General features: G+C 31.3%; 8 protein-coding genes, 2 long non-coding RNA genes, 1 other non-coding gene and 2 pseudogenes across 16 annotated transcripts; 10 read left to right on the top strand and 3 right to left on the bottom strand.

Annotated features, from left to right (window-relative positions):
• The first annotated feature begins 16,888 nt into the window (after positions 1–16,888).
• LOC101209192 (protein KINESIN LIGHT CHAIN-RELATED 1) lies at positions 16,889–20,362 on the top strand. Its single transcript, XM_004140459.3, has 3 exons — positions 16,889–17,538; positions 17,838–18,764; positions 19,301–20,362. Exons 1-3 carry the CDS (start codon positions 16,952–16,954, stop codon positions 19,536–19,538), a joined length of 1,752 nt encoding a protein of 583 aa, XP_004140507.3. The 5' UTR covers positions 16,889–16,951; the 3' UTR covers positions 19,539–20,362.
• A 1,439-nt stretch (positions 20,363–21,801) lies between these two features.
• LOC101218539 lies at positions 21,802–24,323 on the top strand (annotated as a pseudogene).
• Positions 24,324–26,651: 2,328 nt separating this feature from the next.
• Positions 26,652–27,086, bottom strand: LOC105435988 (cilia- and flagella-associated protein 251). Its single transcript, XM_011660098.1, has one exon. It carries the CDS (start codon positions 27,084–27,086, stop codon positions 26,652–26,654), a length of 435 nt encoding a protein of 144 aa, XP_011658400.1.
• Positions 27,087–31,589: 4,503 nt separating this feature from the next.
• On the top strand, positions 31,590–32,819 carry LOC105435987. Its single transcript, XM_031887974.1, has 4 exons — positions 31,590–31,970; positions 32,061–32,201; positions 32,276–32,349; positions 32,438–32,819. The coding sequence occupies exons 1-4, from the start codon at positions 31,628–31,630 to the stop codon at positions 32,654–32,656; spliced, it is 777 nt and encodes a 258-aa protein (XP_031743834.1). The 5' UTR covers positions 31,590–31,627; the 3' UTR covers positions 32,657–32,819.
• Positions 32,820–33,666: 847 nt separating this feature from the next.
• Positions 33,667–34,925, top strand: LOC116404736. The gene is made up of 2 exons (XR_004217771.1): positions 33,667–34,284; positions 34,508–34,925. It is a non-coding gene; the product is annotated as an uncharacterized LOC116404736 (long non-coding RNA).
• Positions 34,926–42,424: 7,499 nt separating this feature from the next.
• Positions 42,425–47,929, bottom strand: LOC101218773 (carotenoid cleavage dioxygenase 7, chloroplastic). Its single transcript, XM_004140576.3, has 7 exons — positions 47,084–47,929; positions 45,419–45,547; positions 44,748–44,879; positions 43,849–44,121; positions 43,680–43,765; positions 43,129–43,443; positions 42,425–42,840 (listed from the first exon to the last, which is right to left on the bottom strand). Exons 1-7 carry the CDS (start codon positions 47,844–47,846, stop codon positions 42,694–42,696), a joined length of 1,845 nt encoding a protein of 614 aa, XP_004140624.1. The 5' UTR covers positions 47,847–47,929; the 3' UTR covers positions 42,425–42,693.
• A 2,998-nt stretch (positions 47,930–50,927) lies between these two features.
• On the bottom strand, positions 50,928–51,000 carry TRNAA-UGC. The gene has a single exon. It is a non-coding gene; the product is annotated as a tRNA-Ala (tRNA).
• A 3,574-nt stretch (positions 51,001–54,574) lies between these two features.
• On the top strand, positions 54,575–55,979 carry LOC101219002 (annotated as a pseudogene).
• Positions 55,980–57,019: 1,040 nt separating this feature from the next.
• LOC101209684 (glycine--tRNA ligase, chloroplastic/mitochondrial 2) lies at positions 57,020–82,009 on the top strand. Of its 2 annotated transcripts, XM_004140460.3 has the most exons (36): positions 57,020–57,331; positions 58,426–58,476; positions 58,615–58,682; positions 60,131–60,212; positions 61,066–61,129; positions 61,462–61,517; positions 63,020–63,097; positions 63,399–63,473; positions 64,414–64,484; positions 65,248–65,364; positions 65,482–65,583; positions 65,757–65,883; positions 67,080–67,163; positions 67,547–67,633; positions 69,610–69,711; positions 71,086–71,149; positions 71,642–71,697; positions 72,316–72,387; positions 72,503–72,585; positions 73,150–73,198; positions 74,244–74,306; positions 74,692–74,781; positions 74,852–74,938; positions 75,886–75,957; positions 76,054–76,112; positions 76,753–76,846; positions 77,281–77,499; positions 78,170–78,264; positions 78,782–78,872; positions 78,944–79,048; positions 79,281–79,319; positions 79,955–80,044; positions 80,527–80,628; positions 81,025–81,106; positions 81,216–81,301; positions 81,606–82,009. In XM_004140460.3, exons 1-36 carry the CDS (start codon positions 57,086–57,088, stop codon positions 81,702–81,704), a joined length of 3,207 nt encoding a protein of 1,068 aa, XP_004140508.3. In that variant the 5' UTR covers positions 57,020–57,085; the 3' UTR covers positions 81,705–82,009. The 2 variants fall into 2 exon arrangements, with proteins under 2 accessions (XP_004140508.3, XP_011656852.2); XM_011658550.2 differs by lacking the exon at positions 61,462–61,517 and having other exon boundaries at positions 57,188–57,331.
• Positions 82,010–85,240: 3,231 nt separating this feature from the next.
• LOC101209927 (RGG repeats nuclear RNA binding protein A) lies at positions 85,241–89,798 on the top strand. Its single transcript, XM_004140461.3, has 7 exons — positions 85,241–85,723; positions 86,472–86,763; positions 86,861–86,926; positions 87,253–87,385; positions 87,659–87,814; positions 87,932–87,988; positions 89,378–89,798. The coding sequence occupies exons 1-7, from the start codon at positions 85,522–85,524 to the stop codon at positions 89,555–89,557; spliced, it is 1,086 nt and encodes a 361-aa protein (XP_004140509.1). The 5' UTR covers positions 85,241–85,521; the 3' UTR covers positions 89,558–89,798.
• Positions 89,799–91,109: 1,311 nt separating this feature from the next.
• On the top strand, positions 91,110–93,960 carry LOC116404807. The gene is made up of 3 exons (XR_004217889.1): positions 91,110–91,222; positions 91,667–91,922; positions 93,307–93,960. It is a non-coding gene; the product is annotated as an uncharacterized LOC116404807 (long non-coding RNA).
• A 596-nt stretch (positions 93,961–94,556) lies between these two features.
• LOC101210473 (RGG repeats nuclear RNA binding protein A) lies at positions 94,557–99,846 on the top strand. Its single transcript, XM_004150948.3, has 7 exons — positions 94,557–95,024; positions 97,521–97,812; positions 97,903–97,968; positions 98,137–98,263; positions 98,506–98,661; positions 98,792–98,848; positions 99,376–99,846. The coding sequence occupies exons 1-7, from the start codon at positions 94,826–94,828 to the stop codon at positions 99,559–99,561; spliced, it is 1,083 nt and encodes a 360-aa protein (XP_004150996.1). The 5' UTR covers positions 94,557–94,825; the 3' UTR covers positions 99,562–99,846.
• Positions 99,847–100,613: 767 nt separating this feature from the next.
• On the top strand, positions 100,614–107,752 carry LOC101210717. 5 transcript variants are annotated; one of them, XM_031887694.1, is made up of 15 exons: positions 100,614–101,226; positions 101,347–101,399; positions 101,997–102,926; positions 103,082–103,142; positions 103,230–103,292; positions 104,103–104,166; positions 104,263–104,356; positions 104,568–104,651; positions 104,742–104,831; positions 104,950–105,001; positions 105,193–105,648; positions 105,721–105,782; positions 105,921–106,030; positions 106,117–106,204; positions 107,248–107,752. In XM_031887694.1, exons 1-15 carry the CDS (start codon positions 100,788–100,790, stop codon positions 107,551–107,553), a joined length of 2,952 nt encoding a protein of 983 aa, XP_031743554.1. In that variant the 5' UTR covers positions 100,614–100,787; the 3' UTR covers positions 107,554–107,752. The 5 variants fall into 5 exon arrangements, with proteins under 5 accessions (XP_031743554.1, XP_011656849.1, XP_011656848.1 ...); XM_011658547.2 differs by having other exon boundaries at positions 101,338–101,399; positions 104,950–104,977; positions 105,196–105,648; XM_011658546.2 differs by having other exon boundaries at positions 101,338–101,399; positions 104,950–104,977.
• The last annotated feature ends 7,212 nt before the right edge of the window (positions 107,753–114,964 follow it).

Below are 114,964 nucleotides of genomic sequence, written 5' to 3'. Positions count from 1 at the left end.
TTATTTGACCTCATTTATCTTTTATATTATTTTGTGTTTTTCCAATTATGTCCGTCTAGGTCATGTCATTGAGAGGATAGTTTGGTATTTTTGGACTCCATGAGTTGTTATTAGTGTGGTATATCAATCCAAACTTGTTATGTTCCCATTTAGTTGTACACTCTCGATTAAGGGAATAACCTTTTTCATTCTTAGTGTCACTAACGGAAGAACTTGTAATGGTTTTATATGTTTGATAGTTTGTTGAATGTTAGATAAAAATTTATAATAACCAAAAAGTAATATAGTTCAATTGACGTCAAGATGTTTATACTATTAACCTCGAAGTTAGAGGTCTAATTCTTTTCTCCCACGTATTGTAAGAAGAAAAAAAAGAACAATTTTTTGTTGGAGTAGCATATTATAATTATGATTTTGACACAAACGCATAAACAAATTTCATTTATGATGATAGTTGTAGGCTTAACCATGTTTACACAAAGCAACTACGTTCAAACATATTAGTATATATAAAATAACCATCGGTAAATTAAAGGTCTTCGTCATTCTTTTCATCTCGCAATGTGAATCCCATGGCTTCCATCTGATCTTTTTTGTGTTCTTTTTAAGTTTCTGTATTTATAATCTATTGGCGTAGAGATGGTAACATCCAAACAAATAAATAGAAAGTTTGGATCAATTTCAATTGAATTAGTGAAAAACACTTTTTCAGTCCATAAATTATTTTTATTTAAATGAAAACGGTTTAAATTAATATCATTTAAAAGTTATCTAAAATGAGTAATTTTTTAAAAGATTAAACACTTTAAAATGAATTCCTAACCCTTCAAAATGAATTTAACATTTTTCTTAACCAGGATTTCAAAAGTTCCAACCAAATAAAAAACATTATGAGTTAATCATATTCTAAGTTTGCAAGCACCTTTTAGATGAGATATCTCATATATCACTTTGTCCTTTCTCAAAGATCAATTTAGTCACAAGGCTTTGGGAAGGATCGAGTCTTCCCTCAACTTTATGCTTATATATATATACTACTAATTGTTATCATTTCAAAACTGCTGGCTGTCTCACTGATAAATCTATATATATCTTCCATTTAAGTCTCTCTTTCTTTGGTAATTTATTAAAAAATTTATAGGGCTTGTTTAATTGGGTGCACACAACACGATTCAACTAACAAACAGAGGTAGGGCATTCCTCACAATAAATTCTCAGGTTGGGCCATGCAAATAGTTGGTTCTAAATTGACCATTTAATCTAAGAAGGCATCTTTAATGTGGAGACACCCAAATGGATGAAGACTTGATGATTGGGATTAAAAGGTTTTGACATTATGACTTCTGTATTTGATGAAATCCTTTAACAGCCCGTCATGGTCATATGGTGCTAGATACTACTCACCAATATCGTGTGTTTTAGTTGAAAGATCCACTTTTTTTATTCACGAAATTACATGACTCTTTTTTACGGACTAAAGTTTATTTTAACAAATTATTAGAGGTATAGAGATCAATAAACGCATCTAAGATATTTTAATTAAGTTGACGAATCTTCAGTGTCTTAGTTTCATCACATTCCAATCTTTATCAAAGAAAAAAAAATTTATATACAAAGAAAGGATAAACTGGAGGAAAAGCCTTCTTCCAACTCGGAGGTACATATTCTACAAGCCTTCCAACTAGAATCTGATTTTGAGACTGTTCAGGACAACATTGGATCTCTTAGTTGGTTTTTGGTCCCCTAGATCAAAGCTCTTCTCAAGCTATAGTCCTGTCTAGAGTTTCCTGAATCTCTAACTTAATGCCTTTACGTAACTCCCTTCTTCTCTTCTACACTAATTTTGGTTTCGTTTCCTACGTATTTCTTGATATATATTTAATGAAACCAGTATACGATGAGGGCTAAAATTCATATACAAGTAAGCGATAGACTAGAGAAAAGCTTTCCTGGCAGAAGTATCATAGTTTCTAAGCAAAAGAGCTTCAGTACACCAAAAGGGTCGCCAGAAATATAATTTCTTCCTACAAAATCCATAAGAAAGATATGATTGTTCTGCTCAATCCGAAGGCTCCAAAATACTCCAGCTCCTATAAGAAATATTACTCCATAGGACTCCCTTTTGAGAATTTCGCGCATTGGACCAAAGTCCATGTATTTTTTCTTTTTCTTTTTTTTTTATCAGGTAGCTAGTGGAGACATTTCTTGGGGCATAGCCTGTGGAAAACTTCTTTTGATGAAACCCAGATTTAGAGAACTAAGAAACTTGTGACCATGATCGAGCAAAGAAGTTGCAAACTTTAGGCTTTCAATATTTCATTCTTAATATTACTCCTTGTTATGCATTTAGCTAGTGCGTGAAGATAGAAGCAGAGAAGGAGAAATAATATAATAATGTTGTCATGTTGGTGCCGTACTTTTTCAATCATATAGATTCAACATAAAAAACTTATGTCCATATAGCAAATTGAGACTTGGCTGGATATTGAACCATTCTTATACTATACTAAACATAAGAGACAAATAAAATACTAGTAGTTGAGGATTTAGTTCTATATTGTAATTATAGTTTCACAAGAATTTGTCTAGGAGAGATTGGAAACATCTTTGGTGGAAAATTCATATTTAACAAGCACATCCAAAAACTTTGAAGAATCGATATCGGTCTGGTCTAATTAGTGTCATGAATTTTTCTCAAAGATGAGATGTTATTTAACACATTAGTGTAGGAAGTCTATTTATGAGATATGTACTACCTATAAAGTAATAGGCATAGAAGCCTGAGTTAATAAAGTTAAACTCATCACTGCTATTCTATATGTACATGTATTTTTCTTTCCACAATTCTATATATCTCGTTGACTAGTGTGTGTAGGGATGGGTGTCGAAATTAATCCCTTTTTCTTTCAGGTAAAGTACAAACGTTTGAAACTCAAGTCCTTAATTTACTTGAAATATTTTGATCTTCATCGTCTCAAACTTGTTTTCAGTTAGACCTTTGGAATTGGTCAAAAGGAAAGTTTCTAAACTTTTGTTCCTGAGGTCAACACATTGTACTCAGTGATAATTATTGCTAAAAAAAGTATGTAACAATGCCAATACATTTTGACATTATTGGGCCATTATAACACATGTCAAGGTATCAACATTTTCGTCGATATTTCGACATTTTCATCAACTCAACGTAACACAAGGGATAATAGATATTTAATAAATAAAAAAAATCATGTAACATAAAAGAATATAGGCAAACAAATTATCATTAATATGTTTAATAGCGTAATATATTTATTGATTGAGTTATACATCATTTTGAATTTCCTTTTACAAATTTTCAAGATATATTCATCGACATTTTCATAAAATTAAAACTCCATTTAACTTCCTCGGGTGAACCTTGAATTTTTGGTACCAAGTTAAGATTTGAGGAAAAAAAGAGAACTGAATCTTTGTCGTTGTTGTCACGATGTCATATCGTATTAATTTACAAAGCCCCAAAATATGTTAATTTGTAAAAATCGAGACATACTTGTTGTTATTTGGCTTTAGTTACATATAGTCAGAAGTAATTTTGACTACTTTCTTTAGAAAATAATTTGAAATGCTTTAACTTTCTGTAAGATAAAGTACTTCCAGTTAACGTTTCTTCTTTCAAAAGTATTCTCAAATATAAACTTTGTTAATTTCAGTTATCTCCCCAGTAAACTAGAAGAAAAATATAAATGAAAGCCTCCTAAATTAAGTCTTACCCACCATGTTGATCTTGGATGGGTGCTTCTAATTGTAGGGTAAGCTTGATTTCAAATTTGTATAAGAACCCCACTTCAAACCACTAAATAAATATGTGCAATGTTCATATATTCAAATTGATCTGAAATTTAAAGGAAAAAAAAAAAACCTTGTGTGTGGTAAGAAGTTAGGAATGCCTTGAGGAATTATTTTGAGAAATTTTCACAGCAGATAACAATCAAATTAAGAATTATACAAAATTTAAAATAATTAATCTATTTAATTGAAGAAAATGAATATGACCAACAATCTCTTCTCTTCATATGCAAACTATTCTACTTTGTCTTGAACAATGAGAGAGAATTAGGGCATGACCCAGCATGAAATTTTATAACGAGTGTATTTTGAACCTCCATGTCCACAATGTATATAAAAGTATCTGAATACCTAATTGAGATATTATAATGTGTACATTGATACCTTGATCTTTAATCATTTTTTAAAGAGAAAAAAATGTATTGAAAAAATAAAAAGAAAATTCTTCTCAATATATTTACAAATTTTAATTAGTAGTTTATCTTTTTTTCTTTTTAAATCTTTGAAGTAATACTAGGAAAAGATTTGGTACAAACCCCAATAATAATTATTTTTTCTCTCCATTTCGCATGTTTATAGTCAACAATGTTAAATCACAAGCTAATATATATAAGCAATAGACGTGAGAATCTAGGGCATATATCAATAGAAAAAGGGTATAGCATTTCCATTAATCAATTCATTTAAAATTTTTGGGACACAGAGAGAGAAAAATTATTCCACAAGGTTATAGTAATTGGCTTTAGATATATCAAACTTTGAAAAGAGAAGTAGGAGAGAATACACAATACTTTTTTAGACTAAGCTTCATAAACCCAAACTCTCACAACTGCTAATTGATATTTGACTACCTGAACTACAAAATCGAAAACCCTAATATTCGACGATCAAGTCGCTGTAATTAGCCTTACATCAAACTTGGCAAGGGTTTCTCATCCATGTAAATCCATGAAAAAGAGATTTTTTTTAAAAAAAAACCCTAATCTTTACAAGGATCAAAATGTAGAGATCTGTGTTTAGAATTTTATTCCCTAATACCCTCAAAATAGATATATGTTTTAAAAGAAAAGAAACCCTCAACTTGATCATCCATTATTTGTAATTGAATTGAAATTAAAGTCCCATCAACCTTTTTTACTTGATTGATCTAATCAACTCACCAACACCAAGACATGCAAGAGGAGAGAGAAAACTGTTAAAAAATCTATTAGATGAACAAGAAGAAGAATAGATCTAAAATAGGCACAAAAAAGGGGGGAGTGAAGAAATTAAAGAAGATCAACACAAGAGAAAAATTAAATTAAAAAAAAAAAAAAGACAGAGAAACAAGATAATGAGATGATGATGAAGGGAAAAGAAAAAAGAAATCATTACAGGATCTAAGATTAGAAGAAAGAACCAATCATGATGAAGAAAGCTTTTGAACCACAGAAAAGGCTAAGTTAAGTCAAAAAGCTTCATCATTATACCAATCTGCAGCACCCCATGTTTAATAAGTTCACTTCCAACGCACACACACACACACAACATTATCTGCTCATAAAATCCATTTACCAAAAATAGAAATAACAAAATTATATATGAATGCAAAATTTAAAACAAAAAAAGAAAAAAACAAATACAAACCTTTTGTGGTATTGTATTTTTCTGTAATTGTTCTTGTTGTTCTTGTTGGAGGAGATAGAATTAATTGGGGGGAATGAAGCCTGGTCCGACGACACTAAATATAAACACAAAAATCAAAAGATCAAATAAAAGTGTCCTCGAGCCAGACAACATTCCCCTCAAAACAAAACAAACTCATCACGAAAAAAGACCTTGAAACTAATTGATCGATCTCTCATGGCATAAAAAACCCTAACACTCAAATTCTTTTAGAGAGAGAGAAGGAAGAAGAAGAGTGAGAATGAAATGGCTAAAGAGATGGGTCTATAAAAGAAGAGTGAAATGAGGGCTTAATTGCAAAGGTAAATTGTGTAAAAAGACAAAATTTTGGGGTTAGATTTAGACCCTACAACCTGGTTTTTTCACTTCCAGAAATGTTCTCACAAAACCCTATTTTTCTTTTTCTTTTTATTTGTTTCTCTCTCTCTCTTTATGTTGAATTCTGCACATCAACACCGTTGGATTTAACAGATGACTTTGATGTGAACACCTCGTACATGTATCTGAGAAATGGACAATAACCATTTATATTCAAATTTAACCCAACTTCTAATCTTTTAACCCTTTCCCTAATTTTCACTCTAATTATGTACTTACTCCCAAATCTTAATTAAGTGGCTTAGTTTTGAAATATTTGATTTTTGGTTTCCTTGAATGGAAAGTTTATGTAACTTTTAAATGTGTTTAGTAGGTCTTTAAATTATTAACCTTTTAAAATGCGTGGAATAGATTGATTAAACTTTGATGTTTTTAATTTATTTTAGTTTTATTAAGATTGGGTTGTTTTAGTTCCACGCACTTCATATAACCTTGTTGTATGTTTGAAAATATATGAGTTTTTCAATCCTTATAAATCAATCGAAATGGTACAAACTATAAAATCTTGTTTGGGCGTCATTGAAGCATTAGATTGTTTTGTTTTATGAGAGAATACTAGTGCTTATTCTTCCCTTTTTTAAAACCCTTTTGATCTTTAGACCTCTTGTATATATAGTTATCAAGTTATTAGTTAGAATCGAGTGGAAGTAATGTATGAGAAGTAATTTGGTCGTGCTTTTTTATTTGGGTCATAATAATAATATGGTTTTAATCAAATAAAGATCGATTCTCTAATAGTTATCTACAATTGGTAGTGGTATAACCGAATAAGGGTAAGGAAAAAATAGTTGAGTTTGTAGTGTAGTTTTAACCTTTTCTTTTTATTTAAATTAGATGTATGAATGCATATTGTAAGTTGAAGAATTAAATTATATCCAACTCTCAAAATTACAGAAAAGAAATTATAATAATTTGATTTTAGTTCACTGTTTAGACATATTTCTAATACTATATCTCCTTATGACATAGTGGCCAAATCATGGAATGTACAAGCACTTTCTAAGTCATCCATAAGCACCTTCTACTTCGAAATTTTAAGGTCGATTCTCAAATGCATGATTGTTTAGACTTGGAAATTTACCACAATAAATCAAAATGCTTAAAGGGTTACATTTTGGATTGATATAAAATTGTGTTGTGGTACTTTTGTTGGGCATAAACTGTTTCTGAAATGAAGTTCATAAGGGGAAGTAGAAGAAAAGAAAAGAAAAAGGTTTGTTTTTCCAAATATAAAATAAAAGATATAGATTTGTCTGTCAACCATTTTGATATTGCATTAGGGTGTGCATGTGATTGAACAAAAAATGTCAAAGTGAAAATTCCAATGGTGGGTTTTTGGTTTCTACTACACCCTAACATTTTATATAAGTCTATTTTATTGGTTAAAAAGTAAACTTTTCTCCAAAAGGTAAAGAAGTGAAAGAAACCCAAAATATAAAAGTATATTATTTAGTAGATAACGATTAGAAAATGAATAGAAAATATGTAAGAGGAATCATTGAAAATGAGAGAAGGTTAGAAGTAGAAGAAGTGGGTCAGAGGAGTGGTTGAGTGAGTCATTGAGCTGCCCGATAACAGAAAACCCCATTTAATATTTTTGTACTTTTTTCCATGAAAATAAAAAAAAAAAAAGAAAAAAAAGAAATAGTTTGATGAAGTAAATGAATTGATGAATGAATAATATTATGAGTGAAGAGTTAAAGAAAAAAAGAGGAATTGTTGGGTGTTGAAATAGAAAGAAAAAGAAAAGGGGACCCTCGGCTGGCGTGTCACTTTTGGCAGAGCGAGGAATACGAGGCCATGACCGACAGATGGGTCTTTCGGACCCACTTTTTCATCCCTTTCTTTCTTTCTTTCTTTCTTTCTTTCTTTCTTTTTCTTTTTTAACAAAACCTTTTACCCTTTTCCTTTCCTTTCCTCTCCTTTTCTTCTTTCTTTTTTTCTATTACATTTTTTCACGTTTTTATCTCTTTTATATCTTAATTCATTCAAACTATATCAAACATTTAAAATAAAAAATCAAAATCAAAACTAAAATAACATTTTTTTCACCTTTTAAATGACTTAATTTTGGGGTATACGTGAAAAAAAATAGATTTTTTTTATAACAATAGAGTGTATGCCAATTAAATTTTCAAAATTATAAAAATAAATTATCGTCTTATTACTGATATTTATAATATGCAAAAAAAATGTGTATTATGAGTTATTTTTTTCTATTTTTTTTATCTAATACAATTTCTCATTTAATTTTAGTTTATGTAATTTTAATTAAAAAAGATTATTGAAATTACAAAACTGCTTAAAATATTTAGTCTACTAAATGCGCTATTTATAAAATATGAAAGTTTGTTATATTTTGTAAATATTTTAGTTCATTACAAGTTATCTATTTTAATTTTTAAAGATATTTTATTTAAATAAAAAAAACTATTTACGCTATCTTAAAAAAACCATTCAATTACAAAATTTATTAGAATTGAAATGGTAGTATTTTTTTTTTCAAACTTTTCTAATTTTTTTCTCAATTTTCTTTTTTAATTTTAAACAAAAATATTAAATTTAATCTTTAGGGTTAGGTTTTAATGCTCTAGTTCTTTTTTTAAAAAAAAAATCTTTTCGTTAGAAAAATGATTGTAAGTAAGAGAAAAGAAATTTAAATTATTTACAAAATATAAGAAACTTGTAAAATTTAATAATAATAAATATTGAGAAATTTGTGTGGGTGTTCATTAATATCTCTACAAAATTTACATTTTATGTTAATTTTGATATCATAAAAATTCAATAGTATTGATTATCAAAAGAAAATGTGGGAAGACAATTGAAATTTATTGTTATGATTTTTTAGAAAAAAAAAGAAAATTAGGTTATTATTTTGTGAAATTGAGAGACTAATAATAATTAGACATGAAACTATGAATTCTAAATTTATCATTAGACATTAATTTAAAAAAATTCTAAAACGATATTATTCTTAATTAATCATTGTTTGCTCCTACTTAAATTCCTAGTCCACTTTCCTATTTCATTCATCACTGTGAACGTGTGAGACCATAGCCTTTTTCTTTTCTTTAAAAATCAAAAGAAAAGAACATATAGGGTTTTCGGTTGAATTTGAATGTACGTCAATAACACACCGTTTTACCTTTTTATCTGTCTTCTGTTTGATTGTTTTTTTATAAAATTGCAACAAATGACAAAAACATTTAGAAAAAAGCAGTTCATAGCACTAATTTTTTGCATACTGCGAATATGACAAAATTTGTGATATCAGGCAGCTATCAAAAACAATAATCATAATATTGATCTATCACCTTTAAATTTGCTACTTTTACAAATTTAAAAAATATTATGACATCGATTCTATTATCATAAATTTCTTTTGTTATTTTTGTAAAAGTCCCTTGTTTTTTTACATCTCACTAAAAAAGTTGGGTGAACAAACACATACTTTCTCTTCATTTTAAATCATATAATATATAAAAGTTAATTTGTGTTGTTGTTTTTTCACCGTTAATTCTTAATTTTCTAATGGACATTAATTTTAACTCTTTTGTCGTTAAAAGTTAACTACTACTTATTGTATATTGTTTTAAAGTAGCAACTATTTTTGCGTACCTCATTGTCTAAGTACGATCTTTGATCATTTGATAAATCATTTTTATTCTTTTAAGATTATTTTATTTTTCTAGTGAGAATAGATGAAAGTGAAATTGTATAGAAATGTCATATATGTTTAGTTATTCGACAACGTGCATTTGTTATCTACCTTTTCTCGTACAATATATTATCTCACTATTTTTATCTCTCAACAAAATTTCAAAGGTACATATCTCAAATAGTAGTTATGATAAATAAAACATAATAATTAAGATAACTATTCACACAATTTTGTAAATAGTGAAAAGTACTTTTAGAGTTTTTTAAAAAAAATAACATACAAACAAAATCAAAATTGAGAAGATGAATTAACTTCATTAAAACTAAGTTTAATGTCTAAATAATAATCTAATTGTTAAATCGAATATAGATCAATTGGTATATATAAGTATTCTACCATTCAAACTCTCTCCAACTACAATTATACTAAGAAGATGATACTTAATCAAAATATTGAGTAAATTTAGATCGTTTTTATTCGTCTTATTAGTTAATATAATTATGAAAATTTTTTTTTGAAGAACACATGTACATAATTATATTAAACTTCATGTTTATTCTTTGTATGCTTTTTTTTCATTTGTTGAGAAGCATGTTTAGTCTTTGTTTATATATATATATCAGGTATTGGAACTTTTAATTTTTTTTATAAAAAAAATAATAGGTTTAAGAAAGTTTTTTGAGTTAATATATTTTACAAACGAAATTAATTTTAACATTGTGAAATAATTTTTAAAAAACAAAAAATAAGTTGGAATTAGAAGAAAAGGTTCGACTTTTAAGTGTGTACGTGCTTAATAATCTGTTTAGTTAAGGTATTACTTGTTCCCAAACTTATATTATTTGAATCTCACCCTATTAACTTAAGTTTAAGTTACGTGAAAATCTATAAGGAATTCAAACACGTAATTAATTAATTGATACTCTAAAATATTTAAATTTTTAATATCTAACTCTATAAATTCTAATAATTAGAAAATGTTAGTTTTTTTTCTTAAAAAATATTCATTCCACCCGTGTCTAGCATGATAGACTAAAAAATTGAATCGATCAAACCAAAGTCAGCTAGTGTCGATTTGAGAAAAGTATAAATAAAATTTGAAAGAAAAATCAAAGCATTAAACCGATCCAACTTATCAACTATTTTTTACTCCTCAACGACCGAGGTTAGCTTGAACTTTTATTAAAGCAACCGTAGTCAATTCGACGATAGTTTGATTGAAAAATAGATTCCAAAGGATCGATCATCATTTCTACCTTGCATGGTATTGAATGCTTTCCCTTAGTTTAATGTTATTCAATCTTTTTTTTTTCTTTTCCTTGCACAATTTTTATTTTGAAAGGTCAAATTGATTCCTAAATAAAAAAAAATGTTCTCACAAATGACTTAACAAGCAAAACCACTACCGTTTTTATTGTAATTCTTATTTTTTTTTTAAAAAAAGATATATAATGAAATAAAAAAATATATAATATGTGTATATATGTGTGTGTTTTTACTTTACTGCAATTGCATGACAGTAGATAATTAATGTAGACATTAGCCAATTGAATGCGAAAAGAAATGAATGCAAAAGTAAAAACAATTTATATATTTGAATTTGATTAAATTAAATTAAGATATATATATATATATATATATTTGATAGAGACTAGGCATTATATGAGCAATAATATCTCATAAAATGCCATGTGTGGCTCTGAAATTGCAAGCATTTAATTCCCTTGATTTCCCAATGTCGTTTCATCTTCATCATTATTATCACTTTTACTTACTTCTCTCACCCCCTTCTTTTTTATTTTCCTTTTTTCTTACTCATAATTCTTCTATCATTGTTTTTATTTCCATCTTTTATATATATATAATATATATATATATATATATATATATATTATATAAAGTCTATCTTACTATATTTTGTATATTTATTTTTCTAATATTTAACTTTTATTTATATATATACAATTTCAAATGTGTTGTGTTATATATTTCCTATTTTGTATTTTAAACTTTTCTTTTTTGTCAAGTCTAAACATATGGTTTAACTTTATGAAACCCTATCCCATTGTCAAACTGAGCACATTTTATTTTGATCGTGAAAGGTTTAATCTCCATTCTCAATGATTCATTACTAAGAAAGGGTTAATTCTTAATATTTTATACTTTATCAATAATTTTCTATTGATATTTAGTATTTTTATTTTAGTGCTATAATGGTGAGGGTGTGTGTAAGATTGAACATTTGATGACTAAAGAAAAGTCATGTCAATTTAATGTTGAGTTAAGCTTACTTTGACCACGAGTCACCATTATGTTTTTTGTAAAGGGAAGAGAGAAGATATATTATGCAAGGAAATATATGTCAGTATATGGTTTAAGGGAATCAAACTTCTAACTTCGACGATAAAAGCACAAACTTTACGTTAGTTGAGTTATACTCGTTTAAACTTTATGAACTTAAAATATAAAAAATTTGAATTACAAACATTGATTCCTAAACACATGAATATATCAAATGAGAGTGATGAATTTTTCGAACAAAAACCTGTAGTTAAGAGCATGTTTGATCCAAAAAGTAGGTCATCATGAGACTGTTTGGTCAAAAGCTCTTCAAGTCTCATCCATAATGTGACACTATATTTATTTATAAATTATTTTTCATTTTAACAATTTAGAAAATTGGAATATATAAACTTTCTAACTTAGTAACATCGTTTTTGTATTCTTAACACATTCTTTCTAATAATATTGATATCTTTTTTCATCATTTAGGCATAACTAAGATACTGTTAGTTAACCGCATATATCATAATTTGTTAGTTATGTCGTACTAAAAGTTTTGTTCATTTTCATCATGTATACATTGTTTGTATTATTTATTTGTTGATTCCGTAACATGGCTCAAAATAGAAGTTTGTAGAGATATATGGTAAAGTAACAAGCATATTAGTAAAAAGATGTGCGTTGGAAGAAAGAAAGGAAATGAAAAATGGAGGGAAAAGGAATACGCCCGCAAGAAGTGGAAAAAGAGAGAGAGAGAGAGAGAGAGAGAGAGAGAGATGAGTTTGAGTTGTGACAAAGGGAGAGGACGAGACAACACTTGCTCCACATTTCAACGCTTTCATAAACATAAAAGAAAATAAAAACTCTTCTTCTTGAAAATTGTGTTTCATTTTTAGTATTATTATTATTATTGTTGTTGTTGTTATATAAAAGAAAAGAAAAGAAAAGAAAAAAACACAAAAAACCAAAAGAAAGAGAAAGAGAGAAAGAGAAAGCAACAACACGTAAATGTCAAATCCTCTCTCCCTATCTCTGCCATTTTCCACCACACCTTCTCCACTAACTCAATTATCATATAATTATATCATCTCCTCCCAACACACTTACACTTTTTTCTTTCTTCTCTCTCCTTTCCATGTTTATAAAAAATATAGAAGATTAGGTTAAATATGGATACTCCACTACTACAACGTTACAAAGTTTGAATACTTATATTTATGTATTAGTGGACTTCAAAACAATAAAGTTTAAATAGTACTTTAACAGTCTGTTTGATTACTCAATTTTCAATATAATCTAATTCAAAATCTATGTTTGAATAGGATGTTTTAGATTTAATTTCTAATACAAAATTTACTTTCGGTTTTAATTTGACTCTTTTATCTCATTTTTGAATTTCAAATCTCGTCATAATATTGCTTTTTTAAAAAAGAAAAATTACTGCATTGTGGTATCAAACGGAAAGAGTAACGCTTCTAACATATTGTTGGACTCATTTTTCAAAATCTAAAAAAATGAAAACGATTGATGTCAAATTTGTCAAATAAAAAAACAAAAAGTATCGAACCTTCATGTAACAACTAGGTTGAAAAAGAAAGAACATACGCAAAAACAAGTTAAAAAATGACTAGTGCATGAGTAGTCAACATAAGAATTATAGAATAGAAATTAAGTAAGAAGTTTTCAATTACCTCATATTATTAGGGTCGTAAGAGTATATTTTATATAGAGAATGAGATAGAATTCACACTTAATTTTTCATTATGATAAAGATTTTACTTATTCGACCCAATATGATCTCCTGGCCTATGCTTTTGATCGTTTTTTTTTTTTTTTGCTTCTTCTATCTTTAATTCTAGAATCCACCTCTAACGGAAAAAAAAACACACACTTTAAAAATTTACACAAAGAAACTTATTACTGAACACTAAAAAATAAAAGTATTGAGGTGTTGAAAATCTCACATTGAAAATGCTAAGAGAACTCGAACCATATACTATCAAATCAAAAAAGATTCGACATATGGACAACAAAACAAACATTTGTTTCTTAATAAAAAAATAATGGTTTGGACACTGATGCTTTGGCTTCTTTTCACACATTTTTCAATTAAATCCTTTTCCATTTGCCAATTTTTAGAAGTGAAGAAACTTTTAAACTTTTTCTTAATTAGAAATAATACAAAATGCATAGGTGAATAATTTCGTGACTCAGAGTCCTAAAATTATGTATAAATTTCAAATTGGCAGGTCAAAATAGTTCCTCTCTCTTTGTATATCTATATACTCTGCCCTATATATATATATATATATATATAACCTCATAATTACCACATGATTCAATACTTATCCTATTCTTCTTATTCTTTCTCTGTACTTTAATGATAATCACTGATCCTCTTTTTAGGGTTTAAAAAAGTATCAGACAGTTAATTTTATGAATTGATCATTAATTATGTTTTAAACTATTTTCCATCTTCTTTATTAGAGCCTACTTCACATAACTATTTGAAAAACACATAAAATAGGTATTCAATTCTTGGTGTAATGGCACTAAAGTTGTTTACTATTTGGGGTAATTTTTTAGTTATTGTTTTTAATTTGTTTACCTTTCTAATTTGTTAGTTAACAGTTACTGATCAATTTTTCTGATTTCTTTAAATGATCAGATTAATGTTTAATATATTTGCTATAATAAATGAGGGTAGAGTATATTTATTGAAATTGATGCATTAAATGTTAAAACAAAATTATTTATGTATTAAATGTACATTTAACTCAATTTTATTTTAAATAACATTCAAATAAGAAAATATGTATCAGAAGAATTAAGTTTTTTACAAATTGTTACGTTAATTCTCAAACTAATGATGAAATTATAAATTATTACATTTGGTACTATTAAAAGAGTGTCTCCAATTAAAATTGAAGACACAGTGGTATGGTCTTTGATATTAAATTTGAGTTTAGATCCAATTGATTCAAACAATAAAATAAGCTTAATTTGACCCAAACATTTAGGAAGCCCAAAATTCTATGATAGTTGGGCTCATGGGAAAATCTTATAATTGATAAAAATGGTAAGAATAATAATTAAATATATAACTAACATTTTTTTAAAAAATTGTAACCATGTATACTAAAATTCATGAGTGATGGACTTGTATGAGAGCTATATTTATAACATGATCTAGATAACTTTCTATTATATCATTGGTAGAAGTTTAATCGACTTTGCTATATTTGTAATCTTTTTAAAATATTGTTATATATATTATTATTTTGAATATAATTGTTATATTTACAACTGCATCATTCATACACCAACCAAGTGATCTAAACATATAAAACTCACATAAAAAGAATAAAAATAAAAGAGCTCTCCATTTAGAGGTTAAAAAAATGTTGGATTTCATAAATGCTAAGTGAGTTCTTCTAATTACCCAAAAACTCCTTTCTAAGCTCTTGGAAACAAAACTAAAGTCTTTTGAAAATACAAATTAAATGTTCTTCCAAAACACAGTATAGAATCACATTCACACAAATCTGCATTTAAAAACAAATCGTAAAGAGCTCAAGATACAAATCTATCTATATATATATCAAGATTAAAAATTACAAGACACTTGAGAAAATCAAGACATTAAAACGAAGTTACAACCCAAAATAAAAAAAAAACTTTACTTATGAATCGAAAGAAAAGCATTAAATAAATATTTATTAAAAATTGTTGCACTCATTTATATATTTAAATCAACACAAATATACAAACTTGATTTAGACAATCTAATTTATCCAAAACAACATTTTGCAATTTGCCCTAATTAAAAGACAAAACAACGGTACAATTTAAAATCATTTCATACATATAAACTAACAAAATCAAAAGAGAGATTTTCATAAATAATTAAAATTGGATAGATGTTTTGGTCATTTGGATATTATACTAAATTAGAATACAATCTTCGTATATTATCACAATTCCCAAAAAACAAGAATTGCTAAAGAAGCAAAGAATGTTTAAAGATGAAAGGGTGAATAAAACGCTCCAAAAACTCCAAACCAACATACACTTCCAAAACTCATCATCAATTTTGCTCATCTTTTTCATACAAAAGCTTTGTCCCCTTGTAATCATCAAATGTGTTTCTTCTAAGTAACCCTTCCACAATTAACACTACCCCTTAGCCCCACCACCAACCATACCCCTAACCTTCTTCTTCATTTTTCTCGAACTATCATCCACTTTAATTTTAAGGATAAGAGATCAAACCATTCAACTATACTTTTAAATTTGAATAGACTCATGTTTATCCATTAAACTATGTTTTAGATCGTTCATAATTCTTATCTAACTACCTAGCTATTATATTGGCTACTTCCTAAATATTCAAATGTTTTCTTTCTTCAATTTTATATATCAAATTTATTTCACATCTAAATTAATGTTAAAATTGCTCCATAATTGATTTAATTGCTCTAATACCAAATAAGTAAATTCCAGTTTCTCCTCAAATTTGATAAAATCCACTTTTTTTTTCTTCCTTCTATATAAGTTGACTTCTAATTATTTTTTGACAAATTATTTTAAACGACACAACTTCTAAAAAATATATTTATAAATATAGCATAATATCACAATTTATATTAAAATATACTATTCTATATGTGTATCATGATACAAGCAAAGAAAAATAATAGTTTATCTTGATATATCGTAATCTATCTTAAAGAAACAATAATATTTTACTATATCTTATAAATATTTTGATTCATTTGGTTAGGTTTGAAAATATTTCTTTATTATTTTTATATTTATTTTGATTCCCTTATTGTAATATGCCATATGGTTAAGTTCAAAATCAACTTAGTCGTTATATACATTTAAATTTAAATGGACTGTGTATCTATTAACATATACCAAAAGTTATTGATTAAAAAATAACTCTCATATTACCAACCAATTCTTCTATTTTCTATTTTTTATTTTTTCAAAAAAGTAAAAGTAACCCATACCCATTTAAGGTATTATTATATGGTTCCATTTTCATTTTTTTTTTTTTCGAATCTCATCCCTCTCCCAAAATTCATATAATTCTCCCATAAGTACTTCACCAAAAATTTTGCATCATAAAAAATGGGAATGGAAACACAAACACCCCATCTTCACATTCAAGTCCCACCCATAGGAAACGATGACACACAACATCAAAACAACAATTTCAAAACCATGACACCACCATGCCTAAAACTCATTTCTTCTCCATCTCCATCTCCATCTCCACAAAGCTTAGAACCCAATCGAACTTGGCTCGACAACCCGGACCACGGTCCATACCTACTAAAGCTAGCTCGGGACACGATAATTTCGAGTGAGAATCCAACCAAGGCCTTGGACTACGCGGTCCGAGCTGCCAAGTCATTCGAGAGATTTCCAAGCACAGGTGTCGAGCTACCCATGAGCTTGCACGTGGTTGCTGCCATTCACTGTAGGCTCGGGCAGTTTGATGTGGCCATTCCTGTTCTCGAACGATCCATCGAGGCTGTGGAACCCGGTAATGGACTGGACCATGCTTTGGCGAAATATTCAGGATACATGCAGCTTGGGGATACTTATTCCATGCTGGGACAGTTGGATCAATCCATTTCTTGTTATGAAGCTGGTTTGATGATCCAAATTAATGCTTTCACTGATTCCGATCCTAGAGTTGCTGAGACTTGCAGGTGAGTAATTTTATTTTTCAATTTCTAATTTGATCAAATCATATATTTGCTTTATTTATATTTAAAGAATGGTTTGTTTAGTTGTTAAGAATTATGAGTAGATTCAAATTGTGTTTGAATGGAAAAATCTGGTTAATAGAATCAAAACCTTCCTGTGCCATTGACTATAGATTTATATTTTTGGAGGAAGATCACTTCTCAAGCAATCACAATAGGTGCAGTGTTTGTTACAGGCACTTCAATGATAATTTTATTCTGTTATATGGTTAATAATATAAAGTTTTTGTACAAAATAACAGGTACTTAGCAGAGGCACATGTACAAGCAATGCAATTTGAAAAGGCAAAAAAATACTGCAAGAAAACACTAGACATCCACAAACAACACAGTCCACCAGCATCCCCACAAGAAGCAACTGACCGTCGTCTAATGGCTTTAATTTGTGAGGCTTTAGGCGACTCCGAGTCCGCTTTGGAACATCTTGTTCTAGCCAGCATGGCAATGATCGCTCACGGTCACGACGCCGAGGTTGCTGCCATCGACGCTAGCATTGGTGACATCTATGCCTCTCTCTGCCGCTTCGACGAAGCTATATTTGCCTACCAAAAAGCCCTCACAATCTTCAACTCCACAAAAGGAGAGTCTCACCTCTCCGTTGCCTCACTCTTCGTTCGCCTTGCCGAGCTCTACAACCGCACAGGCAAGTCCCGAGAAGCAAAATCTTATGCAGACAACGCATTGAGAATCTATCTAAAGCCTCAAGTGGGGGCTTCATACGAAGAGATTTCAAGTGGGCTAGTGGAGATCTCCGCCGTGTACGAAGCCACTAATGAACCAGAGGAGGCGTTTAAGGTTCTACAAAGGGCGACAACAATATTGGAGCAGGGAGGGAGAGGAGGAGGAGGACGACGGAGTGGGAGTGGGAGCGGGGCGATGGCCGGGATAGAGGCTCAAATGGGGGTGATGTTTTATATGGTGGGAAAATATGGAGAGGCTAGGAAGGCATTTGAAGGGGCAATTGGGAAGCTAAGAGGGACTAAGTCAGCAATGTTTGGAGTTTTGTTGAACCAAATGGGATTGGCTTGTATTCAGCTTTACAAAATTGGAGAGGCAGTTAGGCTATTTCAAGAGGCCAAAGTGGTGTTAGAGGAACATTATGGTGTCTACCATTCTGATACTCTTGCTGTTTCTAGTAATCTTGCTGCTGCTTATGATGCTATGGGAAGGTATAATCTATACTATATATATATTTAGTTTAGTTGTTACTGATGTTATTTTAGAGAGTGTTATTAAATAGTTAAAATCATATTTGTTATGGTTAAAATCACTATGAAAATGCTACTATAAAAACTACGTTTAGTTACTAAATTAAATTTAAGAGTATTAGACGTAATTTTTTAGTTTTAAAAACATGCGAAAATTAAGAAACCACTTATTTCAAAAACTTTTATATTGTTTGTCCAATAAAACCGTCGACACATATTTAAAGTTCTTAAAATTTAATTTGCTTATTAAACATGAAATTTAATTTAGAACTTATTAGACACAAAGACTAAAATTCAAGAACTTACTAAACACAAAAAGTAAATGAAACATGCTACGCGATTTTTAAACATCAATAATATATTAGACAAAAATTCATAAGTTTATTGACTTTATTAATAAGCACTTTTAAAAGTTGGTGGTTTAAAAAGTAACACAAGCTTACTTGAAGGTTTGAAAGACTAAAATTTTAGTTGGATCTTGTTTTTCATAATTGCAGGGTAGAAGAAGCAATAGAAATATTAGAAGAGATCCTGAAAGTAAGGGAAGAAATGCTTGGAACTGCAAATCCAGAGGTAGATGAAGAAAAAAGAAGGCTAGAGGAATTGTTAAAGGAAGCAGGAAGGGCAAGGAATAAAAAGGCAAAGTCATTACAAATTTTGCTTGGCTCTAATTCCCTAAGGATGAAGAAAGAAGTAGCAAAGAGATGGACCGGTGGCTTTAGTTTTAGACTTTGAAAACATCATGTGTTTTAATTTTTAAACTTTCCTTTTCCCACAAAATGGCTCTATAAATGACGCTCGGAACATGCACACATCAACTTGGGACTTTCGTTCTAGAAGACCATTGCGCAACAGTAAAATTCAATTATGGGATAAGGTAAAGATTCTCTTTCTAGCCCAAATGTGAACAGAGGCAATGATATCTCCACATGGATGCTAAACTCAAATGGTGGTTTCACCATTGCATCAGTCAAAAATGTAAGAAACAACATATACCAAAGCGCCAATTAGAATACAGACAAATCTGTTGGGGTCTTTAAACAACTATGGAAAGCAAAGATACCAAAGAAATGTAGATTTTTCATATGGTTTCTTATCCCCCGTTGCTTAAATACAAATGATGTTGTTCAAAGAAGGATTCCTTCCCTTCACCTCAATCCTAATTGGTGCTCGTTATGTCATCAAAGCTTCGAAGACATCGACCATATATTTACCAACTACAGTTTTGTCAAATGCTTGTGGATGAAGATCGAAAATCTGGTTGGATGGAAAATGCAGCATAATAGTGTCTCTTCTCTTTGCTCAGACCTTTGCATCATTAACCAAAAGCATCAAAAAATGTATTATCAAGTTCAACGCTATTTTGGCTGTGCTCTATAAAATATGGTTGGAAAGAAATAATCGAATCTTCAAATAGAAGAATAACTCAACTATAAACATTTGGGAAGACATATGTGCTATGTCTGGATTTTGGGCTAGCAGATCCCCTCTATTTTTTAATTATAAATAACTCTAGCTTTATCGCCATCAATCTTAGTGCTTTCTAATTTTTTTGTTCTTGCTTTGGACTTGTCTCTAGCCCTTCCGATGTCTTGGATGGTCGCTTTTCCTTGCTTCTCCTGTATTGTTTTGCTATATATTAATGAAGCAGAGATAATGAAGGTGCTAAGGAGATGTCTACCTAGTGGAGATGCTCGGATACACGTACTAATTTAAAGTTTTTTTTTTTTTAAAAAAAAGAATAAAACGACAAGAAACACAAGACAAATCAAGACATGAGAACGAAGCTACAACAACCTCAAGAGAAGCATTAAATAATTATTTATTAAAAAATGCATTCATTTATATTTAAATCAATACAAATACAAACTTCATTTAAACAAATCAAATTTATCCAAATTTTTCATTAAAAAAATGGTAGGTTGAAATGTAAGCTAAGAAATGGTGTTTTTTTACCAAAATTTCCAACATTGTGCAATTTGCCCTAATTAAAAGAGAGAACAACATTACAATTTAAAATCATTTCACACATACAAAGTAGAAACTAACAATCAAAGAAAGATTTTCACAAATAATTAAAATTTGATAGATGTTTTGGTCATTTGGATATTATACTAAATTAGAATACAATCTTCATATATTATCACAATTCCCAAAAAGCAAGAATTGCTAAAGAAGCAAAGAATGTTTAAAGATGAAAGGGTGAAAAAAAGGGCTCCAAAAACTCCAAACCAACATACACTTCCAAAACTAATCATCAATTTTGCTCATCTTTTTCATACAAAAGCTTTGTCCCCTTGTAATCATCAAATGTGTTTCTTCTAAGTAACCCTTCCACAATTAACACTACCTCTTAGCCTCCACCACCAACCATATCCCTAACCTTCTTCTTCATTTTTCTTGAACACGAACATGTTTAATTTCAAGAATAAGAAATCAAATCATTCAACTATACTTTTAAATTTATATAATCGGTTCATGTTTATCCATTGAACTATGTTTAGATCATTTATTAATTCTTCTCTAACTAGCTACCTAGTATATTGGCTCCTTCCTAAATATTCAAATGTTTTTATTCTTCAATTTTATATATCAAGTTTATTTCATATCTAAATTAATGTTAAAATTCATTAATAATTAATTTAATTACTCTAATACCAAATAAGTAAATTCCAATTTCTCCATAAATTCGATAAAATTGCACTTTTTTTTTGTTACGTTATTCTTATTATTAAAAAATGATTTTAAATGACAAAACTTCTAAAAAAATATTTATAAATATAGCAAAATATCACAATACATCTATGTTAGATTAAAATATACTACTATGTCTATCATGATACAAACAAAGAAAAATAGTAGTTTATAAATATTTTGGTTTATTTGGATACATTTAATTTGAAAATATTTATTTATTGTTTTTAAATTTAGTTTCATTTCCTTATTTGTAATATGTCATGTGGTTAAGTTCAAAATGAACGTAGTCATATACATTTAAATGGACCGTGTATCTATTAACAGGTACTAAAAGTTATTGATTAAAAAATAACTCTCATATTACCAACCAATTTTTTTATTTTTTATTTTTATTATTATTTTTTTAAAAAAAAGTAAAAGTAACCCATACACATTTAAGGTATTAGTATGGTTCCATTTCCTTTTTGTGAATCTCACCCCTCTCCCAAAATTCATATAATTCTACCAAAGTACTTCACTAATTTTGCGTCATAAAAAATGGGAATAGAAACACAAACACCCCATCTTCGCATTCAAGTCCCACCCATAGGAAACGATGACACACAACATCAAAAACAACAATTTCAAAACCATGACACCACCATGCCTAAAACTCATTCCCTCTCCATCTCCATCTCCACAGAGCTTAGAACCGAACCGAACCTGGCTCGAAAACCCAAGACCACAGTCCATACCTACTAAAGCTAGCTCGGGACACAATAGTTTCGGGTGAGAGTCCAACCAAGGCCTTAGACTACGCGGTTCGAGCTGCCAAGTCATTCGAGAGGTTTCCAGTCACGGGTGTCGAGCTACCCATGAGCTTGCACGTGGTTGCTGCCATTCACTGCAGGCTCGGGCAGTTTGGTGTGGTCATTCCTGTTCTCGAACGATCCATAGAGGCTATGGAATGCGGTAATGGACTGGACCATGCTTTGGCAAAATATTCAGAATACATGCAGCTTGGGGATACTTATTCCATGCTGGGGCAGTTGGATCAATCCATTTCTTGTTATGAAGTTGGTTTGATGATCCAAATTCATGCTTTCACTGATTCCGATCCTAGAGTTGCTGAGACTTGCAGGTGAGTAATTTTATTTTTCAATTTCTAATTTGATAAAATCATATATATTTGCTTTATACATATTTAAAGAATGGTTTGTTTGTAAGATTAATTATGAGTGAATTCAAATTGTGTGTTGGGATGGCAAAATGAGGTTAAGAGAATCCAAACCTTCATGAGTCATTGACTGTAGATTTATTTTTTGGGAGGAAGATCACTTCTAAAACAATCAGAATATGTGTAGTGTTTGTTACAGAAACTATAGTGATAATTAAGTAATATCAATGCTAATACGTATTTCAAACTAGATCATTTTTAAGGCATCGACGCAAACTGATTAGATTTTCCGCCTCGTTAGCGGGAAGAGTTTATCCGGTTCCTCTCGCACCCAAAAATTAATAAAAACAAACAAATGAACATAAGAGTTTCATTTTTCCATTTGACTTCATGCACATACTTTCAATCAATCTTGACCAAATATTTTTCGTTAGAAAAAAAAAATCAACAAAGTACCAAACTGAACTATTTTTAAGTTTTATTAAAAGTACATACATATAAAATAGAAACGTCATTTGTTCGGTTATATGGTTAATAATATAAAGTGTTTGTACAAAATAACAGGTACTTAGCAGAGGCACATGTACAAGCAATGCAATTTGAAAAGGCAAAGAAATACGGCAACAAAACACTAGACATCCACAAACAACACAGTCCACCAGCATCCCCAAAAGAAGCAACTGACCGTCATCTAATGGCTTTAATTTGTGAGGCTTTAGGCGACTCCGAATCCGCTTTGGAACATCTTGTTCTAGCCAGCATGGCAATGATCGCTCACGACCACGATGCCGAGGTTGCTGCCATCGACGCTACCCTTGGCGACATCTATGCCTCCCTTTGCCGCTTCAACGAGTCTATATTTGTCTACTAAAAAGCCATCACAATCTTCAACTCCACAAAAGGAGAGTCGCAGCTCTCCATTGCCTCACTCTTCGTCCGCCTCGCCGAGCTCTACAACCGCATAGGAAAGTCCCGGGAAGCAAAGTCGTATGCAGACAATGCTACCTCAAGCCTCAAGCAGGGGCTTCACATGAAGAGATTTCAAGTGGGCTAGTGGAGATCTCAGCCGTGTACGAAGTCACGAATGAACCTGAGGAGGCGTTTAAGGTTCTTCAAAGGGTGACAAAGATAATGGAGCAGGGAGGGGGGAGGAGGAGGAGGATGGAGTGGGAGCAGGGCGATGGCTCAAATGGGGGTGATGTTTTATATGGTGGGGAAATATGGAGAGGCTAGGAAGGCATTTGAAGGGGCAATTGGGAAGCTAAGAGGGGCTAAGTCAGCAATGTTTGGGGTTTTGTTGAACCAAATGGGATTGACTTGTATTCAACTTTACAAAATTGGAGAGGCAGTTAGACTATTTCAAGAGACCAAAGTGGTGTTAGAGGAACAGTATGGTGTCTACTATTTCAAGAGACCAAAGTGGGGTTTTGCTGTTTCTAGTAATCTTGCTGCTGCTACTTATGATGCTATGTGAAGCAAGAAGGAATCCCTTTTTTTCTTAAAATGTTTTAGCAAAAAGATATTTGAATTGGAAAACAACTCTTAGAAGAACTCCAAAAGGCAATTTGTCTTGTTTGCTAGTTGACTTTACAGTGTGATATCTTCCAATTATGTATTGCAATTTTATGATTTGTAGGCAAAACTTTAAATATGCATTTGGTTGCAAAGAGACTTGTTGCCTTTTTTTAATATGCTAAGGCCAAATTACAAGTCAAGTTTAGAGAGAGAACTTGCCCTGAATGAGGTGCACTCTTGTTACTCTTCGAACCTTGATGAATCAACACCTTTAAATGTGCAAAATTATCTCTTATCTTGAATTTTGTAGATGAATTTCTTGAGAAACTTTGTTGAAGTTGCATAATTGGATTCTAATTTCAGCATTTTTCTTCGGCTTCACGATGAAATTGCAGAGAAGTTTTATGGAGTACAGCTCAGAAATTCCTTGCAAGGGATCTTTGGAGATTTCTTGAAGGTGATTTTCTCTCTCACAATCTTCGTCCACTGGATGTTTGAATTAAGTTTAATTCATACTTTGATTCTTTTACTCGTATGTTGGTTTTGTTTTGGTATCTAAACTTTTATACATTTCTTTTACTACCAAAATTTACAGAAAAAAAAAAAACACCAAATATCAGTACATATTCAAGTCATTTACTTGAAAATGACTGCATTTACTTGCAGATGACCACATATTTGAATCCACATATGATATTAAGTTTTGTTAATGAAAAGATAATTTCATCATTTGAAAAGTTTCGAAGGGTAAAACAAAATAGTGACTGGTGAAGAACTACAATGGAATTGAACCCTCAAGGGATGTTTAGGGCATTGAAGAAATCTAGAGTATATATATGTTGGATTTAGGAAGTCTATTTGTGTGGTACATAGTTGTAAGATGAAGTTTTTCGATAAATGTGCAAAACTGAGAAAAAGGAAAAGATTAAATTTTTCTTTAATTTTGCAAATTTCAATGGTGTTTACGGTTAAAGTTGAGTTATTTAATACAACTTATAAAGTTGGTGGACAAAGTGTAAAAATTTAACAATGTGAATCTTTCTTAAGTTGTTCGTGCAACGCTATCTCCAACTTATGTAGTTAGTGGACCAAATGTGCTTAACATTTAGATATATCTAAAAATATAGCCATGGGAATTTTCTTGAGTTGTTTGTGCAACTCTTGCTAATGGTTCATCTTTACTGTATCATTGAAAAGTTTTTTTTTTCTTTTCGGAAAAAGAAAAGAATCTGATCATGGAACCATGCAGATGATAAGCTGATGATGTGCGGCAAGTAGAAAGGTCCGGTCAGTTTCCTGGTACTGTTGACTGGTACAGCTTCTCTGTGCTTTCGGGTTCTTTACAAAGATGGAATTAGATAAACACATGTTGAGCTTTCCAAAGATAGTAGGTCACTTTTCCCCTTTCGTGCATTCACTATTTGTTATTTGTTGATAAGTGACCTCTTCTCTTTTCAACATTGATGGATTATTTAACTCTGCATTATTTAACTTTATCCTTTCAACTCCCTCTCCCTTTCCTCTCTTTATGTGGAAACAAGTACTTTATTACACTTCTAAAATTTGCACTTAAGACTTTATATTCTATCTTATATATCAGGATTGAATTTCTTGTTCTTAGATTCAACCAATCAAATAATTTTTGGGAATGTAACTAGGTTATTTTGTAACAACAATTTTTTATTATATTTAGATTATGTAATTCCAGTGGTAAAATTATTTTTTTTAAAAAAAAAAAGTAGACATAAAAATGGAAGGTTTGAGTTTCATTAAACCTGAAAATGAGTGCCATGTCAGTGTCTAATCAGACAAATAGGTTCGAAGTTCTATTATATAAAATTTAACTTAAATTTCTACTAAACCAGGTTGATTATTTAACTTTATTGTTTTCTTAGAAAAATGAATTGTTAAAATAGTTTTAAAGAAAAAAATGTGTTTATGAAATAAGACTTAAGCTAAAACATGTTCATACCCACTCAAAATTTCTTAACACGAGTCTAGAAGTGAGTTCTAGTTGGGTATTTCATTTATTTTGTAACTAGAACGATTGTACACAATATCATTCAATGTTTTTTTTTAGTAATTTGTACATAAATTACAAGTCTTCATATATATATATATATTAAGCACCAAGAATTTTTTAAAAACATGTGCAAAATAAACTTAAATTCACCTCCAAATTAATACAAAAAAAATTGATTTGAGTTTAGGCATTTTAAAGTCCGGAAGGAGATTAATACCTTAAAACATGTTTTGCCCATAAACTTAACATTATGTAACTTAAAAACATCCTTCGGCATTGAAAGATAAACCATAAACTCAAAATTTTTTATCCATGTCGACGAAATGTGCCACCGCCGTATGTCCTATCTCGTCTTCCTTCATTCGCCAATCGATCTGTTTATTAGCAAAAGGGCAAGTGGAACATAATTTCATATGTTCATACTGATTACCTCTAACACCTTCTAAAACCCTTCACTTCACAGTCCCTTCCACCACATATCGATCGAGATGTCAGGTTTTGGCTTTGGATCTTCCACCTTTTCCTTTGGATCATCCCCTTTCCCTTTATCTCTTTCATCTTCCTCCTCCTCCTCCTCCTCCTCCTCAAACCCTACTTCCTCATCCTCCCCATTTCCCAATCCAACCTCTAATCCTTCTTCTTCCTTTGGCTTTGGCTCTTTCTCTTTCTCCTCCTCTACTTCCTCTACTTTCTCTCCATTCTCTTTCTCCCTCGCCTCCGCTTCCACTAGAGCATCTTTCTCTAGTACCCCTTCTTCCTCAGCAACTCCAGCTTCATCCTTATTCAAGGTTTCTTCATCCTCAACTGGATTCAATTCTTTCGCATTCAGGGCTTCATTCTCATCAGCAAAATAAATACATACCAAAATGTATAATGTTTGATTGACCACCATTGGTGTTAATAGTTTAAAAGAAGTTGAGAATAAGATTTACGATAACAAAATTTCAAAGTTGTAACTAGTACATCCTATTCCCACTACTTCGACGTTTTGGTCAGAGTGTGGTTGCGTTTTGATCACAGTTAGTTTGGGGTGTGACAATTTGGTACTAGAGTGATACGTTCTTCGAGAAAGCATAAGTAAATTTGGGTTGAGTGAGCTAAAAGTTAAGTATTTGTTGGAAAATTTGAAACAACAATGAATTCATAAGCTTATTCGGTAAACCTTGACGTTTTAGTGCCACAGACTGAGGGAAATTTTGGAATAGAAAAGTTGACAGCCTTAGGAGCCACTGAGTTTGGTGGAACAACTAAACCGAAAGAAACTGAAAAATGGCTACGAACATTGGAGAAGTGTTTTTGCTTATGGAATGTCCGAAAGAAAAAAAGGTTGGTCTAGCTACATTTTTTATTGCAAGAAGAGGCTGAAGACGGGTGGATGTTGGAGGAAAGTGGGCGAGGAAAGGTGAATTGGAAAAAAAAATTGAGGGAATATTTAATGACAAATATTTTCGAGTGGCATATATATAAGAAAAGATAGATGAGTTCCTTTATTTAGAACAGAGAAGACTCTCTATTGCTGAATATGAGAGGAAATTCACATAAATACGCCTTAATATTAATTGTAGATGAGAGAGAAAGATGCATGCGTCTTTTAAACAGCTTGCGAGAGGAGATCAGGACACCTATTGTGCCGATTTTGATAAAGAGTTGGAAGAATTGTGAGACGAAGTAAAATTTGGCTAACTATTAAAAATTTGTCATTTGAATAAATCTGCAGAAAGGATTAAGCGATAAAATCTTTTATGGTTAAGTATATGTTTTTGGGTTTAGTGGGTAGTTCCCAAGATAAGTTGTGCGATAAGAAGAAAAAGGTTTGACAGTGTTAAACAAGGCATTTTGGGTGGTCTTCGCGAGAAGAACTAAGTGTTTCGCAAAAAAGAAGTATGCGGGGAAGCCTTGGAGTTTAAGTTCGCGATAAGAATTATATGCTAGTAAAAGTTGGTTAGTCCGTGTGGAAGGTTTCTTATAGTAAAAATATAACCAAGTGATAAGGTTATTCACGAGAAATGGTTGAAATTATTCGCGATTTGGGTTAGGCGAGAAGCAAGGTCTGTTGAAGAAAATGTCAAATCTGATTTGACAGGGATTAACGTGTAAGATTAAAGATTTAAACATGACTATGTTGAATATTAATTTACATGTGTAAAGTTTTAAATAGAAGCGGGCAAACTGAAAAGAGTTTATACATGACTAAGTTAGTTTAAAGGGGCTTTTTTATAAGAAGATTTGGGTAACTAAGGAGGGGATGAGGAGAGTTTTGTTAAAATGTTGAAGTGTTGTTGATTTAGCCACGGGAGAAGAAGAAGGATGATTTAAAGTTTTGTGAGTGCTTTTCTCTCAAATGAATTTATGTTAAAAAATCTTTATTATGATTTCTCTTTATTGATTTGAAAGAAGAATTCAAATGGAAAAGTTATGTTTTCAAGCATGATTTATAATGTTAAAGTTTGATTTGATGATTATGATTTCAATACTACGTTTCTTTGAGTTGATGCTAACTTTTATATGTGCATATAAAGAGTCAAGGCCACTATTTGATGTACAGACTACATGGTGACATGGTGATAAGAGGGTAGCTTATGGCTTGAAATCAGCGTATAAAGCTTAACGGTTTGAGCAACAAGGATGAATCTGTATGTTCTCGAATGTTGTTGATACAGTAGTCTAAAAGCGAGGTGATGAGACAAAGCATAGAGAACGATTCGGAATTCTTGGCGAAATGAAATGATTTGTTGAGCATAAAGAAATGTTTATGCAAAATGAAATGATTTGTAGGTATGTTTAAATGATTTTATATTATTTTTGGGAAATGATTATGAAAATGTATTGTGAAAGGTTTTCATAAAACCTCATTAAGTTTTTTATGCTTACGTTTTAAAAATCTATCTTCCATGATCAGACGTTTAGGCCAAGTAGTAAAGAAGAAGGTTAAAGGATTTGTGGTGAAGTGATTCAAGCCATTTTGAAAATGGTTAAGCATTGGTTATTTGGTCAAAGTATTGAAATAATGTATGAAACGTCTATTATTAATAAAATATACATTTTAGTTTGTATTTATTTTGTTTGGCGTTACATTGACGACTGTTGCGTTTTAAGTGGTGTTAATAGTTTAAAAAGTTGAGAATAAAATTTCGATAAGAAAATTTCAAGGTTGTAACCTAACTCAAATCCTATTCTCACTACTTCAGTGTTTTGGTCACAGTGCGGTTTGGGCGTGACATCTTGTCCAGTATGTTTGACATATTAAGCAAGAAACACGAGACCATGGTCACTGCACGTCAGACCATGGATTCCCTCCAAAAGATGTTTAAGAAGAATAAAAAAGAAGTAAATATGATTTACTTGTCTTAGAAACATGTTTAGTGAAAAATGACTAAAATGCCTGCATACTTGATTCAGGGATCCACTAGCCATGTTTGTCCTTCTTTAAAGGAAACTATATTCTTTAAACAGCTCGAGGAGGGTAAAATGACTCTCAAGGTTGGAACGAAAGATGTCATTTAAGCTTATGTAGTCAGGGATGTTAAGTTGTCTTTTAGAAATAGATTTATGTTTCTAGAAAACTTGTACATAGTTCCTAAGATTAAAATAAATCTTATATAAAATTTATACTTGCTTTTTTCTTCATTTTCTTTATAGATCATAAAGGAATGGAATGCAGAGCTCCAAGAGCGTACTAGAAAGTTCCAAAAGCAAGCTGATGCTATTGCTGAGTAGGATAGGAGGATTATGCAAAATCGTAATATTCTTCTTAGACTTGAGGTGTTATGTCACTTAATATCAAGATTTTTAAATCTTCAATGAGATATGAAATTTGCTTATTATGTCTGATCTAACAAAACATGTATGCAAATGATTATAAGAAAGGATAGTTCTAGCTAATGAATTTTTGGACCATCGGATTCTTGTACTATTCACCCTGTGTCTTTCAATAGGATCCTAATTTGCAGGAGATGAACTCTGAGTATATTTGTTAGGAAATCTTTAATTGAAGTGTTCACATCCCTTTATTTTTTCTTCCCTTCATGTTTTGGACAATGCTCAGTCCAATTTTACCTCAATGTTTCATCTCCCAACTGATTCTAATTTTTTGTTATTTCAAGGGTCATTTAAAGAATTGAAAAGCTGCAACAGACAAACTAACCAAAGAGGGTAATAGAAAGTAGGCCTAATCAGCAGAAATGAGGAAAGGGAAATAGTTACAAGTCTTTTTTCACAGGAACGACCACCCTGAAAGTAACCTAAACTACTAGATAAAAATAATGTCACACTCACCATCTCTATTTTTAATTTCTTTTTATCTATTTATATTTATATTTTGCTCGAAACTACTTTTCTTAGGTTTTTTGTTTTTTGTTATTTGTTTTTTTGTGAAAAACAAAAAGAATATTTTTCAAAATCTTCAATGTGAAAGGAGGCATCAAAGTAGAAACTGGATCTTGAGTGGCATATTTCGTCTTCTTTGTCGGAATTTATGTTGCATATTAGTGCTTTGGTTTTTGTACTAGTCCTCTTTACTCGATAAACTGATGAGAATTCTTCATTAGGATGGCCTTCAAAGGGAGTTGCTATTATATTATTTTTGCTGTTGCGTTTTATTGATCTTCAGGCTCCAGTCTTTTCCTGAGTTCTTTATTGGTTGTATTTTGTTGCATTTTTATTTGTTTTGTTTTTGTTTCATTTTACTTTGAGCATTAATCTCTTTTTATTTTATTTTATTGATGAAAAGTGTTAGTTTTCTTTTTGAGAAAAATGTACACACCAGACTCTTTGTATCTTACTGATTCACTTAATTTTTTTTTCTTTAGAAGTTGTCTCTTTTCTTCTTAGTGAGACATTTATTGATTAGATGAAATATTCGGAAGAATGTGGAAACCCATCATGGAAAGAATGAGTCGGTAAATCGAAACAATATGTATTGCTTTATTGTAGGGCTAAAACCTAATCCAAAGGAATGATCATCATCTAACCCACCTCGAGAAATTTGAAAGAACCTATTAGTCCTATGATTGAATATGTCATAGCAATGAGAATAAAAAGCAGGTTTACAAATAAAGACAAACCATTGCAGGGATTAACCACCATAGAGATGAAAGACCAGTTGCCATCAAAGCTTAAGGAAGGTGGTTTAAATGATTCTGATTCCAAATCAAAATGAAGATCCTTAGTATTGGGACCTTTATTACGTGAGGATACAATTGAGGATACAATGAATTTAGTTTTTCAAAATATAACCAAATGAATAAAAAGAAAATTTGGCATTTAGAATAACTTCCGTGGTAAGTTGAAGTTATTTTTTTTACAGTAAAAAGTAGAAGTTTAAATATTTTACTAAGAAAGTTATTATAAAAGGTGAGAAGGGCAAAAGATAGTACAAAATTCTTGTGCTCGTCCACTTCCATTTCCATTTTTGCAAAAAATCGTAAGAAAAGGATGTGGTCATTCAGAGTCGCCGTCGACGATATGAAGGTTTTGATAGATCCGTTGATAACATTGGGATTGGTGGATGTAATGGCGGATGCAATATTTTCACCGGACACGTTTTGCATAATGGCGGATTCGGATGCTTCCATTCACAGCGCCTTCGGAGTTCAACTCTGGCCTCCATTCTTCGACAGCTTCTACTCCGACGACATTCGTCAACTGTTCTGGTTCCGCCTTACTCATCTTTTCCCTCTCGCCGTAGAATTGCTAGAATCTGGTTACACTTCTCTAACCTTCTCTATCGAACGCTTCCGTTACAATTACGCCCAATTCAAATTCGAAGGACCGAACGGTAAGTCTTCTTCTACTTCTTCTTTAATTCTTTCTTTTTTTTTCAAGATTTTTATTTATTTGATTTCTTGAATGTAATTCTGTTTTCTAGGGCTTCTCCGCGATGTTAATTTCCTATTGACTCCGGTCGTCCGTCCCTTGAGGATTGGCCAAATCGATCTATCTGCTTTTGTTTCCATGGATTCTGAAGAATTCTCCAACATCATTTCTGAATATCATATGTTTGATTACGGTAAATTACTACATTTTTTGTCAATTTCAATGTTAGTCAATAGGGAAACCCTAAACCCTTATTATTATTTACAGTTGAAGTTATTATAACGAGCAGACGGGTGTCATTCTCTTATGCAATTATACAAGAGACAATTATTACTCCAGAGGTATATGATTTTAATTTAGAAGTTTGAGGATGTTAATTAATGAATTGATATAAAAGTATGGCTTAATTGTTGGTAATAATTAATGTAGGATGGGCAATGCCTAATTGGGGGTGTTAGAGCACCAAATCAAGTTCAGTTCATAATTACTATGAGTCAACCAGATGCTTTCTATCATTTTGCAAGTCAATCGAAGAGAATATGGCTCTTTAAGGAAGTTAATTCTACCAAAGGAATAATTACTGCCCCTCTTGGATTGTATGGTCGACTTGTCTCTTTCTTTTGTGATGTCACTGCATTCCCTATGTAACTGAATTACATATAATTCAATATTATATGTCTCTCTGTCTTCTTTTTTCGTATAAAAATAATCACATTTGTTCAAGAGGTTCTGCATAATCTTGATGATTGAATCACGTATAATTCAATACTATATGTTTCTTTGTTTTCCTTGTTGTATAAAAATAATGAAGTATGTTCAAGAAGTTTAGTTGGAATTTGTTAGGCATGAAATAAACATACATATGATCGAATAAGACTTGAACCTAGGCTTGGAGAGAGTTGGGAGACTGTTTTAATATGAGCTAACTTTTAAAATTGATATGATTTCAGTTTATATATATATATAATACAAATAGCATAAATGTTGAACACTCTCAATATCGGTCGTGCAAATACATATGATTTTTCAATTCAATTAATGAGAATACGAAATTGTCCTTTGAATTTCTTTTTCAACTTCCTAGTAAAAAGTAATTTGAAAGCGAATATTTATTAAAGGATAGATAAGCCGTGCTTATATTGATTAACATAATAAGTTTAGGCATTTGATGAATATTAATATTAAATATTATACGTGTCATTGTATCAATTTTTTACTAACCAATTTTTGATTCATCTTTATCAAAATGAATAAAATTCAAGTGATATAGTATTTCTCAAAGTCAAATATTTAATTTGTCATCTCATCCATAATAAAGAATAAAAGAGTTTACTATTAGATGGATATAAAAATGAGATTCACTACAACATCCATTGTTCCATCCATTTGAAATAAACAACACAAGTTACCAGAATAGTGTTGAGAATGGGGAAATGAAGTTCAGATTTTTTCATCAATCAAGCTGTAAATGGTTAACAGTTTCTACTTTTCAGATTACTTATGGATCTCTGTTTTATTTGTCGAGACACTTGTTAAAGGCAAAATTCCTTGTGATGATCATCATGATAATACTCTTGGTGAGTTCCTTTGACTTGGTTTCCTGTGTTTCTTTTATAACAGTATGGGTAGATGTTGGGGATGTTATGTTATTGGGATATTACTTGTGGCATGATCGTAATTACACAGTAACTTCTCAACCCCTTAACCTAGGACGTTGGTTAGACTGGATGGTTAAATAGAGTGGATTAGTGGTTTGAAAGTTGGGCCAAATTTTCGCATGGCTCATAATGATGAGACTGGGGAGAGAAATTGCCTTCTTGAAAGGAAGTTATTGGAATTCCTTTGCATTGTTGTTTTCTCATGATCTGAAATTGAATCCTATCGTTTTTCTATTGCTGATTTAGTGTTTCTTATTATTCGGTATTTTCATTTCAATTTGAGATTCAGTTTCTTTTTATAACTTTGTCATCTGTTCGTAATTGCTCTTTCCAAGACAAGTCCATTTGAGGATTAATTTGATAACCGCTATATGGAAGAAAAAATTATCATTTCTTTACTACCTTTCCTTGTCTACTCTTATTTATGAAGAAGTTCTAATGTGATTATGACAAACATTATGTTAGATCGTGTCAGTAAAATTTACAAGAATTTCCAGGAGATTCCATTACCTCAACACTTGAGGGAAGATGATGATATGCAAAACAATTCTCTGAAGCACTTGGTGCTGCACAAACACGGGTGGAAGGATCATCCTCTTTTTTTAAAGCAGCTTTAACGTGAGCCATTCTCCATTCTCTTTCCAATAGTAGTCATTTCTACATTGGGAGTGTGCATAACAAAAACGGAAAATGAGTTTTATTTTTAAGTGCAACTGTTTGAATTATGGCATACATTCATTTGTATCAAGTTAGGTTTGTGCTGTCTCTTTGAATCAGTTATATATAATTCCTTTGTACTGAAGGAGACTACTTGTTTTCTACAAATCTTTAAATATATCAGGTGGTCTATGGAGTTTGGATCGCAGAGGAGTGGATCTCTGGAAATTCATGTCATGCTTGCTACATATATAATTCCGAGTCACCGGAATTGGTATGTTCGGCCAGAGAATATACTTTAAGTGCTTGTTTGAAGTTTCTTTTTGTTTCCAAGAATTTTTGTTTTTGGTGTTGGTCTGTATGATGACTTCATTTTAGTTACAAATGACATGTTTAGGTGTCTAAATTGTTAATAGAAAGAAGATATAACATTCGTTTTATGAGTATGTACGTAATTTGGCAATGACATTATGTACTGCTGACTGCTGCTATGATATGTTTGCTAACAAGGTCATGAGAAGCATAGTCCAGTACCATGAATGATGGAACTGTTGTTGATTGTCCACTTTGACTGATTTAATAGTATCTTCCAGTATTTTACATGTTGCAGGACGTGACCAGAGATTTGCTTGTATATTAGTGAAGAATTGAAATTTTTTACTCTGAGGGATAAGTTTTCTTTTCAACAATTTTTGAGCTATGAGGTCTAGGTTGTTTTTTTGTGGAGGTACTTGTCTCTTAGAAATCTAATGGATGCTAATGTCCTATTTGATGAGTTAGTAGAAGAACGTGAAGAACTTGAGCTTCCATGATTCAAAACTGATTGAGTTTATCATCTATCTTTTGCTAATATATGTAAGGTCCATTTGCTTTGTCTCAAATTAACAAGGCAGCAATATATATACTCAGCAGATAGTGTGTGAAGCTGAAGGATGATGGCAATAAAACAGTTTAGTGAACAAAGATTAGCTCTGAAATGGTTAAAGAACCATCAAGTTGTGCATGATGTAAGAAGGAATCTTAGAATCCTCGTAAATATATACTATATATACTTTTAGTTTAGTCATTTTTGGGAGTGCTCTTAGATAGTTAAAAGTCATATTTATTATGGTTAAAATCACTATGAAAATGTTTTAATAATTTAAAACCAATTTTAGATAGTATAAAAAACTACCTATAATTACTAAATCAAATCTAAGAGTATTAGACGTAGTTTTTCACTTTTATACTAATTTTTCATTTTACTATAAAAAACACTTGTTGTGAAGGATTTTTATTTTTATTTTATCTTATTAGGGTCTGTATAGAAAAAAATTGTTATACAAATATGATATTTAAAGGTGCTTCCTAATCTTAATCTTGTTAATTGAAGAAATACATAAGCATGTAAAAGTAACCATACATAAGCATTTGTAAACCAAAAATTGTCTTAAGATTGTTATACAGATTATTAAATTGTTATGAAGATTATTATCACAATGAACAGAAAATCATACATAAATATAAATATTTATGTGAGTCCAACGAATTCACGCTGTCTCTTAAGACAAATTTACTCACCCTAGTGCTTGAATATTTAGAGTAATTGTCGAGTAATTGTCTTCCAAGATAGAACATATCAGCTTTCTCTAAGTGTAGCACTCCGTATAGAAAATCTACGAACGAAACATTGTGAATCTACCAAACATCAAGATTGTGGATATGGAGATAAATTTGTTTATAGAAGACCAATAATTTTGATGTGTTTTTTTCTCTCAACAAAAAATGACTTATTTATATATAGACTTTTCGTGGTAAAAAGTCATGTCTTTTAATTATTAACACTATTCAGCATCCCGTAATTGTCTCTCTTACAGTTGGCCTCTGCTACAGCTTGAAGTTAAATGCTGTCTTCAAAAACAAGTTATTTGAATAGATAGATCTACATGGGTTTTCCTCAGGAGTCTATAAGCCCCAAGGTTTTTTTTTCCAAAGGAACCCAAGCTTGTTTGCATAAGCTAATTAAAGAACTGTTTGATATATGACTTGAAGCAAGGTTCTCGACAATGGTTTGCCAAATTTCAGATACTATTGTTAGACTTTCTTGCTCTTAACAACGTTATCATTATTGGTCAGTCATCACAGGGAACCTCTCTATTATATACTCTCAACATCATTATGCATAACAATTATTGTTAGAGGTTGCTGGACTGATCTTTTTGGTGCTAAATCAGAAGTTACACCGATTGACCCTTTTGTCAAATTATGCGTTTTAGAAAATGGTCAACTGTTCCTCCATCATGTATTAGTCGCAAAATCAAATACTGGTTTTTGTTCGTAATAAAGAAAGTAGCTTGATGGGTTTCTAGAGTCTTACATACCTTGTTGGTCGCTATCATCATCAACTTGTTTGATCTATATACTAAAAGCTATTGCAACAATTCCTTATTTTTGTATACTGTCAAGTTGGGTATTTAATTTAAATTTGTATTAGTCCTACTCTAAGAGGATATGAGAGTTGAATAAAAATTTGTTTTATACTAAATTTATTTCTTAATTTTATAGAGTGTGGTTTAGTCTATTATTATATTCATAATCAAACGATCCATGGTAGGAATGTGTTTTTTTTTTTTTTTCTATTTCCATTTTTTAAATTTCAAACTTTGATTTAACTAAGAATTTTATATTTTCTTAGTTAGTTTTGTATTTTTATTCTCTGAATTTTAATTTGAAACCAAGTATTATTCTTTAATTGATTTGGACAAACTATCTTTTTTATTTCAAGTTTTAACTAAAATAAAATTTTACTATTTTTTGGTTGGTATAAACTCTTATAATAATTCTTTTTTAAAAACATATTCTATTATTCTAGAAAAAAGTTAAATTCATCTAATTAGGAAAAGAAATATGAGAAAAATTGTTGGATTTTTTACAAAAAGAACCATTCTCAAATCATAATTATAGATAAATGTACACCTCAAATCAATAGATGATATATATGCGTGTGAGATTAATAAAGATATATTGAACAAAAATGTAAATCGGTATTAGTGTTGATCATTATGTAGTAAATTATAATTATAATTATATTTTGTCTTTTTGAATTGCGCCCTGTAGTATCTTCTCATTGTATATAAGATTTATAGAATGTGTCGATCCCCATATATGTTAATTAGTTTCAATGGTTGATTCACATATCAATGTCACCAAAAACCAAAAATTTTATAAATTTCAATATTAAAATCAAAGTACAAGCTCGATTTCAATACAATTTTAGTACTTGATCCTTCTCAAGAGGTGTTTTTTCTTTTTGCTCTCCATCATTCAGTGCAATTCGATGTGCAATTTATCTGTAAAAAAACAAAAAACAACAATCAAAATTAATATAATAAATAATACTTTATCCAAAAATTTAAGAATAAAAAATGCGTACAAGTATTTAGATTCACAATTTTAGTTTATATTTTTGTTATATGTGGTTCTTTTTTGGTGGTCTAATGAAAAATTTTGATACATGGTTTTTTTTCTATGATCATAAATTAACATAATTCATGCAAAAATTACAGAGAACGCTTATTATAAAGATGGTAATACGTACCAGCAGCTTCCTTTTCGCTACAATCTTCATCACATTTAACTTCACAAAAGCTTTCACCGTTAGTGTCATTTCTAAGGCATTCCTTCTCACAAGTTTCATAGCAAGACTTGTATTTGGCATCAAATTTGGCCTCATATTTGGTCACTCCATCCTCCTCATTGGCCATGACAAATTGCAAAGTAGCTACCACCACGATGCACATCAAAAAGACTGCCATCATTTTCTTGGCCATCTTTTTCCTCTTGAAAATTTTTGGCCTTTGGTGTCTTATTGATTATTAATTCTTAGAGAGGATGAAAATTCTGAGAGAGGATGAAGTTTTTGAAGGATGAGAAACCCCTTTTTATAGGTAGGGATTTAGTAAAGCTAAATTTAGATCAACGTGCATAGCAATATGACCTAAAAAAATGGATTTTCTCTATTGAAATAAATGGCTAAATTTAGATCAATGGTCATGCATGCATTCATAACAAACATTGAACTAGTAATAGAAAATAAATTACAATTAAAATAAAAAATTTCTTTTATATGTTCTATTTGTAATTACATTTTTGTCCTTGTCCGGTGTGAATTAAGTCATTTTAAAAATATGTTTAATATTTTACGATCGCCTAAAATAATTTTTAAAAATTAATTTGTTGAAGTAAGTTCGGTTTAAAATAAACACGTAATATCAACTTTTTAAAATTTTGTATTTGGTTAGATTTTAGTTGTTTGTCGCTTTCTAATTTATGTAAAATTCTTATTAGTTACCACAACCCCTCGAAAGACATATGCCCTCACTTTCCACTGTATATATATTGTGTTGTGGTTACCACCACCCTTTGTTGGCCAATTCATCACCTTCAACGACTAACGACATAGACCAACTCAACCACACTAGCCATCGAAGGCTAACTACAACGACCACCTCTAGTCACCACCATTGTTAACTCTAACAACCATTATTTTAACCTAATCAGTTCTTAGTATTTTATAGTTGTTTTATATAATAAGTTAATATTTATAAAATACGTTTAAATGAAATGAACTTTAAACAAAAAAAATTGCTAAGTCAATCTAGACATACCCATGTTTTATTAAATTGGTAGAGAAGGATATATCAATTTTGGCTTCTATTTGCTCTTTTCATTCCAAATCGCTAGAGTTTTGGTAACATTTATAGAGTACACTACGATATCTCATTGCAATTTTCAATGATAACATTATTACACATAAAATAATTTTTATAAATTGATTTATTTTTTTAAAAAAATCGAAGAAATGTAATTCGTGGAATTAAACTTTGTATATTGATGAATATAGCGAATACAATCTCTAGTATTTACTTATTTGAACTTAGAACTTCTTAATCTTCGGTCTTTAGGATATTGTAGTTGCAAGTTAATTTGAGTTTTGATCTTCTGGAATCCAAGGAAAGTTTAATGTTCCAAGTCATCAGTATTTCAGAAAATGTTTAATTCAGAGTTTCAATTATTCCTTCGACCAATGTTTCTATTAATAGAGAAATTTCATGGGCTGGTGGACTTGGGTCCATTTGCTTATTAAGCTTGGACTTAAGCCCATTTATCTTATTGAAATTGGATTCATCTACTTGTTGAACTTGGACTTGACTAATCTGTTTGGACGTACTTGAATTGAGCTATTTTGAGTCAACTTTAATTATTCAAACTCAATAAAAATATATATATAATTATCATAATATTTACTATGATGATGGGTAGAATTTAATTCACCAAAATTTCTTACTCAACAATAACCTTATTATACATGAAATGATTTTTATAAATTGATTTATCTAAAAAAAATTATCTCTACAATATTTTAACTTTATCGATCTATATAATATCACCATATATTTCTAAAATTGAAATCTCTCTTCTTTCTTTTTTCTTTTTCTTATAGCAACGTCAATATTTTAACCGTAACGATCCTTGTTCCAACTATTAATTATCAAACCTATAAAGTTCAAAATATATATATCAAGATTGAAAAAAACTAAGAGCATGCATTGTTGACTAAGTTAAATTTTAATTACTTTAAGTGACATAATGAGGTATTTTATATTTGATTATTCAAGATGTTTCATTAACAAGAATATTTTGATTTTATTTTTTAAAAAATAACTATTTTTTAAATGGGATTGTCAATCATTTTTTTTTTGTAAAAATGTTATAAAAGACAGTAAATTACGTTTTATATTGAATTTTTTTAAAAAATAGTAGATTTTACAAAACATTTACAACTTATAGTAAATTTTATCAAAATTATTGATATGCTATAGTCATAGAATCTAAAATTTTGGTGTAACTTGTTAATATTTTAATTTATTATTCTATTTTTAAATCCTTTTTATTTTATAGTTAAAAATAGATTTGAATGTTGAGTGTAGTTCAATAATCATGTTCGCAATAAGATAATAAAGGTAAAACTTAAACTAGAGAAGATAGGGTGAATTAATGCCAACAAATATAGTTTGATAAAATAAATTATAATCTTGTTTTGAATAATAAACAAATAAATAAACATTTCTAAAAAATAAATAGTAAAAAATGGTTGATTCACAATCCCAATTATACCAAAGATTTTTTTTTATATATAAATTGAAATATTCAATTCACATTATTATTATAAAACATAGATAATAGGAAAAAAAAAGTAAAAAGGGAAAAAGGTAACTTTATTATGATTAACTCCTCTTCAAACCCTTTATTAAGCTCCTCTCTATATAGATTATTTTAATATAATAATACAATATTGTTAATAATTCTTGACATAAATTCTCTCATAATAATAATGACTCTTCTCTTATTTTCTTTTCTTTTCATCCTCCATTTTTCCTCAATTTGCTGGGTTGATATGAAGCTTATCTGCAAAAACAAATACAACAAATTTCAATTTCATTATTAAAAATATAATGCAATCTTTTAATTTATACTCATTGACCTTTTCTTTTAACTTTATTTGGTGAAAATAAATTTAATATTATGCCAATAGTTTATTTGTGAAAAACCTAACCTTAGGGTTTGAATATATAAACTAAATAAATATTAAGATATTATGTTAAATAATTGATTGTTCCAACACCTTACAATGTACTTGAAAATATGTGGAAGATCAAATAGGCGGAAATTAATTAATATTGAGAAAGGAAATGATATTAAAAGGTTTTCTAACATTAATTAGATTTAATTTCTTGATTTGACACCATGTTCGATTACTAATAAAATGAAAAGAAAAACTTAAACTTATGATTATTAAAAGAAGAGAGTCAAATAGAAAAATTAAAGAAGAAAGATCAATACCCGCACTTTCTTTTTCACCGCAATCTTCGTCACATTTAACTTCACAAAAACTTTGACCATTATTACCGTTTTCTAGACATTCTTTCTCACAACTTTCATAGCAAGTTTTATATTTAGCATCAAATTTGGACTCGTACTTGTCCTCCTTCTCTTCTCCATTGACAATGGAAAACTCCAAAGCAGCCATTACCACAATGCATATCAATAACACTCCCATCATCTTCTTCTTGGCCATGATTTTCCTCTTTAATTTTCCTTTCTCTTTTCTGGATTGTACCTTTTTACAAGTGCTTTCTCTTCGGTGGATGAATAATATCACTTTTTATAGTATTGTATGATGGAGCTAAATTTAGAAATAAATGAAAAGAAAAAGAAAAAAAAGAGATTTTCTCTTTACAAACTTAGATCCATATTAATAGATCAAGAAACAATGGTTGACCCACTCATGTTCAACAACAAACTAATAGTACACGTGTGGTGAATTAAAGCAATATCCACAGGAAAATCATACCACTAAAATAAATTTAATTTTTCCTCCCACTAACTCTATCCAATAGAATGCATAATTTACTATAATATTGTGCATTTTCCATTCTTAGGTCAAATCTAAAAATTGTATTAATTAGATATAAGTAAGAGGACCTATATATTATAGAGATTGTGAGATAGTGTCCAACGGCAGGATGTAGGATTGAAAGAGAGGTCAAAGATGATCAATCCTAACTAATACCAACTTAACCAAAGTTTACTTTAGGGTTTATCTAAAACTAATTCACTATGGAAAGAATTGTGTATTTATGTCATAGAAATTAATTATGAAGTGTGTTTTGTGTCTTTCGAATGTTGGAATCATCAACAATATATATATATATATATATATAATTATACCTACAATAAGAAAAGTTTGTTTATAATTAAGCGATTCTTTAACACTTTAAAGCGTTTTTTTCTTCATAAATTAATAAATTAATCAGATGGAAGAGCCGCCACTTTTTAATTATAACAAATTTATGACAGAAAAATAATGATAAGAAAATTCTAAAATCCAAAATTTCATCATTCCCTGACAAAAAATTTCCTAAATTTAATAATTGTTAATTATTTATAGACATATATTGGTGATACTAGCTAAAAGAAATGGTTATAGATTTCAAATGTAATTAAGGGGTGGATCTGAGCTTAAACCAAAGTCTAGAGTAGTTAGACGTCAAATTTATCATTAAACTAATTAATGGTATTATACTAATTAAAGTTGAGTAAGGACTCAAATTATCGAATCTATAATAGATCTTTGGCATATTACATATATATAGAAATACACACAAAAATGTGGAGTGTTTACATGTGTATACATATTATCAAGAGAACAGTAGTGTTTTAAACTAGTGATTATTGGTTTCATAAATTTAATAGAGCTCAAATTAGGACACCCATTTTGTTGAACTACAGCTCACAACTTTTCTTCCCTTTGGAGCATTGTCTAATTAATTAGGTATTAGCAGCCCAAAAGCCATGGAAGCCAATAGGGAAATTCAAGTGCTTAGGGACTTCAAATCTTGCCACAACTCCATCTGCTTCTCCAAATCTTTGAGCCTCCAAAATAATAAGATAGCATCTTTGTATTGATACTGCATACTGTGTATTTAAACACACATCAAATCCCTTTACTTAGATATATATATTTTATAGCTTTTACAATTTGCCAAAAAAAATTAACCTACAATTTTGTGTATATGGGCTAAAACCTATTTGAGTGTTTTTCTAAGAGAAAAAAGGAAGCAGTCTATTGAATACAAGATTTAACTTTTAAAAAATAATTGTTAGTAGATGGAGTTGAAGTAACCACGAATTAGTAGATGCATTCCAATATATATATCTCATTACAAACATTAAAATTAAGAGATTCTAATTAAGTTTGCTAACCTCAACCACGAGAAGATATCCATCATCTTCTTTATCTCCTTTGGGAACAAAAACAGGTTCTCCAACGAATCTCCGATTACCAGCAAACCACGTTCGGACAGTGTTTGTGACTGTGTCGAGCTTTACGATCATATCAAATGGAAACGACGGTAGCGACCGCCGGTTACCGGAGGAAGTTGCAGCATATAAGTAATTGTGTTTTAGACCTGAGAACTTAGGGTTTATCACTGGAAAATCTGAGGATTTTGGCCATTGGTTCAAAGGTTCCACACTGCACTTTTCACACTTCCCATTCTTACTTAAACTAATGCTTACCTACACAAAAAAAGAAGGTTACTTAATTTTAGAATGTTTTTCTTTCTCAATTTTTTTTAACTAAACTGTTTACACCTTAACAAAATTTCATCAAGCATTCCCTTGCAAAAGGAAAAAGAAAATCTATCATTTCTAAATCAGTACTAAATTTTTTGGTTCAGTTGAAAAGTACTGTTTGGTTCTTAATTAAACTTAAATGCATATTGTTAATTATAGTGAATGAAACGAAAACTTACCTTAACTAGGTGAGGAAATTGCTTACTTTTGGTTTCATTTGGGTTCATAACAGAAGGATCAAGTTTTCCAGTCTGCCAATTATAACCTGGCCGTATAGAAAAATAAATTAACCTCATGTTTATTACGTAGAAAGGTGAGTGGGATGAGAGGGGGAAGAGGATTTTGTACCAAATAATTTTTTGAAATTGAACCATTGATATGAGCAAGAAGAGGCATGGATTTCGAAGTCTAAGGTACCATCTTCATGAATAGTCTCAAAGGCATTGCCAACATGAAGAAGCCAAAGCCTTGAAGGAACTTCAACAATAGTTTCTTTCCAATCGTCTTTTTTTGAGTCTTCACCAAATCTTGGGATCAAATAAATTGGAGAAGTGCTTTTGTTTGTGTTTACACTAAGTGCAGATATCATTGGAGATATTCCACTAATTGCACTCATTGCACCTTCAATTTATATAGTTTGAATTCTAATTAGTTTCACTCAACCATTGATGGCAATTTTTGTTTGTTTTTTCTTATCTACTAAAAAGAGAAATAAGGTTTTTATGGATAAACCCATTTGAGTCTTAGTTTTTGAAAAAATTGTAGGTTTGTTTTTAAACACTTTTTTTTTTTTTGTTTCACAATTTAGCTTGTCTTAAAAATTATTAAACCAGATAACAAATAAAAATTAATAAAACAAAAATAGTATTTATAGCCTTAATTTTAAAAACTAAAAAATTATTAAATTGAGTTTTCTTCTTTTAAGTTCTTTCAAACTTACAATGAAGTTTTAAAACCATTACTTTTAGTAGTAGTTTTTTTTTGTTTTTTCTGCTTCTTACGGATGATTTTAAAAAGTAATTTAAAATTATAAAGTTAAAAGAAAATTTTAAAATAAGTATCTATATCGATAGAAATAGTAGTTTATCTCAATCTATCACCGCACATATTTTGTCATATTTATAAATATTTTTTAAAAGTGGGTGGTTTAAAATAATTTTTCAACTTTTTTTAGTATTTTAATAAAAGATAGATAAACAATAATTTACTTTTATATGTTCAAAACAATTAATTAAAAAACAACGTACCGATGACATCAAGCTTAATTCGATTAGCAAAGAGGATATAATGGTTATCAGTGAAAGCCCAATCATGAATCATCAAGTGATCATCAATAACCATATCCTTCTTTTGTAATAACTTGAAATTGCTATCAAATTCTGCAAATAAAATATCAAAGTTAATTTTGGGAATTCTTAAGTAATATAAAAGCAAAGTTTTAATTTTCAATTCTACCTATTGTTACAAAGTAATTAAATTTGCACAACAATAAGTTACCACATATTTATACGTTGATCATTATATACTCATGTCAATTACTGATAAGACATGATTTACCCACCTTATAGTGTTTTTATTATTAAGCTAAGTCTTCTAAATCTATTTTCTCTTTCTAATTATAATATAACTTATTTTTTAGTCAATAGCCATGAAACGAGGATCAAACCTCTAACCTAGTATGAAATGAACTAAAATATCACAACACATGCAAGAAAGACGCGTACGTTTTATGTCTCTGTAAGTATTGTGATAAAAACACATATCGTAATCTATTTTGGCCAACATAAATTGGCATATATTTTTTTTTTTTGTTAATCTATAAATATATTTTGGGAGAAGTTTTGTAAATTTTAAAATTAAAAAAAGAGAAAAAGAAAGAAAATTAAAGGGATAAGGGATAAGAATTAAACAAAATTACCATAAAAAGTGAAATGGCTAGTTGGTAGAAGCATATCCTCAGCATTGCATGACATTACGAGAAGTCTATTCCTTTGTGCATCAACTTTGTAATGAGACAATAACCTCTTCGGTGGCATCTTGAATACTCCTGTGTTCCATTTTTTCATTATATTCCCCCAATATATATTCTTATTTATCATTTCTTTTTTTAATTCATTATACCCACCTCTTCTAATTCTCTCAATTCTTATCATTATTTAATTTGCAAATGGCTTCTCCACCTAAATTATTTTCATTTTTTTTAATATTCCAACCCAATGATTATGTTCATTTTTTTATATTGTTACTTACTGTGGGACTGTGTCACCCTTTGTCTCCTCTCTTATTGCATTTATTATTCCTCTCCTTCCCTTTTTTGGAACCTTTATTATATAACAACACCACCCATTTTAATTACTATTTCCTTTACTTGATTAGTTAAGATAATTAGGCATTTAATTCAATAACTTTTACTAATTTTTGAATTCATTGATGACCAAATTAGGCTACTAAGGGTGAAGACAAAGACATATTAGATAGTTTTGAATTTTCAAAATGTAAGAGGATAAAGACTATGAAAGTTTGGAAACTAAACTTATAATTTAATATATTATTATTGATTTTGCAATAAATTATTAGTTTAAGTCATATTATTAGTGTCTTGAACATTTTATTATTCTATTCTACCCACCCTTTTGTACTTATCCATTGTTTTATTGAATAGGGGTGAGGGTGTCTTAAAAGATATGCATCAACAAACTAAATCACATTATGATGCACTGACTCATATGCACATATATTTAAAAAGAAAAAGAAAAATTTTTACTTTTTCTTTTTATTTTTATCTATATATATTACCTTTTGATTCAAACTATTTTAAACTTAGGACATTTTTAAATATAGTATGATTAAATTAAAATATAGTAAAATTTTTAGATAGAATATAAAATTTTATATATCATAGGTAAACAAACAAACAAGAATAAAGTGTTTTTGTCAGATATATATGGAATATTTTTAGAACTATCATAGTTTTTAAAAGTTTTCTATGATATATAGTTTTCTTTGTAAAATTTTAAAAATTTAAATAAAATTAAATAATTAAATAAGGGCTTTATATACACACGTTTTATCTTTAATGATAGAAATATTTTCTTAAATATATAGTAATTTCCACATTTTTAAAAGTTATAATTTCCATCTCCCCTGCATTGTATTAAAATCACTTCAATGTCATTAAACACAAAATTAACCTAAGGTTTAATTTTACAGACATTTTTATGTCTTAATTTATAAATCGTCAAAATTAATCTTCAACATGATTGAAGTAAGGAGTAATAAAAAATAGTTTTAAACCATTTTTAACATTTTCAAATTCACTCTAAAACATACTTTTAACCATTAATTTAAAACTAAAAATTATTCTTGAGAATATAAAAATTGCAAGTAGAAGTGTAAAACATCAAACATTAAATTAATTTTGAGTTTTAAAGACATATTTTGAACTAACTTTCAATATGATAAAATTAATTTTCATTCTTTTAAAACCATAACAAACATTAAAATTACCTATTATATTAATAAATATATTTTTTTAAAATGGTAACTTAAAATACAAATTTTCACATAAAATTAATATACCAACCATATAGCACAGGCTTCAAAAGCTCCGCCGCAAAACGCCAAAACCCACCATCGTAACCTCCGCCGCGGGACGGCGAATCATGATCATCACCACCGTGGAAAGCACAAAATTTCCCAACCGTATCCAAATCCTCCGCCCGAATTTCGTAGGGATCGCCGCCCTCCCAAAGGCAGAGAAGGCGGCCACCCCACCGGAGCACACTCGTATTGGCCACATTTTTCATCACCTTAGTATTCCCTAATTTCTTCCCTCCCTTCAACACCGAGAACGGTCCTCTATGTGTAAACCGCCACCTATCGGTCTCCGGATCATGCTCTTCCATTTTCGCCTCCGTTTTCACGTACTTCGCCATGAAAGTCACCTCGTGATCCTTCTCGAAAACAAACGCTCTTAAATACCCATGACCGTCAAGGGGATGCACTGTCGATCCATGGTCGTCGGAGAACATGCCCGGTCCGGTAAGGTAGTAGGTGCCGGAAGGGAAATCTGATGGTATGGCGCCATCGACTAGGCGGAGGACGGCAGGGTTTTCGGTCTCGGTCCTCTGTGAAATGAAGAGGAATTGGTAGTCCCAAAAGGCTGCGATGGAATCGTCGTCGTCGTCGTTTTTGTTGATGGATATCCGGTGGGTGTTTGGGGTGGAAATCGATATGGCTTTGGGAGTTAGAGAAGATGGGAATCGTATACCGGTGGACGGAGGAGGAAGTTTGATGGGCGATGGAAATTGGAGGGGAAGAGATGAAGTGAGTGAATTGGCCTTCATCACTTTGGAAAGTTTTGATCTTTTATTTGTTGGGGCTTTGCCATGGTGGTTTTTAAATTTATATACTCGAGGATTTAAAGAAAAATAGTTGGACAATAATTATTATGAATGTGAAAAGAAAAACAAACTAATAAATGTGATGACCTTAAACATATATCTCAAAATTATACTTTTTTTTATTAATTTAATTTTTAGGTATTATGTGCATATTATAACCTCAATCGACACCAATTTAATGATTTACTTTTCAAAAAATAGCAAAATAAAATTATGATAACAAGATTCATGTCACTATGTTTAATAACAAATTTAAAAGCATATAACCGAGTGATAATCATTTAATATCACTAATTACTTATCATATTTATTATATTTGTAATATGCAAAAATAGTGTCATAAGTTGTTTTCTTTTAAATATTGAATTTTTCTTATTTAATGTTCTTTTACTTTTTGTTTAGGTTGAAAGAATGATGAAATTATCAGAAATTCATGGATCTGGTTGAGATATTTCTATGTATTTTCTATTCTCCTACGACCCTTATCTAAGTTCTTATAATAAAAGGATTAATTTGGTTAAGTTTATATTTGTAAGTTAAATTAAATGAATTATAAATCGACTCGTAAAATTTTTATATATCGTTTGTTTAGATAATTATTGTTTAGGGTAAGAATTGAATTAGTTCTAAAAAGTAATGAAATTGAAGTTGAAGGTAGAAAATGATGGATTAATTACGGATCTACCATTGGTTTTGGCAGTATATGGGATTGGGAGTGGGAAGAGGGACAAAGGTTGAAGCCATGGGAGGGCATTATATGGTTTTGTAAAGCTAATGGGGGACACCATATTTTGGTGATTTATATGGTGAGATTATTATTTATTATATTATTTGTTCAGTAATAGTAATAGTAGTGTATATATATATATATATAGCACTCAGTATAATGAAAGTTACTATATACTTTGTCCATTTTAATCATTCATAAAGTAATATAGTAACAATGGGATCATTAGTTGTGAAACCCTTTCTAAGAAACAGTGTAATTGCTAATTAGTTTCTTTTAGAAACAAAATTGTTAGGGTATGGTGATCTAGACCAAAAGAAATTAGTGTATGACCACTTATTTTCAAAGACTAATTGTTTGTTTTATGCCATACGCTCCAAATATTTTTTAAAATAAATATAAAAAATGAACACGTTTAAAGTGTACCAGCGTGTGAGAAATGAGAAATGAACTATGAAAGACTTGTTTTAAAAGTACGTCTAGACAAGTAATTTATTATAAAGGGATTTATGTGTTTTAGTTAAAAAGTACTCTGAATTAATAGCACTTCCAAACATAACATTTAAATCCATTTTCTCAACTACTTCTTACTAATTTGATACTTCTAAAACCACTCTTCAATCAAAAGTTGATTCAATAGTTCAAAATCAAAATCTTCTGTCAAGAGTGAATATATATATATTTAAGAGATACCAATTCACGAAATCAATTATACCAATATATGTTTTTCTAAAATTATTTACTTTCCTTGTCACTTTTTTTAACATGCACTATAATTGATAGCCCAAATAAAATAAACTCTTCCTAGCTAGCTAGTTACATATAACTAGAAACTTAGGCAACATATATTTGAAGATTACTATCTTGAAGACAGACAAACAATAAAGAACACTCAATTAGAAATATGTCATTTGAAGTCATCAGTTATTATGAGGATAGTTAAACAACTCAACATTTATCACATCATAAATAAGCAGTCGAGATTTTTAACATTAAATTAATTAATTTTGAGAATATAGTTAAAAAAAATAAAGAAAAATAAAGAAATCTAACATCATTTTACTCGAATCAGAGAGCTTGCACTTGCAACATGAACCTATATATAAAATCTTTCAATCGCCTTATTGATTATGACATTTAGCCCAAGGAAAAAAGAACAAATAAAAATAATACAACTTTTAGACACTAAAATTTGAAATTGGTAACATTTTGGTTTGAAATCTTAGAGATGTTTAAATACCGGTCGTTGGAATTGGAATGTAATGTAATTCAAGATTCATTTTGAATTGAGCTTTTTGAACTTGAATTATAATACTAATTAAACGTCATCATGACGTGTATATGAATAATGTCGAGTAAACATAAGATTTAGAATAATGTAGAAATTAAATTTTATATATTTAAAGTTTAGGGAAGAAGTTTGAGCCCACAATGTATTTAAATGTTGTTTAAACAATATGGATATACATAATAGACCTATGACGTGTTTAGTTTTCAAAACTAACTTTTACTATATTTGAAAATTTCAAAATTAACATATTAATTTTGAAAATGAGAAATTGATGATTTATAATTCTTGAAATTTGAATTTAACTAGTATAATTAGTTGACTTATCAAAGTCCAAATTAAGTTTAAGAAGACCCTAGAAGTCCTTGAACAATGACATAAACGTACTTTATAATTAAAACTCCTTAAAAACATAAAGGGTAATCATCAGGTAATTGATCAACTGATAGTCTTTGCCACTTGAAACTACCTCAACATGTCCACCTCTAGCACCATTATTAAATCATAAGAACCAAATAATTAACAAGTAATTAAAGAGTCAACTTGCAACACCTACAAAGATAATTAAATCGGTGTTTTATCCTATTAAGCACACACTAGTGTAGGTTCGTTAGCTCTACTAATACTATTTAACTTTACTAACTTAGACATTAGAATATGTGTGCAACACGTTACTAAATCAATGCAATAATACCTAGTGTAGGTCAACTACACTAGGTATCGAATTCATATTTGAGTTGAAAAAACTTGAAAGAACTTGTGTGATGGAAAGTAATAGTATATAATGGGAATAGAAACAAAACATTGAATGGGAGTATATATTTGATTATTTGATCATAAAGAGAATAATGTAAAGCTAAGTCGAATCAAAAGAAGAAAACTAATTGATGTGATGTGATGATCAGTCTCTACCACAGCCGTCCATGTCAAACTCTTTTGTTTTTAATTCGTATGTAAAAATTATTTTTAGTGACTTTCAAACATTTTGATTCTTTTTCAATAATGATCATGGAGGTGCAGGGAATCGAACCCCGTGCCTCTCGCATGCAAAGCGAGCGCTCTACCATATGAGCTACACCCCCAACTATGTACTTAAACTTTGTATATACATATTTATGTTGTGTTTTAAAATAGATCGTTGTTCCCTTCCAAACAAAAACTATCTTTAGTTTTCTATGTCTAAATGTTGAAAGTTGATTTTGCACTTGTTTTTACAAAGCATTTGTGTGATAATCATTATAGTAATTTTTAAAAATTTAATTTGGTATGGGTTTGATTAACTTCCTAATTTCAAAGTTAAATTGGGAAACAACATTTATTTTCATAATCCTAAAAAGGAAAAACAGACAAATCCAATAAGGATAGTCATGGGTCCAAATATAAATTGAAGAGGAAGAGGTAAGGTATGAGTGGCCAATTGATGATGGGCTATCTTCTTCCACAGCATCTTTGGGGCAAAAGCCCACCATCCTCAAACCTACACATAAAATAATCAAATTATATATAAATGCATGCCTCATGAAAAATGATACCAAAATGGGATCCAATGAGGATGTATTTGACATTTTTTATTTAAATGATTTGATTATCCAACTTTTTTCTCGTAAATGAAGAAAGTAATGACCGGATAAAAAACTATTGATAAAAATATGATAGTTTTGGACTTCACACCTTACTTTTTCATTATTTATATATATATTACACGTGAGTCCTAAACCTCATTGTTTTATTCATTATTTATATTAATTGTGGGTTTCATATCTTGTTCTCTTTATTTTTATTTTCAAATATATATGTGGGCTCCATACGTTCAATATATATATATATTAAATATTTCAATATAAAAATATCTTCTTTTATTAAAATTAATATCAACTTTTCATTTTTCTTTTTTATTTATATCTATATTAAATATTGAATTTTGCTTATTAGAGTCACATTTGTTATTTTGAGTCAATTTTTTTTTATTAAATTCACTTTTCTTATTTTGAGTTAAGTTTAAAAAATAAAAAGATCATAATATATGAATAATTTATTCAACATATGTATATATATTTATTTATATTACCTACAAATAATAATTTGGTAATTTTGAAATAAAACTAATTTCCTTAAAAAAACTTTTATATAAACAAATTAATCATTTTGGTATATTTATCCAAAAAAAGGAAAATTGATCCAAATATTAAGATTAAATTAATAAGATACTAGTGATATAAAACAATTTCCTAATTTGACTGGTGTAGGATTTTTTAATTTAATTTGAAATCGAATCATAATTTTCTTTTAAATTATTTTATGATTCTTATTTTTTCTTTTTTTCTTTTGCTATGAACATTAAAAAATTTATTCAATTACCCACGGGAGCAATATGTATTTATGGCTATGAACATTAAAATTATTATTGTTCGAGTAAGCTTCAATTTCTCTCAATTATTATTAGTATAAGAATTGAAAATTGGAAAAACAAATATATGTATAATTTTGATTAATAAATAATCAAATTAAATTAGAAAAAATATATTTAATAAGAAATTTTGAATATTGTGATATTTAATATATATAATATATAAATAAAGAAAAAAAAAGAAAAAGATAAATTAAAACTAGAAAGTTGATATTAATTTTAATAATAAATATATTTTTAGAATTTAAATATTTAATAAATATGTATAAATAAAGAAGAAAATGAAAAGTTGATACTAATTTTAATAAAGGAAGATATTTTTAAATTGAAATATTTAATATATATATATAATTAAAAAAAGGAAGAAAGCATGGGGTCCACACATATATATGAAAAAAAAAACAACACGTGGGACCTTCAATTAATATAAATAATAAATAAAATAAAAAAGTGTAAAATCTACGTGTAATAAATAAATAAATAAATAAATATATATATATATAAAATGAAAAAATAAGGTATGGAGTCCAAAACTATCCTATTTTTGTCTATAGTTTTGCTCCAACCTTATTTTTGTCTTTACTTCCTTCATTTACATTATTTGAGAAAAAAGTTCTTGATTGTCATCTTAATTTTGAACTTTAACTTTTAAAAAATGGAGACATACATGTAATAAGAAAATTGAACGTGGTGTATAAAGTTTTCTTTTTCACTCTTATCGTCTCTATTTTCAATGATTCATAATTTTACTATTGGAGTGAATTTTATGACATTGTGTATGAATAAATACATGTAAACTTAAACCAATATTCAAAAAATTTGAATGATGTTCTTGAGTTTGTAGTTCAAGATGATATAGCTTAACATAGAGAAGTGTACAACAAAAACATCCTTTTTGATGCAAAAATAATTATGATGAGTTTTCCTACAAAGTAAAATGCTATATCAAAACATTATGATATAATTGTAATCGTGATTTGAAAAATATTAAATAACCTTGTGAAAACATAAAATTAAAGCTATAAATACAATATTATAGCATTAAAAATTGTTATTATAATTACGTTAAAAAAATGCTATAAAATGTTTTTACAAAGATATACCTTCATCTACTCTAGCGCATATGTATATATCAATTATAATTTAGCAAAAATACTATAAGAAGTCTCACTTTTCATAGTCTCTGAATCGTTAGGAATTTCGAAGATGTCTTTTAATATTTTGTAATTAAGCTATCGATCATCTCCGTATATTTCTTGTAGTTATACAATGTTAATATATTTGTTTCATTATGATGGAAGGAGATGCATTGAAGATAGCGCGTGGAGTCTAAACTACATGATACCGTTAGAAATGAAACAAATCCATTGTGATTTTAAAAGAGTAGCCTATGCATGCGTTGTTGAAGAGACAAGTAGAATAAGAAAAAGGAGACACAAAAGAAAGCACATGTGCCCCGCCTTAACGTTCTAAAAAGGAAATATTCATATACATATAGAAGAGAATGCAATATACAATCTAATAGACCCACAAATATATAAACACCAACATTGTTTTGCTTTTCTTCTTTGTGTGTTGTGTTATGTTGGTGGGAGGCTAAGGGTTTCATAGTGCTCATCCTTACTCTTTGTCTTCCCTTCTCCAACAAAGTCAAAGAACTAATATATATCACTTTTTTCCCCCACACAATACTACATTCAATATTTTTAAATTTCATCCCTTATTTGATATAATTTAATTTTATATTTTAATAACCAATATTAGATTCTATTTTTAGAAAACCTTGTTTAATTTAAAGTACAATATATATTTGGATTTTTTTCCAGACCCATACTAAAAGCAAAATAAATAGAAAATCATTTTGTTTGTTGGAGTGGAAGCAAACAGAAAACAACTTTAAATCCTTGTGTTTGTTCTTCTTTCTTTTTTGGTTCACCAAAAGCCATAACAAAACCCTAAACTCTCGAGAGAATCATATATATATATATATGCCTCTTTTATTCTTTGACAAAACCAAAGTATATAATATGATTCAATTTGTTTTTCTCTCATTAATTAATTAATTCATACAATATTTTTTTCCATCCTTTATTGATTTATTTTCTCAATATTTTATAAAATAAATATGTTATTAAATCATTGCTTCATCACTCTTAGTTCCCTCACTGACTATTAAATTTTAGCAAATGAGAACCTCAATCTCCATTCTCCCATGCACTTGCTCTCCTCCCTTCTATCAACTCTCCGCCATGCTCCACCTCCAGACGGAAAATTGCCGCCGTATGAAGGCAATGCACTCTGTCATCTGCCACCGCAATAACACCCTGAAGAAGAACAAGGATGTGGGTCATAAATGGACTGAGTACCAAGGCATTCAGAATTGGGATGGTTTGCTAGATCCACTAGACCACCATCTTCGAACCGAAATCCTCCGTTACGGTCGGTTCGTTGAAGCCGCATACGACTCCTTTCAATACAACCCCACTTCACCATTTTACGCATCATGCCGCCACTCGAAATCATCGTTACTAAATCGAACTGGGCTGAGTAAGACGGGATATCGCGTCACCAAATATTTACGAGCCACGTCAAGTCTAGAGTTGCCATATTGGGTTGAAAAGGCTGCCAACTCAACTGCAACTCGATCCAGTTGGATCGGTTATGTGGCAGTATGTGAGGACAAGAAAGAAATTGCTCGTCTTGGCCGTAGGGACATTGTGTTTGCTTATAGAGGAACTGCTACTTGTTTAGAGTGGCTCGAGAATTTACGTTTTGCATTAACTGAATTATCTGACTCATGTTCGAGTTGGGTTGGGTCAAAACCGATGGTGGAAACCGGGTTTTGAGTTTATATCGTTCCAAGATGGTAGGTTGGTTGAGTTTGAAGCAAACAATACGTGAGGAAGTTTCTAGATTACTCCATAGTTACACTGGAGAGCCACTGAGTCTCACTATTACTGGCCATAGCCTTGGAGCTGCTTTAGCAATACTAACGGCATATGATATTAAAATGACATTTGAACAACGTGCTCCACCTGTTACTGTAGTGTCTTTTGGTGGCCCTCGCGTAGGTAATGTTAAACAACCTCTTAGTTAATAAAATTAACAAATATAGAGTTTTATGATAGATGCTGATGATGATAGACATTGATAAATTATTATCATCTATTACTATTTACAGCTATAATACTCATTAATTAGTTTATGTTGTGTTAACAGGTAACAAAGATTTCCAAAGGAGTTTGGATGAACAAGGTACCAAAGTGTTGCGCATCGTCAACTCTGATGACATTGTAACGAAGGTACCGGGAATTGTGGTCGACGACGACAACCTCGAAGCGCTTCCGTGGTGGATTAGGCAATGTGTGGAGAACGTGCAGTCTCAACGGTTGTACTCTGAAGTAGGGAAGGAGCTGAAAGTGAACAACAAAAGTACTTCTTGGTATGTTAATGGAGGAATAATGAATATGGGAATGCATCATGATCTAAAGACGTATCTCCATCTTGTTGAAGCCTCCTGATGGTTCCACGAAGGGCAGCTGTTGGTGATGCGCATCTTGCTTTCTCAAGTCCAATGGGTTAATTTGTACTGTTATGACAATAATACATCATCTAACATCTCTTTTAATTATTAGATTCAATGTGAACGCACAATATGTACCCATGATAATTTGTAGTTTTAATTTTTCTTTTAAGTAAATGACACACAAATTATATATATATTGATATGAATACGAGTGTCTCACTTCTAATATAAAGTTTTAGACTTGAAGGGTTAAGTCGGTATATGGAGAATATTTTATTAGCCTGCCATAAACAAAACATAAAGGAGAAAAGAGAGAAGTTGTAATATTCAATGTTTGGTGTGATTTTGTATAGAAATTGGATGCATGAAGGCCCTTGTCCCCTTCTCCCTATGTTTCAAAAAGCTTGCATTTTCTTTATACAACTTTAACTACAAATATCTTCTTTTGTGTTTCTTTCTTTATCTTATGTGCAGCCTCTTTTCCTTTTAGCAAGCTATCAGTACAGAACTATACAATTTCCATAAAATACCGATATCAATAGATATGCTTAGAAAACTTATAAAATAAGCTCATTTCCTCGATTTTCTTTTTGACAGGAGAAGGAAAATGTTAATTCAACGTCATCTAGCTATTTGCAATTTTCTATATAGTTGTAAATAAGTTATTAATACTATCAATTTTACGACGATGATAAGTTATTTTTCGATGACTTTAATTATTTGTACTCTCGACATTTGACAAATCTGATAACTTTGTTGTTGAAGTGTGACTATTCAAATTAGACTATCCACACATTCTTATATATAAAAGAGTAAAAATAACATAACTTCAATTTTTTTCGGGCTCTTTTTTGCACTCTTGTTCTTATTGCGTTTGATCCAATCTCATATGAACCCTTGCTTTAGTTATTGTACATTTATTTTACTTTTGTTATCAAAATCTCACCTTTTGTTATATTTCCAGTTTTTTAAATGTTGGTTTATGCTTCATTATTATTTATAAAATTAACAACCATTATAATTACATCTAAGATATTTAACATTATAGTTTAAATTTTTTTGGAATGAATTGCACACGTATTATTCTCGAGATATTTAACTAAAATAAAACCTAATATTAAATCCTTCGAGTATTTTTTTTTTTTTTGTGCGGAGAAAAACCCGTTTAAATTCCCAAACCGGCTAAGGCTTTTCGCTTTGAAGACACCAAAAATCAAAAGCTTGAGCCATATCAATGGCCATTCTTGCTCTTCCCCTGTTTTCCTCCTTCCTCAAACACCATACTTATCTCCTTTCCATTAGCTCTCGGAAGCCGCTATCTTTTACCTTCTGTAAATCCCCTTACCGCCGTCAATTCAACAAAACTTGTGCCTCTGCCATTACTCCTTCCACCACTCTGCACCATTCATCCACTGGTTCCAAGACTTATGGCTCCAAGGCTTCGGTTCTTACTTTTCAGCAAGCAATTCAGCGTCTCCAGGTCATTTTCTTCATACCCAGATGCTTATTTCTCTCTCTTTCTCTCTCTCTCTCTTTTTTTTTCTAAAAAAAACTTTTATGCTGAAGAATGAAGGGTATTTTTTTGGGTAATGAATGTATGCCTTATGTTGTTATTACGTTCTGTAAGGAGTTTTGTTTATTTTTAAGGTAAGTGTAGGCTTGTATCTATTGATTGGATTATCTCAATGTTTGGTAGTGGAAATTTGAATGTGTGATGGTGTGGATTGTGAATTGGGTTGACGTTTAAATATTGGGCATAATTTAAAAAAAAAAAAAAGGAATGCTTTTTTCCACAAGCATTAAAACTTATATTCATTTTGAGAACACTTTTTTCTTTATGAAAAAGAAAAAAAAATGACGGTTGCAAACATAACAGTTCAGCCTAAAGTTATTTGTTGATACAACATAATTTAAAATTTACAAATATAACAAAAGTTTAGATTTAACTCTTGGAGTCGGGTTAGTGATAGATCATATGGCTAATAGGCGTTTATCAACATTATAGTACATTGACAATTAAAATTCTATATTTACAAGGAGTAAAACTTATACTCATTCATAAGGTCCTCAAGAATCTAAATAAAGGATCAATGGCTTCTAATTTTCCTTGGGCAAATTTTATAATCATATGTTGGATATATGGGTCATGGGTAATTGGTTAAGCCACAAAATTGTTGCAGTTGGAGTCTTTGACTTCACGGTGTTAGTTTCTTCTCTTATTTTTTAAATGTAGCCTATTGTTCTTCAATGTCTATTACATTTTCTAAATATTCGTAAGTGTTTGAGTCTGCTTACACACACTTCGACCAATCTCACGGGATAACTTACTTGACCCTAAATGTTAAGAAAACTCATAAAAAACTAATTCCTAGATAGGTGGCCACCATGAATTGGACCTCTATTACATTCGTTTTGTGATCAATTTTGTCTAATTACTTGCTCAGTGATGATATCGTATGATAGTACTGATTCAAGTATCATCGTTTGGTGATAATAAGGTTAATCTGAAGGTTTGTCTTTATTTCATCATCACATGGAACAGTTCTTTTGATGATTATTTCAATAATATCACAGGAATACTGGGCCTCTGTTGGATGTGCTGTGATGCAATGCAGTAACACAGAGGTAAGTTCAGTGTTGACATAACCGTGTTATCTTATCTTAAGTTTTTTTTTTCTTTTTTTTTTTGTGATTATAAGAAGTTTTTTTTGGTATAAGGGTGTGGGGCGTAATGTTGCATTATTTTAAATAGTTTCTCTTCAGGTTGGTGCAGGAACCATGAATCCCTTGACATTCTTAAGAGTTCTTGGTCCAGAACCCTGGAATGTTGCGTAAGTATTCTTTGACATGTATCTACAGGAGAGAATGCTCCATTATATATTGTCTCACTTTGGGTGTCTTCTCCATTGCATAATTAGAAATCCATGGATCGTTTGTTTCTTTTATCATTTTTTCGTTATGAAGTTAGGTTGTAAAAAGAGTCTTGATCATTTCAAGAATATGGTCCCTGCCTAGGGGTGGTGTTTTCTTTGGGGTAGGGTGTGTGTGGGTATGTTACTTTAGTCTGAGTTTGTGAATGTTTCAAGAGACTTTTTAGAGATAAGAAACAAGTGCATCAAAAGAAAGTGCAAATTCTCCTAAACTAAACTAAGTTGTCGTGTGTTGACTATGATCTACAAAAATGTTTCTCATCCTTGGAGAGCTATATTTTGTGCTTAGTGACTTTCCTCTCTCTCTCTCCTTTTCTCTCTTGTTGTTGTTTATTCAGTGTGTCGTGGGTGATGGTACGGATCCCTACTTTTGAGAAGATAAGTGGTTGGGAGATAGACCTATTTGCTCCATGTTTCCTTGTATCATTTTCTTCTAGGTGAAATCATTTTGTGGTCATTGATCTCTCTTGGTCAGAGAATAGCATTTTCTCAATCTTTGGTCTTATAATCTATTAACCAATGGAAAAAAAAAATAAACGTTATGAGCCTTCTCACTATGTGGGGTTTCTCATCCTCAGAGAGGGTATTTCATTGGTCCCAATATTTTGGATGTTTTATCTTTGGTGAACCCCTTTGCCTCCGTTTGTCAAGTTTTTCTCCATGTTAAAAGTAAAAATTTACAAGAAGGTGAAGTTTCTTACCTGACAACTTCTCAATGGAAAAATTAACATGACAGATCGTTTTTTTGAGGATTTTGTCTAGTTTGATGGGTTCATATTGTTGCATCATCTTCTCTAGAGGCCCAACTGAGGACTTTGACCACTTTTTTGGGAGTTGCACTTTTGCTAGTTTGATGTGTGACAATTTCTTTGCGGAGTTTGGCTTCTAGGGACTAGATCGAAAGATGTGTTCAATGGCCAAAGAGTACCCTTTTCACTAGCTTTTCTTTTCATGAAAAGGGTTGATTTATGTGGATCATGGGGATTTATGCTGTATTATAGGGTATTTGGATGGAGAGGACTGACAAAGTATAGAGGGTTGGAGAAACCAAGGAATATGTGAGGGCCCTTGTTAAGATCCATATCTCTGTTTTGGGCTTTGGTTGCTTGTAGAGCTTCTTTTCTTTCTTTTTTTTTTTTTATAGGTTTGTGTCCTTTTGGTTGGGGTTGGTTTTCTTATTCCCCTCGTTTTTTCATTTTTTTTTCAGTTTAAGTTTGACACTTAATCAAAATGAAAAAATGGTCTATGCTTGTGATCACTGAGCAGTCACATTAGTGAAAACCTAAAAGCTGTTGCTGCTTTTGGAAATATAAAATTTTAATTATCACTGTGGAATTTTTGTATGGAAGGTATGTGGAGCCAAGTATACGGCCAGATGATAGTCGCTATGGGGAAAATCCAAATAGACTCCAACGCCACACTCAATTTCAGGTAACATTTTAGTTTATGATCGAACTTTGAAACCGTTGAATGATTTATCAAGCTCTCTATTAATTCCTGTAAGAATTTCTACTATTTATGTATAAACATTAGTTGTCACTATTTGGTCTTTACTGTCATTATTCTTTTCTTATATGTAACGTAATAGGTCCTCTTTTCTATATTAGGAAACCTAAGTTGCACATATTAATTAAGTTGCACCGGTAAACTCTAGAAACCTTGAGCACCTAAATACCTGACTTTTCGTGCTAGTTTCTTCTTTTTGCCATAAGCTTGTGTCGTCGTTTTGACCATAATTAGAGGTCTTCATCTTCTACCAAAGTTTCACATTTTTGCCTTCATGTTCACTGGAGATATGCTTGCCTTTGTTCAACTTTTGCATTGGGTTACCGGAGGTTTGTTTGCCTGAGTGTTAGTGGTTGCTAGAGTTTTGTTTGCTTAAATGCTCTTGGTTGCATGCAGATTTATTTGCTCAAGCATTTGTGCTTGGTGTTCATGGAGGTTGCTCAAACTTTTGCATTGGGTGAGGAAGTTTGAGACGTAGCTAGGTTTAAGTGTAAAAAGCCTCCTTATGGCAGACACTCACAGTCACTTGATCTTTTTGTAATTATGACATTGGCCTTGTCTCTCTCTCTCTTTTTTTCATGTGCATTTGTTCATTTCTCTCAACAAAGCATGGTTTCTTTAATAAATACACATACATGCATACGTACGTGCGTACATATATATAACAGTTTATTTTTGTCCTTTTTAAATTAAGGGTTCTGATGTGTGCTTATTTCATTATTGTTTTTTGGTTTCCCTCTTTTCATTTATTTTTCTTTTATGTTACATGTGATCACAGGTGATTTTGAAGCCTGATCCTGGAAATTCACAAGACCTTTTCATTCAAAGTCTCTCTGCTTTAGGTAGGACACAATGATTCACTACGATGAATTTCAATTGAATAACATATTTGCTCATGTATAATGGAAATTCACAAGAGCTTTTCATCCAGCTGTTGCAAAGTGGAAAGTATTTATGCATATTTATTTTTAAGATTCTGCACATTTAGACGCTTTCTTATGTTATAAATGATTCTCATAAAAAAGAAACTGTTTAATGCATGAAAAGTTTGTAGATAACCCAAGTTAATTTAGCTGTTTTGACTCACACTAAGTAAAAAACTTCACCTTCTTGGGGGTTATTAATGAAATATACGGCCAGCTGATGCCATATGCCTCTTCTATATGATTCATAGGAATTGATGTTGCTGCACATGATATACGTTTTGTAGAGGACAATTGGGAGAGTCCGGTAATCTGTCATATATTGTCCCATCATTTTCTTCCTTTTCTTTTCTTTTTTTCTTTTTTAGGGATGTGTGTAAATACTATCATTTTCTTCCTTTTATTGTTGTACATCACTAAGAAGTTTCAAATCTACACAGCTTTGACAATTTTTTTGAAAAGGAAACATAACTTTTCATTGATAAAATGAAAATAGACTAATGCTCAAAGATACAATAACCTTCAAGAGGAAAAAAACAAAAGGAGAAGAAATACTAATGAGATACAAAGAGGAGAGACAATAAAAGTCAAACACTTAAAAGTTAAAACTTAAAAGACAAACTCCATAAATGAAACCAAAACTAGAAAGCACAAAAACTATAAAGTCAAAGCCAACAAAATTCCAGTGAGCAGATGAGGTGAGAAGTCCAATAAGGCTGAAAGTACGAGGGGTCCAGTTACAGACCAAACCAACTTCTAAATTGTCGCTTCCAAATTTACAACTATTAGGAGAAAAATGTAACTTCATAAGTAGCGGGAAGGTTAGGCGCATAAACATGAGAAGTCCACAAAAGTAGTTCAATTCCTGGACAAAACCACCAAGCTATACTTTAACTGAAGGACAATAAGGGGGAAATTGGCAAAACGTAGCACACTTTTGGTTTTCAATTTTAAAAGTAGCACATTTTTTAAAAAGTTGTAAACTGTTTTCTTGGTCAATCTTGGGCGAGATCAACCACCAAGATTTCCCTAAAATATTAATATTTTCCAACTTATCGATTGTTTTGGGTTTTCCGGTGCATCTCAGTAGAAAATTAGATCGAGATTCTACCATTTTCAAATCTTTCTAAATCTTATTTAATCTTTTTTTTTTATCTTTTCAAAAAAATTATTCAAACCTTCCAAAATCTTCCACCAAATCTTAACTAATTCTTGCTACTTTTGCCAATTTCCCCAACTATTTCTTGTAAATGACCGTTTTTCCTTTTCCTAATATTTCAGGAAAATCTCGGTGATCGATCTTGCCCGAGATTGACCGAGAAAAACAGTTTTACGAATTTAAAAAAAACGTGCTACTTTTGAAAACGAAAATTAAAAGTGTTCTACTTTGCCAATTTCTTGAATAAGGAGGAATTGACTTCATCTGATGAAAACCACATTTTTCAAAACTTAGCAGGAATTATGAGTGACAATTCTACTTAAACATTTTCACCCTTCTCAAATAAAGTATCAAAATCATCTGCAAAGCAAACCTCTGGAGTCTCCTCAACAAAAGTATCTTGACAACTCCAAACTGGGTTTTCCATTTGTGATTCATGTTTTTTTTGTTGTTGTTGTTTTTTATTATTTATTTAAAAAAAATGCGTGATGCAGCAATGTTGATAAAATGGTGATGTCAAGAGTCATTCCTTGAAAGTTGAGGAAGTTAAGAAACTAAGAATTTTTTTTTAAAAATAAATAAATACATATATTTTGAATGAGCACTTTACACTTTTTAAATTCACTTTTTGATCCGGACTACTCTTTCAGGTACTTGGTGCATGGGGATTGGGATGGGAAATCTGGATGGATGGGATGGAGATTACACAATTCACTTACTTTCAGCAGGTATTACTACCTGGTCATTTGTTTCTGATAGGTATTGTCAGTGTTGTTTAACAATTTAAGTGAAGAATCCACAAATGCAGCTATGTGTGAACATGATACGCAATGCAAATGTGGAAGAAACTAGTGTAGCAAAATTCACTTTATAAGTTGAATTCTTTTTTTTACTTTGTTGGAAGTGGCTATCATATGATTGGATATTGTTTCTTCCTGTTTGAGGGAAATTTGCTGTTTTTAAGATTTGAAATTGGTTGCATAGATTCAGTTATATATCTTACCTGCTTTATTGATCTCTCTATTTCAGGCTGGAAGTCAACAACTATTGCCTGTATCTGTTGAAATCACTTATGGTCTTGAACGTATTCTCATGTTACTTCAGGTGATATGGTGTCTTTGCTGGCCTTATAAAAATATTTTGAGTTTAATGGATATACAAGAGTTTAATTATCATTATTCTTGTGTGAGTGGGAATTTGAAGTCCTATTCAAAGAAAGCTATTTGTCATAAAAGAACAAATTTAAATTGCTTAGTTTTTACATTTTAGTGGAAAAGAAGATGAACAGTATGTATATTTAAAATTTTCCCTTTTACATTCTCCTATTATCAGCATATCCTCATTTCTAAACTTTCAAAAGCCTCACACCTTTTATAGTGTGTCTTGATTCTTTATTCTTTGTCGTTGATAAGGCCTAACACTTCTGAATTCTACACGAAACAATTTTATTTTTCACTGTTGTTGCTCTATTCTGTATTATTGTTATTTTGAATCTTTATTTTTTGAACAATAGTTTTTTCATTGTTGGCCTGCTAGTTGGCTTGTGGAACCTGGGTTCAAGTTTCTTAATACCCATCCTTGGCTTGGGCAATGGGCATTTTCTTAAAAAAGTGGCATTCCATTTTTTTGTCCTTAGAACTCAAGGACACAAATGTACAACCTATAGAACAGATCCTGTTCAAGTAAGGTCATCCGTTTTTTTTCCCTAATATGTATATTTTTTGCAAGAAATGAAATTGTATTTGGTTGAAGAAGTGATTGTGAAAATGAGATATTTTTCTTCCTCATGACAATAAGGAGATATTTTTTGGAGGAGTTATGTTTGGAAGAACGAAAGGTTGAAAGATTTTTGAAAATATATAGTTTAGCACGTTTTGCCAATTGGGTTGGAAGAAAGCACGTGTTTCAAGAAATGTTACGGTCAAGAAGTGGCTTTGGACAACACCAATTTTTTTTTGGGCATAGATTCATATTTTCATGTGATATTCTAGTTTTACGCTGTTTCCCCAATTTCATTGAGTTTTCCTCAATGTAATCTGTGCAGGGTGTTAATCATTTTAAGAAAATTCAGTATGCTGATGGAATCACTTACGGGGAGCTGTTCTTGGAGAACGAGTAATATCTCTTATTTGAGTTTATTTATTCCTTTATTATTTATTATTAATAGTATTAACAAATATTATATATGTATGTATATTTTGATGGAGGAAAAATTCTCCATAGAACTAAAGACAAACTGAAGAAGGCCAAAATATGGGCTCTGCTTGTAGCTAGCAACCAAAGTTTTAAAAATACTTGGATTGTTTAATTTTGATATTTGTCTTTTTCTTTTACTTTTCATCTTAGTTGCCAGTTGACGCTCCTTTTGTAATCACTTTAAGGTGCTTGGGTTTCCCCTTATTTCATTTCTTATTCTTGATAGCCAACTCTTTGGATTAATAGAAATAAACGCACAAGTAAGTGAATAAATATTTTCCCGTTTTTGCTTTTGTTCTTCTAGATATGGTGTGGTCGCTAAGGGGGTGCCAACGTAGTTGAGATGTCTAGATGCGACTACTAGTCCCTATTTCTTTTTTAGCTCTTGTATAACCCTCTTGTAGAGCTACTGTCTCTTTTTATCTATTAATAAAGAGCTCCGTTTCCGTTTCAAACAAAAAAAGTAGCTGAATAAAAATGATTTTGCTTTGTGGGAGTGACTTTGATCTTTATTCACATGCGATCAAGGTTTCTTTATTCTAGTTTATCTATTTATTTTTCGAATAGAATTAATAAAATAGTAAATTTAATGTGACCCTAATTTAAACTTTAAGGTTTAGTGATGAGTATTAGGGGTAAGAGGTTCAATGATTGTTATTGTATGCGTTTCCCTCTATTTCAGGAAGGAAATGAGTGCATATTATTTAGAACATGCCAACGTTCACCAGGTTCAGAAACATTTCAACATCTTTGAGGAAGAAGCTCATTCGTTGCTTGCTTTAGGATTAGCAATCCCTGCGTATGTTTCTTCCATTAATTGTATATGGATTCTCAATTCTTTTTCTATAAAAATCTTTAAAAATATTATTATTTGTGTAATTATTTTTTGACTAGCAAATGGCATATGACATCATAGGTATGATCAGGTTTTGAAGGCATCTCATGCTTTCAACATATTGGACTCAAGAGGCTTCATTGGAGTAACCGAGCGTGCTCGTTATTTTGGTCGAATGCGAAGGTTAGAGCAATAGCTTTAACTTTTCTCTTTCTTCATTTTCTTTCTTCTTAAGATAGAGACTTGATGCAACTTATGATGAAGATTTTTCTTTTTCCTTTTCCCCGGCATTTGTTCTTATTGGTTGATTTTAGTTTTGATTTCTTTATGTGCTGATATTAATTTCATTCCATCAGTTTAGCTCGTCAGTGTGCGCAACTGTGGCTGAAAACCCGAGAATCCCTAGGTCATCCACTTGGTGTTGCTTCTGATCCTGTTGATCTTGTATGTCCTAAAGAACTTCTGGATGCAGCGATCAAAAAGGTTAATATATATATGTTGATGATTTAGTTCGTTATCACTATTGCTAATAATACCACTACAGACAACAGCCAACATATGTGTGAGGTTTGTTTGGGCATGGTAGGATTAGATGTGTTTGATATTGAAAAATTCTTTTAATTGTTGTATCTGTTGTTTAAGGGGCTTCTTTCATTTGAACATTGCCATATCTTTTCATTTTATTAATGAGAACTTTGTATTTTATTAAAAAAAATAAATCTAAGTCTATGTATTTCTGTCATTTACCTTTTTTCTTAAGCTGTAGCTTTAGTATTAAAAGTTATTAAAGTTTACTAAAGTGAAAATATGAACAAAAAATATGCGGATAATAAGTCTTATGAAATATATTGCAACCAATAGTGTGACGCCTGAACTTATAAGATTAAAAATGAACTATTTTGATATTCTCATTCACCAAAAGATTTTGAAAAAGTAGTTGAAAGAAGACTTTAAAATTTTATACTTTTTCTTTGTCCAATGAACTGCACCACGGGCAAAGATTTGAACCTTACTAAGAACTTTGATTTGTGAAACTAAATTTTACCATAATTAGATAGGTCATTGTCTTAGGAGAATAGTTGAGACATATGAGCTAGCCAAGACAAAAAAGGGATTACCAATGAGAAGTCTTGTTTACTTTTCTTTTCCTTTTTAAAAAAAACATTAGAAAGAAAGGCACCGATGCTTGGTGGCTAGTGGATTTAGACACTAGCTCCTTTTAAAGAGTGAACCCAACTGTAACGGGAGCCAGTATAGAATGCAGACGAAGATGAACATATTTAAGACGCAGAATCATCCACCCACTTCGGCTCCCAAAAAATATATCTTTTCCATTGCTTACCAAATAAGAAACAGAACAAAAGAAGCAAGTCAAATGTCGAGAGAAGCTTTATGGGGTTCGGGCAATTATCTCTTAAAGGGAATTTAAAAACTTAATCCTCGGAAGGTAAACTTCTAGGGATTTTTGAAAAGGAGTTAGAGAAAAGTTCATATAAGCTTTTGGGAAGAAGAGGAAACTAGTGCTCCAGAGTTATCCATTTCAATTTGGCCTGTTATCCAACTAAGCTGCTCAATTCATGCATCGTGTTTTGATTATTTATTTTACAATTTCTAAAATACAAGTTATTATTACCTGTACATTTTACTTTTATCAAGATATCATCTCTTATTTGTGACAGGTGCATGAAGATGTGAGATGGTTTGTTTTTGAAATTGGAACCGAAGAAATACCACCTAAAGATGTTGTGGATGCAAGCCAACAAGTATGGAATTATTTATTATTTGTCTTTCTTTTTGAAACATAAAATGATACGAGGCAAGAGATAGAAAAGGATCCTAGCAGATTACAGAACTAGTCCAGTCACTGAAGATTACACAAAACCTTCCTGTAGGTAGCAAATGAAAAGGGCTGTTAGAAAGTTAGAATGGAAAGGAAAAAATTTACTACAAGAGCAATTAAAGTGTGCTTGAAGTGTGTTCTGGCAATTTCCGTTTCCTTCTGTAACAGATTAGTTCTCCAGAAAGTATTCTTCCTCTTATTGTCGTGTTCTGGGAAATGACTAACATTACTATAAAGTTGCTGTTAACAAGCATTATTTTATTTCTCTGCTAGTTGATGTTGACCATGTATGAGTTTTTATTTCAGCTCAAAACATATATGTTGCAGTTGCTTGAAAAGCATAGGTTAAGCCATGGCAATGTGCAAGCTTTTGGTACACCTCGCCGGCTAGTGGTATAGCAATAACTTCACACCTTTGTTTGCATGTTGAAAATGCTTTGTCAATCTTTTGTGATAATTGTGAAGTGGTTATCTTGTAGATTGCTTCTGTAAATTTATTTGGTTGGGTTAAAACGATGGTGGCCCACATATTATTTATGTGCCCAAAATGAGAAGAGGTCTCTTGATCTAATTTTCTTATTAAAAGGGATCCAAAATGCTTAATTATATACCTTCTCTTTTCCTTTTTCCTCGATTTGAATTTACTCTAACTTACCATGGGATGAGGAAGGGTTGGAATTCTCTTTAAACAGCATTTAGTTAATTTCTTCTGTCCGTGGGGTGAAGTGGGGTTTTTTTGGCGCTTTTGGTTAGTTTTTTTAATTTTTGTTTTGTTGTTGGTTAGTTTTCCATTTTAGTGAGCTAGTCGGTTTTTTCTTCCAATGCTTGTTATTTTTGCTGATTAATTCTCCCTTTAGGAAGTTACGTTGAAGATTCCACATTAGAAAAACCAGGGGACCTCACACTCTTTAATTAGATAAATGAGCTACTTCTCTCATTGCCAGTTGCCAATTGTTTTTTAGATGGAACCAATCTTATCTAAAATCTTACAAAGATCATCAAGCCCAAAAGGATTTTTGGTTAAAAAAAAAGTAATGAAATCCAATCCAAGAATGGTGAACCCAAAGAGACACCCATCTTGAGGGGACATGTTGAGGACCTCACAATAGAAAAATAAACAAACAAAAGACGTCACACTTTTTATGGGATAGATGCACTCATTGCCAATTGGTGAGGCAGAACTCCAAATTATTTTAATTGGTTGTTTCCCATAACTTTTTGTATTGTGGAGCTCATGTTTATCCTTTATGTCAGGAAGTAGTCCCCTAGAACCTGGACCGTTGCTTCTCTAGAAAAGAAAAAGAAATCTTCACTCTCAATTTTCAATGTATATTATGTTTGTTATAGTATATATTGAGCTAAGAAACACAAACACAACACGACGTAATTTCACTGACATGCCAATTTCTGATAAAATTAGGGCATAGATATATTGGAGACAATTTAAAGAAAAAAACAATTTAATATTATTATTATAAAATACATCCATCTATCATATGTCAATACTTCCCATTAAACAAAACGTGTAATGTAACTTAAAAATAAAATATGCTTCACACAAAAAAGTACAAAGTGAAGTCATTTATTGAAATCTTAAAGGATATAAAAAGATTTAGTTGGCTGGACTAGAGGAAGAAGATGTTAGCCTTATACTTTATGATTAATAATATATAAGGATTTAGTTTATAAGTTGTCTACTTTTTCCCCATAATCTTAGGTTAAATATTTTCCAAGTTGTGTTCAAGCCATGTCCAAAATTAGAAAAATGAATATTTAGCGTGTTCAGAGTGTATTAGTCCTTTGTTTTTGTTAGTTTAGGACAATTTGGTGTGCAAGTTTGAAATGTTAAGCCTGAGAATGTTTAGATTGGGAGATTAAGTTGGGTTGGTAGTTTGGATTTAAGAGAACTGTGTTTGGGATGTAGGCTTAGGAAGTTTGGAATAGGAAGTCTATCTTTGGAGAGATGGTTTACAAAGTCTTGAATTGAGTTACAGATTTGTAAATCTTAAGTTTATGAAATATTTAGTTTTATTTAATCAATCGTTAAATTTTATATTAGTTTAATATGCCATCTTAATTATTTTAATGTAGTTAAGTTCCAAATGAAAACACTTTAAAGGGTGGAAGCTTTGAACTGGGTTTGGTTTTCCGTTGTAATGTCTCCAAGCCTTTTTTTTTTTTCTCCCCATCATTGTAAATTTGTAAGTATTCTGTAAATGCAAGTAATTGATTGTCTGTTACGGCTTTCATTGTATTGTTGAACTATAATATGTATATGCTTTGTGAGACATACTTATTTCTCCCAAATTCATCGTATTTTATTATTTTCAAATTTTAAATGTTCATAATAAAATTTTCAACCTTTTCAGGTCAAAGTTGAGAGTCTGTGTTCTAAACAAGTAGAGAAAGAGTTTGAGGTCAGAGGACCCCCTGTTTCAAAAGCTTTTGATGACCAAGGAAATCCTACAAAGGTGAAGGACTTCTCATCATCATTTGGATATTTTGGAACTCAAAAGATTATCCATTTATTTTCATGGCGATACTTAATTACTTGAGTAGCATTAGTCTCATATCATTATCTCAATGAAGTGGCTTGTTTCCTTTTTTAAAAAAAGCCTTGAGTAGTGTCGTAGAGTAAGTTACAGATACAATTGATGCTTTCTGGAGGAAAAATAAAATGCATATTCAACAGACTTGTAGTTCTACTATTTCAGATTTTTCAGATTTTTCTGCGAGAACTGGTTCGTCTTGTTGTTAACAATTTTTCAGGAATTTCCCCTGAAAGATTATTGTATTCCTAAATAAATCCACTTCAACCTTTTCATTCTTCCCAATTCCCTTGGAGTTTCTCCACTCAATTTATTACATGCCAATGTTAAAAACTATAATGAAGTGAGATTCACAACAGAATTCGGAATCTCCCCCACTAAACCATTCCCTCCCAAATCGAGAAACTGAAGATCAATGGTGTAAAACCAAGATGAAGATAGAATTCTTTGAATAAATACCTCTGAATGTTATTCAATTTTGGAGGGAGGAGGAGCTTTTATAGGGAGCTCAACTCCAACGGTTAAATTATACAAGCCACCAGTTACTGGTTGTTCAAAGACTCAAGCTACTGAACTTTATTTCTAAACTAAAACAAACTAAAGTCAAAGAAAGTCCAAGAGTAAACAAACAGTATTAATGTCATTGATTTTAGCAAAATTATAGGTGGTGGGGTTGTTGTATGTGAGACTCCATTTCAATGGCAGGTGGGAAGAGGGGTTCCAATTGGAGAGAGCTTGATGATGGGTGTGGAAGGAACTGAGGTTGAAGATGCCACTGGTTCTCGCTGGAAAATCACCGATGAGAGGGGCAAAGAAGACAAACCATATTTGAATCTTGGTTGTCTTTTATTTTTATTTTTATTTTTAAAAAAATGATATTTTGCCCAACCAATAATTAAATAGTCACATCGTCAATATATTTTTGTTTACAACTAATCTAGTCATCATCCTAGTCAACCTTCCGTTAAGTCCCTAACAGTTCTGTTTCCTTGAGGACTTAAAGTCTAAAATTGAGCATTATTGTAATTTAAGGGACAAAAATGTTAGATTTTGAAACATAGGGATCAAATAGAAACTAAACCTAAAACCTAAGGACCAAAATAGTATTTTTCCCTTTTATTTATTATTCCCCTTATGTTAGTGGGTGAATCAAAGTCCATAGTTTCAGGTTTTGATTTCTTAAAAAGTAATTTATTGGATGCTACAAGTCCACATCAAAATGATATTTGTTCCATTTCTTGTTGAAATATCTTATTTTCACTCATGTAGCTTATGAGAATATGTATTTTGTGATAGGCTGTTGAAGGCTTTTGCCGCAGATACTCTATCTCACGCGAATCATTGTACAAAAAGATCGATGGTAAGTTTCCAGAGATTGGTATTAAAACCACACAGGTTTCATTTAAAGTTCAAAACTCAAAAGTTGCTTTGCTTTTGAAGTAGTAAAAACGAAAATATCTTTTGTAATAAGATGCTTTGTTTGTTACATTCCCCAATAACCATCATGGATTGACCTAGTGGTAAAAAAGAAAGCAATATGAGTAAATGACTAAGATGTCATGGGTTTACTCCATGGCCTATATAGGAATTAGTTTCCTGCGAGTTTCCTTGACACCCAAATGTTGTAGGGTCAGGTGGGTTGTCTCGTGAGATTAATCAAGGTGTGTGTAAGCTGGTCCGAACACTCACGGATTAAAAAAAAAATCTGGTCATGGATATGTAGCTTCCTCGTGTCTCCACAAAAGAATGCATTCGTCACTAAAGGCTGGAAGTATACTGCAAAGTAGATACTCTTTCGTCTCAAGTTCTTGATGTTATAATGGTTTTTGAAGAGTCCTTTTTCATGTTTCAGGAAAGACAGAATATCTATATGCTAGTGTAATGGAGTCTTCTCGGCATGCTTTAGAGGTTCTAATGTCCTTTTCCTCTTTCCACCCTTTCTTTTTTTATATTTAACACCTATCTGCATTTTTTAATAAGAACTTTTTATTGATATTTTAACAAAACCTTTCATTAACATAATCAAAATAGTCTGTGCACCTGCTAATCCTCCCTCCCCCTTTGCTCTTTGTATAACCCTCATGTACATTGAGCTTTTGTCTCTCTATTTTCCAATATTAATAATAGGGAGACTTGTTTCCTTTCCAGAAAAAAATGCTCAAAATACAATGTCGTAGAAATGGATAATAAATGTTCATATGACATATTACCCTCAGTATTTTATGTGAATTGTTTATCATTTAGAACTGCTTTTATGGGAAGTATCAATAATTTTGTAACCAAAAGTTCAGATGATTCATTTTTCAGTGAATTTAAAGATGTTAAATTTATATTAATAGTTAATGTGAGTATGAATAAGTTATGGTTTGTCATTGTAGTCAGTTTTACTAAATTCCCAGTGTAATTGATCCTGATGTTATTGATCCTTTGGTACGTGATGTTGAATATTTACTTGTAATATGTTATAACTGTTGTGTTTATAGGCTTATCAAATTTTACTCTAATGTATCTTTTGTTTTGTTCTAGATTTTTTCCGAAAATTTACCTGGCATTATAGCTAAAATATCCTTTCCAAAGTCAATGAGGTGGAATTCTCAGGTATTGACAGAAAGCATTTTCAGTTGACCTAATGGTGGCACTTGCATTTTGGTTCCGTTCTCTGTTTTTTTTTCTTTTTGCTACTACATCACTGTCCTTTTCTGTTGATCTGCAGGTCGTGTTTAGTAGGCCTATTCGTTGGATTTTGGCCCTCCACGGAGATGTAGTTGTTCCATTTTCATATGCTGGTGTTTTAAGGTGGTATTTGATTTCTTCCTGCATCTCTGCATCTTTGATATCTACTTGTGAAATGTGGACTTGTGCATGAGAAAATTGTTTTCCAAGTATACGGCCATAGATTGGCTAGGTGGAGTTAGACAAATATAGGGTGATTATTAAATGGCCACTAGTTCTAGCTCATAGGTTAAGCCGAGGTTCTTTCTTCACATGTGGGCTCATATATTAATTTCTTATTCATAAAGGTCAACATGTAGCTACTGATATCAACTCGTTTTTATCTTGAACTCTGGTTTATATCTTGACAAAATGGTTAGAATGGTAAAGTTTATGGGAAATCCTCTTAATTCAATATATATTTTTTAAAATGAGAAATGTGCACTGTCAATTAAGAACTTACGAAGTACAAACTGGGACCAAGGAATTACATAAAGACTCTCCTAATTGTTATACTTGTAATTCCAACATTTAATTAGTGACTTCCACATACATTTTTTGTGAGGTTACGCCTACCTTTTTGTTATTTATTTTACGTATTTTCTTATCAATACGCCTATACACTGACATCACAACTTTTTTGTCTAGTGGGAACATATCCTATGGTCTTCGTAACACTTCGACAGCTATTGTTAAGGTAAGTAGTTTTATTGTAAAAACTCAACAATTTGATATTCCCCATAGATATTCCACCATCTGTATTAAGGAATAAGACTCTGAATTATCCTAAATCCAGTCAACTCTGAGCCCAAATGGCATAAAACCTGATTTCGAAAATTATTAAATAGTAACAAAATAATGATTAATCTATTAAAAACCCATCTTAAGAACACTCCGTGAGTGAGTATATTTCTTTACTGTACAAATTCCAAGCCTCAACTAAGCAATTCTTTGTTTTGTAATTAATTTTATTGGAAATTTCATAAGCATCTTAATTCAAAGGTTGGGATTCCTTTAGGCAACTTCAGTTTTCGGAGGGGTTAATCTTTTGATTCTTCTTAATGAGAGTTGAGAGCTTTTGTTATTAATTAAAAAAAAAAATCTAGAAGCCTCTTAATTTAAAGGTTTGGATTCATTATTGTTACTATGATTTTCAAGAGCTTTTGTTTCCCAGTTTTGGATGTAATTCTACTCATTCTTCTTAACGGAACTTTTGTCAGGATTTGAAACAAACCCACTAGTTTAATAAAAATCTTAATGCAAAGGCTTGGGTTCGTTTTCTTAATTGAGATGGTATATATCTTACTTGATGTCTAATTACCAAATGTTATTTGATCAACAGACCAGGTTTTCATGGGATAGGTCCCTTGCATTTGCTCTTCTATAAGTGGAACAAAAAAAAGAAAATTCCAGGTTTCATGGGCTATTTGCACATGCCATTAACTATTCAATCAATGTTTTAGTATGTTGCTTACTTATAATTAAATTTACTGTAACCCATCAATTTAAGCTTTTGAATTTAGTGGCATTAGAGTAGGTCTTATATTTGAAACTCTAATGCATTTTCTCTCCGGTTAATATTTATTTTCACTTGTTGGGTCTTCTATACATTTTCAATCCCACAAGCGAGGGAGAATGCTAAAGTATTGACATAATTAAATTTACCCTAACCTATTGGCTACTTTTGGGTTGAGTTTTCTTGTTTTTGTAATATTTGATTGTGGCTTTGGATCATGTCACAGGTAGACAGTGCAGAATCGTTTATGGGGGCAATGAAGGATGCTAAAATTGATCTTGAAGTTGAGGTGGGATTAAGAATTCTATTGTATGGCCGTGAAAGCATTTGTTAGTTACAGTTAGCTAGTTTACTCTTTCACCAGAAATCAGAAGTTACGTGATGCAAATGATAAATATAATTTTGTAGTCATTTAAAGTTTTTGTCCACACATTGTTGTTTAAGCTGCACTGCATGTACTAAATGTGTTTTAAATCTTCTCCTATTTCGGGACTTAAATCTCATCCTTCATTAGTTCATTTTATGTGTTTTTTTCAAAAGTTAAATGACTACTTGCTTTATTATTATTTTTATTATTATTATTACTTTAAATGGAAACAAGTCTCTACATTGATATGATGGATGAGACTAATGTTCAAGTTTCAAAAGGGAAACATAAGTATTTGCTTACTCAGGACCGGAAAAGAAAAATCTTGGATCAGTCTTCCATGTTGGCACAAAGCATCAATGGGAAAACTGTTATTCATGAGGACTTGCTTGATGAGGTAATGTAATTGTGAAGTTCTTGATTTCATGATTCTAACAATTTCATTAACCAGTAAGATAATGTCTTAGGTCGTAAATCTTGTTGAGACACCTGTTTCAATACTTGGAAAGTTTAATGATTCCTTCTTGGAGCTTCCAGAAGATCTTCTAACAATGGTAAGGTTTTTGTTATAGACGGTATGATTTGATCGACAATCTTTATAGTGGTTATGAATTATACGAATTTGATAGGATATAAATTCTACTGGGATAAAATATTAGTAAGCGTTTGAATTTTAATGGTTAAAATAAGGAGGGGTACAATTTTTAACCATGCAAAACCGCAAATGTATGATTTTAGTTTTAATATAGTGAGAGCGTGAAGAGTATTTTCCTCAAGATTGATGTTCTAGTTCACTTAAAATATGTGTCTATCTTGATAGATTAATACTTCTTTATAGATAAAAATATATAAATTTAACATAAAAGCAAAATATACTTCGCGAAAAACCAAGTGAATCTGTCCTATTTTTTTTTAGAAATTGACCTGTGTAGCTATTTAATTTTCCTTCCAAAATATATGGTATTTTTCCTTTAGGTTCCCCTTGTTAGATGATATAATATTAATTTACCTTCACCTATCAACTTAAGCATTTGGGTCAATTTTTGATTTAAGATGGTATCTAAGCAGGTGGTCCAAGAGGTCGTGTGTTCAAACCCCTACAGTGTTATTCTTATTTCCTCTCCATTTAATATTGATTTCCACTTGTTACGTCTTTCATATATTTCAAGCCCACAAGTGAGGAGTAATGTTAGAAAATATGATATTAGAGTTACCTTCATCGATCAACTTAAACTTTTGAGTCAATAAGTGATTTAAGTTTATATTATATCATCTAGCACTCCTTTTTCTTCTGGTATCAGAATTTTATACTATTTTTTTGTTAGTTTATTGTTTCTCTACATAAAGCAATTCTTGGTCATGGAAATTTTTTCTATATTGGTAACTTTTTTCACAATGAATTTAGGTATCTCTCTTTACTATCCTTCTCTTTCATGTCTGCCATTATGCTCAGTTTATGCTGGTTTAGCCGTTATGATTCATTTCTTCAGTTGTCTATCAGGTTATGCAGAAGCATCAGAAATATTTTTCGATTAGAAATGCTGATGGAAAGCTGATGCCATACTTCATTGCTGTGAGAGTCACTTTGTCATTGCATAGATCTCATTATTGTACCATCTCCACATTGAAACTCTTGTTAATTTATTTTTGGTTTGGATCTTTCTCTTAGGTAGCAAATGGGGAAATTGATGACAAAGTTGTAAGGAAAGGAAATGAAGCAGTCCTTCGGTAATTTTTTATGCATTAAGTCCTGATTATTTCAAGTTGTAATGATATGTATATAAACCATTACTGATAAATAATCAGTAAATGCATCACATGATAATGCAATTAGTAATTTCATGAAATTTTTTTATTTTCAAAAAGTAGGCAAGGATAAACTCTTTCTTCTCTCATTTGACTAGTTGAAGGTTAATTTTGGTTATTGACTGAAAAACAATAGAATAATTTTTTGAAATGTCTGAAGCTATTTTTATCGACTATGAATAAATTTTATATAGATGTTCTAATTACTTAAAACTTAGCACAAGTTTTACCACACAATTTTTATTAGTTATGCATTTTATATGTGCCTATAAATGACTGGAGAAAACTAGTTCACGGAATTAAAGTTTCTGTGGTTGAATTGATTTTAACATATATAGAAGATGTAATACTCTGACAAACTATAGTTTAACAAATTGTGTTAAAGATGAAGAAAAGTGAATTTATTTCAATTAAGTTGTTTCTTAAAATTAAATATTTTCATCCTTACTTCTGTTCCATATTCATAAAAAAAATGTTCTTCTCAAAAATATACTAGAACACATTTCTTTCTTTTTTCCCTTATACATCATCTACTACTTATAATCATCTATTACTTTTTCAGAGCTCGCTATGAAGATGCCAAGTTCTTCTATGAGACAGATACGAGTAAAAAGTTTTCTCAGTTTAGAAATCAACTGAGTGGTATTCTGTTTCATGTGAGTTTTTATTTTTGCTGTATCATGTATGATTGGTGTCTTATATGGTCTTTGCTTTTTCTTTGGAATATGATGATGGTGTTATGGAGTGTCAACCTAGTTGAGATGTTCGGGTGGCCCTCCTGATCCTATCTATTTCTTACTCTCTCTCTCTAAGCTTCTCTATTATTCTCCTTGTATATTTCTCTTGTACTTTGAGATTCTATCAATAAACAAGCTGGTCTCCATTTAAAAAAAAAATATGATTGGTGTCATTGGTGTTTTTACGTGGGAAAACTGTCGATATGAAGTTGAGAATCTCATCCAAACTATCAATAGTATTAATTGTTACACTTTTGGGTCACATAAAAAATCCCATTACAAAATTGTTCGAGATTGTTTTTAGCTCTACGCTTGTGCTTCTACTTCTAATAGCCCAAATTTTTTCAAAACAGGAAAAACTAGGATCAATGCTTGACAAGATGACACGTATGGAAGCTATCGTTGTGAATCTGAGCCTTGCAATAGGAATTAGTCAAGATTTGATTCAAATTATACTAGAAGCTGCATCCCTTGCCATGTCAGATCTTGCTACTGCTGTTGTCACAGAATTTACTTCACTTGCAGGAATCATGGGACGACATTATGCTTTGCGTGAGGGTTTTTCAGAGGAGGTACTTGGTGTTATTCATTTTATCTCCTCATAAATTGTCAGAATACTGCAGGTTCTTTCTATAGTTAAGAAGTTTATACATAGAAATCAAAGTTGGTGGGAGGAGATAGCTATTGCCTGCTGCACAATGCAGATAGGGGAAACTTCAATGGAAAGTTGTGACTTGTTCAATAAAAATGTGCAGATAGGGGTAGACGACAGATTGCAACAGTTAGCTGTCCGGTGTTATTAAAAGCAGACCTAGACATGGTTGCCAAAAAAAGTGTTGAAGTGAGAGCTATTGTTTTTTTAAATAAAAAGATTAAGGAGAAGCTAAGGAATGATCTAAAATATTTCTCTACCCAATCTCTCACAAATGGCTATCAAATTTTTTAAGATTGGGGCACCTTGAAGCTATTGTTTTTTTAAACTGAAAAATACTCCTAAATTAAAACTCTACACAATCTCCCATGAAGGTTCTAATTTCTTAAAATTTCCATCATCTTGCTACAATTTTTTACATACATAAATACTCTAGCGGCATACCAAATTATCTAGTAAGTTTAACAATTGACCACTATATCTTTGAGAATAATATTTTTCTAGTATAAATCTGTCAAATACGCTCTAAATATTTTTCCTATTCCAATTATGATTTTGACTTGGGTTCACTCTTTTTGTGATTGTTCCAGATAGCAGACGCCTTGTTTGAGATCACACTGCCCAGGTTTTCTGGAGATATCCTTCCAAGGAGTGATGTTGGGATAGTTTTGGCTGTTGCTGACAGGTCAAACTAGAGCTCAAAGTCCATCTAAATTTCCCTTTTTAGTATCGTTGTAATTTATTGCACTGAATGTCTGTACTTATCTTCCATGTATTTTTGTAGATGATTACAGATCTAATTTATGCATGATAAATGATTTACAACATTAAATAGAACTTAGGGTTTAGTTTTTTTTTATTTCCACTTTTCTTTGAAATTCTAAATATTCAATTTACACTTTATTGTTTCCTTTAAAAGTTCATCTATTCATAATTATCTATTATTCAGTTTCATATGTAGGTATTTTTAGATCAATAGAGTTTAATGAAACAATATTTTAGGGTTTTATTTTGTCTTTTAATTTTTTTTTTATGTATATTTTTTTAATATTTCTCAGTTCCATTTGAAGTTTAAGTCTTTTGAGCATTGGTCTCTTTTTTATGATATCAATAGAAAGTTCCATTACTTAAAAGAAATACAACTATGTTTATTCTCCTAGAATGCTTTACCTGAAGGTTCTTTATTTATATGAGCTCTGCAGATTAGATAGCCTTGTTGGCTTATTTGCTGCTGGCTGTCAGCCTAGTTCTACAAGTGATCCATTTGGCTTGCGGAGAATTTCTTATGGCCTTGTAAGTAATTTTAAAGTACTCATAGGAGCCAACAATTGCAGTGGGCTAAGCTATTTGGTAATGCTTTCTAGGTCCAAATATTGGTGGAGAAGGATAAAAATCTTGATCTAGGGCGAGCACTCAGACTTGCGGCTGATAACCAACCTGTTAAAGTTGATACCAACGTTATTGATAATGTAAGAGGCAGTTTTACATTTGAGTCTGTGAAAACTGTATCGAAGTACGTTAATTTCTTTCAGCATACTCCTATTGATGGTGGTTTTTCCTATATGTAGAAGTTTTATGCCCAACTTGTACAGTTTGTGCCGTACAAGTAATATAAATGCTTAGATCAAACATGATTAGTCTTACTGTAATTATATATGCGTCATGAATCTTTATCATATTGCTAAATCTTTTCCTTTTCAGGTGAAACTATTTGTTACTCGAAGGCTTGAACAATTTCTGGTATGTATGATCTTCAAATGAAAGAATCTCGTGACTATGAGTAGACAATTTGATTTCCTGCTCTACTTAATCGTTTTCAATATAGTAAAATTCATATACTGATACTTGATGATAGTGGTTTCACTTCAATAGTCTTTTTTACCTCAATGTAGTTCTTTTTTGTTTCAACATCTAATGATGTTAGTTGCTGCATGCGTCCATTAGTCATTTTTCTTTTCTGTTATTTTAACTGTACATTATTCATTCTAGAGCTCCCAATTGGAACAAGAGAGTTTCCTTTGAACCTCACTCACTTTTTGTTAAACTAAATGGTATTGAAGTAGGTTTTTCAATGTCATTAGGGTTTCTATTTCAAGTGATCCTACGCTTAGGGTTAAATGCCCATTTTTTGGTTATTCTATTTCCCCTTTCATTTTCTACTCAAGTCGCCTGACTGAACTTAAATGATGCTCTTGCTCTAGGAAGTGAAAATTTCAGGTTCAGATTAAATAGCCTAATTTATTGCGAGTTATATGTTAGTTACAGGTTATACATGTTGTGAATCCCCTTTTGTATTCTTTTAAATCTAATTACCAGTTTGATGACATGTTAATTGGACATATTTTATACACTAGTAAGCGATAACTTGTTTGCAGGTTGATAAGGGTTTGAGTCCAGAAATAGTTCGTTCAGTTCTTGCAGAGCGTTCAAATTTTCCTTGTCTGGCAGCAAAGACTGCTCATAAGGTATAATATTCGTTCTTGGATTCTTTGGTATTACATTATCAATTCTACTGCAAATTGTTTTTATGAATTTTTATTACACTTGTAATAGCCTTCTCAAAGGATTCCGCTGTCTGATCTTTCTACCTTATTTAATTACACAATTATAGGGTCAATATAAACAAACAATCCCCTTCTTTGAATGATAGAATTCCCATTCAATATTGAAGGATCTTATGGAGCATAAACAACTTTAATTTAGTTAACATGGCTGTCAGCCACACTTCTCAAAAAAATTAGCATTTGCTAGACACATAATCTAGCGTGTCTTTCACAGTTTTTTCCCCTTCTTTTTGTATCACTTTTGAGCAGAAAATTTGATTTAACATATGTTTTAACAATTGTTTAATTCTCGATGGTTACTGTGATAGTCACAATAATCTTCTTTGTTTCTTCATAAATATTTTTTCTTGCTTAAATAGTGTACTCTTATGGTATGATTTTAGATGAATGCTATGTCAAAAGGCGATCTCTTCCCAAAGATTATAGAGGCATATGCTCGTCCAACAAGAATCATTTCTGGGAAGGATGTTGATAATGCAATTGAGGTAACCCGATTACAATTTTTTGTTGATGAGGAAAATCGTTATGTTTGAGAGTTTTAAATTTGTCCTGATTTATCAACCTGTCACTGGGTGGCTGGTTCATATGTTGACCGTAGAATGAATGTTATTTTGTGCCTTTTTAAAACTACGTCAAGGTCTTTAGCCACATTTGGAGGACTTCTTAAAGCTATTTTCTTTTGTTTCTTCTGATTTTGATTTTTTATAAACAGTATTAGACTTACTATTTAACGTAGCTCATGTTTCTACAAAACATATTTTTAGTTCTCTCAACTGAGATTTTCACTCCTCCCAAGTTTCTTCCTTCTCTTTTTCACAACTGCTTTAAAATGATTATATTTTCTCAAATGCTTCTCTTTCTACTTGTTATTCTCTCTTAAGGTTGATGAGGCAAACTTCGAATCGAATGAAGAAAGAGCTTTATGGAATACGTTTTTGTCAATTAAAAACAAAGTTCACCCTGGTATATTCTCTTCATTAGTCGTAATTTTGTGCCAATTCTACATCTTTTTTTATGCACAACTATGGTTTGAGGTTGTGGTTAGATTGATTTTATTTTTCATTTGCTCCAGGCATTGAGGTCGATGAATTCTTTGAAATATCTTCAAAGCTCATTCAACCACTTGAAGATTTCTTTGAGCATGTCTTTGTAATGGTGGTACGTTGCTCTTGCCTCTAATCAAGCTTATAGTTGTTTGTGTGTCTATCTCTCTATGTACACTCAAATTTTGAAATCTTCAAATGTTAATACATTGTTATATATCAGTTCTAGTCTGAGAATTAGTCAATAATGTGTAAATATGTTCACTTGGATTCTTACCATAGACTAACTCATCTTGGAAGCATATAAACGCATAACCAATAATGTCCAAAGAAGTATCATGTTTTCATGTTTTCTCTGACTGCTATCTTCAATTAACTACTCGATTCGTCCATAATTCTTTCTCCTTCATTCGTTGCAGGAAGATGAAAAAATCCGTAAAAATCGGCTCGCTCTTCTTAAAAGAATTGCTGATCTTCCAAGTGGCATAGCAGATCTATCACTTCTATCAGGATTTTAATTGACATTATAATGCAACTAACAAAAATAGGCCCAAGGAAAGTGAATCATTGGGAGGAGTAACTAGATGTTGAGTGAAGGCTGTACGACATTGTAACAAGTTCTTTATAATTTTTCTAGATTATGGTTCTGTATAATGTTGAGGCTTCTATTAGCTGTAACATTATCATTTTAGGCTTTGCTTCATTGATCATGTTGAGGACAATAAGGTTTTGCAACATTCATTATTCCTATAATCCAATAAAATTTGGAGACCTTAACATATAAGTTGCACTTTTGGGAAGGTGTAGTTATGTTTGGCTAAAACAATGTTGCAAAGAATTTTTGTTTCAAAGTTTTGTAACATTCATTATTCCTCTAATCCAACCATATTCATTATTACTTTTGCAAAAACCCTTATAGATGAGTTGGTTATTTTTCACTGCTTACTCCATCTCTATGATGTTTTCAACGATTCCCGTAGGTCATTACCACACTCTAACAAATATTGCATACAGCGGCCAACTCAACTATCACCATTTTTTTTTGGTTCGTTTCTAACAAACAACTTGATTGACCATAGATGCTAGAAAGAAAGTTTTGATCAATAGAAGTGTTTTAAATATAGATTTTAATTATTAGTTTATAGTATTTAATAATTGTGTTTTTTTACTATAGTTAACAATGATATATTGTCTAAGAATGATCGACGCATTCTACTCGTCACATACATTTAGAAGATTAGTTGTTTCTTAGTAGTCTCATGACAACCAAGAAATATGTATTATTATTGTGTATACTTGGTAAGGTCGACTACCTTGACTATCTTAATTTGTAAACTTTTCTTTGTATATATGAAACTAGCTTATTGTTGGCTATGTTTCCGTGTTTTTTTTTAAACGTTTTTTTCTTTTGTATACATGTAAATAGAGCATATATGGCAAATGTTTATTATTATTTTTTTCTTTTTTGTGGATAATCAACTTAACGTTACACTATGGTTAAAGTATGTTTAGGGTTGGTTATATAAATAGTAATATTTTGTTGACAATAGTTGCAAGTAGAAACTGAAAATATAGTTTTATTTATTGAACAATTTGCATCTAAAATGTCAAGTAACAATAACGAGATTTGTGGTTTGGTTTTTAAAAAAGTACATATGAGACGAGTGTTACAAATTTAGAAAAAGTTTGTGTATAGTTGAATAGTGGACAAAAAAGATTCACAAATTGTCATTCGTACACTTTCAAGCACATACTTCCTAAACCGGTTAAGTTCTCCACCCTAAGCATTGATAATTACTACCACCCGAACTCAACTTTGCATCGAAAACACAGCAACTATTACCAACTAAACAAAGGTAGTGAAACACTAGGTTATTTTTATTAAATACTTTACAAATAATATATTTAAAATGTTCAATATCAAGGGTAAATGATCTCACAAAATTCAATTCTTTTAGTTATGGTCTATTACTAATAAACTATATCATTTATATCTTGTTTGCATATGATTTATTAATCGTAAAAGTCTATCACTAATAAAGCACCTTTGCGTCTTTTAGTTCTATATGATTACGATCACAATCCATACAATTACATACAAGCAAACAACAACTATCAAAATAACATCACACTTAAATCTTGTTTTTCAAACTAATTACGTTTCACTCACTCCTTACGAGTATAGTTTTAAATTTTATACAAAAAATGGTAATACAAGTTAATAAAAAAATCTAGAAAAAACTAGTAGTAAAGATAATACTAAATATTTTGGACAATTGAAAGTGTACATGAACTAAAATTTAGGAGTGTTAAGAAAACGTGTAACATGACCAACTCAGATAAAAATTTGGAGAAAAAAATGTTGAGTCGGGTCGTGCAAGTAAGGGGTTGAGTTGATCCAACCCAATCCGATTATATATGTATATACATATAAAAACTTTTAATAAACATCGTAGACTTAAAATTTGAATGTATAACATATATATGTCACATTATATCTTGAATGACAATTTGTTAATCTTGCATACTGAAAAACAATATGAAAATTTGTCTAAATCAATAGAAGATGAAAAAAAAGAAGAAGAAAAAACTAACATGCCAACCTAACTCGACTCAATTCATATTTTTTTGGGTCTTTAACTAAAATAACCTAAAATTGTATACTATATTACAAGATTGACCTAAATTCTCAAATTTTTCATAAATATCCTAAATTGACTAACATTTTACACAAATATAGGGTCTAAATGACTTATTTACCCATCTTTATTATAGTAAGAACAAATTACATAACCTAAAAAAAATGTGTTGTACTATTAAATATATGCAGTAGTATATACAATAAAACACAAAACATAAATGAACTATTCAGTAGCATCTATGTAAGAAATAAAAAAATACTGAATGAATATATAATTTATATATATACGCGTATGAAAAATCATAAAATATAAAAAAGAATATGTCTATATTATTGAATATATGCAGTAGTATATATGTAACAAATCACATAACATAAATTTATTATTTAGTGGTATAACATAGTATATACGAACGACAGAACATTCAATAAAAATTATATGTCAAACATGACAAGAAGATGAACTGAACAATGAAAAACTAAACAAAATAGGAGGAACATGACCGGAATATATGCTACGAAACAGAAAAAGAAAGAACAAGTTTTTAAGAAAAAAATATATGCTACAAAACATAAGAAGAAATAATACATATGTCATATTGTATATATGAAGTGATATATTTGTGTAAGCAAAATCTCGATAAAGTGCGAAATTTGAAGAAAAGGAAAACAAAAACGAAAGTAATTGATTGAAATTTGAAGAAAAATAAAGTAATTGAGAAAGACAATTAATGGAAGTTGTATATAAAACAAAATTTCAAAATAAATTGAAGAACGATATTGATAACAACGAAATTAAGGGAAGAAACAACCAAAATTGAATTATGAAGAAGATAAAATCCTCGCCGACGTCGGAATTTTTATCATAGAATATTCACGAATGATTCAAATAATGATAAATGACATAATTATAAACAAGGAAATCATTCTAATTTAATTTTAAAAATTATATATAGTTAATAATTATTATGAAGTTGTAATTGTCCTTCAAAATTTAAGAAAACCTAATGAAGAAAATAAATTATAATTTAGAACATTTAGAATATATAAATTATAATTTAGAACCTTTATAAAATTTACCTGTAAATTTAAGTATTTTATCTTAATCTTTCTATTTTTTTATATTGAATATATATGACTAAAATTTAGAATTTTGAGCTATTCATCTACAGGTACTAAAATCGAACAAACTCTAAAATATAAGAACTAAAATCATAAATTAAACTAACTTTTTTTTTTTTTTGTTAGTAAGTTAGTAACAACCATGGTTGGAAAATCCAACCTCCTAACTTTCAAACTATATTCACCCAAAATATACAATTGGAAAATAACAATAGTCACCCAAAATAGAAAAAAAATATACAAAAATTAACTAAGAGGAGTTGTCTAATATTATTGACAAAAATAAACCCAAATAAATAAAAGGAGGAATTTAGGTCAGTTGAGTTCTCTTTTGCTCTCACTCACATCAGTCACTTCCATTGCGGCTAGGGTTTTTTCTTTTCTTCCTCTTCCCCCTTTTTTCCCTTTTTTTTCTTAAATTTATTTCTACAAGATCTCTTTGTTCTTTTATTATATTCATGGAGGTCTTGCTTAGATAGGTTTTGTTGATCTCCTTTCTCGGAGTGGAATTAATTTTCCTTTTTTTTTGTTAGCTCTTTTTTTGGGGTTTTTGGTTTCCAGATTGTTTCCAAATGACCACCCTTAATCCTTTTGATTTGTTGGGGGATGATGATGCTGAGGACCCCTCTCAGCTAATTGCGGCTAAGGTGGCGGCGGTGGCCACGGCGCCGCTGTCTAAGAAAGCCCCTGCTCAGACCAAACCCCTTCCTTCTGGGGCCCAACTGAATAAGCCTGCTAGTCTTCCTTCCAAGCCTCTTCCACCTGCTCAGGCTGGTAAGATTCTTCGTTGCTTAATTTTTGGTTTCGTTTTGAATATTTATGTTTTTCTTTTTTTAAAAAGTATCCCTTTGGTCGATCGATTTTACATTTTTCAGATAATGTTTATTCGTTTCGGTTTTAGGTGTTTGTTTTTCTTATTTAATTCTACGTAAGAGCGAAGGATGGTAATTGTTTTTAATTTGGTTGGAGTGTTGAAAATTTCCTCTTTTTTTTTTTCTCAAAAAATTTGTGGGATGGAACTGTTGTCTTCGTTTTATTGTGTGTTTGGCAGTTGAATTTTGTTCGTAACTTAGATAATACCGAATGAGTTGTTTGTTTTGGTATTGTGATTGGAGGATTAACGTATTGAAGTATTGCTTTTGGCTGAAATCTGATGTCTGAAATGCAGTTGTGAATAAATAAATTTTATTTTAATGTTTCAAGGCTTAAATAAGATTTTGTTTTCTTACTATGATATGTTGTTTTTCTTTACGTTGATTTTTAATAGTCATCTACTGATAGCAGTTGAACATTACCAAGTTGAATTTGTGATTGTTTATCGATTTGGGATCTTTTTTGGGAACTTGGAACTGTGCAAACAATTCTTCGTTATCATACCAGTAACATTTTTTTTGTCTTTCTTCGTCCTGTTAGATTATAATTTACCGACCTACTATTGTTTATCCTTCAAATTCTTGTGAGTGTCCACTGAAACGAATTATCCATTAAGTGATTAAGATAATCTTTTTCTTACTTTGTGTAGTAAGAGAATCAAGGAATGAAGGCAGTCGTGGAGGTCGTGGCAGTGGACGAGGTGGAGGACGGGGATATGGGTATGGGCGAGGTCGCGAGGGTGGTGGGTTTAATCGAGACTCTACCAATAATGAGAACATTAATGCACCTGAAGATGGAGTGGGTGGTAAGACATCTGAAAGACGTGGATATGGTGGGCCTCGTGGTCGTGGTGGCCGTCGAGGTGGTTTCAATGATGGAGAAGGTGCTGAAGGGGAACGCCCTCGTAGAGCATTTGAACGCCACAGTGGAACTGGTCGTGGGTAAGTGTCTATTGTCTGTTCTTTTAAATTTTATTGTGCACACTCCTGCTGTATATTCTACACTGTTTTGACGCTTTATTCCTGATTTTATGCCTAGAAATGAATTTAAACGAGAAGGGTCTGGTCGTGGAAATTGGGGAAGGTCAACCGACGAATTTGCTGAGTAAGTACATGTGTATACCTTCAATCTTCATGCATGTCTTTTTCCAGGTATTATGTGTAATTGTGCGTACATGAGCCTTCTTCTCAATCCTTCTCATAGAAGCTGCCAGGTTGGCTTGAAAGACAAATTTATATAGTCAGGCATTCCTTTCTCAATATGTGGAAGATGCTCTCAACCACATCGTATACGGGGAGCTTGGCTAACTTCATTTTTCTTTTCAGGGAGAGGGTTGCATTTTTATGCTCATGTTATTATCTCTTGTATGCTAATAAGATTGTTCTCTCCTTGACAACTAGTTATGCCTAAAATTTCTGTTTTATATTTAGGGTAGCAGGGGAAACCGTTAATGAAACTGAAAAGAATGTGGGTGACGAAAAGCCTATTCAAGAGGATGATACATCAGGTGTGAACACGGAGAACCCTGCTAAAGAACCACAGGAAACCGAACCAGAAGACAAGGTTAGTATCTTCAGATTTTAGTAAACTTCCCATAAATGTGGGACCTACTATCTCACTTGTTTTGATTTTCTTCTGGCTGAAAAGCGACTTGTAGTTTTGCTTGCATGTCAAGTTGAACAGGCTTTATTACTTCACTTCTAGTAGCATAAATTTGATACGTGTAGCAGTTGTAAATTTGAATGCGTATATCAATCTGATGGGCTTGGGTTGCGAAGTCTTTTGTACTGTTTGACTTGATTTTGAATCTAATGTACTCTTTTTTTTTCGATGCAGGAAATGACTCTGGAGGAGTATGAAAAGTTGCTTGAGGATAAAAGGAAGGCCCTTCTAGCTCTAAAAACTGAGGAGAGGAAGGTGGATCCTAAAGAATTTGCATCCATGCAACAACTTTCAAGCAAGAAGGACAACAATGACATATTTATTAAATTGGTACACCTACTTAACACTCTTTCGCTGTTGATATATCCCCTATGGGATCTGATGACCCTTGGCCTTGCATTAAATGAGGACTTGACAGTTTTATCTCATTTGTTACCCCACTTGTAGGGATCTGAAAAGGATAAGCGAAAAGAAATGGCAGATAAAGAGGAGAGAACTAAGAAGGTATTATTATCTCATCTTCTTTAAATATTTCTGACTTTTAAATTGTTTACTCGGGTTTTACCCTACGCCTGGCAAAATTTTAAAAGTCTTAGGGCAGCCACCAGCTTTTGTTTTCCTTAGTGACGCAAGGGCAAGTATTTAGCCATAAATCTCATTTTGAACATAACAATTAATGCATAACACACAACACATAGTAAAAGATAAAATGAAAAATCTCAATTTCCGATCAATATACATTAGTTTTCACGAGTTATTATTCATCTAAGATCATTCTCATAATGGAGAAACGAAACTGGAAAGACTAAAATTTTGCCTTGCCCCAAGAAGATAAACAATGCGACTCTAGACTCTAGACCCTACGAGCCTATATTTTTTCCAAAGTTGTTTTGATGAATTGAATGAACAAAGAAAAAGAGACAAAAATGAAATGGTAAACGAGGAAAGGAAAAAAAAATCGAGAGAAAGAACAGACCTTTTAGGTTGTCTCGTCTCTTAGCGCCCCAAACACCTTTCCCACCTACAAAGGAAGACAAAATTATGGCTGTCTTTTAGTGTGACCTGTTACTTTTCAGGCATAAATTATTGAGTTTTATACTTCAGATAATGTGCAAGTTGTTTGTTTTAGTGACAAATAAATGTTGTCTTTTCGGCACTCATCCCATTAAACAGACCCACAACCTGACACTAGTACTAAAATTTTCTCCGAAGTCAATTATGTATGAAGCATATGCTTTCCACGTTTCAATAGTGTAACCATGGAGGAGCGTGCCTCTTGTTCAAAATAAATAAAGGCTACTCTAACTTCAGAAACCTTCTATCCTTGAGGCATGAGCCTTACATTTTGAAAATGTTGATGTCCGCCAGCACATAGGATGCTCTTTATTTGGTTTATTCCGAACCTACCTTAAGAAATTTAATTGAATTACTTTTTCTTTTAAGAATATTATATCAGTGGTTGAAATTTGCACTGATGACCTATTAACGTAGGTAGAGGTGACGGCATACTTTGTGAGCCCATGCTGAGACTGACCGGAAGAAATTGAATATGATAATATTACTCAATTTTTAGAACCATTATTAGAGGAAACTAAGGTTATTTTAAATTGTGCTTTGATGAGTTTTATTTGGCAAAATGATTGCAATGAAATCATCCATCAATTTGATTATAGTAGACTTCCAAAAAAATGAATTTAATGCGTTAAAGTAGTCTTTATTCCAAATGATAGAATTTGCTTCCAAATATTTTCTTATACAAAGCTTTGGTTCTAACTTCTAATTAGGCTCATATCAGCATAAAGGAGTTTTTATTTTGCTTGCCATACAACATTGTTTTGGCCGTTCTAGACCCTGTAAAAGGTTAAATGACTGATGTTTTTCTTCTTCACTTAGTCTTTGAGTATCAACGAGTTTTTGAGGCCTGCGGACGGAGAGCGTCACTACGCCCCTGGTGGCCGAGGAAGGGGTCGTGGACGTGGTTCAAGGGGAGGATACAGTGGCAGCCCGATGAGCAATGTTGCAGCCCCATCCATTGGAGACCCTGGGCAGTTCCCAACCTTAGGTGCGAAGTAAATTTCGCAAATAAATTTTCCCTTACAAAACTGTGTTTTTGATCTGGGGCAGGAAACTGACTAGAATAATATAGTCTCTCCTGTATCAAAATGATTTTTAAGTTTAATTTGTTTAGGTGTAAATTGTCAAAGTCCTTGTATTTTCCCTTGTCCACCTTTCTTTGTGTGTTTTCAACTGTTGTTTCAAGACTGTTTGCCAGATCAAACTGTTTATTTATGGACTTCCTTCTTCCCCATCTGAATTTGGCGTTTTGTTTTTCATTTGTTGCTCTTAATGGTTCCGATAATTGCTTTTTGCTATTTGTCAAGTATATGGAATGAATTTTCCTTCTGAAAGTATCTAATTGAATGTAAAATAAACTAAGGTCCGTTTCATAAGCAATCGTTTGTTTAAAGTAGTTAAGTTTATCTACACATTTGTCATTTTGTTGAAGGAATTTAGTTATCTCTCTGCTCCTTTCAATTTGGTACACCTTGTGCATGATCCATATTGGCACTGTTTGTTTTTAATTGTTAGTTTAAACTATCTCTTGTGTGTTTTATTTCTCGGATTTTCTATACTAAATGTAAGCTATGGATTCCTCTACGTACACTTCTTGTTCAATGACTTCATCTTTAACCCTTGATCATGACTTACGCATCACGAAGCTAAGATAGATCAATCACGAAGCTAAGATAGATCATTCACTCTTGGTCTAATATTTTTCCACATTGATTGATGCCTTTAAATCAAAAGTTTTCCAAAAATATCATCACAATGAATAAAGTTATTGTGTTGAAGAGATCACTAGTTAAAAGAGTGTAGAAGTTGTTAAACTTGACATTAATGGAGGCCTTGATAAAGTTATCATTTATGGGGGAACGAGAAAAAAAGGATGGAAATTTGTCGTCTCTCTTGTTAGAGATTCCAACCAACCCACCAAGTAACTTAGGACTTTTTTCTTAAAGAAAAATGGTAATATATGAAAATTAGTCTACAGGTGTTTCTTATAATTATAATAACTAACAAAAGAAAACGAAACTAATAAAATGTGAATAAAAAGAGTGAGTCATCACTCTTTATAGTCAACTCTTTCTAAAATATCATTCTCAATCGACGTTAGCGTTAAATGATTAATTTTATGTTTTTAAAAATAAAGATCAAAACATATCAATTTTTAAAAAATACAGTATCTTAAAGTTTGAGTGATAGATATCTAAATATGAAATGGAATGTAATATATTATAGATAATATTTGAAAACATAAATAAACAAATAAATGAAGCTATAAGTTATAGGGGAAATTAACAAAAATAAGCCAAAAATGGAGGAATAAAAGATTTATGAGATTGATTTTTAAAAAGTTGATTTCTAGGACAAATTATGTGTGAATTGTCTAAATTACCCTTAATTCATTTTACCTTCCATTCCTTCTCCTCAACGCAGAAACAAAACGCAAAAAAAAAAAAAAAAAACACACACACACACATTCGCTTTCTTCTCCTTCTACTTCGGTGCATATCATCGCTTCTCGGATGTCGTTCGTCGCTCCTCCGGTGTGAACTGAAAAGATCTGAACAAAGAGCCAAAGCTACACTTGTTACTTCTCTAAGGAAAAAACTAAACCCCCTAATCTTCTTCCTCCAAACTTTCCTCTGATTTTCGACTCAAATATTCAGCAATTTGGTGGGTAACTATTCTTTGTTTATTTCTGTTTTTCTTCCTTTTTAATACGTGAATTAGGGTTGAATCAAAAGACCGCTTACTGAGAGTCGAATCTTTGATGATGGCACACAGAGATCACGGTGAATTAGTACATGATAGAAAAACATGTTTAAGATTTTGCCGAAATTTTAAATAGAGACCTAGGTAAGGATGGATTAGCTTAGGTGAAATTTTGTGATCATTTTATGATCGTTATAATGGTTACAATTTTACTTGTTTCCAATTCAGTCTCCTATTTTTTGAACTGAGTAAGAGGGAGTGGATGAATATTCAATGGTAGCATTAGAAATGTATTTGTTTCGAAAGCCCATATGATTTTTTTCCTTTTGGGTAGATTCTGTTTTGCAATCTGAACGGACTTTATATATAGGGTTGGTGCTTCATTGTGATTTCTTTTTTTTTCAGTTGCTGCTAAGATAATTTTGGTGGAAGAAAAGAGACGGATCAATGCCAAAGGGTTTGAAGAGTAAATATCAATCTACTTCTCATTAGGTTTTGAAGGAAAAAGAAAAGAATTGTGTTAATGACCTTGAAGGGATATTCACTAATCTTCAAAATGCAAGGAAGGAGAGTCGTACTACTGACATTGCACGTGTCTCTGTTTTACTTTCGACTTCAACTCCGGCGGACGCTTCTCCACTTCCATCCATTTCGATTTCAGGTTTGTTTTCACCGGACCTCTCCATTTCTTATCCACTCCTCTACGTTGGCAGTGCCGTATCCATCATTTCCTTTGCAATGTACTGTAATAATAGAAAAACCATACCTTGGAGTTTAGAACTTGAATTCGAACATATATTTGGTACCCCATATAAACTCTGCAAAGCTACCAGTACAATAGAATATCATAAGCTGCATTGTTGAAAGACCATTTCCTTTGCAATTTGTTGAAAGACATTATCATAAGCTGCATTGTTGTTCTCTACTTTGTTAATGTTTTTAGTGATGTAGTTCCAATAGAATACAATCTTTAGAATGCATGTTTAGCTAGTCTAGGTAGTCTACTAGGTGTTAAGGCTTTAGGGTTAGCAATTTTATTAGACTTAGCTACTTTGCCTTGAATTTTTCCATCATCTCGTACCTATCAGCACCTATCTCGCACCTTCCAAAATTTTGAGTAGAAGTCCCAAGATGAGAGTGTTAACCTTCCTAAACCGTTTAGAATGCATGTTTAGCTACTCTACTAGGTGTTATGGCTTTAGGGTTAGCAATTTTATTAGACTTAGCAACTTTGCCTTGAAATTTTCCATCATCTCGCACCTATCATCTCTCACCTTCCAAAATTTTGAGTAGAAGTCCTAATATAAGAGTGTTAACTTCCTAAACCGTTTAGAATGCATGTTTAGCTAGCAATTTTATTAGACTTAGCAACTTTGCCTTGAAGTTTTCCATCGTCTCGCACCTATCAGCACCTATCTCGCACCTTCCAAAATTTTGAGTAGAAGTCCCAATATAAGAGTGTAAACTTCCTAAACCGTTTAGAATGCATGTTTAGCTACTCTACTAGGTGTTAAGGCTTTAGGGTTAGCAATTTTATTAGACTTAGCAACTTTGCCTTGAAGTTTTCCAGCATCTCGCACCTATCAGCACCTATCTCTCACCTTCCAAAATTTTGAGTAGAAGTCCCAAGATGAGAGTGTTAACCTTCCTAAACCGTTTAGAATGCATGTTTAGCTACTCTACTAGGTGTTAAGGCTTTAGGGTTAGCAATTTTATTAGACTTAGCAACTTTGCCTTGAAGTTTTCCAGCATCTCGCACCTATCAGCACCTATCTCTCACCTTCCAAAATTTTGAGTAGAAGTCCCAAGATGAGAGTGTTAACCTTCCTAAACCGTTTAGAATGCATGTTTAGCTACTCTACTAGGTGTTAAGGCTTTAGGGTTAGCAATTTTATTAGACTTAGCAACTTTGCCTTGAAGTTTTCCAGCATCTCGCACCTATCTCTCACCTTCCAAAATTTTGAGTAGAAGTCCCAAGATGCTAGTGCATCCATGTTTAGTAAGTCTCTTATGCAATTATATTTAATTAGTTTTTTTTTATGCAGGTTTCAGTATGGCTTCAACATCAACTAACGGTCCCATGTACAAGATTGACCCTGCTCATCATTTTCAGTCTATAGTAAGTAGTTTATCACATTTAGTAAGCAGGTTGACTATGTTGTCGGATCAAAACAAGACTGTCAAGATCCTTGGGTGAATGTTGATTACATTTACTCTCCATTCAATATCCATGGCAATCATTGGATTCTATTATGCTTGGACTTGGTACGTTGTCAAGTTAAGGTATGGGATTCGCTTCCGTCGCTGACGAGTGCCGAAGATATGAGAAGCATATTAGAGCCAATTCAAGAGATGGTGCCAAATTTGCTCGATGCTACTGGATTCTTTGTTAGGAGAGGCGGATCATCAACACACAAGGAACCTTGGCCACTTGTCATTGTCGACTCCATTCCACTTCAACGCAACAATAGTGATTGTGGTGTATTTACAATTAAGTATTTCGAATATGAAGCTTCTGGTTTAGATGTAGCTACATTATGTCAAGAAAACATGTCATATTTTAGAAAACAATTGGCATTTCAATTATGGACCAACAATCCCATGTATTGACTTTTAGTTCCAACTTTTGAAGGAATTGTATATGTTCCAAACTATGTACATAAATAGTTTTATATAATGGAATGAATACCATTTTTGTTTTTTGGTATGCAATTTTTATTTCATTATCTTGGAAAATTGTAAAGTGTGCAGAACTTTTATATAATGTACAACAATGCAGGTGAGAGCAACATTTTCATGCTCTTAGAATTAGGAAGGCCAATTTATCCCACAATGTATGAAAATGGAGAGAGATGAGAGAAAAATGAAATATTCTTTTTGGAAGTGAGAAAATGGAGAAAATGGTTTTCAAAGGCCGGTGGGAGACCATGGGAAGAGCTTCAGAAAGAAATTTCAAGAAAACGAATTAAAGAATGGAAAAGGAAGAAAAAGGAAATTTCGTGAAAATGAGGGAAAATGGAACACCAGAGGGAGGGATGAGAGAAAAATGAAACATTTTTAGAAAGTGAAAAAACGGAGGGAGAAGGAGAAGAGAGGATTCATAAATTGATTTTAGGATATTTTTTAACTTGAGGGTAATATAGACTTTTTCCAACTAATTTGTCCTAAAAGTCATCTTTTTTAAAATTCATCTCAAAACTCTTTACATCCTTCCAAATTATCCTATTTTTGATAATTCCCCAAGTTATAGTATATTGTTGCGATACCGCACGAGGGAGGATATATAGAAACGGTCGAACAACGCAAAATAACTATATGCGTTTATCTATCGAGTTGGCTCTTCGTTTGCACTTACACTCACTCGGCCATTGCGGCTAGGGTTTTCTCCCAGTTTCTACCGCTTTTCGATTCGATCTTTTTTTCTTTTCTCCTCTCTCTTTTTACAGATATTCTTCATAGATTCATCATGGAGTTCTTGTTGTTAAGGTAGGATTTCGTGGTCGCCTTTCACGGAGTGCAATTTCTTTTCAACTTTTCCGGTATTGGTTTTAATATAGTTCGGAAATGGCGACCACAAATCCATTTGATTTGTTGGGTGATGACGATGCTGAGGACCCATCGCAGCTAATGGCTGTCAAGCAGGCTGCGGCGGCGCCTAAGAAAGGTTCTGATCATCCTCAGGCTAAACAACAGGCGGCTGCGGCAGCTAAATTGAGTAAACCTGCTAATCTTCCTTCCAAGCCTCTTCCGCCTGCTCAGGCTGGTTAGTTTCTTTCTCTTTTTTTTTTTTTTTTTTTTTTTGAATTGGAGGTTATTGATTGTGTAAATATCAGAGTTCGATTTTGATGTATAGTTTTCTTCCTTTTGTTTTCCTGTCTAGGTTGATTGGTTTTGCATTCCGTGATTTTTGTTGTTGTTTTGTTAAAGTTTTTTGTCTGCTTGTTTGCATGGTTACATTGTTTGCGCCTATGGGAGAGTGCGAAGTCTTTCTTTGTGATGTTAGATATATACATACACGTAGGAATGAGTGATTTTTAATTCAGTCAAAATTTTGTAGGCTATATAATTACTTTTTGCGATACCCGGCTGGGATTTATTGTGTATTCCTACAATCCAAGGCTCTGCATTCCAAATTTATTTGGAATTCAGATAATATTCAATGGTTTGTATGTTTGGAACATAAATGGAATTGAGTTATCAATATTTTTTAAAATTTTTTTTGGAAGAAATTCGAGTGTCAGTCAGCAATGTTGTGATTTTATAACGTACTAGGTTATGAATTTTGTCTGTACATTGTTTAGATAGTATTTTCTTTATTCTTATTATGCCATTTTTCCTTTGTGTGTGGCAATTGAAAAAATTTGAATATTTTGATAACTTATGTACAAGTCTTTTAAAAAAGAACCTAGCTTTCGTTGAGAAATATGAAGAATGTATTAGGGCATACCAAAAACCCTGCAAAAAGAGTTCCCAGTCCTAATAGTGAGAAAGGACCCAATCGAAGAATGAGACCAAGTTAGTAATCACAAAAGCCTGATTAACGGATGTTCATAATGAAGAGTTATAACCAACTCCCTATTGTTCCTTTCCAACCAAGTACTTCATAAAATGGCAAAAATAGCTAGCCAGCTACTGCCACATAACTATTCATTTATCACGATTCACAACAAGGAGGGGGGGTTCATAAGCATTTCCTTGGTCACCCCAAACATGAGCCAAATCAAAGCAATTTTTTTTGAGAAAGAACTGTTCAACAGGGGCAATCCAACATGAGATGGTTGAGGTTCTCCTCTAACTTCCGGCAAAGAATGCCATTAGTCCATTACAGTTGCAACAGTAAGATCAAGATGAGTGCCTTGGTAGATGGTCCTGCATGCTCACTATTCCAAGCTATCATGGAGAACTGCTAGACATTACTTTCACTTTTTCTTTTCCTAAAAAAAAAATGAAAAAAGGAATAGTGAGTGGAAATGGGTTTTCCCCCCTCCCAAGTATCCTAAAATATCAAGTAGACTAAATAGTTTGAACTGGGATAACAATTAGCAAAGGAAAGCTCGAAGCAATAACAGTCTGGTGGTGTTCGCTAGAATATTTAAAACTACAACTTGAACTCCACCTAGAAGGCTATGGTCCATAGTTGCTCAGAAGGCTATGCATGTGTTACAGACTTTCAGCTCCATGAAAAAATGTCAACCATTTTGCTAACGAGTCTCATTATGCAAACTCAGGTTGCCAATGCCTAAACCCTCTAGATCAACTAATTTTGACACAACCTCCCCCACCCTTATTTACTCCTTCCCACAAGAGATGTTTCTTATGAATCTTTCATTTTTCTTACTGATTGAGACAAGCATTCTAAGCATGCAAGGAAGGTAGATTGGGATCCTACTCAACACTAATTGGATTGATGTCAGCTTTCCCCCTAAGAAAGGCATTTCTCTGTGGTTTTTGAATTTTCAGTAGGTCCCAAGAAGGCAAACTATTTATTTTGATTACAATTACCCCGGCCCCAAGGGAAGTCCAAGGTGGGAACAGGGAAGCTTACTCACCTCACTTTTGAGCAAAATTAGACCCAAGAGGACAAACTTAGAAGGCTCACAATTTAGATCAATGATGGAGGTTTTGCACTCTATTGATTTTAAGGCTTGAGATATGTTCAAAGGACAAGAAACCACTAAGATTCATAAAGGAACTATGCAATTGCTATATATTATATATATATATTGACGATATCCAATTGGTATAATTTATGCACAAGTTCAATTGAAATGTTTTGGTTGGCTCTTGATATGTGTTCTTTTGTATTATTTCTTGATGAAAGGTTCTTGTTTTCAATATTTACCTTGAAGAGGAATTGATATATTTGATTTCTTCGTAGATTTCTTGATGGAAATTTCCATTTTTTTCTAAAGAAGTCATGTTTTGGAGGAAAAAATTGTAGGACTGTGTGAACAAATATTTGCATGTATACCCAAATCGTGGGCTGTTGTAAAGAACTGGTTTGTCTCTGTATTGTATTTTTAAATATTCCTGGTTCTTAATATAGAACTTGGTAGTCTGCAGTCAATTTTTTATTCCATTTTGAACATAGCTTTGTCTTGTATCATATTGCCCATATTACGCTATTGTTTATCAACAGAGTCTTCCTTATTCTATTGGGTTCTTATGAGTGTCTTGATTCCTGTCCAATTGTTATCAATTATCCATTGGGTATCTGAAAGGATTTTTTTTTAATTATCTTTTTTAATACTTTGAGTAGTAAGGGAAGCAAAGAATGAAGGTGGTCGTGGAGGTCGTAGTAGTGGCCGTGGTGGACGTGGATATGGACGAGGACGTGGCAGTGGTGGTTTTAATCGCGAGTCTCCCAACAATGAGTACTCATTTAGTAGTAACCCTGAAGATGGAGAAACTGGAAGGACGACAGAAAAACGTGGTGGATATGGTGGACCTCGTGGTCGCGGTGGCCGTCGTGGTGGTTTTTATAATGGAGATACTGCTGATGGTGAACGCCCTCGTGGTGCATTTGAACGGCACAGCGGAACTGGCCGTGGGTGAGTTCTTTTTTCAAGAAAACATCAGCTTACGCTATGCATCTATATCTTCTACTCTGTTTTGACATCTTCAGCCTGTTTTATACCCAGAAATGAATTCAAGCGTGAAGGGTCTGGGCGTGGGAACTGGGGAAGGTCGGCTGAGGAATTCCCTGAGTAAGTACATCCCTATGTTTTGGATGTTTCTGTATGTGTGGCCTGGTTCTTTTCTTTTCTCCTATAATGTTTGGCTGGGGTGGGGAAGGCTGGGAGGCAGATGTTACTGGAAGTTGTATGCATGTTCGAACTCTTGTATGCTAAGAGGCTAGCTTGTTTTGCATACAGGGTTGCTGAGGAAGCTAATGAATCTCAGAAGTTAGGTGATGAGAAGCCCGTTCATGAGGATGATACTGCAGGTGTCAACACAGAGAACCCTGCAAAAGAATCAGAGGAAAAAGAACCAGAAGACAAGGTTTGTGTTGTCAGGTTTTTTTGGTAGACTTCACTTAAACTGCAGCCTACCATTTCACTTGCCATTTGTTTTTCTTGTTAACTGAAAATTAATTTGTAGTTTTGCTTGCTTATCAAACAAATTGAATGGGCATTGATAGCCGGAGTAGTAGTAATACACTGGTGGGTTAGTATTATGAGCTTCGCTCTATGTTCAACATGATTTTGAATCTGCCGTGTACTGTTTCTTTTTCCTTGATACAGGAAATGACTCTGGAGGAGTACGAAAAATTACTGGATGAGAAAAGGAAGTCTCTTTTGGCACTGAAAACTGAAGAGAGGAAAGTGGATCCCAAAGAATTTGCATCCTTGCAACAGCTATCAAGCAAAAAGGAAAACCAGGACATCTTTATTAAATTGGTACATCTATTTAGTCTTCCTTTGGAGTTGCAATTATATATTGATATTGTTCTGATGGATGAACATTGGCTCCTTGATATATTGGTATGGTCTTGGACATGGCCGCTGAATCTCATTTCACCATTTGTAGGGATCTGACAAGGATAAGCGAAAAGAAACTGCAGATAAGGAGGAAAGAACTAAGAAGGTATTTCCTCTTGTGTATTACATGATTTCCTGTCCATTACATAGGTTTTTAAAGTTTAGTTCTCAAACGAAGAAAAATGTTCTATTGTGATGCCTTTTGCTGCTTCAATTCGTCACCAATTGAATGACGAAATCGAAGTGTGCATACTTCGTCTAATTTACTTGTGTTCTGTGGATACACTCTCCTGTTTGGATCAAAGCTTAAAAGAGAGGGAGTTTTGGCCGTCAGTTCAACATCCTAACTCAGATAACTCTAGGTTTTTCAATCGTGTCTTTGAGTTCTAAGGAGAATGGGTGTTGGGTCCTTCAAGGAAACTTGGTTTTGGCGATTGGCTTAGGAAGCCAAAATCATGCTCCTAAAATGCCTGAAAAATATACGAGCTACAACCAAGAAACAAGTTCGATTATGAACTGAAGGTTTTAAAACAACACTTCCGTATTGTAACCTAAATTCTGCTCATACTCAAATAATTTAATGATCAACGAAGTACTGATTTTTCTGTTGTTTTCTTTCTTCTATTTTCATAGTCCGTGAGTATCAATGAGTTCTTGAAGCCAGCCGAAGGAGAGAAACACTACACTCCAGGTGGTCGGGGTAGAGGCCGGGGCCGTGGTTCAAGGGGAGGAGGTTACGTTGGCAGCTCAATGAGCAGCAACGTTGCAGCCCCATCTATTGAGGATCCGGGGCAGTTCCCAACCTTAGGTGCAAAATGAATATTCTGAATAAATTGCACTCAAAACTGTGTATACGGTTTTGGGGGCTGTCTCTTTGATCTGGGGGAATGGCAAGAAGTTGAGTAGAATAATTAGAGTTTTTCTTTCCTAATGTATTAAAAGAAAAAGAGGTTAAAAAGCTTAATTTGTTTGAATGTAAATTGTCAAAGCCATGTATTTTTCCTTTGTCACACTTTTTCGTTATGTGTTTTTTCCCAACTGACTTGCCAGATCAAAATATTTATGACATTTTAGCTTATATACCATAATTCTCTATTTCCAAAATTTAATTTGTTCATTGCAAATTGTTTTGTTAGCCTCTCAACTTTAATTGAGTAAATTGTTAAATAAATCAGAATAATTGTCTATCTTTAGAATATTTTGAAAAGTTTTTGTTATTTTAAAATCATTTTCTTTAAATCACATTTTCACTTTCTTTATTTAAGAAACATCATAATTTTTGAAAATATATTCAACAGCCATTTTTCACTAACTATTATTAATTAATTTAATGTAGTTAATATATTAGAGTTGTAATAAATTAAGTTTCACTATTTTTCTTATCATTAGTAAATTAATGTAATTTCATAATTATAGTTAATACACAATAACATATAACTTTTGTCAAAAATATAACATTGAAAAAAAAACTTGTTTTTTTTTGGTATTTTTGTGTAATTAGTTTATCAAAGTTTTATATTTTTGAATAAATTTCTTCGTTATTAAATTTTAATTAAAATTTATCAGTGATTAAAAAATCAAAACTATATCATATTTTGAAATGAAGAAAATCAAATTCCAAACTCAGATATTAAAATCATATATTGCAAAATAATAATAATAATAAAAAGATTTCAAGAACTAAGGAAAATACATTTTGAAATTTAAGAGATGAATAAAGGTGTAAAATTCCGAGAGTAAAAAGGTAAATTTGCCCCAACGTGTTAGCATTATTTAATCTATTTTTATTTATCGGGAATGGTGTTTTGGTAAATTCCATTAGCCAAACAAAAAAGGCGGGAATTCCCTTCCAACTCCCAAATTTTCTTCACATTCACCATTTCCCGCTCCTATCGCTTCGCTTCACTTCACTCTCTTCCCATTCTCTCTAGCCCTAATCTCATTCTCTTTTTTCTTCATCTTTTTCCAGATCTGAGGTTTAGATATGAGATATGAGATTTGGGGACTTCGGTATGTTGTGTGATTGATCTTATTCTTCACAACTAATGGCTGATTATTTTCGTTTTGATCCGAGTGAGTATAGTCTTCATACTACTGTTGAGCTGCAGAAAGCTTGGTATTTGTTCACGATATTGTTGGATATTGGTCGTCCTGCTTCTCTGGAAGAACTTGCTGCGAGATGCGAATTGTTCAGTGCTACGGCTTGTATGGTTCGGTATCTGTGTGAAATTCCTGATTCTCCTATCTGTTTGGGGGATGATGCTCTTGTTTACATTTCTATTGTTGCGATCTCTGCTATGGGGCGGTATTTTTCGAAGGCTAGTAGTGGATGGGATTTTTCTAGACGGGGTTTTGGAGTTATAGACTCGAATAGGTTCTGCGGTAGGGATGTTAAAACGTACTCGCGGAAACGAAGAAGATCAGTATTGGATTCTGAAGGACCTTTTTATGGGAAAAAGATTTTAACTTCGACTTCTGGAATTGGTATGAGTTTAGGGTTTGTTTTTCTCTTCTCTAGTTGCTATTTCCAGCAGTGTTTTACTGATTTATTATTTTATTTACTTTATTCATAGTTCGACTAAAGATGATTAATAGCTGTTGTAGGGAATGAAAGTTGTATTCCAATAACTAGGAGGGTTTCTCATAATTTTGCTAAGGTACCTTTTCAAATTCGCTCTTTCAATTTTTTTTCCAGTTCTGTTTTTTATGTGTATCCTCTGAGAATTTGGATGGCCCCTATTGTTTATATGCATTATTGTACTGACGGATCGAGATGCTCTCTTTTGTAATTATGAGACTATAACATTTTTATGATTCATTAAGAAATTCCTTCTTAGCTACGCTCTTGAATGGACTATTTTGTACTTGTCATAGTTTCATTCACAAATTCAAAAAGTTCAATCTGGTTGATGACCATATTTCCGATCATTATTTCTTATTTTTCTTCTGATAATGAACATTCGATTTCTTTATTGAAATGATGACTTTTATGTTTGAAACAAAAGTAAATTTTATTTATATTGAGCTTGTTGTCTTGGAATTGCTTCCAATTTCAATCTTCTATGGTCACATGATAATGCAATAGTTTAATAAGTCTCATATTTTTCTGTTAAATCTGGTCTTTAATTAATTTATTTTTATGTTGCTTTATGTTCTACAACTTAATAACTTTGTCATGCTTGATTTCAGCTAGTAACTTTTAGTTTGTTAAATGCAAAACACAGCTGACTCTTTTTTTGTTTCTCTGCATAAAGGTACCTGCTGACTATGTGACTCTCACCAGTTTAAATTCGCTGACAGTTGATTTGCCTTTTGAAAAACTTGAAATGGGACATTTGGATGTAAAAGTTGATGAAGTGCCCGACTCTCTTAGTTATGCTGATTCTCCAAAATTTTTGATGTGTCATGCTCGAGAAATGAGAGCTGGTATTGCTGCTCAAGCAAGTAAAACTATCGTTAAAGATAATGTTGGCCCTTTAAGTGAGAATGCCTATGATCATCACATGCACGAAGTCCAAAAACGCTCAAGTATGCCTAATTTAATGCACACAGACAGAGGAATGTCATATAACTTTGATCTTTCTTTGGGTGCATCGTGTAGCTCCACAAACGCCCTTTTTTATGACAAAAACTACAATATACAACCTTATGTTCAACCGCTCGAGGTCAACAAAGGGATTTGCACTAGGTATCTTTCTAATATTTTGGAATGGAAGGTAGAAGATGAGAAAAATAAGATCTGTGAAATGCAGAATTGCTTGGAGTACACTAAAACAACAGAGAACCATCTTGTTCATTTGGAAGGGCACACAGTCATTGGTGAAGCAGAAAGAAACTTCCTAGACTTGAAAAAGGAAGTAAGTATATCAAGCATGGTTGGAGATGATATATTCAGGAAGGAAGAAACTCATATTCCCTGTTCCATAGCTGAACAACTATGTAATGAGGAGCCACATGTCAAGACCTTGGGGGAAGTAGATGGATCACAAATATGTACTCTATCTCCTGAGGAAATTCTCATGGAGTCTGCAGTCAATAAGAAGGTTTCCCAATCTGTCAAGCAGCAAAACCGAAATATCAATTTTCATAAACTGATGTCTAAGGTGCAGAAGTTCAAGAAGAATTCAAATGGTAGTGTGCACATTAAGGAAAATCCTTTGGACCCTACCAGTTCTTCTATGAAGGTAAGTTTATCTTACTCTCGGTTTTGCAACCTTTGAAGCTATCTATTTTTATTTTAGAGGTTCTTGAGTGATAATGGATGCTTGAGCTAAATGTATGGGGTATTTGTGGTTTGAAGTGGAAAAAAAATAGCCTAATTATTGATCTTTTGAAACAGTTGGAGAAAACATCATTTCCTCAGTTTGAGTCTTTCATTGTTGAGGAAGAAGAAGGTTCTGGTAAGCAACTTCCTTTCTCATATATGAGTAGCAGATTCCTATTTTTTCTCATTTCCATTTGTACTAATGATGTTCAAAAATATTCAGGTGGCTATGGAACTGTTTACAGGGCTCGGAGAAAAAAAGATGGCAAACGGATAGCTATCAAATGTAAACCTGGTTTACTTTTATGCTACTCTTTTAATCAGTTTTTCAACGGTCTAACTTGTGCGGGTGCATACACACACATTTTTTGGAAAGGAAACAGATATTTCATGAGTATTATGAAATGTACTAAAGGCTAATGAAGGTTAACAAATCACCTCTAACAAGTGTTACTGAGAAAGTAGTTAGAAAATACATACTTGTAACATGTGGCTACTTGTGTACAAAATAAAATCAAACAAAAAATTGTAGTGTTTCTTCATATTGAATGTTCTTTTGTTTCTCTCTTGTCAAGAAGTCCATTGGAAGCTGGAAAAATTTCAACTATGTGGATGTAACTTAAAATGAATACAGATATTTAGTTTGCACCAGAATTGAGGTCTTTTGGACCCTTTTAGTTGAGTAACATTCTACTCTCTAATTTGGTGCTGTCCCCTAAGTAACGATTCAAATAGTGTAGTTGCTTACAAGTCTGCAAGTCAAGAGGTTAGATCCTCTATTGTTTTTACTGGATTGAACAAATGTTGAGTTTGACAGAGGTAATTTACGTTTTGGTAGTTTTTTAGTGGATGGTTTTCCATATAGGAACAACAATCTTCCACAGGGGCATGCGACCATTTTATGGTAAAAAAAACTAAAATTTTATTGTCACGTGTTTTTTCAATCTATTATTGTCACATTCTTAATGCTACATTTATTCTGAAGTTAGATTTTTATTTGATAAATTTTAATTCAACTCTTTTGCTAAGGAAACAAGACTTTTCTTTACTGAAAAGTGGAAAATATATGACAAATGTTTTATACTTACATTTTCAGGTCCCCATGTCAATGCTCACAGACACAATGTAAACAATGAGCTAAAAATGCTCGAGCGGTTTGGGTATGTATATTAGGAAGAAATATTATAACATTCTCTTTGGTTCACGTAAGCGTTTACAAGTTGCAATATGGTATTGATATATATCTTTTCATGCAGGGGAAGGAACTTCATAATCAAGTATGAAGGGTCTATTAGTAGTGGCAACAGCGAGTGCTTAATTCTGGAACATGTCGAACATGACAGACCTGAGGTAATTTCTCTGCAATTCAAATTTAATATATTTTGAAATACTTCTGACGTTACTATTGTGAATTTCAGCTACTTCATAATATGGAAAGTAAACGTAAAAACTGCTTTGTAGTTTCACATGATTAATTTTAGTTTTGGAAGAAGTATGATCTAAACTCATTTTTTTTACTAAGTTCTATTAAAAAACGTTTTTATCTTATGTTAATATGTAGGTTCTGAAGAAAGAAATTGATATAGTTCGGCTACAGTGGTATGGTTTCTGCTTGTTTAGGGCTTTGGCATATCTGCATAAGCAGGTGAGATATTGCTGTGCGTGAATGGAAAGGAAATGAAAAATTTTATAGACTACTGTATATGTCTAACCAGTTTCTCTTTGACACTCTTAGGGGGTTATGCACAGAGACGTAAAGCCTGGTAACTTCCTATTCTCTAGAAAACAGAACAAAGGTTACCTCATTGATTTTAACCTTGCCATGGTTGGTCCCTGTGTTTCATTTGCTATTTTACATCTGTTCAACTTTCACCTCCATTGATTGAGTATTAATTAAAATTCTAATATTCTGTGATGTTTCTTGCCCACTATTTTCATTTCAGGATTTACAGCAGAAGTACTCTGTAGCAAGTAAGCTTCATTGTGACACTCCAGGTCATTTTTTAGTTCACGTTCAAAGTCCACTTGGATGCAAAAAAAAAAAAAAAAAAAAAAAAAAAAATTGCATTTCGACAGTAGTAGCATGAACCAATAGTAAATCTCCTTTTGATGTTTAGGTAAATCAAATTCAAGTAATCATGCATTTTTAGATCATGTTCCTGTCTCTCATTCTGTGTCTGGTTCAGCAGTTAAAGAAAAGAAGGATGTCAGAGGTTCTGTATCTCTCACCGGGGGAGAAACAGGAAAATCTAAGCAACCTGGCGAACACGAAAAGAACTTGAAAAGGAGAGTTTATGTACCCTTGAAACAATATCCAAATATGCGTGGTGGGAGTGCAGTTCGAAGCCAGGGTGCAGATGGATCAGGTGTAACCTCTGCAAAGGATGTAACAAGTGCTAGGACGTTTTCCACAGAAAAGATGAGGGAGCCTCTTCCATCTCAAGGAAGAAAGGAACTGCTAAGTTTGGTACAAAATGCATTACGAAATGCAGACCTTGCTACCCAAAATAGCTCTGATCTACGAAGAAAAAGAATAGCTGCTCCTCAAGCCAAGGAAGACAATAGCATTATACATCCAAGTCCAATGCTGGTCCACTGCACTGGCATTTCTGTACCTGCTCCCAGGTTACTAAGAACTAAAGGTTTGTAGATGAATGTTCTACTTTTGAAGTATTTGGTTGCTATGGTCGTTTATAAAGTAGAGTTACTTTCAGGAGATGCAAAACGTAAAAGAGAGGGTTCTTGTGCTGGGACTAAGGGGTTTCGAGCTCCAGAGGTGACCTTACAGTTACCTTGAAACAAATTTCAAATTTCAGATTTCTCTTATGTAGTTTTGTGCTGTTTGGGTCAATGTGACCCACCTTCAATTACTATTGTGTTTGGGCATTCACTATCAACCCATGCAATTGTGTAGGTCCTATTCAGATCCCTACATCAAGGTCCTCAGGTCGATGTCTGGTCTGCTGGCGTTACTCTTCTCTATCTAATGGTTGGAAGAAGTCCTTTTACTGGAGACCCTGAACAGTAAATTCCAAATCTGAACCACAACTTTTTTTTCTTTCACATTTTGTTTGTCCAGTGACATTTCTGACTAGTATAAATTCTGGTAGGAACATAAAAGACATTGCTAAACTGAGGGGCAGTGAAGATTTATGGGAGGTGGCCAAATTACATGATCGTGAATCTTCTTTTCCAGGGGTATATCTTCTAACATCTGCCAACCTTCATTCAATCTTTACGCAAGAAATCACTCTTTTGTTAATTGCCTTGAAAAGAGTTCTGATTATTAATTATCTACCAATAAATATATCTAAATTTTAGCTTTTCAAAATTTGAAATTATTCCAATTGTTTCTGTATTGCGAAACACTCAAACATGAAGAAACATAGTGATAATTGCTGTGATTGAGTATCATTAAAAGGCGTGACTATAGTCCAGGTGAAACCCAGATGCTTTTGTAGTTGATAGCATCAAAACCTCTCCCAGTTACTTGTTTTGACTCCCGATGTACCTCATTGAGGTCTGCATGTTTTTTCCTTTCAACACAAACCCTCACTATTACTCATATAAAAAGTGGCCTTCCTTTGCTCCTTCCTTTTTGTGTATTTTTTTCTCCTGGTGTCATCTTTAGAAATTTTTGGCCTGCTGCTGTGGAATCTTTCGTGTCAATTTTTTGTTTTGTTCTTTCGCTCTGTTGACTTGCCTGATTTTGTTCGGCTCGTCTGGCTTCTTTATGGTGCTCTCTCCAAGTTTTTTGACACTTTTCTAGATTCAACCTTTTCATCTTTTTAGCTTGTACTCACCACCAGTTGTAATCGTTTTCTTATATACTTTGGGATTTAGATTTTTTAGCATTAGTCTTCTTTCATTCTATCACTGTGAAGCTTTGTTTTCTTTTTCAAAGAAAAAGAAGTTATGGTATTTGTCATTTCCTTGTCTTTAGTAACTGTGTTAGTATGCTTAAAAACTGTACCTTCCACCTTGCCTCAGTGTTCGGCCTTCTCTTATGATTTGATTATACAAACCAATAATCACGATCGCTTTAGTAAGCCAGTGATCTTTTGGTGGGTCGACGACTTGATTTGCTAGTTCATAGCGTCTAACAACCCCTGACCATTAGTCTGATTTTTCATATATTCATCTCGTTCATTTTCTTAAGTATGGTGATGAGATTAGAGTTTTGATAAATACATGCTGCTTGTGAACTTATTATCACGGTGAAGATGTTCTTAATGTTTCAGGAATTGTTTAACATAAAATCTTTCCCACCTATGGATTTGCAAAGTTGGGTTAAGGCTCACACAAAGCGACCGGATTTTGTCAAGCTCATCCCGAGATCACTATTCGATCTGGTAGATAAGTGCCTCACAGTTAATCCAAGGCAAAGGATTACTGCAGATGAAGCTCTAAAGCATGAATTCTTCATCCCATGCTACGAGAGGCTTCGGAAGCAGAAAATGCTTCGACGAGGTTCTAGCTCCACCTCTGCCAATGTCTTGGGAGAACGCGAAAAGGTTCTTGGACAGCCATTTGAGGTCTCAAGATGAATACAAAATTTTCAAGGTTTTGATATTCAATTCCCCTCTGAAACTGTATATGTCTTTAGATGATATTGATATCGAATGTATGTTCATGCCATTTTGTTAACTTTGTAACAAAAGATATATAATTAGCAGAAAGCAATGTGTATACATATACTTTTGAATTAGTTAAAGAAATAGCAAAGCTCCTTGACTACATTCTTTCCCTGTAGTGTCTAATTCTATGGTTTGGGGATAGAGTATGGCTTACACCTTTTTTTCTCTGAAAAAGTGAAACAAATAAGTGTGATTACTCAACAAATGTAATTTGTGTATTAAATAAATTTGACATATATTTCCATTTGTCACATAATCAAAATATTGAACAAACTTTTAAAGACTTTAAGTACCTCTTCCATGACACTTTTAAACACAAATCAAAATATAATTTTAATGAAGTGATTGATCATATGACAATGGACACATCTTAACTCACCATTAATCATACTAAAGGAGTATAGAACCCATCAATCAATATGAGGTACCAAAACCATTTTAATTTACTTTTTAACCTTTCAAAAGCAATGAACATATAAGAGTGGTGTGACAGGTGGAAATAGCATTAAGAAGCACAAAGTTAAAAGGTGAAAAGGGAGAAAGTAATGGGATCATCGAATGGCATTTTGAGAATGAATGAGGTTGGAATTGGAAAAGAGTGTTTGGTAGAAATGAAATTATGGGTCTCTCATCCACTTTAATTGAAAAGCCAAATACCTTTCCTTTTTCTTTTCTTCTACACCATGCACTCACCCAACACCTTTGCCCCCACATTCTTTGTTGTGCTTTGCTAATCAAACACCCACTCTCCATTTTCCATTCATCTCTCCATAATTCAAAGCATACATTACATGTTCCGAAAACAAACAATTAAGCAATCCAAAGAAGGTAAAGATCGATACATAATTCACTAACAATGTGTTAGTTACGTCCACAGAAAGAACAAATATTATTAGAGAGAATTAATATTGTTTCAAAATACAATATGACACCAACTAGGTTAGGGAGTTTATGTATTGTACTTCTCTAAGTCCTTTAGACAAAAACATAAATGATACATGCACTAGGTTGTTCCTAACGTCACATAATGAATTCAAGACATCCTTTTAAACACAATATTCAAATTCGTAAAATAATGTCTTTAACTTAGTTAAGTAAATCAGACAGATTTTGGTTGAAGTGAACGAATAGATATGAGAATTAGTCAATGCACATGAATCATCTATTTATGAAACTACGTTGCAAACTACTTCAAGCGGAGCTTCACTTGTTCATATGAAAATTTACAAACATCATAAACAAGCTGATCCTCACAAATATTACTCAATCTCGAATTTATGATTGAGATTTTTAGGGTAATTTCAATTTTAAACCTTCCATTGTGTATTTATGTTAGACTTTAGATCATTTAGTGTGGTGTATTATGGCAACATTCATGTAATTAGGAAGTCATAACCCTTTAGCTGAAATTAGATTACATCTATCTCTTACAATAAATTAGGTTAATTCAAACTGATTTTCAAGTTTATGAGGTTAGATATATCCATCCCGTTTGAGGTTTCACAACGTATATCACAATCATTAAAAAAATTTAGGATATAAATTGATATTTGCCTAAAGTTTAGTTGTAGAATGAGATTGGTTAAGTATTTTAGAGCACAATATATGAAAGCTATAGAATTTAAACTACATATCTTTTGATTGTTGACATATTTTTACGTGAGTTGAGTTATATTCGCTTTAAAAGAGAAATTTTAGCTTGATTAATGTAAAATAAAAATACGAATTAGATTATTTGGTTGATGAGAGTAACGTAATACTTACAATATTAGTAGTCACATGGCCACCATGTGGCATTGAAAAAGTTGGTATACTATTGCTATACATGATCGTACTAAGCCCTATTGAATCATTGAGCCCACATATAATATAATTGTCAAGTCTCTATGCCTTTATGCTCCTAATTCCAAATCTACTTTTAAGGATGAATTATTAAAAATTAAATAAATCTATTCTTGAACCTTTAAAAACATGTTTGAATCTTTTGTTAAAGCATATATTTTTCTTTTTAGAATTTCAAATGGGAAAATGAGTCTAAAATTGTTTAAACATTTTTCAAAATCAATGTAGGTAATTTGTATAGTTCTACATGGTCATTTCTCTAACAATATATGTAAGTAGATGTTATGGTGATAGATACGAAAAAGATATATATATGTATGTATTTTGCAAACAAAAATGTTTAGAATAATATATCCAAGTTTGATAAGATCGATTGATGGTTGTGTTTTGTAAAGTTCAACTTTCCATCACATTGGAAACATTTATAAATATAACATTTGTACTTCTCAAAAAATTCTCACAAACATTTATAATATTTTCACACAAAATGTTGTAGTTTAAATCTTAATCTTTAATAGAAGCCATTTCATATGGTTGGATTTATATGTGTGGTGTAAATATATATATATATATATTTGTATGTTAAAAAAAAGTTCTCTCGAGATCTAATTTTAATATTTAAATAAGAAAAACTTTTGTTAGATAACTATATCTAATATATCTTGTTACGTGTTATAGATAGATTTTGTTTAAAAATAGAAATGTTTATTTAATCGGCACGATTTTGCTCCAACAAGCGAGTGGAAAATCTCAAGTAGGCAAAAGAATATAAGAATGGAAATCATATTCTTCATCTCACACCCATTAATATATGTTGTGATATCTAAGTTTTAATTTTAATTACATATTTCTTTGTTACATACAAAGCATTTTCTTAAAAAACTTTATAATATTCTATATTTTAATAAAGATGTGTTAAGGATGATGTCAATTTAATAAATATAGCTTTGAAAATTCTATTTAGTTAAAAATAAATTTAAAGAAATGTTAAAAAATAATAAACTAAAAAGATTTTGAGTTATATTGTTACCAAAACCAACTCACCTCACCAGTGATTAACATAACTTTCTTTTTAAAAAATTTAAATAAATATTTGATTTTTTCGGTTTGCAAATGTACTAAAATATTATATCAATGAATTAAATTTAACCCATAATTTAAAAAGGGACACCATCCTTTAATACAATAAAAAGACCAAGAAAAGATTCCAATAACAAATATTAATGATCATTGGATCTCGTAAACTTTGCATTGCTTAGCTTTTAGGAATTGGATCATTATTTTATATATATATATATACATATTTTTTTGTTCTTATAAAATATATTGATTTGATCTTATAATAAGTTTAGTGTCAAACCATTGGACTAATTACTTATTAAATAATTATTTAGATTTTGGTTAATCAAGACCATTGTCGGATTAATAATTGAATATAAGCACTTTAAATATCTCATCATCATATATATTGATTGCTTTTCAAGAAAATCCTTAAGAAGGCAAAAATAAATAAAGAAAGAAAAAGCACTTTTAATATTTATTGTACTAAAAACCATCATTCCCATGACAATACATATTTTTATTACTTCATATTAGTTGAGACGTTGTTGACCCACCGACCAAAGGAAAATAAAAATAACATAACTATTTTTAAGTGTTATTTTTATTTAACTTTTAACAAGCTCTCGTTCTAGGGTTAGATTGTAAATTCGGTCCTTATGTATTATGAAATCAGGATAAAAAAGAACGTAGAAAAATATAAAAGTAGAAATTTACGGAATTCAATAATCGAGACGCCTTTAAGGGTAAAGAGTTTATTTAGATTGATTTTATAAATATTTTCATTTAAAGAAAATTTTAAAAATAAATAACAAATATATATATATATATATTAGATAATCAAATTTTCCTTCTCAAATTATAAACCTCACATGTAAAATAAATAAGTATCAAATTTACCTATTATAAAAAAGAAAATGAATTCAAATATATATATATATATATATATATATATATATATATATATATATATTTTAAAAATGAGCTAGGTACTATAAACTAACCATATATTTAAGTTAAAGTTAATTGATGATGCATGTTGAAAAGTGAAAAGAAATGAAAGCCACTCATTCAAATTTACATCACTTTGTGACAAAATAAAATTGTGTAATTGAGAATAGGGACCATATAATATAACTTTGTAAGAGGGAAAATTATGGGTGAGGGCAGAAGCACATGCAAGTGTGTAACTTTATAACTAAAGTATATATTATAAGGCACTTACCAATCTATATATATATATAGGAAGGCAAGCAAAGAACAAGAAAACAACTTTATTGGGAATGTCTAAGTGGGTGTGTGTGGAGTGTGACCATTCATTTTTTCAAGAGAGAAAGGACCTTTTATTTGCTCAAAAGGACCAAACCATACAAAATGATATGTTATCATAAGCGTTATTTTTAAATATATCAAAATATCACTGTTTATTTGTAATTAATAGCAAATACATTATTTTTATGGACAAAAACTTTATAATTCAAGGATTTGGTCATGGACTTGGAAGATGTTAGATGATAATTTTACTGCTAATATTATTGTTATTATTTCACTTATATATATATAAAGAGTTAGTTGTTAAGTGAACGTTCGAATCTCTATGTCTAACCTAAATTAGTTGGTGTCTATGATAAATGGTGATAAAATAAGAGATAATCACGATAGATACACATAATAGTCTATTTTTGTGATCAATAAAAAATAGATTATGATACTTTTTTATATTTATAAATATTTTAAAGAAGTTTTGTTATTTAAAATAAATATTATTGTTATTATTATTATTTGTTAGGTCTCTCTCCTCTCATCTATTTTCTTTTTTAATTTATAATATTTTACATAAATAGAAGAGAAAAACTATCAAATATAATCCATCCATTTTTCTTAACTTATTGTTTACCAACATCCCATGTGCTACTATGACTTTGGTCTTCACATTATATTTCTCCCTTCAATTATTCTCTCTAATGTATTATACTCTTACTTAACTCAACTCTTTATTATAAATCTTAGTTTAATTTATTATTATCACACGAGTTTTCACTAATATATTGCGGTTGACAAATATGTTTTAGTACTTGAGAACGTAGAGCTGACATGGTAAAAATATTTTGATTTTTTTCTTCATAAAATATTTGTCTTAAAAATTATTTTAAATGATAAAACTTATTAAAATATATTTACATATATAACCAAATATTGTGATAAATCATAATATATTTAGATAGAATATTGTATGTATCTATTGCAGTCCATCACTGTATTAGATCGTCGTATATTTAATGGATGGAGGAATAACTAATCTCTTTCTTTTTATAATTATATGTATTTTAAATCATATTTAATACTGTTTTTTATTTAGTAATTTTTTTTAAGTATATACACATGTACCCCTATGTATAGTATATACTTTCAAATATATAATTGTTAAAAATCTTATTAGTGGTAATCTATAAAGCTTCTATATATATAATTATATATTTTAAAATTTTAAAATGAAAAATAAATATATAATTTTGACATTTGATTAAAAACTAAAGTTGGAGTAAATTATATTTATAGTTAGATTATACTCTTTAGAAAAGAAATTATAGACAGTTGATACCAAAATTCAAGAAAAAAATCTTTTATTTAAGGATAGCAATAATTTTGTATAGAGAACGAAACAAACGATCTAATTTGTAGAAATTTAAAGAATAAAAAAAAGGTCAGGTCAGAATGATGGTTGTCACACATTCTCATGATTTTAGAAAATAATAGTGTAGAATGTTAGAATATGAGGTCGAGAATTGGCGTACTCTTATTGGAATCATCATAATGCATTTATATAGAAAGTATGACTTTATCATCTAGATTAGAGGCTCAGAGTTAGGTTGAGTCAGATGAAAAAATAGTTGATTAAGTCGAGCATAAATAATAGGTACCAACTTTAGACCTAAATTTAGCATCTTTGATGATTTAATTATTTTCATACTAACTACTTCTTTTCCCTAATTTAAATTTAACCACATTAATAATTAATGATTCTAAAATATATTAACTATGGAAAAAAATTAAGTAATTTATTGAAAAACAATAAGTTGGTCTCAAAATAAAGATGCACTTCCCATTTTAAAAAGTAAAGACAAAATATGAGAACAAATAATGACACTATAAACGTAAATAAATAAATATTTGTAAAGTTTCTTTTTATAGCATGCCTTGCATTATTATTATATACTATAGACATAGCCTTAGGGACATATTTTCACAAAATTACTCGTAATTAAATCACCTATTAAATTATCGGGTTGTCAATTCAGCTATATACATTAACTCTAGTAGTTAAAAATATGTCAAAGTGAAAAAAATTCTAAAACATTTTTATTCTTAGCCGTATAATAAACGGAAATTTTATATCGATTATGCTTTTGATACACATCTATGTTCATATAACTGTTGGCTAAAAAAAGTATATAAAGAAAAACATCTCTCACTAAAAGAAATTAATTTTGTTGCATATAGTGGAAACAAATATGACTCAACTGGCATACACCATATGTTAGCTAAAACCTAAGGTATGTGATGATGAAGTTGATCTGACTGTATCAACCTAGTTGACATATTCACGTGCATAGCTAGAAATATGTGGTTTAAGTTTCTACAAAATTTGATTTGGTAACATGTATTATTAATTTTAATTTTCAAGATTACTTAGATCCATTCGAGAAAAACATTTATTTTTTAGTTTTGTATTTTTAGTATTGTGTTTGTTTTTTTTCAAATTCTTTAAAACTTCCTATTTTTACAATTTATTTGTTTCGAAGTTATATATATTATTAAAATTAAATTATACAACGAGTTGCAATATTACTTATCATTTTTTATCACAAACATTTCAAACAATCATTTTGAATTGGAATCTATTACAATTAGACGTAAATTAAGACCAACGTTAGATATTATATAAAATTTATTTTTACACGTTAACCTAAACTTTTGAATCAACTAATGATTTAAAAGTCTAAAACAACCTAGATGTAATTCAAGATATCATCCTACCATCCCAAATCTAAACTTTTTTTTTGTATGGTGCATTCATTGAGAAGTTGAATTGGCCACCTAATTTTTTTAATTTTAATTTGTTTTAGTACACCTAATCTTTTCTTCTTCATTTAATGTTATTTCTTCACCTTTCATTTTTAACTTTGCTAATTTAATTAGTTTTCGTTTGACATTTTAGCATTCAATAATCCAATTTTGATTAGACACTACTTTGGTAAACACTCATTAAGTACCTCAATCTTATCTTATAAGTCCTAATTTAAAACCATCTATTGATTGCAACAACTTTTACAAACTATAACAAATTGTTCAAATTATTTAAATAGATTTGACGTAGAGACAGTACACGAATAAACAAAATACACACATCATATAAGAT

Source organism: Cucumis sativus, chromosome 6 (assembly GCF_000004075.3).
Source record: "Cucumis sativus cultivar 9930 chromosome 6, Cucumber_9930_V3, whole genome shotgun sequence".
NCBI lineage: Eukaryota > Viridiplantae > Streptophyta > Magnoliopsida > Cucurbitales > Cucurbitaceae > Cucumis > Cucumis sativus.
This window is presented reverse-complemented; position numbering and strand designations above follow the sequence as displayed.

Coding starts and splice junctions, on each gene's coding strand:
- LOC105435987 (XM_031887974.1), top strand. CDS start 31,628: ATGTGGTCATTCAGAGTCGCCGTCGACGATATGAAGGTTTTGATAGAT. Junction 32,202..32,275: donor ATATCATATGTTTGATTACG/GTAAATTACTAC, acceptor TATTATTTACAG/TTGAAGTTATTATAACGAGC. Junction 32,350..32,437: donor AGACAATTATTACTCCAGAG/GTATATGATTTT, acceptor TAATTAATGTAG/GATGGGCAATGCCTAATTGG.
- LOC105435988 (XM_011660098.1), bottom strand. CDS start 27,086: ATGGTGGTCAATCAAACATTATACATTTTGGTATGTATTTATTTTGCT.
- LOC101210473 (XM_004150948.3), top strand. CDS start 94,826: ATGGCGACCACAAATCCATTTGATTTGTTGGGTGATGACGATGCTGAG. Junction 95,025..97,520: donor TCTTCCGCCTGCTCAGGCTG/GTTAGTTTCTTT, acceptor TACTTTGAGTAG/TAAGGGAAGCAAAGAATGAA. Junction 97,969..98,136: donor TCGGCTGAGGAATTCCCTGA/GTAAGTACATCC, acceptor TTTTGCATACAG/GGTTGCTGAGGAAGCTAATG.
- LOC101209927 (XM_004140461.3), top strand. CDS start 85,522: ATGACCACCCTTAATCCTTTTGATTTGTTGGGGGATGATGATGCTGAG. Junction 86,927..87,252: donor TCAACCGACGAATTTGCTGA/GTAAGTACATGT, acceptor TTTTATATTTAG/GGTAGCAGGGGAAACCGTTA. Junction 87,386..87,658: donor AAACCGAACCAGAAGACAAG/GTTAGTATCTTC, acceptor TTTTCGATGCAG/GAAATGACTCTGGAGGAGTA.
- LOC101209192 (XM_004140459.3), top strand. CDS start 16,952: ATGGGAATGGAAACACAAACACCCCATCTTCACATTCAAGTCCCACCC. Junction 17,539..17,837: donor AGAGTTGCTGAGACTTGCAG/GTGAGTAATTTT, acceptor ACAAAATAACAG/GTACTTAGCAGAGGCACATG. Junction 18,765..19,300: donor GCTTATGATGCTATGGGAAG/GTATAATCTATA, acceptor TCATAATTGCAG/GGTAGAAGAAGCAATAGAAA.
- LOC101209684 (XM_004140460.3), top strand. CDS start 57,086: ATGGCCATTCTTGCTCTTCCCCTGTTTTCCTCCTTCCTCAAACACCAT. Junction 63,474..64,413: donor GTATTCTCATGTTACTTCAG/GTGATATGGTGT, acceptor TAATCTGTGCAG/GGTGTTAATCATTTTAAGAA. Junction 73,199..74,243: donor CTTCGACAGCTATTGTTAAG/GTAAGTAGTTTT, acceptor ATCATGTCACAG/GTAGACAGTGCAGAATCGTT.
- LOC101210717 (XM_031887693.1), top strand. CDS start 100,788: ATGGCTGATTATTTTCGTTTTGATCCGAGTGAGTATAGTCTTCATACT. Junction 102,927..103,081: donor CTACCAGTTCTTCTATGAAG/GTAAGTTTATCT, acceptor CTTTTGAAACAG/TTGGAGAAAACATCATTTCC. Junction 103,293..104,102: donor CAAACGGATAGCTATCAAAT/GTAAACCTGGTT, acceptor TTACATTTTCAG/GTCCCCATGTCAATGCTCAC.
- LOC101218773 (XM_004140576.3), bottom strand. CDS start 47,846: ATGAAGGCCAATTCACTCACTTCATCTCTTCCCCTCCAATTTCCATCG. Junction 45,548..47,083: donor TTTGAAGCCTGTGCTATATG/GTTGGTATATTA, acceptor AATGGAACACAG/GAGTATTCAAGATGCCACCG. Junction 43,766..43,848: donor CAATTTCAAAAAATTATTTG/GTACAAAATCCT, acceptor CTATACGGCCAG/GTTATAATTGGCAGACTGGA.